This window comes from Eumetopias jubatus, unplaced genomic scaffold (genome assembly GCF_037043125.1).
Source record: "Eumetopias jubatus isolate StellerSeaLion01/CBP00866 unplaced genomic scaffold, mEumJub1_p1.0 scaffold_16, whole genome shotgun sequence".
NCBI classification, from domain to species: domain Eukaryota; kingdom Metazoa; phylum Chordata; class Mammalia; order Carnivora; family Otariidae; genus Eumetopias; species Eumetopias jubatus.
In genome coordinates this window covers 88,704,419-88,829,225 of record NW_028274822.1, presented here as the reverse complement: position 1 = coordinate 88,829,225, position 124,807 = coordinate 88,704,419, and the positions used below count along the sequence as shown (strand labels likewise).

General features: G+C 49.8%; 3 protein-coding genes and 6 non-coding genes across 12 annotated transcripts; 6 read left to right on the top strand and 3 right to left on the bottom strand.

Annotated features, from left to right (window-relative positions):
• Nucleotides 1-16,624: 16,624 nt before the first annotated feature.
• BRI3BP (BRI3 binding protein) lies at nucleotides 16,625-45,300 on the bottom strand. 2 transcript variants are annotated; one of them, XM_088019376.1, is made up of 4 exons: nucleotides 45,097-45,300; nucleotides 32,371-32,473; nucleotides 22,002-22,085; nucleotides 16,625-21,597 (listed from the first exon to the last, which is right to left on the bottom strand). In XM_088019376.1, the coding sequence occupies exons 1-4, from the start codon at nucleotides 45,298-45,300 to the stop codon at nucleotides 21,176-21,178; spliced, it is 813 nt and encodes a 270-aa protein (XP_087875502.1). In that variant the 3' UTR covers nucleotides 16,625-21,175. The 2 variants fall into 2 exon arrangements, with proteins under 2 accessions (XP_087875502.1, XP_027944808.1); XM_028089007.2 differs by lacking the exon at nucleotides 22,002-22,085.
• A 2,770-nt stretch (nucleotides 45,301-48,070) lies between these two features.
• On the top strand, nucleotides 48,071-74,383 carry DHX37 (DEAH-box helicase 37). Of its 3 annotated transcripts, none has more exons than XM_028089014.2 (27): nucleotides 48,071-48,275; nucleotides 49,272-49,441; nucleotides 51,629-51,741; nucleotides 53,058-53,355; nucleotides 56,258-56,406; nucleotides 57,543-57,635; nucleotides 59,473-59,569; nucleotides 60,469-60,582; nucleotides 60,785-60,886; nucleotides 61,181-61,295; nucleotides 62,555-62,650; nucleotides 63,100-63,182; nucleotides 63,946-64,093; nucleotides 64,692-64,768; nucleotides 65,166-65,398; nucleotides 66,577-66,688; nucleotides 67,798-67,904; nucleotides 68,039-68,227; nucleotides 69,022-69,146; nucleotides 69,233-69,349; nucleotides 70,609-70,781; nucleotides 71,506-71,620; nucleotides 71,771-71,908; nucleotides 72,110-72,204; nucleotides 72,299-72,372; nucleotides 73,651-73,748; nucleotides 73,885-74,383. In XM_028089014.2, exons 1-27 carry the CDS (start codon nucleotides 48,170-48,172, stop codon nucleotides 73,968-73,970), a joined length of 3,423 nt encoding a protein of 1,140 aa, XP_027944815.1. In that variant the 5' UTR covers nucleotides 48,071-48,169; the 3' UTR covers nucleotides 73,971-74,383. The 3 variants fall into 3 exon arrangements, with proteins under 3 accessions (XP_027944815.1, XP_027944814.1, XP_087875885.1); XM_028089013.2 differs by having other exon boundaries at nucleotides 53,055-53,355; XM_088019759.1 differs by lacking the exons at nucleotides 73,651-73,748; nucleotides 73,885-74,383 and adding an exon at nucleotides 73,565-73,643 and having other exon boundaries at nucleotides 53,055-53,355.
• A 2,359-nt stretch (nucleotides 74,384-76,742) lies between these two features.
• Nucleotides 76,743-76,814, bottom strand: TRNAA-UGC (transfer RNA alanine (anticodon UGC)). Its single transcript has one exon. It is a non-coding gene; the product is annotated as a tRNA-Ala (tRNA).
• A 249-nt stretch (nucleotides 76,815-77,063) lies between these two features.
• Nucleotides 77,064-77,135, top strand: TRNAD-GUC (transfer RNA aspartic acid (anticodon GUC)). Its single transcript has one exon. It is a non-coding gene; the product is annotated as a tRNA-Asp (tRNA).
• Nucleotides 77,136-78,824: 1,689 nt separating this feature from the next.
• Nucleotides 78,825-78,897, top strand: TRNAF-GAA (transfer RNA phenylalanine (anticodon GAA)). Its single transcript has one exon. It is a non-coding gene; the product is annotated as a tRNA-Phe (tRNA).
• A 511-nt stretch (nucleotides 78,898-79,408) lies between these two features.
• TRNAD-GUC (transfer RNA aspartic acid (anticodon GUC)) lies at nucleotides 79,409-79,480 on the top strand. Its single transcript has one exon. It is a non-coding gene; the product is annotated as a tRNA-Asp (tRNA).
• Nucleotides 79,481-82,097: 2,617 nt separating this feature from the next.
• Nucleotides 82,098-82,169, top strand: TRNAA-UGC (transfer RNA alanine (anticodon UGC)). The gene has a single exon. It is a non-coding gene; the product is annotated as a tRNA-Ala (tRNA).
• Nucleotides 82,170-88,291: 6,122 nt separating this feature from the next.
• On the top strand, nucleotides 88,292-91,141 carry UBC (ubiquitin C). The gene is made up of 2 exons (XM_028089026.2): nucleotides 88,292-88,397; nucleotides 89,240-91,141. Exon 2 carries the CDS (start codon nucleotides 89,243-89,245, stop codon nucleotides 91,070-91,072), a length of 1,830 nt encoding a protein of 609 aa, XP_027944827.2. The 5' UTR covers nucleotides 88,292-88,397; nucleotides 89,240-89,242; the 3' UTR covers nucleotides 91,073-91,141.
• Nucleotides 91,142-105,097: 13,956 nt separating this feature from the next.
• LOC114197834 (U6atac minor spliceosomal RNA) lies at nucleotides 105,098-105,224 on the bottom strand. Its single transcript, XR_003606964.1, has one exon. It is a non-coding gene; the product is annotated as a U6atac minor spliceosomal RNA (small nuclear RNA).
• Nucleotides 105,225-124,807: the final 19,583 nt, after the last annotated feature.

Here is a 124,807-nt window from a genome sequence, read left to right as displayed (position 1 = left end):
CCAACCAGGCACAGCATCTGCAGGGGAACCCAAAGGAGAGGTAAGCTATAGCCAAAATATCAACACTTCCACACACACACACCTTTGGAAATACCTTTTCAGGCCTCACCTTGCTGCCCCATATCCTTCTTTACAAGATCAGAGAGGGGGAAGAGAAAGAAATTCAAGAAAGTTCTTCCCATTTAAAATGGGAACACTGGTGCACCTGGATGGCTTAGTTGGTGAAGTGTCTGCCTTCGGCTCAGGTCACGATCCCGAGGTCCTGGGATCGAGCCCCACATCGGGCTCCCTGCTCAATGGGAAGTCGGCTTCTCCTCCCTCTGCCTGCCGCTCCCCCTGCTTGTGCTCGCTCTCTCTCTCTCTCTGTCAAATAAATAAATAAAATCTTAAAAATAAATAAGTAAATAAATAAATAAAATGGGAACATTGCTGGAAGAGCCCTTCCTGACCAAGAACCTTAAACTGTCTGTCTATGTGCAACCTTCCTTGCGTCTCTGCAATTCCCCTTTTCCCTTTGTACCTGTTGCTTATTTTTGATTTAAGGATCTAGATTGGTACTTTTTTTGAGAGAGAGACAGAGAGACAGAGAGACAGAGAGAAAGAGTGTGTGCATGGGGGCAGGGCACAGAGGAAGAGGGAGATAATCTTTTTTTTTTTTACAATTTTATTTATTTACTTGAGAGAGAGCATGAGAGCCAGAGAGAGAGAGACCACAGAGGGAGAGGGAGAAGCAGACTGTCCACTGAGCAGAGAGCCCAACTCGGGACTTGATCCCAGGACCCTGAGATCATGACCTGAGCGGTAGGCAGACACTCAACTGACTGAGCCACCCAGGAGCCCCAGAGGGAGAGAATCTTAAGCAGGCTCCATGACCCAGAGATCATGATCTGAGCTGAAATCAAGAGTTGGAGATTTGACTGACTGAGGCACTGAGAGCCCCTAGATTGATACTATTAATACACCACACTCCTGATCTGTGCCTCCCCCTCCTAGTCAAAACTTTTAACAGAATACAGAAATTTGCCAGGCCAGATGCACTCACACTTCATCAGAGGGCCGACCTCCCGGTCATTTCTTTGGAATCCACCCTGTTGCTCCCTCACGTATAAGCTCGCCTACATTCCTTTTTATTTCTCCCACCCTGGTGTGCATCAAGTTAGGCTTTCCATCTTTCAGAGCTCTCGCTATTATAAAGTGACCCTTAACCAATATAGGAAATGATGAAAACATATTGAGTCCCCTGGAATATGTTGAAAGCAGCTTCAAGAGAAAAGCATGAGTATTTGGAAGTAGCAAAGAGTTTTCCAAAAACGCCCAAACTGATGATCTGGAAAAGGAATGGCACCATAGTTGGGGTACGAGTCGGGGTTATCTGAAAGTCCCACATGCTTTTGACAATATGAATCTCATTTTTCTCCTCTCTTCCCAAAGCATGATATTTCTTTGTACACATTGAAACAAATGCCATGATGCTAAGATGCAGCAGGGAAGTCACACTGACTCAGAGCTACCCACCTACTAGGAATGCCACAAAATCCAACTTTGGAGACTCTCCTGAGAGGATTGTGCCCAAGCCAAAGGATTGTATCCTGACTTAGGTTGACATTAGAAAGTTTCATCATAGGCTTAAATGGACATCTTTTTTAAACTGAGGGTTTTAGGGACACCTGGGTGGCTCAGTCAGTTAGTTAAGTGACTGCCTTTGGCTCACATCGTGACCCCAGCCTCCTGGGATAGAGCCCCGAGTCTGGCTCCCTGCTCAGTGGGGAGTTTGCTTGTCCCTTTCCCTCTGCTCCTACCCCTGCTCGTGCTCTCTCTCTCTCTCTCTCTCTCACTTGCTCACTCTTTCTCAAATAAATAAATAAAATCATTTAAAAAATAAACTGAGGGGGGCGCCTGGGTGGCTCAGTTGGTTAAGCGACTGCCTTCGGCTCAGGTCATGATCCTGGAGTCCCGGGATCGAGTCCCGCATCGGGCTCCCTGCTCAGCAGGGAGTCTGCTTCTCCCTCTGACCCTCTTCCCTCTCGTGCTCTCAATCTCTCACTCTCTCTCTCTCTCTCAAATAAATAAATAAAATCTTTAAAAAAATAATTAAATAAATAAATAAACTGAGGGTTTTAAAATGAAATGAGGATTTGCTCTCATTGGAATGAATACACTCCGACATAACTGAATACCATACATGTGTATCTGTCTTATTGATTAAGGAGACCAAATCTGAAAGAAATTGCATTTAAAAACGTATTCGTGGATGTTCTTCAAAGTATCTTGAGACATTTAGAAGAACTGGGGAAAATATCTAAAAGTAAAAAGTGAATCGGTGTTGGTAAATTTCACTTCTTTGGTTATTCTAAAATCAGCGCATTTCCACCCAGGCCAAACTTCACCCTTAGGAGACACGTCTAAGCCAGACACGAAAGAATGGCATTTACTCATCCAAGGAGGTTCTGGAGCAGAGTTACCGGTTCTACCCCAGGGCAAGACGCAACGGCAAGAATTGCGATGAGTTCAGAGTAAGCCTCTGTCCCTGGTAAGGGGGTGAAGGTCCGGCAATCGGAAGGACCGTGTAAGTACGAGGTTGACTATCAATTAATTGTGTAAAAGCAGCTGTGCATCCACGCGGCCCTCAGAACTTGTCCCCCAGGGATCAATGTGCCCACTGGTCTAAGCCAATCACAGCACTCCTTCTTCTCCTTTGCCCAATTGGCTCGTGTGTCAGCACGTGACCAAATCCCGGCCAATGAGCTCGAAGGGGCGTGTACGGGGGGGCCCTGGCGCTGAGTTTCCCCCGGGAGGGACGAGGTCCTTTTGCAGGGGGCTGCGATGGGTGTTTGGCGACCCGGAGGAGCACGGCGCAAGAAAGCCTTTAAACAGAGGCTGGCGAAGCAGACAAGGAGGAAGAGCCGAATCCCCTCGCAGAGCTGCAGAGCAAGCCTGTGACGAGCCATGGGCTTCTGGCTGAATAAGTAGTAACTGTCATCGTGGTTTAAGCCGCAGGGAGTCCCATTGGCATAACTTGCTGCCCGATGCATTCTAACCGAAACAATCACCAAAGGTCATCCCACTTGCACTCTCCCCTGGAGGGGCTTGTGTTCACTTTAGCACCTTCATCACTGACGTGGGATGGCCTAGAACACCTGATCCGAAGATAGGCAGGCATCAGTAACAACGAGGGTGTGTCGAATCCCCAAACTAGGGATCTCTCTATCCCTAGTCTGAAGATTCTCCACCTAAAAAAAAAAGTGAAGAATCCACCCCAGTGCTGATCTTTGGGAGGAACCTTCCCAGAGAGAGGACATAATAAGTGCAAAGGCCCTGAGTTATGGTTGGCACAAATGGAAGTGGCTATCCAGGACCTTGGGAGGCCACAGGGTAAGGACTGTGGATTTTATTTAAAGTGTGATTAGAAGCCATTTGGAAAGTTTTGAGTAGGGGAGTGGTGTGACATATTTTGAAAGCATTATTCTAGCAGTAATAGAGTGAGTGGGGTTGAATTTGGAGTAGGAGGGAGGGAGATATTGCAGAGGTTCACATGGGGTATCATGGTGCTTGACTGGGTTGGAAAGGAGGGAGATATTGAGAAGGGGAGAGAGAAAGAGAGAGATCCATGTACCTGTATATGAATATAAGCTTAGATAGAGATACATCTTTAAATATCTATCTATACATAGAGATATTTTGGAAAGTAGGCCAAGAGCATATAGTGCGGGGTTAGATAGTAGATAGCAATGCTTGGGGTCCAGATGAGATGAGAGCAACTTCTAGCATAGAACTGACTTTCCCCAAGTCATAACCAAAGAAGTAATGCCTAGGACTTGGTGGAGAAAAGACCAGAAGGGGCAAGACACTGACATATTTCCATTTCCTGTGGTTGCTGACACAGGGGGCTCTCTAAGGCTGGTCCGGGAGAAGGGTGAGTCCAAAGCCTCAGCCACGTTCCCTGGGTTCATCAGGCAAAAGGGTTGTTGGAGGATTTCTTTTTCTGGCCTCTGTGGTGTGGTTGCCTCAACCCTCCCTGTCCACGCACAGGGCTGTGGAAATCCAGGGGATGCCAGCTACCAAGGGCCAGATGTGCCTAAAGGGATGGCCCAAAGTTCAACCTCTCCACCTCCTCTCCAACTGCAGAAGAAAGCAGAGGGGGAAACGTGGTCACAACCCAAAAACAGGGATACATAGGTGGCGGGACAGTCATCCAATGAATACTATGCAGCAGCCAAAAGGGACACTCTATAGATGGGCCGGCACAATGAACCTCAAAAACATAATGTTGAGCAAAAAAGCCTCAGAAGCATACAGACTTGTATAGAAAGGGAAAAAGCAGGCAAAACCCAAAAACATCTGGTTTAGGAATACATACATGTTAGAGAAACAAAGAAATGCAAAGGAATGTGTATCAACATTCAGGGCACAGGGTTCTAGGACAAGGGAATGAATTTAGGGAGGGGCTTCCAAGATACTGGTCACGCCCTATTAAACTGGATCATATGAACACAGTGCACATTTATTAGTCTTTAAAATGTACACACATACTATATCCAGTCTTTTTGTAGGCTTCATACTTTTCACAATTAAAAGTAAATAAATAAGGGACCCCTGGGTGCTTCCGTCGGTTGAACATCTGACTCTTGAGCTCAGCTCAGGTCTTGATCTCATGGTCATAAGTTCAAGCCCCATGGTTAGCTCCACACTGGGCATGGAGCCTACTTAAAAAAAAAAAAAGAGGCGCCTGGGTGGCTCTGTCGGTTGAGCGGCTGCCTTCGGCTCAGGTCGTGATCCTGGGGTCCTGGGATCAAGCCCCGCGTCCGGCTCCCTGCTCGGCGGAGAGCCTGCTTCTCCCTCTCCCTCTGCCTGCCACTCTGCCTACTTATGCTCTCTCTCTATCTCTCTGTCAAATACATAAATAAAATCTTTTAAAAAAGGGAGGAAGGAAGGAAGAAAGAAGAGAAAAGTAAATAATTAAAAATCTGGTAACATCCATGACTGTCTTACTTCACCAAGCCTGGACTGAAAAATTGTACACAAATTTCACATTTGTCAATAGGAGAAAGGCTAGTAAAGTGCAGTACATTCCAGACCTTGCAATACTGTGTGCAACAGTTAAAAACAGTCAGATTGCCCTACAAAGAGCATAGTTCTCAAAGAGATTGTTCAGGAGGAAGAGCAAGTTGCAGAACAAGATCTATAGCTGTAGAAAAATACATGTAAAATACCATTTGTGTTTTAAAATATATTGTCAGGGCGCCTGGGTGGCTCAGTCGTTAAGCATCTGCCTTCGGCTCAGGTCATGGTCCCAGGGTCCTGGGATCGAGCCCCGCATCGGGCTCCCTGCTCTGCAGGAAGCCTGCTTCTCCCTCGGCCTCTCCCCCTGCTTGTATTCCCTCTCTCATGGTCTCTCTCTCTCTCTCTGTCAAATAAATAAATAAAATATTTTAAAAATACACAATAAAATAAAAAAATGTATTTTCTTCTTTGGCATATATAATATATATTCTCCACATACTAATATATGTGTAGGAAAGATACTGTAGCGGGGTTGAGTGATGGTCCCTCCAAAAGATATGTCCACTTGGAACCTGGAAATATGATCTTATTTGGAAAAAGCATCTTTGCAGATGTAATTAAGGCAAAGATCTTAAGATAAGATTACTCTAGATTCCCCACATAGCCCCTAAATCTAATGGCAAGTGTCCTTATAAGAGACATACAGAGGAGACACAAGTGAAGAGGTCTTGTGACCACGGAGACAGAGAGTGGAGAGACGCAGCCATGAGCCAAGGAGTGCCATCAGCCACCAGAAACTGGACAAGGCAAGGAGGGAATCTGCCCTAGAGTCTTCAGAGGGGGCCCTGTCCACACCTTCCAGAGCTGCGACAGAATGAACTTCTGTTGTTGTCAGCTACCATGTTTGTAGTAATTTGTTACAGCAACCCCAAGGAAACTAATACAAATATTCACCAAGCTGCAAACAGTGGTTACCTCTGGGAAGGGAGGACCAGACACTGTAGTCTCATCTGTCATGTCCCCATTTTTTTATAAGAGAAATGACTTCATTATTATTTGCAGTGTTAAAACTTATGATCTTTGGGGGTGGGGGGCAACCTGGCTGGCTCAGTCAGTACAGCATGTGACTCTTGATCTCAGGGTCATGAGTATGAGCCCCACGTTGGGGGTAGAGTTTACTTTAAGCCTCTGTCTTTGTTTACCTGTGCATGATCTGGCTCCCCCTTAGAATCCATGAGCCTAGCACCATGGGTCTGTCACCCAAGGGATGCTCTGTAAAGATCTGTAGAATCAATAAATGAAGGATCATGGTTTATGCAGGTACTTCCAAATGTTGGTCCATGCTCAGAGCCTCCCACTTCAACCCTTCTCTGTCCTTAAGACTGGAAAGGAAGATTTCAATGGGCTCAGTCTGGACAAGGATCTCGATCATTCACCAGTTGTTTTTGACCTAGAATGGGTCAGGGGCTACAAGAATGTACAAGGCAAGCACAGTGTGCCCCCTCCCCACACACACCTGAGCTCACCAGCCAGATGGAGCATAATGAGATGAGAATACTCAAAATGAACACTCAAGGTCCTCCAGCAGGATGTTCCTGAAGAGACTGAATAAAAATATATTCATGAGGCACATTTTCTATTCAATATTCAAGAAAAAAAATCAGAAGATTAAATTCTTATTCTCTGAATCTAACTCAAGACTCTTATGTCATAAAACATCGTTTTCTGGTAAATTGGTAAATCTGGTCAATTCTGCAAATGCACTGAATTGATTATTTGGCATATTGGCTTTTGGCAAATTGGTTTTTGAAGCCCTGGACCACTTCTGCTGGGATCACCTGGGACAGACATCTGTCACAAGTTCAAATGCCACCCCCTCAAACAGGCCTTCCCCAGCCAGCCAATGACTATGGAAGCAATCCTCCACCCTCTGCAGGAACTCTGCACATTTCATTTTGCTCCCTTCACAGTACAAGTCTAAATCATCCTGATTATTAATTTGTTTACTTTTTTTACATATTTTTAAAGATTTTATTCATTTATTTGTCAGAGAGAGATAGCACAAGCAGGGGGAGCGACAGGCAGAGGGAAAAGCAGGCTCCCCCTGAGCAAGGAGCCCAACGTGGGACTTGATCCCAGGACCTGAGCCACCCAGGCATCCCTAATCTTTTTTTTTTTTAAGATTTTATTTAATTATTTGAGAGAGAGCAAGTGAGAGAGCATGAGCGGGGGTGGGGTGGGGGGGAGAAGCAGACTCCCCACTGAGTTTCTTCCTGTCTTCTGTGTGACACTCAGTTACTCAACATCACCCACAACCCGGTGACATACTACGAACAGTTCTAGACAGTGCTAAACCTTATTAGCCTAGTACTAATGGTGAAACAGACATTCCCACCAGCAGAGGCCTCATTTAATGCTAAACAAATTTAGATAGCCACACAAGCCATCCTACCCTGCCATGGTTTCCCCTCAGGCTTGTTTTTAACAGGGAAGGAAAGGTGACCAGATGAGGTGACTGCCCACCCTCTGGCTTGATTTGGCTTCTTTCTCCTCTTATGTAAGTGTAAAGTTCTCAGTAGAGAAGCCAGGCTACCAGAGAAAAGAATCATGAAAAATACCAAGTCTCTAGTGGATTCAGCTGGCACGCATGGTGAAGGAAGGGGCTGGGGGGGGTAATAAGATGCAAAGAAGTCTACAGGGCCCTTGGGTGGCTCCGTGGGTTAAGTGTGAGACTCTTCATTTTGTCTCAGGTCATGATCTCAGGGTCTTGGGATCAAGTCCCACGTGGGGCTCTTTGCTCAGCAGGGAGTCCGCTTGAGGATTCTCTCTCCTGCTGCCCCTTCCCCTGCTTATGTGCTCTCTCTCCCTCGCAAATCATTAAATCTTAAAAAAAAAAAAAAAAATGCAAAGAAGTCTTGGTACACCTGGCTCTGTAGGTAGCCCGTGACTCTTAATCTCAGGGTCCTGCATTGGAACTCCATGTTGGATGTAGATACTACGTAAATAAATAAACTTTTAAGATGCAAATAAGTCTTATTTTCTCACACACACACACAGTTCGCTTTCCCTTTTTATACCATCTCGTGTGCACGTAGTACAAGGCCTGCCGAAGGCTGCTCGTTTGGAAACCTCCCCCCCTCCCCCGCCCCCCGCCCCCCGCCAGCCTGTCTCATTGCATGGGGTACAATTCAAAGTAGCGCCCAGGCTCTGCCTGCTCTGAGCCTGTTTTCACCGGGAGCACTCATCACCATTCGAATGACGTCCTCTGGGCTCCTGCAAGCTCCCAGACAGCCCTGGTTCCTGCCACCTGCTTCCCGGAGGCACCAGCAGCTCCGTGCATACTCGTGAAAACACCAAAGAACCCGAGGATTCAGAGTCTCTCTCATCTGTGTCATCAAGCCTATATTGCGCACTTCTTTCGTACATTTTGGGCAATGTAAGCCTTTTATTTACTTGCATTCTTGATTCCTCTTGGTGGTTTTTTTTGGTTTGTTTGTTAATTCATTCTTTAGGATGCCACGCCAGAGTGTGTTATCTGCGGGAGGGGTCCTGGGAAGCGGGGAAAGCCCCCTGCGGACAAGGCTGCCCGGAGCTGCTCGTTTCTCCCCCACTTGGCGCGCCCCCAGGTCCTACGGCTCACCCCTCCCGGGACCTCCTGGAGCCTCCCGGCGCCTCCCCGGTCTCACGCCTGCCAGCCCGGCGGAAGGATCCGAGCCACCCGGCCGCACCACACTCGGCGCGCACTCTGATTGGCTGGCTGAGAGCTGGCCTCACATCAGCCCAGGCGGCCGCGCGGCGGCGAGGCGGCCTGAGCACCAACCAATCGCAAGATGCTCCGGTGAGTGAGCCGCGCCTCTCAGCCAATCCAAAAGGGGAACCGGAAAAAGGCGTGCCCAATCGGAGCTGGGCAGGAGGGCGGGGTCACCCCTCGACCGTGAAGGCCGACCGCTGTCACCTTGACAACCCAGCCAGTCCTGGGGCGGGGCGGGCGGGTCCCCCCAGCTTGTCTTCCGCCGGTCCTCAAGTAGTTACCCTTGGCCTCACTGCCTCGCCGCCTCGAGCTCTGCGAGCCCGCGAAGCGTCTGGGACCTGTCTCTTCTTTCCTGTCTATATTCTGATGCGTATGCTGGGGTGCCCGACCGCGAGGCTCAGTGCACGTGGGGCATCGGCGGGAACCCCATCGAGTCCAGCCGGGAGGAAGCGATACAAAGTCCTCCGATAACTCAAGTTCGGAAGCCTGGCTTGCACTCTCGAGGCTTATTTTAAATGTTTGCATTCAATAAGGCCGTGCTTTTGATGGACGCCATAATCTCTAAATTATGAAAGTCGAGCTTGAAACCTTTGCGAAGGTGGGAGCCAGAGCCAAGTGAAATAAATATAAAAAATACCTAACTATGACTGAAAACGCTAAGGCAGGGTGTGAGATGAAGGGGACGCTCCAATCAGATGACTATAGAAATGAAAAGGTAATTTAACCTCGGCTTGCAGCTTCGGGCTCTGGTAGGGCTACACAGCAAGGGTAGCCCCCTTTGTGGCTGTTGTGAGCATTCTGTTCTTTTAGGTGTTTTCTAAACGTAGAGCTCTAGATAGAAGAATAGGCACAGTTCATATATGAACTTTCAGCTGTCAAAAACAGCTTTTTTTTTTTTTAGTTTTTGTAAGATTTTATTTTTAAATAATCTCTACACGGGGCTTGAATTTACAACTGTGAGATCAAGAGTCCCAGGCTCCACCGACTGAGCCAGCCAGGCACCCCCCAAACCAACTCTTTTTAACGATGGTATTTTCTCACCAAGCCTATCCACGGGAAGCTGCAGTCGTTGAACTAAAACACTCGGAGAAAAACTTTGACACAGAAAAATAAATGTAAAGAGAGGCCAGAATTTATTGTCATAATGCAGGGTAAATTGCATGCATTATCTTAGCACTGGCGATGAAAATACCATGTCAGCATGGATGGGAGGAGCTTTCCTGACTCTTATCTAGGCTTGACATAGGTGTGATTCTCTCATCCTTATCCTTAAGCTATACCTCTCACGCCAGCTGACATGTGGATGTGGGTCACACATTCTTGTATGAGATAACCTCTTTGTAGATGTTTCTTTTGCTAGTTTTGTTAGTATTCAATTTCATGCCCTGTCATGTACATTTTCCCAATGAGTATGTTTTGTGATTCAATCAATTTCCAGTTCACAGCAGCCTTCTAATATTGAAGTCAAGTGTGGACTTAAGAATGAAAAAACATAATTCAGCAGTGATTGGAAGTAGTTGGCCTTGTTTTTAGCGACTATAAGCATGGATATCATAGCTGGCTTAGGGTGAATGGGCTCACACACCTTTGCTGCAGAGCGCACAAAATCTTCCTGAAGGATAGCCCAAATCCCAGGGCCCGAAGGAAATTGGCCCTCCATAGAGAGCCATGGGATTAAATACTACCAGTCATCCTTATTTCACTCTGATTTATAATGCTTACCCTCACTGTGTCACAACTAAAGTAGACAGGACAAAGGAGGTGTTTAGAAAAAAAACAAAACAAGCTTATCCATTAGACTAATGATGCAAATGCACATTTTTCATTCAATCACCAATAGGTTGGTTTCAAATTTTCTACACTAATGGAAAGATGGAATGAAATTAACAGCCTAGTTCCTAGAAAACTAAGAGGCAAAACTGAACTCTTAATGTCATATTATGTTTATTCTGTTACATTGGATAATAATGTTATATTGTTATAAGTTATACTGCGTCATAGGTATAATAATGTCATATTGTGTTACATAATAATGTGATGTCTTATATAATAATATATAGTAATGTTATGTTGTGTTATTATATAATAATGTTATATTGTGTTATACTTATAATACTGTTATATTGTATGTTATATTATATAATAAAGTTATATAGCATCAGATTTGCACCAAATACAACAACTTGCATGGAAGTCATAGAAACGCATGGGAGCTAAGCATAAATAAATCACCTTAGGAAGTACAGCTGTTGATCAATAAGGAAATGGCTAAATAAATTATGGCATAGCCACAAAATGGGATACTAGACAAAGAATGTGACCACTGGCTGAGATGTATGTACAAAAGTACCAGGTTCCAGAAAAGTGTAGATAATATGCTATAATTAGTGTTAAAGCCTGGTATATACATATATGCTTGTGTAGTCACTGGCTATCCCTAGCAGGAGTCATAAGAAACTGGTGACAGGGGTCGCCTTAGAGGCAGAAAGGTGGTGGGCTGGGCAGGCCAGGCAGGAAGGAGATTCAGGGTTCACTGAACACACGTTTGTACCTCTGAAGTCTGTACTATGTGATTGCTTGCCTTTGCCAGTGAGCCTCAAACTTTGTGGTTCAGGACTGCTGTAGACTGTTTGTGTCACCCCACCCCATTCATATGTAGGACCCTAGCCCCTAACCCTTAACCCCCAGTGTGATAGTGTGAGGAGGTGGGGTCTTTGGGAGGTGATGAGGTCATGAGGGTGGAGGCTCGTGAGTAGGATTAGTGCCCTCATAAAGGAAACCCCAGAGAGCCCCCTCACCCCTTCCACCACATGAGGACACAGGGAGCGAGGACTGTCATCTGTGAGCCAGGAAACAGACCTCACCAGGCACAATTCTCTGACCCCTTGACCTTGGACTTCCCAGACTCCAGAACTGTGAGAAATATGAATGTTTGTTGTTTAAGTCACCCAGTCTGTGGTACTTTTGTTACAGAAGCCCAAAGAGAGTAAGGCAAGGAGCTTTTTACATTCTTTAACTTCCTGAGGATCCCAAAAGCTTTTGTTTCCGTGGGTTATGTCTATCAATTAGGATTAACAGTAAAATTAGAAATAATTTTACAATATTAAAAATAAAAAGTGAGAAACCAAAAAATACATAACTTCATTTAAAAATAACAATGATAGGGGTGCCTGGCTGGCTCAGTCAGTTGAGTGTCTGATTCTTGGTGTCGGCTCAGGTCATGATGTCAGGGTGGTGAGAGCGAGCCCATGGGATTGGCTTGAGATTCTTTCTCTCCCTCTCCCTCTGCCCCTCCCCTACTCTAAAAAATTAAAATAAAAATGATAAACCCATAGCACGCTACCATAAACAACCTATTTGTATGGAAAATATCTATACTTCGGGAAAAAAAATCAGTGAGAAGAGTAGCATTGTTCTACATGTCTGCTAATCTCGAATGTCTAACTTAATCAAAGACTGCTGGCTCCTCAGCCCTGTGTTGCCATTCATCAGTTGCGATACCCTATCTGGTAGCCTCTGGAAAACCCCATTGCACATTTGCGACCGAATGAGAATGGAAAATGCAAATGACTAATTATTAATAGTATTTTATGTAACTAGAGGAACTCAGACCACACTTTGAGAACTGCAGGCTTATCCAAATGAATGAATGAACTATTTCCAAGCCTCCGAGGGCTCCTCCATGCAAAAATAAATTATATATATGTATATATGTATATATATATATATATATATATGCGCGCATGTGGGGGTAACATTCAAATGATTTTACACAATTCACGCAGGGTGTTCTAAGCAATACAAGAAAAGGATCTGAAAACAAAGGGAAGCGATGTTGCAGTCTTTTGAAATCTAAGTTGATATAGAGCACAGTTGGTGCTCGGTTTTGTCTGATTCCTGAGGCCAGAACGATTTCACTCTCCCTACGACAAGATCTTAAATCCTGGTAAAACAATGGCCTCTTTGAATAGAATAGGGCATCCTGAGACCCCCGAAAAACAAACGTATCCAGAAGATATCAGTGAAGCTGGGGGTTCTCCTGAGCATCTAATAAGCTGTAAATGTACATGAAGCTCCAACTTGCCCAGCACAGCTGGGGACAGGAGAACCTCCAAAGGCACGCATCTATACATTCTCATACTGTCAGGAGGAAAGATCGCTCCGTGTAAACGCTGACCATACGGAAGCTGCTCTCTGTGCCCCAGCGTGCGGTGGCACACTGGATGTGGATCAGAGCCACCGGGTTTCAGTCCTGGCTCCCCAACACTCCCTTTCTAGTTGTGCCACTTTATACAAGTTACTTAACATCTCTGGGCCCCTGAACGAAACAGGAATTCGTTGTAAGGCTTAAATTTTCAAAAAATCAATAAGCCGTAAAACAAACACAATTGATCCTTGCTTCCAGCTCTGACACTTTGGAGTAGAGAAGACGGTGGTTATTTGGTTTGGGGGGGGGTTAAGTTTTGTTTGTTTTTTTTTAAGGAATTTCTACTCTCATGTGGTGATCAAGAGTCACATGCTCCACCAACGGAGTCAGCCAGACACCCCTTGAGTTTTTTGATTGTTAGTATCTATAGTCATTGTTTCCTTAGGGTCACCAATGAACATCTCCATTGATGCAAGTCCCAAAAAACAAAAACCAAACAAACAAACAAAAAAACACATGAAAGCTACAGCTTCTACAGAAAGGAGATCCTGGAATGACTTCTGCCTTTAGGGAGGTAGCCTGCAAGACTGGGCTCTCACCCAGGTTCCCCGAGGACTGGCCATTGACCTTGGGCAATGTTCCTCAGCCTCTCTGAGTCTGGGTGATCCCCTTTGCATTACCAAGATAATCCTTTCTTAGCAGAGTGGTTGTGTAATTCTAACAAGCTGGGGCAGGTAGAGCGGAGCAGAGACACACACAGAAGGCTCTTAGTTTATATGACTGCTGTCATCCAGTCACCACCCCTGTCTCATCACCTCCTACAGCAACCTGTGGTGCTCTGGGTCCTGAAAACTCATCTCAAGGAAAACTGTCCCTTTGCTCACAACACTCTGGCACCAAACGTATGGAGTTTTCCCTCACATTAAGCAACTCTGACACTAGCTTCCCAGAATTAGTGCAGACCCCACGGGTTAAGAGCAGAGCCCCACAAAACCATCCCTTGCCTTCAGACGTCAATCCCAAGTTCAGGGACCCCGGGGTTGCCCTCACTTCTGTTCCACTTGGTGACATCAGAAGTTCCGTGACCGCCTCCTTGGGTTCAATAATTTGCTAGAATGGCTCACAGAAGTCAGGGAAACACGTTATGTACTATTACTGGTTTATTATGGCTTAATTAAAGATGGCCAGCTTTCAGTTGAGACGATACCTTTCAGTAAATGAAAAAAAAACTTTTTTTGAGAAAAAAACTGACCATACCAAGTATTGGTGGGGATGTAGAGGAACTGAATTCTTATACACAGCTAGTGAAAATGTGGGTGCAAACCCCTCGGAAAATGGTGTTTTGACCAATTAAACATATGCCTATTATAGGATTCAGCCATTCCGCCCCTAAGTGTTTGCCTAAGACAAACGAAAGAAAATGTTCATACAAAGATCTGCACGTACATGTCCACGGCAGCTTTATTTGTAATAGCCCCAAAACGAAACCGGCCCAAGCCCATCAGCAGGTGAACGGAGACACGGAAGTATATTCACACCGTGGACTACTACCCAGCAATAAAAGGGAGGGAGCTGCCCACACCCCCAACCTGGATGAATTTCAGAATAATTATTCTGAGTCAAACAAGACAGGATAGACTAGCAAGCACCTGCTGTTTGATTCCATTTATGTAAAATGCTAGAAAATGCAAGCGATGTGTGGGGACAGAGAAGCGACAGAGGAACGGGAGACTGGGGTTCAGAGGCGGGGCAGGAGGGACTCTGGAGGTGGGGGACGTGCTTCCTTTCTTGATGGTGGCCATGTTTTCACAGGGACAGAAATAGATCCAAAGTGATCAAAATTGACACCTTAAACATGCCTGATTCATCGTATGTCAATCACACTTCAGTAAAGCTGGGGTTTTTTTTGTTTGTTTGCTTTTGTTGTTTAAATGAAACAGACAGCACAAGAGCCCAGGCTGGGGACAGGGGCCGAGGTACCGCTGACCAGCTCGCCGCCCTGGGTATCAAGTAAACCACCTGCTGGCTGGAAGAAGCTGGTGGCTTTTGACAGAAGGGATAGCGGAAGTGGAGCCGGTCAATCTGTAAATCGAGGCCGGGTTGGGGGCAGGGCCGTGCGTGCGTGCTCTCGGGGGCTCTGTCGAACCGCGCTGCTCAGCCCAGCGCAGCGCCCAGCAGTGCCTCGTTTCAGTTAATGTTCTTCCTGCTCCTGGGACCTGCTCCCACCCCTCCTTTCCCATCTACTGTTTCACTGGATCTTTTTTTTTTTTATGTGCTCTTGCACAATGATTAATCACATGTATTTAATTCACTCAAATGGACGTTTTGGTATCTCGCTCTGGTTCCTACTTTGTCACCCAGCACTGCGGCTGAGGCTACTCACTGCTGTGCTGTCCTCCAGTGTGCGGTCCCTTCCCCTAAGCTGCTCTCTCTCCCAGGCGGGGGCCACCGAGGGGGCCTCCAGAGAGCACACCCACCCCACCCCCCACGTGTATTTAGCTCGACTATTCTGTTATGTTTGCTCCTGAATATTTGCCAAGGAAATAATGTTTACCACCCATGAAAGCATTTCGGTCCGGAGTGGGCTGGAGTCGTATACATCTATTGCAAAACCCTGTTAGGGTTGCTCAAATTCGCAAATAAAAATACAGGATTCCTGGTTAAATCTGAGTTTCAGATAAACAACCAGTACTTTTTTTAAGTATAAGTATATCTCATGCAATGTTTGGGACATACTTAAAAAAAGTATTGGTTGCGACGTGGATGGAACTGGAGGGTGTTATGCTGAGTAAAATAAGTCAATCAGAGAAAGACATGTATCCTATGACCTCACTGATATGAGGAATTCTTAATCTCAGGAAACAAACTGAGGGTCGCTGGAGTGGGGGTGGGGTGGGAGGGATGGGGTGGCTGGGTGATAGACATTGGGGAGGGTATGTGCTATGGTGAGCGCTGTGAATTGTGCAAGACTGTTGAATCACAGACCTGTACCTCTGAAACAAATAATGCAATATATGTTAAGAAAAAAAAAAAAAGAAGATAGCAGGAGGGGAAGAATGAAGGGGGGTAAATCGGAGGGGGAGACCAACCATGAGAGACGATGGACTCTGAAAAACAAACTGAGGGTTCTAGAGGGGAGGGGTGTGGGGGGATGGGTTAGCCTGGTGATGGGTATTAAAGAGGGCACGTTCTGTGTGGAGCACTGGGTGTTATGCACAAACAATGAATCATGGAACACTACATCAAAAACTAATGATGAAAGGCGCCAGGGTGGCTCAGTTGGTTAAGCGACTGCCTTCGGCTCAGGTCATGATCCTGGAGTCCAGGGATCGAGTCCCGCATCGGGCTCCCCGTTCGGCAGGGAGTCTGCTTCTCCCTCTGACCCTCCCCCCTCTCATGTGCTCTCTCTCTCTCTCTCTCATCCTCGCTCTTTCAAATAAATAAATAAAATCTTAAAAAAAAAACTAATGATGTAATGTATGGTGATTAACATAACAATAAAACATTTAAAGGAAAAAAAAGTATTGGTTGCTTATCTGAAATTCAAATTTAACTGGGTGTGTCTGTATTTTATCTGGTAACCCTCCTTCCAACTGAACACATCAAGATTATTTGACTCTTCTCAGACTGGGGAATAGAACCAGAAAATCATCATTACATGTCAAGATTAGGGAAGACTCCACAAATGCTTGGTCAGAAATAATGAAACATATTTAAGAAATGTGTACAACAAAATTACAATAAACATTTATTAAGCTGTAATTTTCACAATATTTTCATTCTGTTCCGAAATCAGTCTACAAATATCTCTACAGAACACTAAAGCCAGTGATTTAATAAATAGGAGGAATGTAGGTACCATTTTGCAAATAAAATAAGCCTTATACATTTATGTCTATATTTGATATTCATAGAATCAGTTTTCCAAGGCTTATGGAACTAAAGTGTGCACACATCACATACACACACACACCACCATATTCAAATCAAATGGGTTTATATTAATGGTGAAATCAAATGCTCTAGAAAATTTATAATCAGATACACAAAATATGAACTGAATCATGAATACACTGTTGATAATGGACACCATACCTCACAAATATGATTTCCAGTTAAGAGGGGAAGGAGTTGCTTCGCTGGATTTTAAGTGAGCGCTAATCACCGTCACCACCACAAGAAATCAATTTAATTACACGGTATCCAGAGATTTAACACACATGCGAATATTAAAGCTGACACTATAAAAAAACCTTTAAATCCGCAAAAAGACATTAGAACATAGGGTCAATGACACCATTAGCTGCCACAGGTTTTTCAGTAGATGATGCAAATGACAATCAGCTTTTTTATGCCACCACAATGGCAAAACCAGTCCTGGTGTATCTCCTGCAAATCGGGGAATCACTGAGGAGGAAAGCACAGAATTCAGTACGCTGAACTAAGTTTGTTTATCCCAGATACTGTACATCATATTGACGGCTGTCTAATACTAATTTTAAGGGTACTCTGTTAGATCCTGCAAAAAAATATATAATTCTATTATTCACTATTCACAAGTGAGGAGCAAAAGTCCAATCAGATGACCGTAAACAAAACTTTGCAGAATGGAGATCTATCTATCTATCTATCTATCTACCTACCTACCTACCTACCTACCTATAGATAGATAGATAGATATTTTTTTTTTAAGTTGGGGAAGGGGGATGACATCTTAGGGCCTTAGGAATTCCTTCTAACATGAGCCAGTTAGACGGCCAGAGCTGGCTTTTGGGTTAAGTCAGACAATCAAACCTCGTCAGGGAGGGGCGATCAGGTGCCAAACATCTAGAGCAGCTTAAAAAGCAGGAGGCGTAGAAATGAAGCAGTTCGGGATTGCCACCAGGCACAGGGTGTATTCACCATGTTTTCGATGCTGCATTGGCTATGTGACATTATTCCTCACCTCTCCATAAGGCTGCTGAGTCAGAGACGGACTAGCAGCCAACGGGGTTTACATCTTCCCCACTAGCCTGCCCTCAGCAAAGTCCTAGTATAATAATCCTCCCAACCACTGACCCCGATCCGCACGTTTGCCCTTGGCACCCAGGAGGGGATGTTCGAACCTGGTCACCTCCCACGACCACAGTCATCAAGCACGGACCCCCTTCTCTGCTTCCCGACCCTGCACATGACGGGCTTCGGGGGGCCCTGCGTGGCATGTGGTGCCCATTGGCTTTAGGGAACCGTGTGACAAACCTTCTTTCAATGGTATTGGCCTCCCGTGCCAGTCACCCAGTTACCTTTCTCAATAAAGACCCTGGCACAATGCACAAGACTGGCTTTCGAGAAATTCTATCGCTGCACTTTGTTACCAGAAGGGATAGGGGGTATCGCTGAAATAGAAAGCCCCAAGCCCCCAGAAGGCAGATGATGCCGATCCTGATCGCTACAGGGAATGTACTGATGGAAGGCCGGCGCACTGCCGAAACACCTTTGCTAGCTGTCAGGGCAGAGGTCATTGTCAATCCAGACTCCGGAGCAGCCGCACAAATCCAGCCAGTCAGAGAGAGAGAGTTGGTCCTTTCTCTTTTCTGTTCCTGGCATGTGTCAGGACACTGAGGCACTGGGAAATAAACACTGATGAACTTTAAGAGATCTAGAAAACAGAGTCGTAGTGACAACCCATTCACAGTAGTTCTCATCGGGATTTTTTACATCACATCGAAGGAAGTGTTGCACTAACATGTTCTACAGCCCGGGAGACATAAAAAAAGGGTTTCTCTTCCAGGTATGAGATATGGTACAAAAATACATTTTTTTCCCATGTACAAAAGAGAGGGAAAAGAAAGGGATGGGGAGCTCTGGGAGAGGCCAAGTACCCTAACAAGCTTCCATGGAAGGGAGAAAGAAAGAAAAAAAAAAATCCCAAACTATTTGGAGGTAGGAAGATGCCCAAAACAAAAAGCAAACGTGTGCATCAAAGAGCAAGATTTATCCAGATCTAACATCCACGATTCCTACCCAAATTTCAAATAACGTTCTGCCCTGAAGTGATACGTCTATTTAACTGTAGGTTCTTTCATTGAAAATAAAGCCATCTTTCACCTGAGTGTATCAGATTCTAAGACTAGCCTCAGCGCCCACACTTGGCTCATTGGGTAAAAGTGGTGCATCTTCCCAACAGCGATTTCTAGTTTTTGCTCCCGGTCTCGTCTCAGCGCACCAGGGCCCAGAGGCATGAGCCTCCCTTGATTTACTGGAGATTAAAACGGTGTTCCTGTCTACACCTTCAGGCTTCGTGTGGGAAGGTGGCTGGGGACATGAAGACCCATGATAGTTGAGGACTTTAAAGCTTTGTGCACCGAATGCCAATTCTCCCCCAGCCAACGTGGGCAAAGCAATGTTTTATTTAGTACCAAACACTCCCAATACACAAAAGCCAAACTGCACAACAGGAAGGAGGGCAAGAATGGCCTCCCCAGAGGCCTTATTCTGTATACCCTGTGCTAAAAGAGATTTGTCTGGAAGTATCTAAATGGCAAAACTGGAACGGCTTCGATCCAGAAACCACAGGTTCCAGATGCCCACGGATAAGGATTTGCCCGAGCACACCCTGGAGAACAGGTATGCATTTCAGGAAATGAACCGAATGCAGCCGAGTTTGGGTCCCATTATGTGCACCTTAAAAGCAGAAGTTTCATCAACATCCTCAAAAACAGCTGTTCCTGTTTTCCCGATACTTGCGACCCAAAATAAAACTTCCCGGGAATACCGCACAAGAGTTGGCAGACAGCTGGGTTTTCTCTAGAATGCTAGGTGGACCATGGGCTCTTGGTTCTGCCCAATCTGACAGGGGTCTCTGCAAATCTGTGTACAGGGGCTCCGTGAGGGGACCCCCGGGGCACAGAGCGGGGCCGGGAAGGATCATGGAGGGAGTCACCACCCTTGGCCACCTTCGAAACTGCCTTCCACCAAAGCCCAAGCCTCCTCTCCTTGCTGTGTGTTCCCCGGTGCTTACTGACAGCCCCGGGGTGGGGGGGCCGAGACTGGGGCGTTTCCCTGCACCCCTGACCCAGTCTCGCAAGGCGCCCCTGCCAAGGCCCCCCACCGCTGTCTGCCTGGTACGTCCCTCTCCGCCCCTGGGCACTACCTAAGACGAGGGCACCACAGACTTCAGACAGAAAGCACCGAACACATGGATCGTAAAAATTTCAGGAAAAATAATTCGGATCTTCTCCAAGGCGTGTTTCTCGCTGCTTGTTGTTCCTGAGAATGCCTTAGGAGCAGCGACAGACTTGGAAATGTTATCAGCTGCTACGGTTTGTCTTCCTTCCTTGGTCCTGGGTCCACCAAAACCACAAGGAAACAAACAACAACCCTGCAGGGCAGAACTTTCGTCTAGAGATCTGGCTGGCAGACGGCGACGTGAGGGCATCAGATAGACTCCTGCCCGAGGGAGCTTCGGTGCTCCCCCCCCCCCCATGGCTCTCGGCATCAAACCCCAGAGACATTTCTTTGCCTGGTCCTTGAATTTTCCTTTACAAAACGTGCTGGTTAAAATACATCAAAGTTCAGAAGGGAAACAAACCAACCAACCAAGTAATCTCAGGTTTTCCACAAATAATAATCTTTCCCTCTGAAATATAGTTGACAGGCACCTGGCTGGGGGTCACTAGGACCCAAAAGATGTTTAGTCTCGTCCTGGACCCGCCCACACCCAGAACCGGCCACCTCCATCAGCCCAGTCACCATCAACTGAAAGTAACATAAAATGAAGCCCGCGGTCTCGGAACCCGAGAATCACGCACCCAGACCTCCCCCGACCAAGCCCTGTGCTGTGAAAACAAACGCTAGCTTTGGAGCTTTTAGTCCAAAGTGTCCCATTAGCACATCCTTCCCCTCAATGTGAAGTTTTATTAAACTTGACTCGATCTGCCTTTATTAAAAAACCTTACAAAAGATGTATTTAAGTGCTTGAAAAAATTAACTTTATGCTCTATGCACAGATAAACTCTTACTGTACAGCTAATATGGTTATATCCTTTGTTTAAAAAATATTTTCCCCCCACTAATGACACTCGGTGGGGGGTTCTACACAAGTGATCCCGTCATTCCTCCGGGAACGTGTCCTCAGGGTCGACACGTGGCCGGAAAGACCCTCACGGAGCGCGCCCCGCCGTGCTCGGGAACGTTTATTGAGATTGCTTGGGGGTTGGTGCTCTTTTCTTCCTCCTCCGTTTTTGTTTTCTGAGAGAGGGCGCTGGCGTGAGGGGACCCGGCCGGCTGGCTGATTGTCACTTGCCGTTGGCGCGGTCGAGACTCTCCAGCACCTTGTTGAGGCGGATGTTGAGCAGTCTGACCTGGTTCTCCAGGTGCTCCAGCTTCTCCTCCACGCTAGGGCCGCTGGGCCCGCTGCGCCAGTAGAAGCCCATGGGCCCGGTCATGAAGTAGATGGCCACCACGAAGCAGAGGGGCAGGACGGCGTTCTCCGGCTCCCCCTCGTACTTGTGCAGGACATACACGCACGACATGGAGAACAGGATGACCCGCGCGACCCAGAAGAAGCGGCCGAACACCACGTGCAGGAGGCTGAAGGTGAAGCCCAGGGTCAGAGACAAGAACCAGTAAGCCAGGAGAACGACACCGACCAGCAGGAGCGCGCGGGCCGGGCTGTTGGCCACCGAGGCCGGGCTGAAGTACTGGGACAGGTTCGACACTGCGGCACAGAAAAGAGGGACAGTGGCCGGTCACCAGGAGCCAGGGCTTTCTCTCCAAGTGGGGCTCGGGCAGCTCGGCTCCCTTGCTGGGTCTCTGCAATAAGATGTCCCTAAAGTCGGCTGCCTCGCGATCCTTCGTGCTAAGCCCTGGGAGACTACCTGCCATATCCTGAGTTTAAGATGCCTTTTTGTGGCAGGGCACAGCTTACAAACTGACCTTGGATTTCCTCCCTTCCTGCCTTCCGGAGTCACAAACGCCCAATTTTAGGCCGGGTATGCGGCTGCCTAGGATGGAGGCATGTCCGGCCTCCCTTGTAGCTACAAAACTAAGCTTTGGTCAAGGAGATGTTTTGCGGTGGCCCCCAGGGGTTTTTCCTAAAAGTAGCAGGAATGTGCCCTTTACCTCCTTTTCTTCTGTCTGCTGGAATGTGGATGTGATGGCGGGAGTGGGAGCAGCTGTCTCGGGCCATGAAGTAAGGGAAGTCACCTATTGGGGAGCAATAAAATGGAAGGTGCCTCGGTTCTGAGGACAACGTGCTGCAAAGCCACCTACCTGCCTAACCACCTACCTGTGAACTTTCACATAGAGAAATAAGCTTCCATCTTGTTTAAGCTGCTGATATTTTGGATCTCTTACTCACAGTCAAACCTAATCATACATGAAGTTCCATCTTAAACATGGAGTGAAATGGAGGAGTTGCATCTTCTGTGTGCCCAACTTAAGAAAATTTTCAAACAGAAAAGTTAAAAGGATAGTAAAATAAATACTCCTATTGAAACCACTAGGTTTAATAGTGGTTAACATTTTACCATATCTTGTTTTGTCACATACTTTTTTTTTTTTTTACTGAGCCATTTGAAAGATGCAAAAGATCATACTTTGGCATATTTTTTTCCAGTTTTATTGAGCTATAACTGACATAAAGCACTGTATAAGCTCAAGCTGTAAAGCATGACTTATTACATATATTGTGAAATTACTACAATAAACTTAATTAACATCCATCACCTCATATAGATACAAAAAAAAAAGAATTTTCTTGTCCTGAGAACTCTTAGAATCTACTATTCTCCTAATAACTTTCAAATATGCCATACAACAGAGTTAACTATAATCGTTACATTGTCTGTTACATCCCTGGGTCCTTATTTATCTTGTAATTAGAAATTTGTACCTTTTGACCATCTTGTTTCAATTCCCTCACCCACCACCTCCTACCTCTGACCACAAATCTGATCTCTTTTTCTATGAGGCTTTTTTTTTTTTAAAGATTCTACATATATGTGAGATCATACGGTATTTGTCTTTCCCTGTCTGACTTATTTCACTTAGCATAATGCCCTCAAGTTCCATCCACGTTGTTGCAAATGGCAGGATTTCCTTCTCTTTTTATGGCTGAGGAATATTCCATTGTGTATATGTATCCTTTTTTTTTTAAGATTTTATTTATTTATTTGACAGAGAGAATGAGACACAGAGAGCATGAGATGGGGGAGGGTCAGAGGGAGAAGCAGACTCCCTGCTGAGCAGGGAGCCCAATGTGGGACTCAATCCCGGGACTCCAGGATCATGACCTGAGCCGAAGGCAGTCGCCCAACCAACTGAGCCACCCAGGCGCCCATATGTATCACTTCTTTACCCATTCATCCGTCGATGGACACCTATGTTGTTTCCCTGTCTTGGCCATTGTAGATAATGCTGCAATGAACACAGTGGTGCACATGTCTCTGTGACATAGTGTTTTCATTTCCTTTGGGTATATTCCCAGAAGTGGGATTGCTGGATCATATGGTCACTCTAATTTTTAATTTTTTCAGGAACCCCCATACTGTTTTCCATAGTGACTGCACCAACTGACAATCCCACCAACAGTGGACATGGAAGGGTTCCCTTCTGCACACATCCTCGCCAGCATTTGTAATCTCGTCTTTGTGACAACAGTCATTTCAGTAGGTGTAAGATGATATCTCATGTGCTTTTGATTTGCACTTCCCTGATTAGTGATGTTGAGCATCTTTTTACATAACTGTTGGCCGTTTGTATATCTTCTTTGGAAAAATGTCTGTTTGGGTCCTTTGCTCGTATTTTAATCAGACTGTTGGTTTCTTGCTATTGAGTTGTAGGAGTTCGTTATATATTTTGGACATTAACCCCTTAACAGATATATGGTTTGCAAATATTTTTTTCCCATTCCATAGGTACTTTTCATTTTGTAGGTTGTTCCTTCTGCTCTGCAGAAGTTTCTCGGTCTGATGTGCTCCCACTTGTTTATTTTTGCTTTTGGCATCAAATCCCAAAAAAATCATTGCCAAGACTGATGTCAAGGAGCTTACCACCTGTTTTCTTCTAGGAGTTTTATGGTTTCTGGTCTTACATTTAAGTCTTTAATATATTTTGAGTTCATTTTTGCGAGGGGTGTATTATAGGGGTCTAGTTTCATTCTTTTACACGTGAATATTCAGTTTTCCCAGCACCGTCTATTGAAGACACTGTCCTTTCTCCACTGAGTATTCTTGGCTCCCTTGTCAAATACTAGTTGACCAGAGGTCCATGGTTTATTTCGGTACTCTCAATCCTCTTCCGTTGGTCTGCGTGTCTGTTTTTATGCCAGCACTATACTATTTTGATTACTACAGCTTTATAATACAACGTGAAATCAGCAAGTACCACTTTGTTCTTCCTTCTCAGGATTCCCGGGTCTTCTGTGGTTCCATATAAATTTTAGGACTTTTTTTCTACATCTGTAAAAAAAAAGCCTTTGGAATCCTGATAGGGACTACACTGAATCTGTAGCTGGCTTTGGGTAAATAACAGACATTTTAACAACATTAATTCTTCCAATCCATGAACATGGGATAACTTTCCATTTATTTGTGTTGTCATCAGTGTCTTGCAATTTTCAGAGTGGAGGTCTTTCACCTCCTTGGTTAAGTTATTCCTAAGTATTTTATTGTTTTTGATGCTACTATAAATGGGATCATTTTATTTCTTTTTCAGAGCATTCATTGTTAGTGTATAAAAATACTGCTGATTTTTGTATGCTAATTTTGTACCCTGCAACTTTACTGAATTCATTGATCAGATCTAACAGTTTTTTGGTGGAGTCTTTAGGATTTTCTATAGATAAAATCATGCCGTCTGCAAAGAGAGACGATTTTACTTCTTCCTTTCCAATTCCGATGGCTTTTGTGTTTTAAGAATAAACATTCTCCTCAAAACCACGACACCATGACTGTAACTAAGAGTATTAAATCCCCTATTGTTCATCCCCCTGACCCCCACCACTCCCACTGGGATCCGGTCACAGTTCATGCACTGCCATTGGCCGTGCCGTGTTTGCATCTTTAACCTAGAGGAGTCCTGTGACAATGACTTTCTGAAGACCAGTTTTCAAGGCTAGTTTTCTTGCAAGAAGGTCCTATATCCTGGAGCGGTCTGTCTCCTCATGGTGTCGTTTACCCCGTTCAAGGGGAGTTCTATCCTAAGTACCTTCAATGTTCAACCAAAGTTCTCAACTCGAGTGTGTGCCTCAGACTTCCCTGGAGGGCCCTCCAACACACACAGCTGAGGCCCACCCCCAGGACATGGGATTTTGTAGGTCTGAGGTGGGCCTCGCTTTGAGACCTGCTGGCTGATGCACAACCGAGTCCATGCACGAGGGGGAGGGCATGAGGAGAGAGGTGGGGCATGAGGATTGGAAGTGAGCATGAGATGGAAGACTTGAGCCTTTCTGATGCTCTAAATGCATCCACAGCACAACTGTCTCCCATCCTCCCTTCACCCCCCGCCTGCCTGCCACCTCCAAAGTGATCAGATTACTGTGCCTCAGCTGGCCACTTCACGGGACCCAACCTCGGAAACAAAAACCTTGTCCAAGCCGAAGGCACGGGGTCACCCAGCACTCACTCCCCAAATGCCAGGGCACTGCACTCCTTCATTGTGCCTTCCGGAGGGATCAGGAGCATCTGGCTGAGTATGGCTTTGACTCTGGAGTTTTCACACTTAACCCCAGCAAAAGATGAGACAAAACCAACTGTTTTGGTCTCAGGATTCCCAAGAGATTTTGTTTATATGGGTTCTATCTATTTATATTTATTACAGTAGAAACTAAAACTAATTTCTAACCAATTGTTTTTTAAACACTGATGCATTTTATTTTAACTTTTATTTATTAAGTAATCTCTACCCTGGATGTGGGGCTCGAACTCACAACCCCGACCTCAAGAGTCACATGCTCTTAGGACTGAGCCAACCAGGCGCCCTTAATAAATTCTTAGTTTATTTTAATTATTATTTTTTTAAATAAATTCTTAACTTAGGGGCGCCTGGGTGGCTCAGTTGGTTAAAGGACTGCCTTCAGCTCAGGTCATGATCCTGGAGTCCCGGGATCGAGTCCCGCATCGGGCTCCCTGCTCGGCGGGGAGTCTGCTTCTCCCTCTGCTCCTCACCCCACTCTTGTGCTCTCTTTCTCTCTCTCTCTCTCTCTCATTCTCTCTCTCAAATAAATACATAAAATCTTTCTAAAAATATATAGATAAGTAAATAAATAAATAAATAAATTCTTAATTTAAAAAAGAATTTCACTGTGGGTGTCTGGGTGGCTCAGTCAGTTAAGCCTCTGACTCTTGATCTCAGGGTCTTGGGTTCAAGCCTCATGTTGGGCTCTACACTGGGCATGGAGCCTACTTAAAAAAATAAAATAGGGGCGCCTGGGTGGCTCAGTCTGTTAAGCGACGGCCTTCGGCTCAGGTCATGACCCCGGGGTCCTGGGATGGAGCCCCGCGTCGGGCTCCCTGCTCCGCGGGGGGGTCGCTCCCCCACTACTTTGCCCTCTCCCTCTGTCGCTCCCCTTGCCTGTGTTCTCCTGCTCTCTCTGTCAAATAAATAAATAAAATCTTCTTAAAAAATAATAAAATAAAAAAATAAAATAGAACTTCATTATGATTTTGTACTTAGATATACCTCATATTTTAAGGCTAATTTTTTCTTTAAAAAATTTTTTTTATTAAATGGCCTTAATTTTTCAGAGTTTTAGGTTTACAGAAAAATTAAGCAAAAGGAATAAATTCATTTTTAAATATTATTATCAATTTGTTTAAAAATAACAGTGAACCCATTATAGGTTAACACAAATAATATATTTTTCATGAAAAATAACTGCTTTCCAAAACAAAACCCCAAAACCCCCCACAATGAAAACAGTGGAGTTGTTTTGCGATTTTACAAATCTCTGTAATATCTGCCTTGAGAGAGGAGGGCTGGATCCTCAGATCTGGTTTTGAATCCACAGAAACAGGATGCCAGCCACAAAGGTAGGCCACAGATGTAATCTAAATATTTCTAGCGGCCAAATATTTTTGCCCATTAAAAAGGGCAAAAAAGAGGGCGTCTGGGTGGCTCAGTTGGTTAAGCAACTGCCTTCGGCTCAGGTCATGATCCTGGAGTCCCGGGATCGAGTCCCTTCTCCCTCTGACCTTCCTCCCTCTCATGCTCTCTCTCTACCATTCTCTCTCTCTCAATAAATAAATAAAAATCTTAAACAAACAAACAAAAAAAGGGCAAAAAAGAAACAGGTAAAAATTAATGTGTAGAAAGCCCAACGTATTCAATATATTATCGACGTGGAATCGATGCAAAAAACTATGGAAGCACTCCTTGAATGCCTAACCTCACAATTTTCCCTGAGGGGCCTCAGGGAATCCCCCCCAGGGTTCCTTAGAGCATACTTTGAGAGCCGCCAGACTAGCCTCTTACATCCAAAACCATATAACATGTACTATCAGGTTATCAAGGGGCCAAGTTCGGTGACCAGTGGGCCCAAGGACCCCCAGGGGGAATACCGGACCGGGGCAGAGAGTGGTTAACACAGGTAAAGAGACCCTTATAAAAACTGTGCTTCTCTCCAGCGAGGCTCCTAAGGAGCACCCTGCCTCCCGCGGAGACCCTAAAAGTCCTAAATAGGACATGAGCAGCTCTGGATGTCCTGCCTGTATCTGCTTCCCAGGCCTGCCCCAGTGAAGAACCACTGGCTGAGTGGCTTAGACAAGAGGATCATATTCTTACACAGCACGGAGGCCACGAGTGTGAGGCCAAGGTGCCGACAGGCGGTACCTTCTGAGGCCGTGAGGAAGAACCCATCCCAGGCCTCTCCCCGGCTTCTGGGGTGTGCGGGCCATCCCCAGCCTTCTTGACTCAGGGAAGCATCCCCCGATCTCTACCTTCATCTTTGCGTGGCCTCTGTGAGGTCGCCGGTCATACTGGATTAGGGGCCCACCCGGTCCAGAGCCCAGGGAGAGCTGGCTCTGAGCACAGCCGGGCGCAGGTGGCCCTCAGCCTCGAGAATCGGGATTACGTGCGCCCCAGAAGTGCATGGTGACGTATTTTTTGGAGCAGAGCCCCTTCGTAAGCCATGCAGTGTTCACGAGGCATTTACCGTGGGCCAGGCACTGTTCTAACGGCTCTGCACAAATTGTCATCTGGTCCTCACAACGCGCTGAGGATACGTAGCATTTCCCACGTGGGGACTCGGGCGCAGAGCGTGACTTGCCCTAAGTCCCACAGCTAGAGTGGGGAGGGGCTGGGATTGCGATGCAGGGAGTCTGGCGCTTGGAGCCACCCACTACCTGCGCTATCCTGATGCGTGGTCACAGCATGTGTGGGAAGTGGCTTCCAAGCCTTCAGAGAAAGTAAACAACTTGATGAAGGCACAAGACTTAAATCCATCCTTCCGACTCTTGGACAAGGGCTCCACTTCCCAGAACAGTGGCTTGAGCTACCAGATCTAGAGAAGGGCTAATGCCATGGTGTCCACTATGGTAGCCACTGGCCACGTGTGGCCACGGAGCACTTGAGACGTGGCGAGTCTGAACGGCGATGTGCTGTGTCAAATACAGGCTGGATTTCAACGGCTTAATACCCCCCAAAATGTAAGATACCTTAATAATTTTTTGTATTGATCAAAAGTTGAGATGACAATATTTTGAACCTATTGGGGCAACTAAAACACCTTATTAAGTTAATGTCTTTTTACTTTTCTAATGTGGCAACTGGAACGTGTAATATCATCTGGCATTCTATTTCCATTGGACTGCTCTGGCTCAGGAGGCTCCAGGACCCTGAAAACTCCTGGAGTCGGAAGTTAGAGGATTGTACTCATGGAAACATTTTAGAAAACTTCTGGAGTCGGAAGTTAGAGGATTGTACTCATGGAAACATTTTACACCAGAATATCCAACTTTGGGATACAGGTTCCTGCCTTTTGCACACTCAAACTTCTAAGCCTAAGATGCAAATTCCAAAGGCCTTTGGATGCTTTGAAGCTGATGCACCAACTACGAGGGGAAAACACGACGTGGAAGGGAGTTCTTTCACCTCTGGGATGTCCAGCGACCCTGGCCGTGAACACAAGCATGTGGGGCCTCCGTGGAATGACGCTGTTCTGATCTGTCCCACGTAATCAGGAGGCTGTCGCTACTCTAGCTTTCCACTCCAAGCTGCATGAAACTTTTGGCAATCAGGCTGGCTTCTCCAGGGCGCGTCGGTCGGGGATGGAATCTGGGCAGGTGGTGAATATGGAGCCTGAGCAGGATCGCACGCAGTTGTATCTGTGCTATGTGTTGACTCAGCCTGACTCCCAGGAGGGGTCCCCAGCAGCCCCAGGAGGCTGCAGGTGGCACAGCATCCTCTCAAAGGGTCGTCCCGCTGCCGCGGAATCTTTGCCCAAGCCGTGAGGTGCCCTGAGCTGGTCTAAGGTCTCTCACAGGTTGAACTCGGTGATTCAAGGCTGGAGTCAGATTCCCAGGGGCTGAAGGGGATGACAGCGGGTGTGAACCAGGGAGCCCCACCTATGGGGCCAGTCTCCAGTCCGTCAGGTGGGAGTGTCAAAGGCAGGCAGGAGGACTCCCAGAGACCCTGCACGTGGCCAGGGTTTCCCACAGCTGCTGTAACAAATGACTAGATGAGGTGGCTTAAAGCAGTAGGAATGCATTGTCTTGCCGGCTGGGGGCCAGAATTCCGAAATCAAGGTGTGGGCAGGGCTGCTCTCCCTGAGCACTCCACAGGGGTCCTTCCTGCCTCTTCCAGCAACTGGGGGCTCCAGGCGTCCTGGGGTTGTGGCCGCATCTCTCTAGTCTCTGCCAGGGCCATCTCTTCTCTGGGTATTTCTGTCTTCTGTGTCCAAATTTCCCTCCTCATACAAGGACATTGGACGTAGGACCCACCCTGATCCAGGATGACCTCATCTTAACTTGATCATATCTGCAAAGACTATTCCCAAATAAGCTCATGTTCACAGATATGGGGCTTCTGGCGCGCTTCTGGGGGCACACAAGTGAACTCACACCAGCAGCAAAGTAGTGGGGCCAACAGTCCTCCAACTTTTATGAGCGATGAGCCCCTGTGCACCAGAGGCAGAGCAAGGCAGAGGGGGCAGTCCGGAGGAGATGGGCAAAACCCCACTCACAGAAGCAGAGATTCCAGAAGGGAGATGAGCAATAAACACACATGCGCACGTGTGTGTGCACACAGAACATCACAGCTGGTGAGGGGTGGTGGGTGTGAGAACAGATGGGGTCCCTCCTGTACACGGGTTAGTCAGGATGGGCCCCTTGGAGGAGGTGTCATGTACCAGAGAGCAGAGGATGGGAAAGACTCAGCAGGCAAAGGGCTGAGGGACTGCTCCTGGCAGAGGACACCTGATGGAACCAAAGCTGCGTCCAAGAGCAGGATGGAGGCCGGGGACTGGGTAGGGAGGCTGGGCAGATCCTCGGCGCTGACTATCCTCGGCGGGAGCCCTGTGTCAATTCCAAGTGCAACAGGAGTCACTGGGCAGTCTGAAGGTGAATGATGACCCGACTAATTTTTTTTTTTTAAATCACTCTATGCAGCAAAAGTTGTAATAAAAACAAAAAAACACCCTGGCTCTCGGTTGAGAAGGAACCACAGGGGCCAAGAGAGGACACCAAGTTAGGAGGTGTGCAGGAAGGGTTAACACAGTGGGCCTGAGGCTGCTCTCTAGAAAGGTGTGCAGGTAAGAAGGGCCCTTGGCTGGCATTTGGGAACTTGGATTTCTGGAGTGTGATATGGTGATTTATAATAAGAAGTATATATATTCGGTCTTTGTCCCCATGCCTGGCACAGAGCAGCTAAATCCTTTGGAGTTTTCTAAGGGACGAGAGCAATAACAGTATCTTGATAATTCAGAACAAGCCCCTTTCAGCCTCACCTGAGCACAATCCGAGGCAGTGACTTTTGGAAAGGTCCTAAGGATGGGGGCTGGGTGCTAGGAGAACCAACCGTGAGGAGGGGGCTGGGATTTCTTTCCCATCCCCTGACCTCCAGGGAGGGGAGAGCGGCTGAAGGTTGAGTCAGTCACCGATAGCCAAGGACTTGGTCAATCATGCCTGTGTCACGGAGCCTCCATAAACACCTGGACAGGGTTTGGGTAGGTTCCAGGTTGGGGAGCTCAGAGAACATTAAAGCTCCCTGGCCCTTCCCACGGACCTCGCGCTGCATATCTCTTCCATCTGGCTGTTCCTGGGTTACATCCATCTATAACAAACTGGTAACCTAGTTAAGGAAATGGGTTTCTGGAGTTCTGTGAGCCACTCTAGCAAATCAGTCAAACCCAGGCAGGGGCACGTGGGAACCTTCGATCTAGAGCCGGTCAGTCAGAAGCACAGGTGGGCTTGCAACTGGCGTCTAGAGAGGAAGGGGCAGTCTTGTGGGGGGAGCCCTTGCCCTGTGGGTTCGCTCTGACACTATCCAGATAGACAGGGTCAGAATTCAGTTAAATTTGCGGGACGCCTGATCAGTGTCCATGGAGGATGGAGTTTATTGGTTGGTGGTGTGGAAAAAACACATGTATGGAGGGGACTTCCCTCCATTCCCTCATAAGGGACTGTGCCCGGACTGTTTGTACGAATCACGTGGTTTATGCTGACCACCTGCTTTCCTGCGGGCAGTCGGGAGTTTTGGTCGGTGCCAGGCAGAAAGTGCCTAGGTGACCAGCCCTAAGAAACACCCCGGGCACTGGGTCTCTAACGGGCTTCCCTGGTAGACGACACTTTACACCTGTTGTCACAAATTGTTGCTGGAGGAATTAGAGCGTCCTGTGCCCCTGGCTCATGGTGCTTTGTGTCCTTGCACTCTAATAAGTCACAGCCATAAGCATGACTATAATGCTGAGTCCTGGGTTTTCCTAGTGGCTCACCGAACCTGGGGCTGGTCTTGGGGACCTCAACACAGGCTAATGGAGACTTCCCGGCAAAAGAGGTGGCAGCCTGGCCCAGGGCCCGTGACCTTGAATTCAACCGTCCCAGAGGCAGCCTCCTGATTCCTGGGGCTGAGGAGCAACTCCCCTCTCAGGCCAGTTCGGCAGTGTTCTGGGGGCCACACACCACTTCTTCTGTCCTTCTGATAACTCTGTGAGTGCCCCAAGCTCTGTATGAAATCCCTTTCTGCCTAAATAACTGTCTAGTCTGTGATGGATCCCAACAACCCAGAGGTTCCTCCTCTGGTCCGTGCGGCTTTGCAGGGGGCAGACAAGTCAGCACCACCCACTTGTACCTTGCCCTAAACAGCATCTGTGAATCTCAGTTTGGAGGGGCAATTTCTTTATGCAACTATTACAAGAAAAAAATGTTCATTTGTGTCCCCCTGCCCCCCTCCAAAGGGTCCCCTGTGCCACCCGCTGCAGATACTGCGTCCACACCTTGAGAACCACTAGAATAAAACAGCGCCTTAAATGAATGGCCCCCCTCCACACACGTACCGTCAAGTCCAAGAACATCCAAGAGCTCCATCCAAACTTTCCACAACGTTTCGACAAACATATCCACCCCCAGCACGAACCTCTCGGTCAGCCTGGTCAGGAACTGCAGAAAGAAGAGAATGGTCACTAAGCTGACTTGGACAACTCCCCCTTCTCCTCGTCCAGCCAGGCCCAGTGGTATACATGTCAACAGGAAACAGAGCCGGGTAGCCTGGGCGCCGTCATGAGCCCGGTCGGCCAGGAGCTGGGAGAAGTCTGGTCAAGCCTCCTCCGCCACAGGCCGAGTGGCACACCTATGGGAGACGGGAGGTCCCCGCAAAGCGGCTTCGCTCCACTTCCAATTTCTCCTAGAGCCCTGCTGCTCACGACAAGGTGAAGGTCTCTGCTTTTCTCTGATTTCTCATTTTTAAAGAGTGGGAGTTTCTGCCCCCCAACCCATTTCGCCTGGAGTGTGGGTGCTGCCTCGAGGGACGAGGACCAGGATGATGGTGGCTCTCACATGTGAGCTGTATCCCGTGTCCTGGGCACGTGGAAACGCTAGAGCCCCACGCCCCACCTGGCTGTAAGGACCTGGGCCGTCGGAGGGCTTTGTGAGCTCTCCGGGTGATTCCGGAGGAATATGAATAGGAGGTGCAGCCTCGTTCCCCTATTTTTCTGGAGTAATACTCTGCATACATGGTATAAAACTCAAAGCTGCAAATGGGAACTCAGTGAAAAGTAAGCCTCCCACTTCACTCCGCATGATGCAAACCTCCGTCCGGAGGCACCTGCTGTTATCAGTCGCTTCTGTGGCCTCCCTTAGTGGCGCCCAGTGAGCCACGGCGGACAAACATTCTTCCCACCAGCAGCAGTGAATGTTCACGGTTTTGCAGTTTTTCTCCTGTGCCACTCTGTCTTGGTGATTACTCAACCTCAGCCTGTACAGAGCTGCCTCATTCTCCATAAAGAGGTTTAAGCAATCCCTCCCCATGGGCACCTCGGTTGTACCCATCTGCACTGTTACAGCAAACAGAAGTGACGAGCAGAGCCCTGGACTTGTGCCCTTTGACTCACATGTGGGCAAGAAGTGCCTCGGAGTGAACTGGCTACGGCATTTGGAATCAGACTTCATGGGTGGATCGCTGCCCCAGGACAAGGGTAAAAGAAGCAGGGTTGAATCAGCAACCAGGAGAGAGGACTCAAATAACCTCCACATCCGTTCTGTGGCTTGGCTGAGAGTGCGTGCGGCTGGGAGTCTGAGTGCCTGGGTTCAAATCTCAGATCTGCCTCTTACTGCTATAGCTACGCAGCCATGTGTGTGGTACCTGGATATACAATACGATACACAGCAGGGCTCCAGCTAAGAGATACGTGCCCTTGTCCCACCCCACCTGGTTTTCTGAGCAGTAAGTGCTCTATTCACGTGAAGTGCCTTGAGCACCCGGTAAGTGATCGCAATTCCTACTGACATCCCATATTCTCACAGAGCACTGACCCCAACATGTCCTGCAAGGAATCATCCTTTTATCCTGAGGTCATTGCCCTAACGGGGTTTGTGCATGTAAAGACCATGTGGCCATCAGCTGATGGATGGACGAACAAAGCCTGGTCTATCCAGACAACAGGATATTATTTGGCCATAAAATGGAAGTACTGATGCATGCTTCCACGTCAACGAACCTTGAAAACGTGACGCTCAGGGAACGAAGCCAGACACAAGAGGCCACACAGCAAATGATTATGTTTGCATGAAATGTCCAAGAGAGGCAAAGCCATAGGGATGGAAAGTAGTGGGTCGCCGGTCATACTGGATTAGGGGCTGTGATAGCTAAAAGGTACACGATTTTTCTAGAAGTGATGAAACGTCCTACCACGGACTGTGGTGATGAGTGCACAACTCTGTGAACAGACTAACAAGGGTTGAATGGCACATTTTAGGGGGATGAATTGTATGGTACTTGACTTATACCTCCATAAAGCTATTTTAAAATGGAAGGGTAAAAAAAAAAAAATAGAAGACCTGTGATTAAAAAAAACCAAAAACCAAAAAACAGGGCACCTGGCTGGCTCAGTCAGTGGAACATGTGACTCTTGATCTCAGGGTCCTTAGTTCAAGCCCCACGTTGGGTGTGGAGTCTCCTTAAAAAAAAAAATAAAAACAAAAAACAAAAAAACACATACACACACAAATGAAAAGACTGTGTGGAGCACACCAGAAAGAAGCATCCGTGTCACAAAAAAGAGAGGGCGGCTGTCCCTCTTCTCAGTGGAGGGAGGTGGTGCAATGCACCTTCCCCCAGGTAGAAGGCCCATTGGTAATGGTCTAATTAAAACTCTGTTTTTAGGGGCACCTGGGTGGCGCAGTTGGTTAAGCATTCAACTCTTGGTTTCGACTCGCATCGCGATCTCAGGGACATGTGACTTAGCCCAGTGCTGGGCTCTGTGCTCAGAGGGGACTCAGCTTGGGAGTCTCTCCTTCTCCCTCACCCTCTGTCCACTCCCCTCTCTTTCTAAAAAACAAAAACAAAAACAAAAGGCTCCTTTTTTAAAAAGAGCTTTACTGGCATATGATTTACATACCATTAGGTTCATGTCTTCAAAGTGTCCAGGTGGCTGGTCTTTGGAATAAGTCACGAGGTTACAAAGTTATACAACCATCACCATAATCTAATTTTAGAACATGGTCATCGCCTCCAAAGAAACCCCCCCATCCCTCCACCCCAACCTAGGCAACGACTTATCTGTCTCTACGGATTTGCCTTTCCTAGACTTTCCATGCAAATGGAATTGTACAACACGTGACCTTTCATGTCCGGCTTCGTTCTCTCATAATGACATTTCCTATGTCGTACCAGGAATCAGGAGTTCATTCCTTTTTATGGCCACATAGCATTCCACTTTGCAGATACGCCCTGTTTTGCTCATCCTGTTGCATAATGGGTGTACGACCCATACATGTTGGTCTGGAATTGGGTAGCAGTTTTTATACTTTGTTCAAATGGAGGAAAAAGGAAGGGCGCTAGGCTTTTCTAGAAGAGGGTATTGGGCCTTTGAGATGGCACCAGCTCCCCCAGAAAGGGTGTGAGGAAGCAACTATTTTGGAAGGAAGAGGCACCAGTGCTCACACCGCTGAAACTCTCTGTGCCTCAGTTTTGTCAGCTGTCAAATGGGGCCAAGACAGGATTGGACACTGCAACCTGGAAAGGCCTCTGCACAGGGTGGGCACGCACCGGGGGCCCGGCATCGGAGCTGCTAAGGATGCTTCTGTCACAGCGCCTAGACACACAGGTCTCCAGGTAGGTGCCTGCAGACCCACCATCCTGGGAAATCCTCATGCCCACGCAGGACGGGCATTGCTCAGAAGGAAGAACAGGCCCCTTCCTGAAAACTGGCCAGGGCAGGAGAGGCTGAAAGCAGAGAAGGGCCCACCCTTGGCCTTTTAACCACGCACTGGGCAAGCTCGCTCTCTGACCTGTGGGCACGCTGTTGCTTTAGCAAGAGATGTAGTTCCTGAGATGTAGGACACCTTGGCCCACTTCACCTGGCAAAGACACGCGAGCCCTGAGGGCGATGAACTGTGTTCTCCCTAAACCCCTACCTTGAAGCCCGAATCCTCAGGACCTCAGAATGTGACTGGAGTTAATGATAGGGTCTTCAGAGAGGTAAGTAAGGTAAAACCAGGTCACTAGGGTGGGCCCTAACCCAATGGGACCCATGTCCTTATAAGAAGAGGAGATCAGGACACAGACACACAGAGAGGGAGGGCCACGCGACGACACGTGTGCGCATCAAGGAGAGAGGCCTCAGAAGAAACGACCCTGCCAACACCGTGGTCTCGGATTTCTAGTAAATTCCTATTGTTGGAGCTGCACCGTGTGGCCCTGTTCGGGCAGCCCCGAGCCACTACTACAGGGGTTATACTGCAGCCCGGGCCCGGAGCGCTGCACCTGCCCAGTGCGGACGGGGACTCGCCCCAGGACGGGGGCCCGGCTTGTCCACCACAGAAGCCACAGGGGACAGAAGAAGCAGTGAGAGGGAAAGAGCCCTTCAAACTAAGGCCACTTGAATCAGGCTGAGAGTCTGTGCCCTTGATGTGTCTTCCACTCAAACCCACACGAGAAAAACCTCAGACCCATCACAGCCGACGGGTGTCTTGCAGAATCCTTGACCGGGGCTCCTGCAAACTGCCCAGGTGGCCGCCACCAAGGAGAGGCCGAGAGATGTCCCAGCTCAAGGACAGCTCGATCCAGTGCACTGTTCTGGATGTGATCCTTGGACACAAAAGGATGTGGGGTAAAAACCAAGGACATCGAAAGAAAGCATGGGCTCTGAACTACTAATAATCTATCAATACTGGTTCATTCACACAACAAACGTGCTCTAGGAATGTAGGACGTTCCCAACAGGGGAATCTGGCTGCAAGGAATGAGGGGATTCTGTACCATCCTCTCAATTTTTCTATAAATCTAAAACTGTTCTTAAAAAAATAAAGATATATCTATTTTTAAACATTTTTTTAAAGTCATCCCTAAGCCCAACGTGGGACTCGAACTCACAACCCGAGATCAAGAATCGCGTGGTCCACCGACTCAGCCAGTCTGGCGCCCCTTAAGGGAAAGATATTTTTTTAAAAGGGTGACTTAACAGACACAGTGGTTAAATGCAGGGTAAACTTTGCTTGGATCCCAATGCAAAGGAAGTAATTTTGTCGGGAGACCTTTCAAGTCCGTCGAAAAACTGGAAAATGGACTGGGGTTAGTCACTACAGAATATTGCCATGAGCCGTGTGTTTTGTGGTCATGTTTTTGTTGTTTGTTAAAGATAGACTAAGGGGCACCTGGGTGTCTCAGTCGTTGGGCGTCTGCCTTCGGCTCAGGTCATGGTCCCAGGGCCCCGGGATCGAGCCCCGCGTCGGGCTCCCTGCTCGGCGGGAAGCATGCTTCTCCCTCTCCCGCTCCCCCTGCTTGTGTTCCCTCTCTCGCTGTGTCTCTCTCTGTCAAATAAATAAATAAAAATCTTAAAAATAAATAAATAAATAAATAAATAAGATACAGACTAAAGTATTCTCAGGTTAACTAATATGTCTTGGATTGGCTTTAAGATATTATTGCAGGTCAAACGTCGTTTTTGGCGAGGGGATAAATGTAACAGGAATGGCAGAAGGTTGATAAACAGAAGCCATGGGTGTTGGGTGTGGGGTTCATTACAAGATTCTTTCTCCCTTTGTGCAGGTTGTACAATGTTCGGGGTGAAAAGTTAGAACAAGGGGGACTCAGGTGAACGGACTCAGGAGGCCCACAGCTGTCCCCGAGGGAGGAACAAAATTACTCAAGCCAGGATTTCATTATCCCTCTTCTTGCAGCAGAAAAGCCTGGACACCCACCTCCGGGCAGCGTCCTGCACCCCAGTCTCACCCCTGTCACCCTCTGGCTTATGAAAACTGACTCCAAGGAAAATCCGCAAACGTGTCTTGATGAGCAAGTCAGAGAAGGAGTGACGTTTCTGCGGTTTCGAGTTTGCCCGAGCCTGTGAAGGACACGCCAACTGCAAGGACCGCAGGAACGAAAAACACTAGGACATACACAGAGATCACAAATGAATCACCAAGGGGAAGGGCAACCACACAGGCCCCTTCAGTAGAATTCTTGCCGGATAGGTGTGTGTGCCCCTATGTAAACTGTGAGGGAACAAGCAGACAACACACGCTGCAGGACATTTCAAGAAACGACTGGTCTGGGGGCACCTGGCTGGCTCAGTCAGTGGAACTGCGACTCTTGATCTCGGGGTTGTGAGTTCAAGCCCCAGGTTGGGGGTAGAGATAACTTAAAAATAAAATCTCAAAAAAAAAAAAAAGAAAAGAAAAGAAAAGAGTGGTCTGTCAAGACCACAGTGAGATACCCTTTCGGCCTCACTCCGATGGCTATAATCAAAAAGACAATGACGAGTGTTTGCAAGAATGTAGAGAAATGGGAATCCTCACATGCTGCCGGTGGGAATCCAAAATGGTGCATCTGTACAGTGATCGCTTGAAATGTCAGTTACCACGTGCCCCAGCAATTCCACTCCTACTTACACACCCCAAATGTTGAAAACGTATGTTCATATGAAAACTTGTACATGGGGCCACCTGGGTGGCTCAGTCGGTTCAGCGTCTGCCTTTGGCTCGGATCGTGCCCCCAGGGTCCCGGGATCGAGTGCCACATCGGGCTCCCCGCTTCTCCCTGTCCCTCTACCTGTTGCTCCCCCTGTCTGTGCATTCTCGCTCTCTCTCAAAAAAAAAAAAAACAAAACCAAAAAACTCGTACATGAATGTTCACAGTAGCATTATTCATAGTAGCCAAAAAGTGGAAACAACCCAATATCCATCAACTGATGAATAAATAAAAACTTGTAAGAAGAGATGAGGTTCTGATGCAGGTCACACCGTGGATGAATCTTGAAGCAGCCAGATACTCCGTGTGATTCCCTTTGTATGAAACGTCCAGAATAGGCAAGTCTACGGAGCCAGAATGCAGATTTGGGGTGTCTAGGGATGCGGGAAGAGGAATGATGGCTAATGGGTACAGGGTCTCTTTCTGGGGTGAAGAGGATATTCTGAAATCGATTGTGGTGACGGCCATACAGTTCTCTGAATGTACTCAAAACCGCTGGGCTCTCCATGACCCAAGTGTATGGTACCTGAATTAGCGCTCCCTAGAGCTGTTACCAAAACAAGGGGGAAGAAAAGGCAATTGGTCTGCGTTGTTCAAAAATGTCAATGTCAGAAAAGCTCTCCACACCCCCCCTCCCAAGAAAGTGAGGGAATTTTGACAAACTCAAGGACACTAAGGAGACGTGAAACCTAAATGCAGTGAGCAATGCCTGATTACGCATTAGATTTTTTTGGAAAGCTGTAAAGGAAATGTAAATATAGACTATATGATGAGTTCTTATTGTACTAAATGCAAGGTTTTTTCTGGCGGCGTGGACAACGGTATCGTGGTTCTGTAGGGAGAAAGTGTCATGACACCTGCAACTCACTTTCAAATGTTTCTGTGAAGAAAAAAACATGCCTGTGCATGTGCACACGTGAGCCCGTATGCACGTGTGTGCTTGTGCGTGTGTGTGCGGTGTGTGCAAAGAAAAAGAGAAAAACAAGTTTGCGGGAAATGTGACCCAACGGGGGCCAGGGGAGGAGTTTCTAGCTGTTCTTTCAACTGCTCTGTACTTCAAAATTTTTCAAAATAACAAGTTAGAGGAAACATTTTGATTGTGGTGATGTTTTCACAGATACATCAAAATGTATCAACTTGTCCACTTTTGGACACTTTCACCCTACTTTAAATAGGTAGTCTCTTGAAGTGTAATGTCAGTTACACTACTCTGTAAGGCTTTTCGATGGGGTGGGGTGGGAAAAAAAGACTGGGAAGTGTCAGAGTTATTTTGCTCAGAATACTTTCTTGCAAACAGCTAACAATGCAAGCCTCTCAAAAAACAAAAACACAAGACGGACAGCTCAATAGAAAAATGGCAAAGAAAACAAAGGCAGTTTCCAGAAAAGAAAACGCCAATGGATTCTGAATAAGTGAAAAGACCATCTATCTCAAAGATAGTAAAACCAAAAATTTAATGACACACTTCATTGGAGAAGGTTGGAAGCCAGCCTTCACGTGTCTGGGTGGAGTGAAAACGCGTCATTCTTTGGAAAACAATCCAGCAGTCTCTCTTGGTATTAAAAGTATATATGGGGCGCCTGGTGGCTCAGTCGGTTAAGAGTCTGCCTTCAGCTCAGGTCATGATCTTGGAGTTCTGGGATCGAGTCCCGTGTCGGGCTCCCTGCTCAGTTGGGAGTCTGCTTCTCCCTTTCCCCCTGCTCGTGCTCTCTTTCTCTCTCTCTCAAATAAATACACAAAATCTTTTTTTTCTTAAGTGTATATGGAATTAGAACTGGGTGTAAAGACAAAACTAATTTATGTTGTCAAAGTCAGGAGAATGGTTGCCTTGGGTTGGGGGGGTAGAGGGCCTGGGACAATCCATTTCTAGATCCACGTGCCGGTGACACGGGTGCATTCAGGGTATAATGATTCACTATGCTTTATACTTCTCATGCAGAAAAGTACACCAACTAGAACTCAATTTAAAAATTTCTAAATGCACAGACCCTTTGACTCAGCAATCCCATTTCTAACAGTCTGCAGATGAACTTGTCTATGTGCACACACAACACTCTGCATATGGAGACCTTTATTGCCGCCAGGTTTGGAGGGGCAAAAGATGTGAAGCTAACAAATCATCGACTATTAGGGGGTGGGTTAAGTTACGGTACATCCTGAATGATAGTTTGCTTTTTGCAGCCCTCCAAAAAGAAGGAATCAAAGCTTTATGTACCAATAGGACCTGGTCTCCAAAACTCATTAATTAAAAAAGAAGAGGAAGAAGGAGGAGGAGGGGGAGGGGGGAGGAGGGGGAGGGGGAGGGGGGAGGGGGAGGAGGGGGAGGAAGGGGAGGAGGGAGGGGAAGAAGAAGAGTGGAAGAGCATGCATAATGAAACACAAACAGAAAACCCATGAAGAGGCAGGATCTGTCTGTATGCTCAGAATATCTGGCTGCTCTGGGAAGGAGAACGGATGGGGTCAGAGGTAGCAAGCAGATCTCTTTTTCTTTCTTTTTTTTTTTTTAAAGATTTATTTATCCATCTGAGAGAACAAGAACGAGAGAGAGAGAGAGAGAGAGAGAGAGAGCACACGAGAGGGAAGAGGGTCAGAGGGAGAAGCAGACTCCCTGCCGAGCAGGGAGCCCGATGCGGGGCTCGATCCCGGGACTCCAGGATCATGACCTGAGCCGAAGGCAGTCGCTTCACCAACTGAGCCACCCAGGCGCCCCAGATTTCTTTTTCTTAACTTTTGAACTATTTGAAATAGCATTCCATGCAACTGTGGCCTTATTAAAAAAAAAAACAAAAACAAAAACAGAAAACAAAACTTTAAACTTAAAAAAAAAAAAAAACTAACTAAAAAGCAAAGGGGTAAGAAAAAAACACCAGCTCTCAGCTTAGCATTCAGACGTTCCCACCATGTGAGTCCAGCTATAATTTTTCTCTGTGCTCCCCAAGATCTACACCCCAGTGCAGCCAACCTGTGAACCGTGCCCCAACCTTGCCCCAGCCCTTTCCTTCCCTGCCAACCCATCTTCCCAGACCCAACTCATGGCCCCTTCCTCCACCCCCTGCCCAATGCCTCCAGGCAGGGCACTCCACCCCTTTCTCCTGGCTCCCCACAAGGCCTTTCTTGCATCACTGTTGAGCCTGTTTTGTTAAACCCTAGGTCCTGCCTGACATGTTTGTCTCCCTCTGTTCCTTGCTCTGTCACAGCCCTACAACTGGCCCTCCCTGGCCCTCATACACCAAACCCATTCCCATCGCAGGACCTTTGCTCATGCTGTTCCCTTTGCCTGGCATGCTGTGTCCCTCCACCTCCTTCTCATTCAGCTCACTCTATTCCACGTATTTCCAATTCTGCAGAGGTTACAAGTGTAGGCACGCCCAGCCCTCTCCCTCTGATTAGCTAGACCGGGGGCAAGAGATTCAACCTTTCCATGCCTTGCTGTCCTCATCTGTAAAACAGGGAAGGTCATCACAGAGCCTCTCTCTTAGAACAGTACAGACACACACTAAACTTAAAGATTCTTCTTCATTATGATTACATCATCTTCTCTTATTTCTGTAATGGCACTTATTACTCGGAAATAATCTTGTTTTATGTGTCTGACTTATCTATCGCCCGTCCTGTGAAAGGTCCACAGGAGGGGCCATTTTGTCTGGCTTGTGCTCATATAATAGGCGCTTAAGAAATTTTTTTAAGTTGTTGTAAAATACACACAGCATAAAATTAACCATTTTAAAGTGTACAGTTCAGTGGCATTTAGTACGTTCACACTGTTGTGCGATCTCTACCTAGTTCCAAAACATTTTCATTGCCCCCAAAAGAAACCCCTTATCAATTCAGCAGTCACTCCCTATCCCCCCCCTCCCCTTAGCAACCATTTTACCTAATTTCAGGCTCTACGGATTTGCTTGTTCTGGATATTTCATACAAATGGAACCATACAACATGTGGCCTTTGGTGTCTGGCTTCTTTCATTTGTTTTTCACGTTTCATCCAAGTGCTTTCTTTATTCCTTTTTATGGCTGGATAATATTCCCTGCTTGCACAGGCCACAGCTTATCCGTTATCAACTGATAAATATTTGGGTTGTTTCCACTTTTTGGCTAATATGCAAAGCACTATGAACACTCATGTACAAGTTGCTTAATAGTTTTTAAAAAATAAATGAGTTGATCACTCTCCTACCAGATGAACCTGTTTCTTATATAATAAATATCTTCTACCATGTACTAAATGCTTATTCAGTACCTGGTATTGTACAATGTGGCTCATTGCATTCAACCTCTAGTTCATCTCCCCTGTGCAAATGAGACAGAGAGGTCAAACAACTGGCCCGCGGTCACAGACCTAGGGATTCCGACCCATGTCTGCTGGACAGCAAGGCCCATGCTCCAAACCAGAACATCACGGGTTTATTCTAGTCGTGGCCCAGATTAGAATACGGGGTGTGTCTTTAAACACCCTCAAACTTCACAACCCACCAAGCCGGTCTGGCTCCAATTAGTAACCCCAGGCATGCTGAAAACTACAGTTGCCAGCAGACCCAGTTTTTGTTTAATTAAGAGTAACAAAACAGCCTCCCCCAAGCCTGGCCAGTCTAGGCTACACGCAGCAGGAAATGTCAGGTCAGCCTCATTCTAGATGCTGGATTGATGGGGGGAACCAGAAAGGATCATGAGGCAAGAAGACCTGGGAAGGTACCACTGTGGACTCCAGGCCCACTCTGCCTGGGTTCAATTCCTGGCTCTGGCACTCAGTTTGGCTTGAAGCCACGCACATCACCACTCTGTGCCTCAGTTTCCCTACCTATAACATGAACACATTAACAGTACCTACTCATAGGGTTGTTCTAAGAACTGAGTTACCTTATCTATAAAAGCACTCAGCACATTTCAAGCAAATAACAGTTTATCATCCCTATTGAAGGCACAAACCCTGGTTTACCCCAGGAAGAATTCTGAACTTGAGATTCCCAGGTTCTTTGCCGGAATAGAGCTGTCTTATTGTATCAATAACCCAGAGCTTAGGCCCTTAAGTATCATTCTGTATTTCATGCCCATAGAACTTAGATTCTCACCTAGGACCATCTGCTGAAACATGAGTTGCCTGCCCTTATACCTGCACAAGTCAGACTTTCAAAATTTTTGCTCCAAAACAAAAGATTTTTGCCTTCAAATCATTCAAGAACAATGGCACCTTGCTCACACCCTTTATGCCCAGGCAGACAGGATGAGAATCTTTTTGCACCCAGGTGCTGGGTCATGCCCACCTACAAAGTGATCTTCTCCCCACAGAGCCCACAACCTCCACAAGTGTCTGCACACCCATAGGAGAGGGCAGTCAGAAGTCAGTTTTCCTACTAAATTAATCTTTTTATTTCACCCAATAAGAATATCCAGCTAATCTGATTTGGGTTTTAATTTTTTTTCCCACCTCCATCTCAAGCACCAGAAAACTTTTTTTTTTTCCCACCCTGGAAGTCCTTCCAACAGGGCTAAAAGCAATGTGGATTTGCACCTTGGCCAGGGTGTAGGTGATACTGATTCAGCCATTATTCTGGGCCAGGAAGGCACCAACGATTCATAATTACCACCTCATAATGAAGGGGATATTATGATTAACCCCTTTTAAAGAATAAAGAAACTGAGGCTCAAAGAAACGAAGCCACTTGTGCAAAGCCAGCCGGCTTGTAAGCTGTAGAGCGAGAACTTGAGTTCCCAAACCCCAGGGCTAGCTTAGAGCAATGATTTTAACAGGAGGAACAGCAAGCGCTGCGCTCAGGGAACCACATTACCACATGCAACTGTCCCTCATTCACTTCCCCTTTCTCAGGGGACTTGGCCCCAAATGAAGCCCGTCCCACCAGGCTCCAGAGGGCAGACAGGGTGTGGGGAGAAGTTCCCGCGCTCCTCCTGGACGCTCAACATACAGGGGTCTGCAGATTGATAAAAGCTCCAAAATAAAAACGCTCCAAATCAAGGGGCGGCACACAGTAGGAACTCAGGAGACTTACTGGGCCAGGTTGCCAAAGCAACAGAGCAGACCGCACTACTCCCCTTTCTTTTCTTGTAAAGTTAAAAAAAAGGGGGGGCTAAATATCCTCAAAGCAGAAGGAGGAGGGCCTAAGGTGCTCAGGGTAAGTGGGTCGGTGCGAGGCTAGCAGAGATGTGGGGTTGCTGGGGAGCGGGCAGGGCGCCCCCTGGGCAGCCCGCGCGGCGCCTGGCTCATAGTAGGTGCTCCTTCAAACGCGCTGAATGAATGAATGAGAGGCGCGGCCGGCGTCAGCGCAGCCCAGGGGCCGCCCTGCCCGCGCCGCGCTAGCGGGCAAGGTCCAAGGAGAAGTGCCGGGCGCTGAGCCCAGGGCGCCCGAGGCCCTGCGCCCCCGCCGTGCGCGGGCACCCGCCGCCGGTCCCGACCACGGCCTGGCGCGGGCGCGGGGGCGGGGGCCCGCAGGCGGCAGGCCGCGGGGCGCAGGCCGGCCTCCCCTCTCCCCTCTCCCCGCCGCCCGGCAGCCCCGGAGGCCGCGCACGGCCCAGGCCGGACCCGGGCGCCAGGTGCGCGGCGGCCGGGGCAAGGTGACCGCAGGCTCGAGCCCGGCGCCCACCTTCTGAGCGGCGCGCACGTTGTCCTCGCCGAACAGGCTGCTGACGCTCTGCGAGAAGGTGTTGACCGTGCGGCGGTAGCTGTTCTTCTCGGTGCCGCCGCGGCCCCGCGCCCCCTGCGCGCCCGGGGCCAGCAGCCCGAGGAGCAGCAGGAGCAGCAGGAGCCCAGCCCGGGCCCGGGGCCCGCCCGAGGCGCGCGCGCCCATCCTGGGGCCGGCGGGATGCGGGGTCGGGAGCGGGGCCGAGGGCCGCACCGGGGACGCCGCGGTTCCGGCGGGGACCGCGTTGGCGCGCTCGGGGGGCCGCGCGCCGCGCCTCTGTCAGCCGCCACCGCCGCTGTCGCAGCGCCACCTGCCCCGCCCCGCGCGCAAAGCCGCGACGGCCCTGCCCACGCCTCGCCCCGCCCCCGGACGCGGGGTCCCGGCCAACGACCCCGCCAACGTCCCCGCCAACGTCCCTACGAGGGGCCGCGGAGGCCGGAGGCTGCTTTTTCTCCCCGCCCCCACTGAATGTGTGTGTGGGAGGTTAACCTTTAGCAAGTATATACTAATTTTTTATTTTTAACTTTTCGGTAAAAAGCAGCCCGCGCCCGTAAAACTTGAAACGGCCTCAGCAAGGATAATGACCTTAATTGATTGGAGACCCAGATACAAACATGTCACGGAGTTTATAACGATTCCCCAAACCTTGGCCACCGTTGGCGATGGCAAGGGCCCCAGCTCATCCACTCCTCCGTTCTGAAATTTTGAAATAAAGGGGAAGCAGCGAGCATCCCTCCTGCCCTTCCTGAACGAACTGTAATTCAGCATCACGGAATAGGTGAGGAGGGAAAGTTTTCTGAAGATGAAGTCCAGCTGGTTAAAAAAGGAGGGCGCGAGAGAGTTAGAGAATCACGTTGCACCCCGTTCGTGAAATGATGGATGCAGGAGCCAGGCAGCAAGAGACTGAAACCAAAAAGGTGACTTGAAAATGGAGAGGCCTCGCTGTCCTGACCGGGACGCGCCCTACCCTAGTAGCAGGAAGTACCTGCGCCACCTACGATGGATTCTTGCCAAAACACTTTGAACCCTCAGCCGATCTAGCCTCTATATCTAACCCAACAGTTTACAGGAAATAGGGGGGCATGGAGGAGAAAATGAGGAGAAGCCTCCGGTCAAATCCAGCATACGGAGCCTTCTACAGGGCAGAAGACCCAGTTTCTTCAATAAGTAAATGGTATAAAAAGTGAAGGAGGATGATTGATTTTAAAGGACTGAAGAGCCATCATTAACCAAATGCAACACAAGGGCCTAAAGCAAACCGTGACCAACCAGACATTTTTTTTTGAGACGGCCAGGGAAATAAAACTTAACCTTTGCCAATCCAAAGAGTGAAAAATTGTATCTTATTTTTGAACTTACACTTTCTCTGGATTCCTGGTGAAGTTTTCATATATTTATTGACCACATATTCTAAGGTTTGTTTGTTTTTTTTTTTAAAGATTTTATTTATTTGACAGAGAGGGAGCACTAGAGGGAGTGTGAGAGGGGGAAGCAGGCTCCCCGCTGAGCAGGGAGCCCAATGTCGGACTTGATCCCAGGACTCAGGGACCATGACCTGAGCTGAAGGCAGATGCCTAACCAACTGAGCCACCCATAAGTTCTTATTTTTTAAGAAAACTTTTTTACTGAAGTATAGCATACAAACAGAAAAATACCCAAATCGTAAGGTGCTTTTGTATGAGTTTAAACAAACAACACATGAGGTAACCAGCACCCAGACCAGTTTACCAGCCTCTGGGGAAAGCTCCCTTTGTCCTCTCCCACTCACTATTTCCCCTCCAAAATGTGGGGAATTTATTTTGCCTGTTTTTGAACATGATGTACATGAGATCACACAGTATGCTCTTTTGTGATTGGTTTCTTTTTTCAACATATTTACGAGAGGTCTTTTTCATTATATTTTCTGGAGATAATCCTTTGGTATATAATATTTTAGGAGAAAATATAGGATAATGTACTATTACCTACTTAAGTTTAAAATGGGCACACTTTTTATTTATTTAAATAAAGATATTTAAGGGGAAAACTGCAGACCACAATCATTCTAAGCTATAAAACCCAAGGAACCAGAGGTTTGATATGCTAATTATGTTTTCCCCCACAAAATCCATTTAATATATATCTTTATAAACATGTTCATACTACCATCAAAAAAAAAAAAAAAAAAAAACATGTTCATACCTTCACTACCGAAGTCCTCTCATGCCCCACCTGTGTGTGTGTGGAGATTTGTTTTTGCTTTTGTTTTTTGGGGGCAGGAGGGAAGCTAATGCAGTCACATTCTTCGTTCCTTCCTATATTCAATAACTACTTATTATCTGCTCTGCAGCCAGGTCTCGTTTTAGGTTCTAAAACTCTAAAATCCTAATGCCTTCACCTTTTTTTTTTGTAATATATTTTAAATGTCTGCCCTTTACAGATTAATGCTTTTAACAGAAAAAAATGCTGCCGATATAACTGTTCTGTATGCAAGATAATTACAGGATCCAGAAAATACATTATTTCCGTGTGCGCTACAGACAATGTGATAGGGTAATGAGAGTTTAAAGCCGCCTAATAGATGCTTTCTGCTCTTAGTGCTTCTGTCCCTGTAATGGAAACATTTGTGCCTTTTTACTACACAACTAATTACGTCTCTTATAGGAATATCAAAAAGTGCAAATGAACAAAAGACAAGAGGGAAGACGTTTGCAATGGGGGCGGGGTTACATTTCAAAAGGTGACAAAACAGTCCCACTCCCAAGTAACTAAATTAGTATTAGCAGATGACTCAGATTTTGAGACTCAGCCACACCACGTGCGAACCGCTCAGAGCTGAAACTCAGGCCTCCCCGGCGACCTCAGGCTTCGCTCCCGCCTCTAAATTGGCCCCGCCCCCAAGCCCGCTCGCCAGGCCCCGGTTCTTCGCAGCTCTCGCGAGAACGCATCCCGGAAGTTTCGGGGCCTGAGCCGGGGGTCTGAGAGCCCACGTGGGCTGGGCTTCGGGGTGCGCTGCCGACTCGGCCCCGCCGGAACCGGGGCAGTACTGGGCGTCATGGGGAAGCTGCGCCGGCGCTACAACGTCAAGGGGCGCCTGCAGGCGACCCCCGGCGCCTCGAAGGGCGCCCCGGAGCCGCCCCCCGTGCGGCTGGAACTAGAGGGTAAGGCGTCCGGGCCGGACACTGGGCCCGGGCTGGCCTGCGCCCTGCCTCCGCGACTCTGGGGCGGGGGGCCCAGGAGGCACCTCCTCTCCTCAGATGATCCAAAGAGCAGGACACCGTGACGGTCTAGTTTTAGCGGTGATTTTGGGGCAATCCCAAGGCTTTCTCGCCTGTGGAGTCCGGCACTAGTTTTTTTTAAGTTTTATTTAAGTTCTCTCCACGCCCAACGTGGGGCTCGAACTCTGAGATCAAGAGTCCCCCGCTCTTCCGACTGAGCCAGCCGGCCGCCCCCAGCCCTAGTTTAGTAGCACGGGGATTGTGGACAAGACAGTAAAGTAACCCCATCTACATCTCTGGCTTCTATTATAATCTTCTTGCCAGCGACCCCTGAATATGTTTTTTAGCCCAGACATTTCTGCTCAGCTCCAGGGTGCTTGACACTTCTGCTCGGACTCCCCCTCGTTAGTAGGAGCGCCCACTGTGTGCCAGGGTTTGTTGTAGGAGACGGAACAGGGGTTTGCTTTGTTTTGTTTTTAATCTCTGCCCTGCTGAGCTTAGATGCTTGTGGGAGGAGACAGCCAGCCTCTCCTAACTTCGTGACACGAGGACGGACAAAGCCAGAGGCTAGTGGAGTCAGATGCTGCCCACAGGGAGCACAGTTTTGACCTCAGGCGTCCGCCGAAAGCGGGACCACATTCTGAGGGGAGCGCTGTTGCAGCATGTACCCTCCCTACTGGCGCCCCGCCCCCTCTCCCCTGACCACTAGGACGGAGGTGCCCTGGCTCACCGAGGAGTCTGACACGTGGCGGGTGCTGGGCAGACAAGTTGAGAGAACAGTGACGGGCCTGCACCCCCATTCCTTTGTGGGCATTCAGGGGGTCTCACACATGGGGCAGGGGTGCCCATGAGAGGTGGCACGGAGCCACCCCAGAGAACATGGCATTAATGTGGACTCTGGTCCCTGGGCTGGGGGTTCAGGCAAGTGTGTCTTTTCAGATAAAGACACGTTGAAAGGAGTAGATGCAAGTAATGCACTCGTTTTGCCGGGAAAGAAGAAAAAGAAGCCTAAAGCCCCTCCCCCGTCGAAGAAGGAGAAGAAGCCTCTGACCAGGAAAGAGCGGAAAATGCTGCAGAAAATCTTAGAACAGAAGGAGAAAAAGAGCCAGGTAGGCCTGTTCTGACAGGGTGTGCACACAGCTCCCCACATTGGGGAGAGACGGGGTATGTGTCCCCCAACTTGATCTCTGCCGCATGACTGGCCAAACTTTCTGGAATGAGGGGCATGCTTTGGGTCTGCATAATCCCATATAGTAGTTACTAGTCACGTGTGGCTAGCATGGTTGAGGAATTGAATTTTTTATGTGATTTATTTTTAATTCGAATGGCTTCTTGTGGCTAGCAGCCCCCATACCTGACTCAGCTCCAGAGCCTTCAGACCCTCCAGGCGCTCTGTCAGTCTGGATGAACCCAGGTTTGTTGAGGCCAGATGTTCGTTAACTGGGGAGTCAGCCCATCAGCATGCTCATCTCTTCTTTATTTGTCCTAATCCTCTTGTGTCCCTTATTTTTTAACTTTATTCTGGAGAATTTCAACCTTTCTCCCTTCATACTTTTTTAAGGAATACATTTTACAATGAGAAATTCCAGCATCTACAGAAATGGAGAACCTAACGCACTGAGCTCACTTGTACCTGTCACCAGTGTCAGCAGCTGTCAACCCACGGTCCCCCGGTCGTCTCCACAGCTGACCACTTTCCCACCTCCTGGGTCAAAGCCCGGGTAGCATAAATCTGTATTTGGGTCCCGGGGTTGCTGAAAGAGAGGACCACAAACTGGGTGGCTCACAACAACAGGGATGTATTCTGTTGTAGTTCTGGAGGCCAAGGGTCTGAAATCAAGGTGTTGGGCAGGGCCCTGCTCCCTGTGAAGGCTCTCGGGGAGCAGCCTTCCTACCATCCAGCTTGGGGTGGCCCCAGGCATTCTTGGCCTCTGGCCACGTCCCTCCAGTCTTGGCCCCTGTCTTCACATGGCTGTCCCCTCTCTGTGTGTTTTAGAAGGACACTTGTCTTGGGATTTAGGACCCACCTGAATAATGCAGGATCTCACCTCGAGATCTTTGACTTAATTACATCTGAAGAGACCCTTTTTCCAAGGAAGATCACATTCTGGGACATGGCGTATCTTGGGGGGGCACTATTCAACCCCGTATGCATAATATTTTATCCATATATATTTACAATTGTATCTCTAAAATAAGGACCATTTAGTACACCTAAATTTTTTAAAAATATCAAATATCCAGTGAAGGTCAAGTTTCCAGTTGTTTCATAAATGCTCCCCTACCCCACCTCTTTTGTTTTTCCCCCCTTGTCATTTATTTGCTGAAGTTAATCAGGTTGGTTGTCTGTAGAGTTTCCCGCAGTCTGCATTTTTAAAACTTCATGTCTGTGGTAAAGTTAAACACATTCCTTTGCCCTTCCAAATTTCCTGGGAATGGTATTTGGCTCTGGGGCAGCAATGCACAACCAGGACAGTTTTGCCCCAGAGGATCTCTGGTGGTGTCTGGAGACACCCAGTGGAGGCATGAGACACTACCACACGGCCTACAGCGCACAGAACAGCCGAATGCTCTCTGGCCCGCCGTACCTACAGCACAGACACTGAGGAACCCCCACCTGGAGACTTCATGGGATTCCCACTTGCCTTTCTGTCGAGGCCACCACCCAGGGTCCCCTGTTCGCAGCCCTGACACTCAGGCCCTAGAGCCCTTGGCACAGGGAGGCTCATTTTGCCGCAAGGGTGTCCTTTTAAAATCCTATGCTATATTTTTTTTCCACCGTTCTGTACCTGGTTTTTCCTTTTATTGATTGCAAAATACATAGACATATAAAAGTACGTAAACATAATTTCAAGAGTAATAAAACTCCTGACCCGCTCACCATGGGAAGGAGGCCACCTGTCCCTGCCCCCACGTGCTCTTGAAGGCAGCGTGGGGACCCCTCGCCGGCACACCAGAGCCTCTCCTCCCTGTGAGACAGCTGGGGAGCGCCGCATCACACACACGGGCCCTCCTTTATTGGGTCTCCCTCGGATGGGCATCTGGATGGTGGATAATCCCTCCTGACACGCAGTGATGCAGAGATGGCCTGGTTCATGCGGCGCCAGACTCTGTCTGGGGCTAGAAAGCCACCCCGGCTCTCGGGGAGGCGAGACTGCCGTGCAGCACTTGTAACATGACCTTTGGGTTAAAAAGACTAGTTGTTAGCAAGGCCAAAACCTGATGTAGAGTCTCGCTTCCTTTCTGACGAGAGGGTCGTCCTGCCAGATGATTGACACACTCGTTTCCTTCCCCAGCGAGTAGAGATGCTGCAGAAATTGAGCCAAGTCCAGGTTTCGGAAGCCGAGCTGAGCCTGTTCTACACCACGTCCAAGCTGGGCACGGGGGACCGCATGTACCACAGCAGAGAGTGAGTGCGCCAGGCCATCCTGCCAGCGCCCTGGGGGCGAGCAGACATGTGCAGTGGCAGCGGGTGGAGGCCCCGACACTGCCAGAACCCTGGTGACACACAGGCTGCAGAGTTTCTCGGTCCAGCCACGTGGGGGTTCCTGTGACGCAGAGTCCTGCAGGACAGGTTTCCAGCTCTGGCACACACGAGGAGGCTAGCATTTGCTTTTAAGGCGGTCAGGGGTTAGGTTTGGCCTATCAGCAAGTTTTGTCGGGTTAACATCCTGTCATGAAGGCATTCAGGTCTTCCGCCAGCGTGTTTGTCCAGGTTCCCGGGGCGGCCGTAACAAAACTCTGCAAACCCGGTGCCTTAAAACAAGGGAAATGTATTCTCTCGTGGTGTTGAAGGCCAGAACCCCGGCCGTCAGGGTTGGGCCCTTCTGGAAGCTGGAGAATTTCTTCCTTGCCTCTCTCCCAGCTTCTGGTGGTCTCCAGCAGTCCTGGGCGTCCCGTCCTTGCCAAGCTGACACTGAGGTTGGCTTGTCTCCCGGCACGTCTCCATGTCTTCCTCGGTCTTCTCCTGTCTCTGTCTGTCTCTCTTTTCTCTCCTTGTGAGGACACCAGGCATTGGGTTTAGGGCCCACCCTGATCCAGGATGCCCTCATTTTACCTTACTTACATCTGCAAAGACCCTTTTTCCAAAAGGGTAATATTCTGAGTTTCTGGACATGAATTCTGGGGAGGCACTGTTCAACCCAGTACAACCACATTAAAATCCAGGTTCCCACCTGGTCTTGAGCCACACTAGCTGGCCTTCCTGTAGGGCAGCTGAGCCTTAGACGGAGCCCACGCGCCCCTCCTACCCTAGACCCGCCCCACACACTGCTGTCTTACTCTTAACCTTCTCCCTTAAGCATTGTGCATTTATGGCTGCTGTGGGTGCAAACTAGGTCCCAAGTTCTCCTCCAGGTCCTGGGGGTAGAGGGGTGCACAAGAGTAAAATAATAAGTAAGCTTCCCTTAAGAAGCTTACATTCTAATGGTGGGGAGATGGACAATAATCAAATGAATATGTCTATATCTAGTGCTGAGAGGCCCTAGGCAGAAAATAAAGCAGGGAAAGAGGGTGGAGGGAAATGGGAGAGTCTCCCTGTTGGGTGACATTTGGGTCAAGTGAGGGAGAATGTATGTGCAGAGAGCAGGAATAGCAAGTGCAAAGGCCCTGAGGTGGGAAAGGGTGTGGCCTTTGGATCCTGACTTCTGTGGGATAGATAGCAACACAGAGCTGCGTCAGGTCCATTGTAGGACTTTTGTGCCTGACTTTTGGCTGTTCCAGCAGGAAGTCTGACAGGATCGAAGCCCAGGGGCAGGAGAAGATCAGCAGCCTCAGCGGGGCCCACCGGAAGCACTATCACCAGGAAGAGGAGGAATCGGAGTCCTCGGTGGAGTCTGAACCCGATGAGGCCCCTGCCGCTGAGCTGGTGGATACTGGTGCAGAGAATGGGAGCCCAGGGCCCAGTAGCCAGCCCCGTGTGGCCGGGACTACCTCGGCACCTCCCGCAGCGGCCTCCACCCCGGCCAGGGCCCCAGCAAAGCCTGCCGTCTTCATTCCTGTGAACCGCACCCCTGAAATGCAGGTTTGCTGCTCTGGTGTTGGTGATCGGCGCTTAGGCTAGCACAGTGGGGGTCTGAGGATGTGGAAGGGGGGGCATGCCTGATTCGAGCAGGTCACATCACCTCCTGTACCCCAGCGGCCTTGCCTGGAATGGGAACAGCTGTTCCTACCTGGTAGGGTTGTCGTGGAGACGAGACGCAGGAGTATGTGCACATGTGTCTACAGCAGACCCGGCACAGGGCCAGGGCTGTTGAGGTGGGTGTCAGCTGCTTCTGTCGTCACCTGCTCACCATCACCCTCGGCCCCTGACCACGGGTCCTGGCCCAGGGGGCCACTCGGCCAGACAAGAGCCAACAGCTGTGGAGTCCGTTGACCTGAAGTGGACAGCTGGTTCCACCACTTTCTAGCCTATTCCTGGGCTTTCTTCATCTGCAGAACGCGGGGCACAGGGGGCCCCCACCTCCATGCCCAAGTGTGTGCTGTGGGCCAGGCCCCGGGAGTGCGACCATCTGTAGCCTCCGCTGTCAGCCCACCAGAGGATGCGGACATGGACCCCTCACTGTTGTGAACAGGGATGAGCCACGTCGGAAAGGACTGGGGGCCGTGAAGGGGGAGAACAGGAGGGCCTGGGAAGCCATCTAGGGCCAGCACTCAGAGCCCAGCAGGAGCCAAGGAGAGGGTCTATCCCACACTTAGAACCACGGAGCTGAGTCCCTGAGGCAGGCGGCCTCCTGGGTCCAAGAGGGGCTGTTTCAGACCTCAGATTGTATTGTGGATATCCGTGGGACGTGACCGGCTCCTTTTTTTTTTTTTTTTTAATGGGGAAAAAAAAAACCAAAACGAAGATATCAGTGCAGTGTTCTACGTAAGAATAAATACTATTTATTGAAACTGGTTTCAGTCATAGGTAAATTTATGTGCTTACGTGTAGTTAGGGCAAGCTGACTGACTTTTTTTGAGAGAGTATTTATAAGCAGGGGTGGGAGAGAATCTTTTGATTTTATTTATTTATTTAGAGAGAGCACAAGTGGGGGGAGGAGCAGAGGGAGAGTCCCACGCAGACTCCCCACCGAGTGCAGAGCCCCACGTGCAGGGCTCGATCCCAGGACCCTGAGATCATGACCGGAGCCGAAACCAAGAGTCAGACGCTTAACCGACTGAGCCACCCAGGCGCCCCTAGATTTCCCTCTAGGTGAAATCAGAGCGCAGTGCCATCTGATGGCTGGTGGTGGTGTGGGGTTTTGCCTCACACCATCATTCAGGGATCCGGGCTCCACCATCAAGTGTCCCTGCTGCCCGTCCCGGCTTTGTCCCCTCTCTCTGCTTGTTCCACATACATGTTCCCAAGCCATTTATTAGGTTTACCTGGTTTTATCAGGGACATGTCATTTTTTTCCCTGCATTTTGCTTTTTTGTTAGTTTTATGTTTCTGAGATTGATTGATCCACGTTGATGCATGTAGCTGAAGTTCATTTGTTTGGGGGTCCCCCCCCCCGCTGTGTAATATTCCACTATGTGAATAGAGCACAGTTCAAGTATTCTTCTCTCGCAAGTATTCCTTATACGTGCAACATTTTCCCTTGGGCAGTGTTTGCAAACTGAGAGTCACGGCTATCACTGGTCATGAGATGACCAGCACTTTTTGTTTTTGAAGCAAATAGAATAGAAATAGAGTAGAATTTTTTTTTTTTAATTAGCATGTGAGCATTCTTCACATAGTGAAGGTAAGCAGTGGTTCTTAAAACTTTTTCAGTATATGATACAGTTGACCTTGAACAAAACGGGTTTAGGGGCACTCCCCACGCAGGCAGAAACCCACATTCAACTTTGACTTCCCCAGAAACTTAACTGCAAATAGCCCCGTTGACCAGAAACCTTATCAGAAGCATGAAACGGTCGATTGATAGTGTTTTGTGCGTTACATGTATCGTATAATGTATTTTTACAATAAAGTAAGCTAGAGAAAAGATGGTATTAAGGAAGTCATAGGAAGAGAAAACACATCTATCGTTCTGGACTTTTTTTTTTTTTAAGTAAACTGTATGCCCCACGTGGGCTCGAACTCATGACCCTGAGATCAAGCATCGGATGCTCTCCTGACAGCCAGCCAGGCGCCCCTAGTCCTGTACTTTATTTATAGGGAAAATACCTGTGCATAAGGAAGCCGACCCGCGCAGTTCAAACCCAATGCATGTGCGTGTCTGTGCACATGTACATAGTGAGTCACCACAAAATGTGTTCTGTGTGTGGGTTGTAGGAAAAGGTTTGAAAGTCACTGCTCTGGGGGCCCCTGGGTGGCTCGGTAGGTTAAGCGTCTTGACTCTTGATTTCGGCTCAGGTCATGGAATCAGGCTCCACACTCAGCAGGGAGTCTCCTTGTCCCTTTCGCTCTGTTCCCCCTCCTTAACGCAGGCGCTCGCTCACGTGCTCTCTCTCTCTCTCAAATTTTAAAGAAAGAAAGTCACTGCTCTGGAACACGTGTCTAGGGGAGGAATTGCCAGGTCGCGCATCCTTGACTTGGATAAAATTAGCGCCAGGTTATTTACCGGAGTGATCATATATCAATGACCCCACGCTGCTCCCTGCAACAGCCGAGACCGTTGTGTCTCAGGGGCCTCCTCTGCACCGGCCAAGCCGCCCCCACCAACGTCTGCTCGGACACTGAAGTCCCCCACCCATATCTCTGTGTCCTGTGGGCTGTGGCCCTCTGTCCCACTCCCCAGCGGTCAGGGGCTCACCTGTTCCCCTGTGGCAGGGCGTCATTGACTTGCTAGGAAGGCTCACAGCATCTGTGTGCCCACAGGCACCTTTCCAGAAACTGCGTCACCCTTCGTGGTCCTGTTGATGCCGTCTGCCATTCTGCAGGGGACTCCCCACCCGCCCCCCCCACCTTCCCTGAGCACTGACTGCCTCTCTTTAACCAGGAAGAACGGCTGAAGCTCCCCATTCTCGCTGAAGAACAAGTGATCATGGAGGCGGTGGCCGAGCACCCCATCGTCATCGTGTGCGGGGAGACCGGCAGCGGGAAGACCACGCAGGTGCCACAGTTTCTCTACGAAGCAGGCTACAGCAGGTGGGGGCTGGCCACAGGGTCCTCCGTGGGTCCCTCGCGGGACAGTAGAGGTGCGATCCCCAAAAGTTATTCCAAACATGAGCCCCCATGGATCTAGTCCTGGCTCTGCCATTTATGTGCTGTGTGGCCTTGGGCAAGCTGCTTAACCTCTCTTGGCCTCCGTTTCCTCAGCTCTGAGATAAGGACAGCCATGGCACCTACTTCACAGGTTATGTAGATGGAATGAGGGAATTTGTGTAAGATGCTTAGATCAATCCCTGGCATGTGGGGCCATGCATTCGCTAATGTCGCCTCCTGTTGGCACTTTTGACCCGTGTGTGTCATGGGTCCCCAAGACAACCCAGCCTCATGGATTTGCTGGGAAGGTTCATGGCACCCAGCCTGTAGCTGTACGCATGAGAGTGATTTATTAGAGCAAAAGAGCACAGAACCTAGCCGGCAGAGGGGAGAGGCACGTGGGGTGAAGTCTGGGGGATCCAGGCACAGGCTTCCAGAATCCTCTCCCGGGAGAGTCACACAGAAGCAGCAAGTTGTGACAACACGTGTGAGGAGTTGTCACCAGGGAAGCCTAGTAGAGACGGAGTACCCGGGATGTTTGTTTGGGGTCACCTCGGCACCCTCTGCCTGGTACCTCCCCGAGTCCCAGATGCCCAGAAGGAAAGCAGATGGTCCGGCATCAGCCACATCGTTTGTACAAACAGTCCAGGCACAGGACTGGGAGTCCTCCCGAAATTCAGATCCCACACGCCAGCCACCACCAACCCAGTACGCAGACCTTTCCCAGGAAAGCAGCCGTGGACCTGCTGCACTGTTTTCGGCACGGCCTGGAATCCGGCCCCTGTCCTCTTGGCAGGTTCTGTGTCGGGACGAGCACGTGCTCCCCTGGCTAAGGGCCAGCTCCCCCCGGGCCCCGTTCTAGCAGCTGCTGCCTGGTTTCTGCTGGGCTGCAACCACCGAAGCGTCTGTGTGCTGACCGGCGGGCTGGTCCCTTTTGCTGTTCAGCTTGTCTGGTGCCCGTCCCGTCACCCCTGGAGAGGGCCTCTCCACACCCCGAATCCTGGCATGGACCCGCGTGTGACTTTGGGACGGACGAGTGGGCCCGTGCACCACTGATGTGTTGTGCTCTCCTCCTCCAGTGACAACAGCATCATCGGCATCACCGAGCCCCGCCGAGTGGCTGCTGTGGCCATGTCCCAGCGAGTGGCCAAGGAGATGAATCTGTCACAGAGGTGAGGGCTCTGCCTCCTAGAGGAGGGGTCAGGGTGGTCCTCTGGCCTTGTTCGTGGGCCCTGTCCGTCCCAAGGGTGCTGGGTGGGAGTGTTGCTTCCGCATCTGAGTACGTGGAGATCCTTGTGCAAGAAGGCTTCCCACACTCTGGACAGCAGGACCTTCCTGGGGAGGGGGCCACAGAGCAAGGACCAGGCAGCCAGGCCCTGGTGGTCACTTCATGCGCAGTGCGCTGAGGACCCTGACGGGTTCAGGGGCGGAACAGAGTGGCAGGCGCCTGGTCAGACACAGCCAGGCAGTGATGAGTGCTGGGCATGGGCGAATTATGTTAGGCGAAGTTCCTGAGTACAGACCTTCTGCTACAGTAAGCCTGTAGGACATGCTTCATCAAGTACAGCACTTGCTTGGGAATGGCTCGGGGCCGTGTTTAGAATGCATGTGCCTGGGCCCCAGCCTAGACCACGGTATTCAGGTTCGAAGGGGTAGCTCGTCCAGTGTGGTCTAAAATTGAGAAAGCACAGAAGAACATAGAGCTCCCTTCATCTGCCTTGTTAGTGAATGTTTAGGGAGTAGTACCTGCTGTGTACCTGGCCCCACCCCGGACTGGCATGTGAGTGGGGAGGCTTGTTCTGGTTGCTGGGGGCCGGGGGCGGGGGGCAAGGTGCCCCCAGCATATTTCCTGTGGAGCCTTCTAGACTTGTAGGCACAGACAAGCAGCTGTGTGCATCTCTATTTCTTCCCGTCTGACTTTTACAGAAATGGTTCCTACTGCCCACGCTTTTCTGTGTCCTTCCTGTCGCATTCAGTGGTATATATTTGAAAATACCAATACATACAAAGCTGCCCTTTTTTCTCATCCTTTTTAACTTCTTATTGTGGACATTTTAAGCACGGACAGAAGTAGAAAGACTAGCGAATGAGCCCCTGCGGACCCTAAACCCAGTTTCTTTCTTTTTTTTTTTTTTTTTTTTTTGAGAGAGAGAGAGAATGAGAGAGAGCACGAGAGGGAAGAGGGTCAGAGGGAGAAGCAGACTCCCTGCCGAGCAGGGAGCCCGATGTGGGACTCGATCCTGGGACTCCAGGATCATGACCTGAGCCGAAGGCAGTCGCTCAACCAACTGAGCCACCCAGGCGCCCCCTCAACCCAGTTTCAATGATTGTCAAGTCATGGCCAAGGTTTCATCTGTGCCCCACTCACCCCCCGGGGTTTAGAAGCCAGTGCTGGCTGCAGAGAGTTCATCCTCAAGGTTCCACTGTGTGGGGCTGCAAGGTCAAGACTGTTTGGTTTTTTTAATTAATTAATTAATTTATTTATTTATTTTATATATATATATATGTAATAAGAAATAGAGAGGGAACACAAGCAGGGGGAGTGGGAGAGGGAGAAGCAGGCTTCCCACGGAGCAGTGAGCCCGATATGGGGCTCGATCCCAGAACTCTGGGATCATGACCTGAGCCAAAGGCAGCTTAACGACTGAGCCACCCAGGCGCCCCAAGACTGTTTTATTTTTGGAGATAAGGACTCTTGAAAGCACTTGTAATACCCTTACCCTAACTAAAACTGGAGGAACTCTGGAGCATTCTCATGTCCGCGCTCTTCTAAAAGGTTTCCACAGTTGGTTGATTGAATTGCGCTCCAGCCGAGGTCCGTGTCTGGTTGGTGTATCCGTCAGAGGGCTGTGACAGCCCCCTCCACATCACGTTGGCGCAGGCCGGGTGGCGTCCGTGCCTTGCTGGGGGGAGCTGCTGGGCCAGGCCTCTGCTGTCTACCTTGGTGTGGCCACGAGGCTGCAGCTGGTCGGGGCCTTGCTCGCCCTGAGCCAGAGCCTGTCTCTTCAGGGTCGTCTCCTACCAGATCCGATATGAAGGAAACGTGACCGAAGAGACCAGAATCAAGTTCATGACGGATGGCGTGTTGCTCAAGGAAATCCAGAAGGTTAGTCGCTCATCTTATCTCACAAAGCAAGGCCAATGAGCATGGGGTGGGGAGCGCGCATGTCACTGTGCGAGGGTGAGCAGTTGGCATGCTGACCGCCGGCAAAGCACCACACGGCATGGTGCCACTGTGTGACCATGGGTAAGTTACTTAACCTCTCTGAGCCTCAGCTTCTTGATCTGCAAGCCTGTACTTTTCTCATATAATTTTCTCGAAGCAGAAACTTCATGATGCGTGGAAGCACCTTAGCATAACACCTAGAAGGTGCTCCTTACTCGCAAACTCCTGTTACTGTGATTTGGTTCACTGACTTTGTGCCTCGGCCACATGCATACTGCTCCTTGCTGGCTGTGTGACGTCCACCTGGGTTGGGACCTCTGGGGAGGGCAGAGGTGATGCCTGTCTCTGCCAGGACACAGGGGTCACCCAGGAAGGTGGCTGTGAATGTGGCTCCGGTGTGGCTGAATACGGCTGCTTTGTGTCTGGTGTACGCTGTCTGATTGCCCTCAGTCCCGCCTGCCACCTCTCCGTTTCTGTTTCCTGCCTGCCCTCCCTACCCGACAGGTGTCTGGGTTTGGCAGCTTGGCTCTTAATGCATGGGGGAATACATTTCTTCCTCCAGCAATTTCTTTGCCGGGTTCCGGGCCCCAGGCCATGCACCTTGTAGTGACTGTCATGGAAACCTCACCGTGACCCCGTGAGGTGGGTCCTGTTGCCCCATCTTACAGAGGGAGAAATGGGCACAGGGAGGCGAAGTAGCTTGCCTGAGTTCACGGACCAGGTGCTCCAGGATCCGTGCGAGCTGTGACGGGCTCCTTAAGGGGGAGCTGTGGGCTGTGAGTGACCCTGGAGCAGCTGGGGCCTGGGCTGGCAGGCCTCACCGCGCTGCCTCTCCCCAGGACTTCCTGCTGCAGAGATACAGGGTGGTGCTCATCGACGAAGCCCACGAGAGGAGCGTGTACACGGACATCCTCATCGGCCTTCTGTCCCGCATCGTGTCTCTCCGGGCAAAGGTAGGGCAAGGGGGGGAGCCAGGGAACCCCCCCAAGAGCCAAGGGCGAGACTCCTGCGCCTTGTCGGGAGCATGGGCTCCCTGGGCCCAGCGCCAGGGCTGTGGCTCTCCGTATGAACAGCCACCGTGGGACTCCACCCTATTGAAATCTAGCCTTGTGAGCTGCTACCCTTCCCTCCGTCACCGAGTCTGTCATCCCCCAGAGGCACGTGCCGCTGAAGCTGCTCATCATGTCGGCCACGTTGCGGGTGGAGGACTTCACACACAACCAGCGGCTCTTCCCCCAGCCGCCCCCGGTCATCAAGGTAGTGCCCGGGCCAGAGCCTCGGGCTGGCAGGGGCAAGCGGGGCCTGTCGGCATTCACAGTCGGACGCCCGGTCAGAGGAGGCTGAGCGCTTGGTGGGGGGGGGGGGGGGGGGAGGGGCGGGCCTCTCTGCTGGTGGAGGCCCCACTCCGGGGAGTGAGTGCTGGGAGGCGTTAGGGAACTGCTCGTGCTGAGCTAGAAGCTCCGAGGTTGGACAGGCCAGGGAAGGGGGAGGCACCAGGCCGCGGCGGAGGCTCAGCGTGCAGCCCCGGTGCCTCCTTGGGGTGTGTCCCAGGTGGAGTCCAGGCAGTTCCCGGTGACGGTACACTTCAACAAGCGGACCCCGCTAGAAGACTACAGCAGCGAGTGCTTCCGGAAGGTCTGCAAGATCCACCGAATGCTGCCAGCAGGTGAGGCCTTGGGGACCAGAAAGGCCGGACCTGCCCTCAAACCCCCAGTGCGCAGGCTCGGGGTTCCGGGCCTCCCGGTCACTGCTCTTTTCCCGTGGGGCACCCTTCCCCTGGTGGTGGGCCGTCCATAACATAAGCTTTACATCCTAACTGTACGTAAGTGTGCAATCCAATGGCATCGGGCGTTCACAACACAGGCAGGCCCCGTTTGCTGTGCTTGGCTTTATAGGCTTCCACAGACACTGCGTTTTTTTTCCACACTGAAGGTTTGTGGGCAACCTTTAGTCAAGCAAGTGTGTCCGTCCTGTTTTTCCAACAGCGCTAGCTCACTTCCTGTGTCAAACATCCTGGTAATTCTCGCAGTATTTCAGACTTCTTCATTATCGCGTTTGTTACAGCAATCTGTGGTCCGTGATGGCTCACCAAAAGCTCAGGTGATGGTTAGCAGTTTTTAGTAATAAGGTATTTTTAGTTAAGGAGTAGGAGTTGGTTTTTAGACACGATGCTATTACACACTTAACGGGTTACAGTGTGGCGTTCACATAACTTTCATAGGCCCCGGGAAAGCAGACATATTGGCCGTATTAGGGTGGGCTGGAAGCAGACCCGCAGTGTCCCTGAGGTGTGCGTGTGCTGTGCAGCTGTCCCCTCCATCCCTCTGCGGAGCGTTTTCGTCACCACTGGCAGAAGCTCCGTCCGCACTAAATGCAAACTCTCCACCCCCTCCCCTGGCCCCCACCATTCGATTTTCTGCCTCTCCGCCTTTACCCATCCTGGACGTTATATACAGACGGACTTAGGCGATAGGGGCTTCCGTGCCTGGCTTCTGTCACAGAGCATCTTGTCTTTGAGGTTCATCCATGTCGTGGTGGGTGTCCGCGCGTCACTCCTGTGTATGGTGGGACCACGTTCTGCTGTGCGGATGGGCCACATCCTGTCTAGCCATTCACCAGTTCGCGGACACTGGGTGACTTCCCCCTCCTGGCTCTTGTGAACAGAGCCGCCATGAGCACCCGCGTGCGGGTTTTGGGTTGCGTCCCTCTTTCCTGGTTTTCTGGGCTTATGCCGAGGAGTCAAGCAGCCAGGTCATGCAGGAGCTCTGTCCAGCTCCCCGTCACACGTCCCCCGTCTGGGAGGCCACTGTCCACTGCTCGTCTGTGTCTCTCAGGGCTGCTGTGACCAGCTCTCCCTCACGCCCAGCTCTTGGCAGCCTGCTCCGGGAATGCACGGATAGCAGAGGAGTCTCGTTCTTTCCACAGGCGGCATCCTGGTGTTCCTGACGGGGCAGGCAGAGGTGCACGCACTGTGCCGCAGGCTGAGGAGAGCCTTCCCACACCACAGACGCAGGCCGCCAGGTAATCAGCAGCGCTTGGCCCTGATAGCCGGCAGGTGGTCAGCCTCAGCTTCACAGCCTCCCTGTGTGAGCGCCGGCACCTTTGCCTGCCCTACCAGTCCCTGAGGAATGGCCAGCAGTGGGCGCCTGGGTGGCTCAGTCGGTGAAACAGATGCTTACAGCTCGGGTCATGATCCCGGAGTCCTGGGATCGAGTCCTGCGGCAGGCTCCCAGCTCAGCAGGGGGTCTGCTTCTCCCTCTGCCCCTGCAGCTCCCTCTGCCTGTGCGAGCACATGGGTGCGTGCGCGCTCTCTTTCTCTGTCTCACTCTCAAATAAATAATTAAAATCTTTAAAAACAAAGAAAGAAATGGCCAGCAGTGCAGCGACCTTACCCTTGACGACGAAGAACAGTCCTCGTAGCCTGGGTCTGGCCTCAAGGTGTTTTCCTCCTCAATCTGTTCCTCTTGCAGAAAAAGAAGATCAAGAAGATTCAGTAGAGGAAATGCGGAAGTTTAAGAAGTCAAGGACAAGGGCAAAGAAGGCCCAGGCGGCGGTATGTAGAGGCTCGTGTGGTAGGGCCAGCTTGGGGCTCTGAAGCTGCCTTGTTTCTATGGCAGCTGACAGCCCCATGTAGCTGTGTAGAGGCAAATTTAATTAAAACGAAATAAGATTAAAATTCAGTTCCACAGTCGCATCAGACATGTTTCAGGGGCTCAGTAGCCACCTGGGGCTGCTGGTGACCATATTGGGCAGCATGGGTCTACAACATTCCTGCCGTGGAAGGGAGTTCTGTTGGATGGTTCGGCTCCAGAGGCTGCAGGGTGGGCTGTGATTTCAAATATTTAAGCTTCCCTGTGCTGTGGGCCAGGAGGAAGCTTCTGGAAGGCTGGCCCTGAGCAAGGCCTGTGAGGATCTCTGGGAGGGCAAACAGAACAAGGGCACAGGGTCCCTGGTGTTGGCTGTAGAACTGGGGAGGGGGGTGCTCTCCCCTGGTGTCCCCACGTTGTCGTCGTGGATCCATGGGTAACAGCGTCCTCATTTGGAGCTCACTAACCCCCCTGCTGCATTTAGGACCCACCAGGCGGCGCCCTAAGTGCCTTCCGAGTGTTGCCCCGGTGCTCATGGCAGGCCTGCAGCCCTGTGAGATGAGTCCTGTGGTTCTCTCCAGTGTTAGGGCGAGGACGGTTGCCAGGGCTTCCCGAGGCCTCGTGGCTCATGGGTGGGGGGATGGGGCCTCGTGCTTGAACGTGCTTGTCTTTCTGGCCTGTGACCTGCGTCTCCTGCAGTCTGTGGTTCCGACGTTTTGTTTGCCGTAGACGTTGCCCCAGATCCGTTTGGACAACTACTCGGTGTTGCCAGCAGGCGAAAGCGACCAGGACAGGGAGGCAGAGATGGACGAGGAGGAGGAGGCAGCCCTGGGCTCCGACCTTGATCTGGACTTGGGGGATGACGGAGCAGATGGAGGTGTGGCCTGGGCAGAGCCCCTGCTCACGCTCCTTTGGTCATTCACTCGGCAAGTGTCTGTTGAGCGCCTGCTGTATACCAGGCCCCGTTGTTAGGCCCAGACGTCTTTGTCTCGAGCCTCAAGAGAGCTGGGCTTGCTGCTGCTTTGTACCTACTGTTTGCTGAGCTCCTTTAACTGCCTGGCAAAGTAGACCCTCAGATATTTGTAGTGTTGATTGTAATGGGGGTGCTCAGCTTTGCTGGGTAAACGCAGGCCTCAGACCTGGCTGGGAGGGCTGCCCAGTTCCTGGGCCCCCTGTTCGGAGATGGGTCCAGGGCTGCATGGGGTCTCCCGAGGGCGTCCAGCAGGCGGTAGGGCTCATGGCCAGACTTCCAAGAAGGAGACTATATAGTGAGGCGGGCATTTCCCACCTGGATCAGGATCATGGAGCCTCTCAGACTGTGACCCAGACTGTGCTCACCCACTGTGCTGGTCTGGAAGGTAGAGGCCCCTGGCAGCAGGCAGAACAGGTCCAGGGGGAGGCGGCGCTGGGCAGCCTGAGGTGGGCGCCTGCCGTGGGCGTTTGGGAGTGGCAGCAGGCCTATGCTTTCCCTGCAGGTGAGCAGCCAGACGCCTCGCTCCCCCTCCACGTGCTCCCACTCTACTCTTTGCTCGCCCCAGAGAAGCAAGCTCAGGTAACAGCGTGGGGCCTCGGGTGGATGCTGGGTGGATGCTTGGCTGGGGGCACCATCCTGCCTCTCGGGGGCACCTCCTTAGGGCATCGAGAGAAGGGCAGGGAAGGCCCTGGGTTGTCCTTGTCATCAGATCAGCACCCCCAGTTTTAAAAGGGTGTTGGGATCTCTCTGGAGAACAGGAGCGCTTCCCTGCATTTATGCTGAGGAGTATTGTGGCCTGAGGCAAGGAGAGGGCCTGTCACCCTCGCCACCTCTGGGGTCCCACCCATCCTGGCCTGACTTCTCTCTGATCAAGAGAAATTTCTTGGCTCCCCCTCTGACCCCCACCCGCATGTGTCGCACAAATTCTTTCCTGATTCTGGTGGTTTTGGCTGCCTCCCCTCCCCCACAATCCCAGGTCTTCCAACCTCCCCCAGAGGGGACGCGGCTTTGTGTTGTGGCCACCAACGTGGCCGAGACGTCCCTCACCATCCCGGGCATCAAGTACGTGGTGGACTGTGGGAAGGTCAAGAAGCGGCACTATGACCGTGTCACCGGCGTGTCATCCTTCCGGGTCTCCTGGGTGTCCCAGGCCTCAGCCGACCAGCGGGCGGGCCGAGCGGGCCGGACAGAGCCGGGCCACTGCTACAGGTGGGCTTCCTTGGGCCTGTCCAGTGATTGGCGGGGGGTTGGCGGGGAGTCACCGTGCAGCAGCAGCCACCACCAGGGGCAAGGAAAGGGGGTCCCCTCCCCAGTCCGCGGTGAGTGCTGTCCCACTGGAGACAGCCCTTGGGGGCTCTGCGGGGCCTCGGTGGTGCTCAGACGCTTGTGTCCTTTCTTTAATCTGACCCCAAAGTAGACACTTATTTTTAGTGGTTTTCTTTTCATTTTATTTTGCGACAGCTTCACGGCGGTGAAATTAACCTGCCAGAAATGTCGCCATTTTGAAGCACGCAGTTCTGGGGGGTGTAGTGTTCTCGGGGTGTGCAGCATCGCCCAGCCCGCACCCAGCGTTCTCATCACCCTGAAAGAGGCCCACACCCCCTCCTGTCCCCACTCTTGGGCATGTGTCCCCATCTCCCCAGGTCCGTCCCTGGGGAAGGGTTGCTGGGTCCTGTGACCGCTCTGCCACCCTGTGTCCCGCAGTGGCTACACCGTGTGCCACTCCCACCAGCGCACGAAGGTTTTCCCTGGTGGCCGCACGTTCTCACTGACACCTGTTACTTCTCCGTTTTGATGCACTGTGGTCCTGGTCTGCGTCTCCCCGATGGCTGGTGACCCTGTGCGTCTTTTCCTGTGCTTGTTGGCCACTAGTCTGTGTTCTTTGGAGAAATGTTTTTTTCAGATCTCTTATTTTTTAACAGGGTTATTTGTGTTTTATTGTTGAGCTGAACAGGTTCTTTTCCTAATCCGGATATTAGATCCGCATCAGAGGTGCCACTGGCGAGTGTTTTTTCCCAGTTCTGTGTCCTGTTGCTAATTTTCAATAGCTTTATTGCTGGTTTTGTTGATGTTGTTTTAAGTGATAAGGAAGAAAATTGAGAAATCGTGCCCAAAAACCCAGTGAGAACTGATAGTGGTTGCTGTTTGCCGGGGACTGCGCACGAGGCGCTGCTCTCCATCGCCCACGTGGCGGCTGGAATATCCTCCCCGCCCTGGGGGTGCACCTGCTGCTGAGCCCCAGCCGCGGGAGAGGAACACGAGGTAGGGGCAGCATACGTGCCGGCCTCAGTGGCCGAGTAGAGATCCAGTGCCGGGTGGCTTGCTGAGTTCCCCTCTTATTTATTTCTACAATAATTCTGTTATCGTTGGTGCCTCTCCTGGCCCAGGCTCTATTCATCGGCGGTTTTCGGTGACTTTGAGCAGTTTCCTCCTCCTGAAATCACCCGGAGACCTGTTGAAGACTTGATCCTTCAGATGAAAGCACTCAACATTGAAAAGGTCAGCAGCAGCCCCAGCCCTGCCCGCACCCCACTGAGCTCCCAGTGTATGTACTGTGTCTACATGCCCCCCACCCACGCCCCGGCACAGGCCGCCTCCCAGGACGCAGGGAACCCCGGAGCTGAGCCCAGCGGTCCCTGCCCAGCCGCCTGGTGCTCTCCCGCGGGACACTGCGTCACCACATGCCTCCAGGGTGTCCTGGAGACCCTGCTTCCCCAGGGCCACACCCCTCCAGCACCCAGAGGGCCTGCCCACAGCACAGAGGGCTGTCGTCGTCCTGGGGCGCACAGAATGTTCTGTTGACACAATCCTCTGCCTGACGAAGCAGCATCCTCACATTGCCCCATCCAGGGGTCCCCGCTTCTCTGCTGCTCCCCGGGGGGGTGGTGCAGGCAGAGCAAGACGAGACCCTGGGCCCATTACTAGTCATTCCTGTTCCTTCCTCCCCAGCCCCAAAGTCTCTATGGCTCCGTCTGTTTTGGACATTTCATATAAACGGAATCATTCCTGTAAACGTCCTCAGGGGTCACCCCCAATGCGGCATGTGTCGGTACTTCAGTCCTTTCCGGCTGAGTCAGGCCCCATCATGGGCCCGGGCCGGCCACCTTCCGTGCAGCCGTTCATCTGTCAGTGGGTGCCTGGGTTGCCTGCACCTCCGGCCGTTAGGGACAGAGCGGCTGTGAACACGGGTGTATGCGGATTTACCAGATGAGTTTCTCAGGTGCCACCGTCCCTGAGCCCGGTCCCTCTGCCCCTCACCATGTCCTCGTGCAGGCATGTTTGCACCTATTTGTCTCTGTGCTCACTCCCTTCCGGCTGAGGCATAGCCCTTGTTGTGTGCTTTCTTGGTCTCTGTGGCCAAGAATAGCCGTGGCCCACATTAGGTGCTCAGTGCGTGCTTTTGAGTACGCGGATCGTGTGTATAAAGGAAGGAAGGGGACATTTGGGGTTCCCCTGGCTCACAGATGTGGAGAGTGCCTGGGGCTGTGAGTGGTCTCAGGACAGGTGCAGGAGCACCGTCTTCCTGCCAGGCCTGCCGCGCTGCCCCTTGCGGTCACTGCTTCCTTCTCTGTGTTCATACTGCCCCCGCCCCGTCTCCCCCTGCCCAGGTCATCAACTTCCCCTTTCCAACCCCTCCCTCCGTGGAGGCCCTCATTGCCGCCGAGGAGCTGTTGGTCGCACTGGGTGCCCTGGAGGCACCCCAGAAAACAAAGAGGTAGGTGGGGGGTAGGGGGAGCCAAGAGCCCAGCTCCCAGCCCGTTCTCGGCCCTCTCCCTCCTGAGCTGCCCTGAACACCAGGGCCACTTAGCTGCGACACCCCTCCCCTCACCACACACCTCTATCCTCCAGCATGAAGCAGCTGCAGAGGTCCCGGCTGAGCTGCCCCATCACTGCGCTGGGCAGGACCATGGCCACGTTCCCCGTGGCGCCCCGCTACGCCAAGATGCTGGCACTGAGCAGGCAACACGGCTGCCTGCCCTACACCATCACAATTGTGGCTGCCATGACAGTCCGCGAGCTGTTCGAGGAGCTGGACAGGTGAGCACTGGGGGCCCCGCTCAGGCCGGCGGGAGCTGCCCCGCACTGGGCAGCCGGAGGTGCAGGCAACCCAGGCACCCACTGACCGGGAGCCCGGCCTCCGGGGGGAGTAACTGGCACATTGGGTGGCCTCGTGCTAGTGCTCATCCTCCCTGAGCCCAGCAGCGACGTGATCCCTGCAGAGCTCTGTCTTCATTTCTGGAGCCCAGGCTCTGGCCCATAGCACCTGGGTTCAGATCTCCCTCTGCCACTCCAGGCTCTGTGGCTTCAGGGCGGCGACTTCACCTCTCTGCGCCTCATCTTTCCCATCTGGAAAATGGGGGTGAGACGTTAATAATAGTGGAGTTGTTGTCAGGGTTAAAGTAGTTAACACAAGCTAAGGGCTCCAAACCATGCCTGACGCATACCTTAACCCCGGTGTCAGCCCTTTACGGGTTGGGGAACCGTGATTCACTTACCCAGGCCGCCGTCGGTGTCCGTAACAGCGGCATTCAGGGTTTTTTGTTGTCACAAAAGCGGTGCAGCCACGTGTGATGATTATTCGGTTGTTGGATTTTTTCTTTGTTAATCAGTCTCTAGACGTGGAATGGTTGGCTTAGGAGACACACATATTTTTAATCTCCTGGGCTGCAGGTAGTGCATTTTGAGCCCAAGACCTTAACTGTGTTAGTCAGTGGCTCCCCCAGACATTTTCTCTGCCCTGAGGGCGGCCAGGCCAGTAGCCCGAGTGGTGTGTGTGTGTGTGTGTGTCTGTGTGTGTGTGTGTGTGTCTGTGTGTGTCTGTGTGTTTGCAGACCTGCGGCCAGCAACGAGGAGCTCACCAAGCTGAAGGACAAGCAGGCCCGGGTGGCCCAGATGAAGAGGATCTGGGCGGGGCAAGGCGCCTCTCTCAAACTCGGAGACATCATGGTGCTGCTGGGTGCGTGCCCCCTGCGGCGTGGAGGGGTGGCGGAGGTCAGGCAGGGCTGGGGTGGGGCAGCAGGTGAGTGCACCCCTCCTCCGCAGGTGCTGTGGGAGCCTGCGAGTACTCTGGCTGCTCACCCCAGTTCTGCGAGGCCAACGGGCTTCGGTACAAGGCCATGCTGGAGATCCGGCGCCTGCGGGGCCAGCTGACCACTGCAGGTACTGTCCCCCACGCCAGCCTGTGGGGACTCCCCGGGTCCCCCCATCTCAAGCAACACCTGCCAGAGAACCTGACTATTTTAATGATTAAAGTTGTTTTGAGCAGCATTAATGACATACCACTAATCCCCATTATCCACGGCTTCCACATTTACAAATTCATCTACTTACTGGGACTTACTTGTAACCCCAGAATTGGTCCTGACCACTTCTTGGACGTGTGTGCCAAGGGAGGGGTGAGGTGCACCCTCTCTCCCCTGAGCTGTTCCTCGGTCTCTTTTCCTTACTAACATCCCTCTTCGTCACCCTGTGTCCCCAGGGCAGGCCTGGACCTGCTGCTCACCGCATCTTCCCAGGAGCCCCTGGGCCCCCCATAGTCTCATCCGGGGTTCCCCCCTTGCACCAAGTGGAGGCCCCCTTTTGGGAGTCAGGGGGCAGATGACAGTGTGGTCCCCCGTTTTCCAAGCCGGTGGAGACCAGACCTCAGGGAAGCTCGGTGTGGGAGGCAGGGCCTCCGGCGGGCATCGAAGTCGGCTGGCCTTCTGCGTTCTGTCCTTGGGCCTGCTTCCTTTCTCTTTCTTTCCTTTTCTCTCTTTCTTTACGTTAAACAACATATGTTTTGCCAAGGGTTTTGCGGAAAAGACAGAGGGCGTTTACGTAACACATCTCGGAACAGAGACGATCTTCCTTCTAAGTCCTGAGCGTCTTGTTCTTCTCCCTGCCGCGTTCCCCTCTGAGCTGCAGGGCCCAAAGCCCCATCTCCATTCTCCCCTTCCAGGGTGTCCCCACAGCTTCAGGCCCTCCGCCGCCGCCCCCCTGCAGAAGGGTGAGGCCTTACCTGATCTCATGCCTGGCTCAGCAGTGCCTGCAGAAGCTCCAGAGGAGACGGTCTTGCCTTGCTGGGCACACTTGGGGATGACCCGCTCATCGGGTCCCTTCTGGGCACACATGCTCCTGTGCTCAGGCCAAGGGGGAAGTCACATGTGGGCCCAACAGGTTCTCCCTTAGCAGCTCCCTCTGCTGCCCGCTAAGGAATTGGGGTTTTTTCCTAAGGGAGAGAAGGACGTGGATTTGGGGCAGGCAGCTAGCTGTGCCCTGCTGAGGGCCTTGCCTCCCCTGGCAGCCTCCTCCTGGAGAGGAGCCAAAGCGAGCCGGCAACCGCGTCTGGAGCTGCACGTTGAGTGGTGTGAGGCCTTCCAGAAGGTCAGGGCAGAGGCAGCCCCGGGCTCCGCCGTCCTCACACCTGCCTCTCCCTGCAGTCAATACTGTGTGCCCTGAGGCCGGGCTCTTCGTGGACCCCAAGATGCAGCCGCCATCTGAAAGCCAGGTGACCTACCTGCGGCAGATCGTGGTAGCCGGCCTGGGCGACCACCTGGCCCGTAGGGTACAGAGTGAGGACCTGCTGGATGACAAGTGGAAGAATGCCTACAAGGTTGGCCCCGGGCGCTGCGCCAGGCTCCCTGCCACCCCGCCCTCCACATCTGTCTGGAGTCCTGCCAGCCTGGGCCCTCAGCCCCCCTGGTGAGGGGCTGCTCGGGGCCCCCTCCTCCTCACACATGAGTCCCTGCAGCCTCTGGGAAAGTCCCCACCAAGGATCAGGGTGGGGTGTGAGGTGGGGTCACATCTTCCTTTGGGCCTTAGCTTTGCCCCCAACTTTGTTTTTGGAACCGCTTATTTGAGAGGGAAATCATATATGCTACAATTCCCCATTTTAAGGTGTGCAGTTCAGTGGTTTTCCGTCTCCACAGAGCTGTGTGGCCACACCCACAGTCAGCTTCAGAGCATCCACATCCTCCCCCAAAAGACGACAGTGCCCATTAGCAGTGGCTCCCCGTTTTCTGCTCACTCCCCACCCCATGAATCTGCTTTCTGCCTCTGTGGATTTGTCTGTTCTGGATGTTTCACGTTAGCAGTTTGTGTGTGGCTTCTCTCACATGGCACCGCGTCGTTCAGGGTCATCCCTGGCCGCCTGGGTCAGCACGGTGGCTGCAGGGCTCAGTGCTGCCCGGCTTCCAGATCCGCCCCACGTGCGTGTCCACGTCCAGACCACACGCTCTCCCGCCTCCGGGCTGAGTGCCTAATGGAATTTGCGTGGGCTCATCTCACTGGTGTTTGCACCTCTCCTAGACTCATACTCACTCTCCCTCTCTCTGCAGACCCCTCTCCTTGATGACCCTGTCTTCATCCACCCCAGTTCCGTCCTTTTCAAAGAGCTCCCTGAATTTGTGATCTACCAGGAAATTGTAGAGACCACCAAGATGTACATGAAAGGTAGCCAAGCTGGTGGCCGGCCCCTCGCCTGACCCATTGCGGCTCCGTGAGCTGTGTCACCGGGACCCTGTTGGGGGAGAACCTGGGCACCCCTCCCGTGCAAAAGCGATGTCCACGGCAACCCCCGGCCCTTCCCTTCCTGGTTCCCAGGCGTTTCGGCCGTGGAGGTCCAGTGGATCCCGGTCCTGCTGCCTTCTTACTGCCAGTTCGACAAGCCCTTGGAGGAGCCGCCGCCCGCCTACTGCCCGGAGAGGGGGCGGGTAATCTGTCACCGGGCCAGCGTGTTCTGTGAGTCGGGGTGACTTCCTGCCAGCCCTGGGCGCCAGCAGACACATGGTCGCACGCCAGGGGCCCTGAAAATGCAGGTCACAGGCCGTGTCACCTCAGGCCTTCTGCCTCTTTGCTGGGTGGGACCCGGGGCTCAGGGTCAGGACTAGGGACCTGTGGGGACCCAGCCCAGACCCTCGCTCATGGGCTCTTGCCCTCCAGATCGTGTCGGCTGGCCGCTCCCTGCAGTGCAGGTGGATTTTCCAGAGGGCATTGACTGTTACAAGCACTTCGCCCGGGTTCTGCTGGAAGGGCAGGTAGGCAGCCCAGCAGCTCCCTCGGCCCCTTGCCTGGTACTGTGGGCAGAAGGTGAGCCAGGATCCCTCACCCCGTCCTGTTGTCTCTCCTCAGGTCTTCCACAAGCTGGCCTCCTACCGGGGCTGTTTGCTGTCCAGCCCTAGCACAATGCTGAAGACGTGGGCCAGGTAGAGGCTTCCCCAGGAGCAAGGGTGGCAGATGGTGGGGAAGGGGGCCGTATGAGTGCCCCAGGGCGGCCATAACAAATTACCACCACCGAGTGGCTCAGAACACCAGAAATTTATTTCTCACAGCCCTGGAGGCCAGAAGTTGGAAGTCAGGGTGTCAGCAGGGCTGTGCTCCCTCTGCATGCTCTAGGGGAGGATCCTTCCTGCCTCTTCCGGCTCCTGATGCATCCGGGCATTCCTTGGCTTGTGACCACGTCCTTCCAATGTCTGCCTCTGTGTTCAGGAGGCTGTGTTTCCCTGTCTCTGGGTTTTCTCTTCTTATAAGGACACCAGTCACTGGACGTGGGGCTCACCTCAATCCAGTATGAGCTTCTGGGTAATTACATCTGCAAAGATCCTCTTTCCAAATAAGGTCACATTCTGAGGTTTTGGGGAGATCCTGGTCAGCCCATTTTGAGCTCCAGGCTTCAGCAGGAGGCATCCTGTACCAGAAGCCCTGGGGGCCGCCTGCCGGCTCAGCACAGACCCCCCCCCATCCCAATAACCTTCTCCCTATCCCTGCCCCTCCCTTTTGCTTTCTTTCTACCCATGGCCCAGCTCCAAGAAGACACTTCCCCCTTCCTAAGGCAGCATCCTAGATAGTGCAGGGGGCTTGACCAGAGGAGGCAGGCAGGCGTGCACATGCACCAGCGTTCCCTGGGACTCGGGGTGGGGGCATGGGGCCAGGTGCCCCCTGCCAATCAAGTCATTCACCCAGCAGACAGTCTGGAGCACCCGCTCTGTGCCAGGCATGTCCCTGTGCTAGGACGCAAGCACAGCCCCGTCCCTGTGGAAGCTTAACACCAGAGAGAGTGTAACTAGGACAGATGGCATGTGGGGCCTGAGCTACAAAGGGACAGAGCAGGACATCCAGTGGAGTAAGTTTGGTCAGGGGAGTCTGACCAAGCAGATGGGGAGGGGGTAAGGCTGTGAGCAGAAACGCAGAGGAAGGTTCTAGGTGGGATGAGCAGCATGTACAGCAGCAGCCTGGGTGGGAGTACTCAAGGACCATGAAGAAAGCCAGGGTGGCAGATCAGAGGCAGCAAATATTCAAGTGTGAAGAGGAGATGAGGTTGGAGGGGTGATAGAGTCTAGATCCTTCTCTTTGGCCAACACCCCCAGCATGACAGAGGCAGACCATTCACCGTCCTAGGTAAGGCTGGCCCTGGCAGCGGTACCTGCCCCTTCCCACAGCTTCTGGACACAGTGATGCCCTACAACCTGCGTCCCCACCCACAGGCTGCAGCCCAGGACAGAGAGTCTCCTGAGAGCCCTTGTTGCTGAGCAAGCCAACTGCCGAGAGGCCTTGCTCGCTACTTGGAAGGAAAACCCCAAATGTGAGTGTGGCCAAGGGGTTGCGAGTGGACGGGATGGGACCCACTGAGGCATTGGAGGGTTGGTGGGAGGATCGGCCCTGTAGCGGGCAGCCGGGTCCAGAGCCCCTCTGACTGTCGTCCCTCCTGCCCCCTGCAGACCTGCTGGCTGAGTACTGCCAGTGGCTTCCACAGGCCATGCACGCCGACGTCGAGAAAGCCTGGCCCCCCACCTCTGACCGCTGACCTGAGGCCTAGCTGCAAGGCCGGGGGCTGGTCTGGGGAACCATGGAGGCTGGCAGTGGCCGCTTTCCAGCCTGGTCCCCCTGGTCTGTGTACTGCTCCCAGGAGGTCGGTCAGGCCCCTGGAAACCCTCACTCATCTTGGATTCAAGACATCTGGACACAGCTTGCTGCTGCCCTGGGCAGTCTGACCCCGGGGAGCTTTTTTACAACTATTTATTATGTGGCAGAGAATGGTTTTACCTCACATGCCGCTCTGGGGACGACATTAGTCCCTCGCGGAGCAGCAGGGCTGGAGAACCAAGCGGCGGCGAGCAGGAGGGTGCCCGTGGGCCCTTCCCCTGCATCCCCTCCCCAGCGAGGGTGGTGCTCCCTTGCCATGCATGTCGCTCTAATAAATCTCAGCTGTCAGAACAACGGTGTGCGAGTCTAGTGGATCTCTTGAGTGGGCATGGTCTGGGGGACTCCGCCCCCCCCACACGCACACACAGGCACATACGGAAACTGGCCTGGGTGGGTGCTCACCCAGCTGTCCACCTTGCCTGTAGGGCTTGATGCCGTCTCCTTCACCCAGGTGTTTGTCCTAAATCAGTTTGTTCTGATATTAATAGTATCAATGCATAAAGTCCATTAATGCAAATACGTAAATAAAACAACAGGGGTACATGTTTAACATTCCAAAATTACTCACTTTCTCCACAGACTGGCCACTAACCCCAGTGTACCCCCAAACCGGAAGGTCTCCCCTACTCTCCCCACATTCAAGCCATCTTCAAGTTTTGTGGGCCCTACCCCAGAATATGTCCAGAGCCCCCTCGTGCTCCCCAGCTCCACACCCGGGATCTCAGATTCCCACCCCTTGCCCAGCAGACCTCCAGCAGCTTCTGCCTGGCCATGGTGGTGACTTCCTGGCTGGTCTCCCAGCGTCCACCTGCCGGCCTATGGTGTATTCTCCACATGGCAGCCAGAGGGAACCGTGTAACACATATGTCTGATCATGTCCTTTCACATCAGGCCTTCTGGAATCTTTGATGATAAAATTCTAGCCCCTCATACCCTCATTCACCAAACTCCGGACACAGAGCTTGCTTTCTGTCCCTTCAACACAGAGCGCCCCTCCCCCTCCCCCTCCCCCTCCCAGCCTCAGGCCTTAGCACCTGGCATTTCCTCTGCTTCTGCAGACAGACCTCCCTGGCAGCTCTGCACTGCAAGCGCCCACACCCTACCCCTTCGGTCTCCAGCCCATCAGTGTTACTGTGTTGGCAAAACCTACCACTACTCGCTGAATGCAAGTCTCTGGAAGTCAAACTTTGCTTGTCTTATCCGAGAATACCAGGGTACTTAATTAGCACTGTACCTGGGCACACAGTTGGTGCTCAACCAGCATTCGGCGCTTAGGACTCACTGAATACACAGCCAGTTAGTTGCAAAATCCTCCTTAGAAATCAGGGCCTTAATTCCAGTTAAGAAATGGGCAGAGGATCCGAGTAGACACTTTTCCAAAGACATCCAGATGACTAACAGACACATGACAATTTGCTCAACATCACTGCTCATTGGGAAAACACAAAACCACAATGAGATAATCACCTCACATCTGTCAGAATGGCTAAAATTAACAGAAGAAACAACAGGTGTTGGCGAGGATGCAGAGAAAGGGGAATCTTCCTGCACTGTTGGTGAGAATGCAAATTGGTACAGCCACTCTGGAGAACAATATGGAGGGTCCTCAAAAGCTCAAAACAGAACTACCCCACAATCTGGCAATTGCCTACTAGGTATTTACCCAAAGGATACAAAAATACAGATTTGAAGGGATATTTGCACCCCAATGTTTATAGCAGCATTATCAACATTACCCAAACTATGGAGAGAGCCCAAATGTCCACCGGCTGAGGAATGGATAAAGAAGATGTATATATGTACCATGGAATATTACTCAGCCACTAAAAAGAATGAAATCTTGCCATTTGCAATGACATGGATGGAGCTAGAGTGTATTATGTTAAGTGAACTAAGTCAGAGAAAGACAAATACCATATGATCTCACTCGTCTGTGGAATTTAAGAAAGGAAACAGTTGAACACATGGGAATTGGTGGGAGGAGGAGAGAGGGAAACAAACCAGAAGATTCTCTTCACAATAGAGAACAAACAGGGTTGATGGAGGGGGCGGGTGGGGGATGGGGTAGATGGGGGATGGTTATGATGAGCGGTGGGTGTTAAATGTTAAGTGATGAATCACCGAATTGTACTTCTGAAACCAGTATTTCACTGTATGTTAATCTAAAGGTGAGGGCGCCTGGGTGGTTCAGTTGGTTAAGCGACTGCCTGCGGCTCAGGTCATGATCCTGGAGTCTCGGGATCGAGTCCCGCATCGGGCTCCCCGCTCAGCGGGGGTCTGCTGCTCCCTCTGACCCTCTTCCCTCTGTGCTGTCTCTCATTCTTGCTCTCTCAAATAAATAGATAAATATTTTAAATAGTTAATTAATTAATTAATTAAATTTAAAGGAGAAAAAAAAGAAATCACTGCCTGACAGCTCGAATAACTAATAGGAGTGTAAAAACGCAGATTCCTGGGCCTACCTCTGTTCAACTGGAATCTCCAAGGGGGAGGGAGTTACCTGAGCGTCCGCATATGGGAGCAGGCCAGGGAGGTTTCCCGGCGCTGCCCCGGGCGTGCGAGCTTATTTCTCAGACCCACTAATTGGTAGCATCTGGGTCTTCCTTCCTGCTTTGCCCTCCAGTGTGGCGACTTGATTTTAAGCAAGAAAAGGTGGAGATGCCGGGGATTGAACCCGGGGCCTCATACATGCAAAGCATGCGCTCTACCACTGAGCTACATCCCCTGACCGCGAGAACCATCTTCTCGGAATGAGGATATCGGAAGGCACACCTTCGTCCCTTTTGTGCGTTTCTTCCCTCGCAGAGGTTCAGTGTCTCATCGATTCCGAGAGGCCTCTTTGCGCCCAGGAAAGTCCATCAGCCAGAGGCACTAGGCGCTTCATCCGTAAAAGCCCAAGGGGAACGGACAGGTGCAGTGGCAGGACAGCTCTATGTCTATATGAATTGAACCAGACAAATGCCAGCACGGCTCGTCCTCGTTAGTATAGTGGTGAGTATCCCCGCCTGTCACGCGGGAGACCGGGGTTCGATTCCCCGACGGGGAGGCTGATCAATCGTTTTAACAGTAAAACAGGTTTTCCCGGCATTCTTCTTAGGCATTACCGGAGCATGCTACGGGGTTCTCCATAGGTTCCCTCTTAACGTATAAGATATGTGTATATCGTGACCGTGTTATTTCTAATTCCGACGGGCATTACAGTAACGATAACAGCTGGTAACTCAATAGCTCTTACCACGCACGGGGGCATTGACAAGCACAGGTGTGCACTCCTGTGATACCGGCAGGGGCTACCTGGTCATGTCAGGCAGGTGAGGAAGTGCACGCCGAGAGAGCAGCTCCGAAACTTGCCCACGGTTGCATCAATCACAGTCTTCTTGGGACACTGGTTACCTCTGGAAGGAAGGACTGGCATTGGTGGGAACCACTCTCACCTTCCATTCTGTACCTGTTTGCACTGTTTGAATTTTATTTTTCTCCCTCCCTCCCTCCCTCCTTCCTTCCTTCCTTTTTCTCTTCTTTCCTTCCTTTGTTCCTTATTCGGTTTTTACCAAAATGATATACTTAAATGGTTTTTAAAGTACTACAGAGGTAGGGGTTGCGCAGCATTGTCAATGTACTAAATGCTACCAAATTGTTTACTTTGAAATGGTTATTTTTATATTTTGTGAATTTCACCTCAATTTTAAAAAATTACTTAAAAAAAAAGATCAAGACTCGTTTAGGGAAGAAAGGAATGGAAGGGGTGGATGGGAGTGTAAATGGCTTCAGCCCATTCAGAAAGCGCCTGGAAAGCTGTACATTCCACCAACTAACTTGATGATCCTGTGCATGAAATTTTGCCTTTAGGGAAAGGATGCAAAAGGAAAAGCCTACTACAAACAACCTTGGTTTATTTTGCTTCTTAGCATTGTTATTATACGGAATATCTGGTTAGTGTATTTGTGACTGGGCCAGGGGATCATTAGGTGCTTAGCAAAAACACTTATTAAGTGACTTCATCATGAAGCCTCCCCACTCCACATCCTCTCCCAGACATCACTCCCCTTCCATTTCCCCAAAGGAGGGGAAGCAGGGAGCCCCAAACCTGGACGACAACCTGTTGATTTCTTCATGCCTTGAAGCTGAGCAGGTGCCACAGGTATGGCGGCCATGCTTGGAGGCTGGATCTGAGTCACTCACTGCCCCGAGGAAATCACAAACCGGCCAATGTGTCCTCCACACGCCTTGGCTGGTCAGCATCCCTGTCACACCTTAGGCTGCTTGGGGAGTTGCACCCATAGGGTGACCTTGTTCCTATCACAAAGAAGAGAGCTTGAGAAAGTGGAGTTCTGAGCCAGGTACCTACCGTTCGTTCATTCATTCATTTGTTCATTAATTCAAAACATATTTATTAAGCACCTACTACGTGCCAGGTACTGTTCTAGACCTTGAAGGATACAAAATTGACCCTCAGGGGTCTGTCATTTTAACTGGGCAGACAGAGAATGGACAAGGAAAAACAATATGTAAGCTAACAGTAAGCAGTAGGGGGTTGGGGTCGTGCTGGGAGGCGTGATCGGGGAGGTCGTCCTCGGAGGCGGTGACCTTGAAGGACGAGAAGGAGTAGGTGCCTGCGAGCCTGGCAGGCATGCGTCCCAGCTGATCCCGCACTCCCCGCATCGATCCCCAGGCGGAGCGCCCAGGGCTGGCAGCACGACCAGGAGGAGCCGATCGGAGCGCAACAGCACCGGCCGCCGAAATAGCTCAGTTGGGAGAGCGTTAGACTGAAGATCTAAAGGTCCCTGGTTCGATCCCGGGTTTCGGCAGCTCAGTTTTCCTTTTTTCTTTTCCCCCCAAGTGAAAAGGGGTTAAAAAAAACAACACATGAAGAGACGAAGAGAAAAGAGACGACATTAATTCTTTCCAATAAGTTAACGGGTTTCAGTTTATTTAAAAAAGCTCCGAGCGGTATCCATGGGAAACCAGAGCGGAGGGAAACTTCCTTGCAATCTGGGGAATTCCAGGAAGGCTGTGTTTTTCCTGATTCCTTTGCTCCTCTTTCGTAAACGTGTGCTAATCTCTGTTACATGTTTGCTGATGTCTGCTCGTTAATTTTGGCTTCCAGTTTATTAATTTCTGTTCCCCGAATCCTCGCGACTGAATTAAGGACGGAGCAGGGAACAGCCTCTCTAAGGCGGAGTTAAATCGAGGGGGACTTTTGTTCTTCAGTTTTGAAGAAAAAAGAAGAAAACATGGAACCCTTTGATGTGTATTGATACTCAGCGGAATTTGTATGTGCCTTAAAAAGAGTACCTGAAGGGAGGCTGACAGAGCCGGTCCTCGTTAGTATAGTGGTGAGTATCCCCGCCTGTCACGCGGGAGACCGGGGTTCGATTCCCCGACGGGGAGGCTGCGAAGCGTGTTTTTATCCTCATTTCATATTTTTTCCATTCTTCTCCCAAACTAAATTTTTCCACTTTTGCAGAAACTCCTTACTTTGGGAAGATCAACCTGACTAGCCGTCGAGATTCAGTGTGGCAGGCGTCCATCGAGGACCCGGCTGCAGTCACTGTCCAGCTCCCCAGTGTCACATGGTTAGGAGAAAGAAGACCAAGTTCTCGCCCTGCCTGCCGCGGTATTTCCATGGTCTGCATGCCCACAGCGCGGCTGTGAAGTGCTCGGTTTGGACGGTGCTGTCCCGGAACAAGACTGCCAACTTCCAAGGCCAGGAAACGCTCCTTCTGTCGCAAATAATTCCATCCTCTTGTATCTTGCTCGGGGCCCAGGCTGGCCCTTAAAAAAAGGTTTATGGATTTCGGGCAGGAGGTAGGGGGACGCTGCACTGAAACGTCTTCTTGTCTTAACTCCATTGCAGACTCCTTCCTGAGTAGCTGTCAGCCTTCCCAGGCCCCTACTCTTTTCATTTGTTTGTCTGGATTCTCCCCGCCCCCACACAAGCCAGGTACTGTTCTAGGCACTGGGGCTGTAGCGGGAACCGGAGTGGCCTGGCCCCTGCCCTACTAAGCTTATGACACAGACAATAAACAAATGCTATAAAAACAGTCTCCCAGAGTGATAAATGCTGTGAAAACAAAACAAAACAAATGGGAGGGTGTAGAGGGAGTGTGTGGAATGGGCAGGCCCCATTAGTGATGTGTCCCGGAAGGTCTTGCTGAAGACCTGGACAATGAGAAGGAGCCACTCACCAGAAGATCTGGGGAGCACCCCTGCTGGCAGAGGAAAGGGCAAGTGCAAAGGCCCTGAGGTGGAAAGAAGGGGTCGTGCCTGCGGAACAGCAAGGAGACAAGTGTGCCCACAGGAGGGGGAGAGAAGGAAGGGATAAAGTCAGAGAAGTGGATCAGAGGGCCTTGAAGGCCAGACTAAGGAGTTTGGATTCGACTTTAGGGTTTTATGCAGAGAGGAAACACAGTCAGGTTTGTTTTGAGCAGAGTAGTGTGGCAAGAGAGAAAACAGGGGCACCTGCTGAACCGAACACAATCCCTTAGCTTGTTACCAAAGCGTGTCCAAAATGTCACGTATGGCCAAGGCCTCTCCCCACCAGAGTTCACATAATAACAACGGCATTTACCATCCTGAGAACCCACACTAGGGCCAGACCTTGTAGCAGGCGCTGTTCCAAACATTCCGGGCGTAGCTGCTCAATGGCCGCACCCACCTTAGGGAGTAGGCACTACTCAGATCTCCATTTTATGGATGAGGCCCAGGGAGGTGAGGATATGAAATCACAGATGCCAGTCTGGTGTCCTGGGCTCCAGCTCAGTTAGGCCTTTACCCGAGGAGGGTGTCAGGCATCAGCAGGGCCATAAGGGAGCTGACTGGACCAAGGTGGCAGGACAGTTCGGGGTGTGTTCTCCCCATCACAGTAAGTGACTGTTTCCTGCCAGGAAAGCTCAAGCGCTGGTGGAAAGAGGTGAAGCCCCCGTTTTCTGCCCTCTCCTTGCCTTCAGCCGTTCCTTCACCCCTGAGTGACCCCCTGAGGACCTGGAGGATGTGATATAGACATATTCTCTCCCCTGCTGTGCTTCATAAGCACTCTGCACAGCTGTGCTAAGTGACAGTTTAAAATGGTTCTTTTCAGTGGGCTATGCAAAGCGATTCCTCCCTCAAAGCCATGATTCTGGAGCTGGATCTGTTTCTTTTTAATTTGCTTATTTTTATATTTAGAAGAGTTCTCTGGGAGATGGGCAGGTCTGCAAACCTCAGGCTTACTGAAGACTGGATTTTTTTTTTTTTTTAGTTTTTCTTGTAGTGTTCCATGATTCATTGTTTGCGTATAACACCCAGTGCTCCATGCAGAACGTGCCCTCTTTAATACCCATCACCAGGCTAACCCATCCCCCCTCTAGAACCCTCAGTTTGTTTTTCAGAGTCCATCGTGTCTCATGGTTCATCTCCCCCTCCTATTTCCCCCCCTTCATTCTTCCCCTCCTGCTATCGTCTTCTTCTAACATATAATGTATTATCTGCTTCAGAGGTACAGATCTGTGATTCAACAAGACTGGATACTTTTTATTAAGTCTTTTGATTCCAGTATAGTTAACATACAGTGTTATGTTAGTGTCAGGTGTACAATACAGTGACAACACTTCTATACGTCACCTGGTGCGCATCACGACAGGTGCGCTCCTCAGTCCCTCCCCATCACCTATTTCACCCTGGAATGGTTTTAAAGGACTGGCAACCAGACATTTCTGGATAGAGGTGTAATTAGGGCAACACCCTTATTTATTGGAAAGAAACTCATTTTCCTTCCCTTCTTTTCCGTGATGAGCAACATTCAAAAAATAGGTCAATTTCCCTTTGTTCCTCAGTCCTGAAAGCAGCTAGAATTTCAGCTGCAGGGCTATACAGAATGGGCCTATTTGGGAATATTTATTTTGGTTTGCTTATGCTAATCCCCAACACACATTTAATTATACAAAATTTTAACTTAGGAAAACAGGGGGAAAAAAATCTCAAGTATAGAGTATAGCAGAGAAATTCAGAGAACAAGGCAAAAGGGGAGGGGGATGTAGCTCAGTGGTAGAGCGCATGCTTTGCATGTATGAGGCCCCGGGTTCGATCCCCGGCATCTCCACCATGTGTTTTTCTGATTCTTTTCTACTCCTGTTCTTCATCATTAAAGCGCCATTTAAGTGATTATTACTCCTCCTCTAGTCACTACTTGGAGGTGGGATTTTCACAATAGGCATGATCCTGTGTTTCTGAAACCCATAACACCCCTGATGTACTTTTGTTGGAAGAGGCTAAGGGGAGCTGTTAGCAGACAAATGCAATGCAGCAAAGATCACCTGATCACTGAAACCACAGTGAGAAAGATCAACTGGCAAGGTCACAGTCCTTTTCCTGGCACTGTGACTGCAGTAAAAGGCCCCCAGCCCTGGTGACTGATTCCTCGCCATCAGAGGGCAAGTGCGGAAGGTGTGACGGTGTTGGCCCTTGCCCTTTATTTGTGCTGTTAATAACCAACCAGTCTGGGAGTGACCCAAAAGGAAACCAGCATTCCTGGCAGGCAGGATTTTGTTTCCTGCTTCATCAGCAACAGGTCACTAATGAATGAATGAATGGCTTTGATGCACATACTGTTCATGTTTATATTTACACATGATCTGTATTTTATCATTAAAGAACAAAGATGTATTTTATTAAAAGAAGGGATCCTATTGCATTCTGTGGGTCCCGTTCTTTGTCTGCAGTAATAATGAATTCCTCACCCATCAAATCCTGTCTCTCATGTGACTTGGCCTCATATTTTAAAGCATAAAGCCTTCTCATCTTAGATGTGGGGGGACGTGACTCTTTGCAAAGCGTTCACTTCTGAGATGAAACTGAAATTTGTGAGATGACTCACCTGCTGTGTGGTGGCGTTTTGGTGAGCTTCTGTGAAGGTTATTTCTCTCCAAATGTCAACAAGGTTTTAAGGGAACAAAATGTTGAGGTAATTTCTAAAGTTATCAGGCCTAACATGAAAGTAATTATATGCTTCTCTTTTTACTTTGTATCTTATAAATATTTCTAATAGCACACTGACAAGCACACGCATGATGAGGCATGTTGGGGAATGTAGCTGCCTAGAAAAGCTGTAGTGAATCTTTGAAAAATATGTCTTTTTCAACTATTACATTTTATTTTACACTTAAAAAAAACAAAGCTCATTATATGACATCGCTGGAGTAGTCAAATTCAAAGAGACGGAAAGTAGAAGAGTGGATGCCAGGTGCTGGGGGAAGGGGGAATGGGGAATTTTTTTTTTTTTAAGATTTTATTTATTTATTTGAGATGGCGGGGGAGGGGGGGGGAAAGAGAGAGGATCTCAAGCTGACTCCATGATTGTAGAGCCTGCTGCGGGGCTCGATTCCCTGACCCGGAGATCACAGCCTGAGCCAAGATCAAGAGTTGGAAGCCCAATGACTGAGCCACCCAGACACCCCAGGGAGATTTTTTATTACCTATTTTTAAAGATTTTATTTATTTGAGAGAGAGAGTGTGTGAGAGAGCACAAGCAGGGGGAGCAGCAGAGAGAGAGGGAGAAGCCGACTCCCGGCGGAGCAGGGAGCCTGATGTGGGGCTCGATGTGGGGCTCGATTCCAGGACCCTGAGATCATGACGTGAGCCGAAGGCAGACTGAGCCACCCAGGCGCCCCACAGGGAGCTTTGTTTAATGAGGGCAGAGGATCAGGTTTCCAAGATGAAAGAATTCTGGAGATGGATGGTGGTGATGGTTGCACAACAATGTGAATATTGAAGGATAGTAGCATATGCCAGTCCCAAATATGCCACTTTGATATTACTTTGAGCTGAAGTCACTTGAAAAATAGCAGACAGGAGGAGAGGATGTCTGTGAACTCCCTTTTGTCTTACTTGCAGAGCCTTCCAACGGGCTCAGCGGTTGTAGAACCCCTCACTGGAGCTTCACCAACCAGGGAAGACTGGCTCCTGTCACAGGACAGGAGACTAGAAGTAATGCTATAGGACAGACTTTAGGGTTTGAAGCCGATGGCAAAGAAAGAATTCTTGAGACATCTTTGGTGCACAAGGGTGGTTTTATTCAAGCACAGAGACAGGACCCGTGGGCAGAACGGTCATGAGGAGTGGCCCATTATATACTTTCACGTTGGGAGGGGGTTAGGGAGAGCGTAAGTCTCTAAGGAATTTTGGAAGCAAGGTTTCCAGGATCTTGAGGGGGCTAGCTGTTGTTGGGAAAAGGTCATTTACTGCCGTCTAATAAAACCTTAGTCACGAACCCCTTCAGATGTATATCGGTGGGCCATATGCTTGGGGGGTGATTGCCAATACGTATCTCGGGGGTTTAGAGATAAAGGAAATTTCTAAAGAAATTTTTATATGTTAAAGTAGACTTACAGGATCCTGGGGGGTGCGGGTCCAGCTAGAATTGTCTTTTGCCCTTAGCAAAGTATCAACTTCAAGGCAGCTGAGTCCCCAGAGAAATGTCACTCTGCCTGTTTCAAGGACTTGTCAAGGGACTGTAGGTAGTAAGGAAATTTAATAATTTTTCGTCTGCCTTTATTTCCCACATCAGTTAGACACTAAACTGTCACAGACTATCCTACCTCCCATCTATTCTATTCATCTTTCCTAAAAACCATTTACTTTCCACTGAGAGGCCTATATTCCCCTTCTCTTTCCCTATTAAGATGGCATTTGAGCCTAACTTCTTAAAACCACCTCTGAGTTACTCATTTTCCCCTGGGTATCTCCCATGTATACCTGAAATATACATGTTAATAAACTTCTGGGGTTTTTTTTCTCTCTCTTGTTTATCTGTCTTTCATTACAGGGGTCTCAGCTAAGAACTCCGAGGGTAAAGGGAAAATTATTCCCCTCCCCGCCCCGCAGTATACCTAACACGACTGAACTGTCCTCTTAAAAAATGGTTAAGATGGTAAATTTTGTTATGTGTATATTTTGCCACAACTTAAAAACAATGAATTAAGAACAAAACAAATCCACTGTTGACTAACTTCTCAATCTTCCTAAAGTAGGCAAATTTGGGGACTGGAACTGAAGTCTGATTTTCTGCCTGGCGGGGGATAAAACTGGTTATTTTTAAACTGGAGCAGCCGACGCTCTGCCACACAACGCAAATGCGCTCCTGTAAGGAGGAAAAAAGAGAGTCCCTTGGGCTTCCCCACCCCACGCTGCAGATACCTTTAATTACCTTTTATGGTTATATAACCAATGACAAAGCAAGACAAACATTCCCCAGCCAGCTCTCGATTTCACTCTTTCTCTTGGGGGGGGGAAATGTTTGCTGATCCTTTTGCTCTTGGACTTTCTTATGAGGCTGAGTTAAGTCCCATACATGGTTGTGACCTTCAGGGGAACCGAATCCTTCAGGCAAGGAAGTAAAGGCAGGCTGACAAGCAGGCACCAGGCCACCAGCACCCCCACCTCCCTCCCTCCAGCAGCCCAACACCCAGGCCCTTTGTGAGCTCAGCCCATCACGTGCTCACTCCTGCCCACCAATCCCGCTGTGTTGCTGGGCCTCTGTCACTCTTCCATTGGTGTCAGTTCTGAAGCAATCTCTTCTGGGGCGCTTGCAAAGGACGGATCTGTGGGTGGAAGGAACTGAAAATGGATCCAGTGACTCACCCTGCATCTCGCACATTCTAGCACATTACATTCTAGGTCAGGAGATTTTAGGTTTCAGGGACGTGACTTGATACCCAATTCCTGGGTCCAAGCGGGACATGTAGGTTTTGGGAGGTCTTCTCAGCAAACAGAAAAGCAATTGTAATGAGGACAACAAAATTCCTCTGTAGGGCAGGGTTTCTCATCCTCCTTGGCATTACCGACATTTGGGGCTGGGTGATTGTGTCGTAGAGGACGTGCAGCAGCATCTCCCACCTCCGCTACCAAGTGCCAGTGGCATTTTCCCCTCCCCACTAACACCACTGTTGGGACAACCAAAAATGGTCTCCGGACATTGCCAAATGTCCCCTGAAGAGCCAAGTCACTCCTGGTTGAGAACCACTGCTCTAGAGAAACACCAGCCACTTGCCTCACTTTCTCTTTCCCTCCCTGGCACCTCAGTGCCCTTGGACAAATGGTTACTTGTATTTCCTCTCACACGACCCATTGTTGGACTTAAGGAATGAAGGGGAGTTTCAGAGCTTTTTTTTTTTTTTTTTTTTCCTGCTGGAGACAACATCAGTGTTCCCAGCTCCTAAGAATGTTGTTTTCTCCTTGGAGATAACCCTGGACGCACTTCCCACCCTCTGAGGCTCTCTTCTTCCTCCTTCCTCCCCTTCCTCCTCCTCTCCCTCCCCTGCCTCTGAAATCAGGCCTGTTTTTCTCTGTACCGTTTGGACTCTGGAAAAAGCTATGTCACAAAGCTCATGACTCAGCCTTTAAACAACATGATTCATGAGGCTGGCAGCAAAAGCCACAGCCAAAAGCGAGCGGGGTGTGGTATGAAGCCAAGCCTGGTTACCTTAGAAAGAACCTCGGCGTTCTGCTTCTCTGAAACTTCTGCCTGAAATTTGGGGAGAAATACCCCTATAAAGAGCCTCCATGTTTTGTTCCTTTAAAACCTCTTTCCAGAAATAACCTTCACAAAAAATCTGGATAGGAAGTGACTGGGGTCTCCTGCTAACCTGAAAAATGACATTTTGTTTTTCCTGTTCGTTTTAATTTTCCAGTAACCAATTCATTCTCTTTGAAAAATGTTAAAAATTGCACAGTCTATTTTGAACGTTCCTCGGGCCTTTTTCAAAAATACCTACATACATGGATCACCGAAGAAAATACATAGTTTTGTTTTGATTCACATTTTAAGAAAGTTTAATACAATGTTCATAATTTAAAACAGGAATGAGTCTTTTTTTTAATGGCAAAACATTTTTTTAGGCAATTTTTTTTTTTTTGGAAGGCTTTGAGGATGGAAATTAAAAGATCTTTCCCCCCTCTATATTGTAGAAATGGGGACTATTTCTAGAAGAGTCCAGAAGGGGCAGTGGCTGGGGAATTGAGCATGAGGGAAACTTTTCACTGTAAACTTCCAAAAACCTCTTAAGTTTTCACATATTTTTTTCATATTCATGTATTTTAAAAACAAAGAATACGTTGAAGAAATGACACCTAGAAACCCACAAAATGGGCGGTGGTAAAAACGGAAAAGATCGGGCCGGCAATCTTTCAATCTTTTCCTCTTCTCTTATCCAAATGGAATTTCGCCGTAGAATTAAATTTTATATCTGGGGTATAAAACTGTGTTTTTCTCGCCCCGCCACAAACGTACAGCACTGGGGTTCAAGTAGTGTGTTGAAAACCTCAGGCCTAACGAGGCTGGACTTCGGGGCTCCGCCGAGTATCAACAAGAAGGAAGACGGGACGCCTCCGCGCTCGCACTCAAGCACCCTCTTCTCGAACCCAAGAGGGCGCAGACGAAGCAGGAAGGCCAAAGAACAATCCAGAAAGTTCGGTCGGCTTCCAGAGGCATCTCGAGGAGGTGGACAAAGCGTGTGGGGTTTCTGCGCCCCCTTCTCAGACTGCGGCTGGGGCAGCCCCCCGGCACTCCCCCGGCCTCGCTCCTGCGCTGCCCCGAGCGCGGGCTGGGGGCCCAAACCCGGCCCGCGCCCGACCACCGCGCGGCGACCTTGCCGAGTCATCCGTCTTGTCCGCGCGCCCGCGCAGGGGGGATGGGCGCGCCGCCACAGCGGGCGGTGGGAGTGGGGGAGGGGACGCCGCCTGAGCGTGCCCCGGCGTGAAGACCCCTGGGTTCGCGGACGGGCGAGGGGCGCATGACGCCTGACCCCGCTCCGTCCAGCGCGGGTCTCGAGAGCCACGGGGCCCGTTGCGGCTGAGGGGAGGGGGCGTCGGGGTCGGGCGGCGGGGACAGCCCGCTCCGGGCGTCCTGTGGTCTCCGCGCCGGGTTTTCGCGCCTTCCGCGGGCCCTTTCCCCTCCTCCCCCTCGCCCCCGCCCCCGCCCCCGCGGCCGAGCGCCGGCCACGTCCGCGGACGAAGCACTCAACGAACGCGCTGATTCCTCCGCGCGGGCGCCAAGTGCAGCGGCCCCTTCCTCACCAGACTCAGCTCTACAGCCCATCCTTCACGGGTAAACATTTCGGCGGGGCTCTTGGATGATTTGGGGGCGCTGGTTTTCTCTCCGGAGGGCAGTAAGCGTGGGAAAAATAGTCCCTTCTCGGCGTTTCTGCGGAGGGATCCATCAGAGCCGCGCTCCCGATCGCTATATAAGGAGGCGCCGGGTGTGGCGCAGGCAGTTCCGTGGAGGCCGGGAGTCCAGTGGGCGTTCTCGTGTGTGCCGTGCAGTCACAGCAGCTTGGTGAGGGCCGGGCCGCTGCGCTGGCCCGGGGGTCTTGTGGCGGTGCGGGTGCAGGGGAGGCGGGAGGCCGAGCAGCCAGCCGCCGGCGGAGCAGCGGTGGAGGCTTTTAGTCGCCCGGGCGCGGGAGCGGAGCTCTCTGAGGGGGAGGGGCGCAGCAAAATGGCGGCCGCTTCGGATCCCTGGCTGGGAGAAGCCGGGCTGCGAGGCGGGCTGTGAGGTTGGCGAGAGAAGCCTGGGGGGGGGGGTGGTTGTGGGTGGATGAGAACGCGGCGGGCCCGTGAGGCCTTAACGGGGCTCATTGCTCAGTGTGGGTGGGGAAGCCCAAGTGTGTTGGGCGGCCACGCTGGCGCCCCGCTGCGCGCCTCGTCGCAGCGAGTGGGCACCAAGTGCGGGTGCCGTTCAGTCCTGAGCCCGTTCCAGGGGAGGGGCCCCGCTCACCGTGCCGGTCACGTGATGTCATCCCTTTGTCGGTTCACAATCTGGGGTGGGGCCGCCTGGTCCTCTGTGTGCAGCCGGTTTCGGTCAGTCGCGGGACACGAGGGTTAGGCCCGGGGAAGACGCTGCCGAACTGTCGGGGCAGACGTCGGTGAGGGGGGAGGGGAAGATAAGTGAGGCCCGCGCCTTCGCTTGGCTGGGATGCATGCTTTTCTCTCCTAGGGGTCTGAAACTTGGCTTTGGAGCTTGCTTGAGCTTAGGGAGCTTGTCCTTTTTTTCTCGTTAGCTTGCTTATGTGAGGCTTACTTTAGTTGGGTAAACGTAAAATGATCAGTGACCAGTAGGATCGTGTTCCCATGTGAGTTGTCTGCTACACTTCTGGGTTCTTTTTTGTGTGTGTGTGACAGACAATGCAGATCTTCGTGAAGACCTTGACCGGTAAGACCATCACCCTGGAGGTGGAGCCCAGTGACACCATCGAGAATGTCAAGGCGAAGATCCAGGACAAGGAAGGCATCCCCCCTGACCAGCAGAGGTTGATCTTTGCCGGGAAACAGCTGGAGGACGGGCGCACCCTGTCTGACTACAACATCCAGAAGGAGTCCACTCTGCACCTGGTGCTCCGCCTCAGAGGGGGCATGCAGATCTTCGTGAAGACCTTGACCGGTAAGACCATCACCCTGGAGGTGGAGCCCAGTGACACCATCGAGAATGTCAAGGCGAAGATCCAGGACAAGGAAGGCATCCCCCCTGACCAGCAGAGGTTGATCTTTGCCGGGAAACAGCTGGAGGACGGGCGCACCCTGTCTGACTACAACATCCAGAAGGAGTCCACTCTGCACCTGGTGCTCCGCCTCAGAGGGGGCATGCAGATCTTCGTGAAGACCTTGACCGGTAAGACCATCACCCTGGAGGTGGAGCCCAGTGACACCATCGAGAATGTCAAGGCGAAGATCCAGGACAAGGAAGGCATCCCCCCTGACCAGCAGAGGTTGATCTTTGCCGGGAAACAGCTGGAGGACGGGCGCACCCTGTCTGACTACAACATCCAGAAGGAGTCCACTCTGCACCTGGTGCTCCGCCTCAGAGGGGGCATGCAGATCTTCGTGAAGACCTTGACCGGTAAGACCATCACCCTGGAGGTGGAGCCCAGTGACACCATCGAGAATGTCAAGGCGAAGATCCAGGACAAGGAGGGCATCCCCCCTGACCAGCAGAGGTTGATCTTTGCCGGGAAACAGCTGGAGGACGGGCGCACCCTGTCTGACTACAACATCCAGAAGGAGTCCACTCTGCACCTGGTGCTCCGCCTCAGAGGGGGCATGCAGATCTTCGTGAAGACCTTGACCGGTAAGACCATCACCCTGGAGGTGGAGCCCAGTGACACCATCGAGAATGTCAAGGCGAAGATCCAGGACAAGGAAGGCATCCCCCCTGACCAGCAGAGGTTGATCTTTGCCGGGAAACAGCTGGAGGACGGGCGCACCCTGTCTGACTACAACATCCAGAAGGAGTCCACTCTGCACCTGGTGCTCCGCCTCAGAGGGGGCATGCAGATCTTCGTGAAGACCTTGACCGGTAAGACCATCACCCTGGAGGTGGAGCCCAGTGACACCATCGAGAATGTCAAGGCGAAGATCCAGGACAAGGAGGGCATCCCCCCTGACCAGCAGAGGTTGATCTTTGCCGGGAAACAGCTGGAGGACGGGCGCACCCTGTCTGACTACAACATCCAGAAGGAGTCCACTCTGCACCTGGTGCTCCGCCTCAGAGGGGGCATGCAGATCTTCGTGAAGACCTTGACCGGTAAGACCATCACCCTGGAGGTGGAGCCCAGTGACACCATCGAGAATGTCAAGGCGAAGATCCAGGACAAGGAAGGCATCCCCCCTGACCAGCAGAGGTTGATCTTTGCCGGGAAACAGCTGGAGGACGGGCGCACCCTGTCTGACTACAACATCCAGAAGGAGTCCACTCTGCACCTGGTGCTCCGCCTCAGAGGGGGCATGCAGATCTTCGTGAAGACCTTGACCGGTAAGACCATCACCCTGGAGGTGGAGCCCAGTGACACCATCGAGAATGTCAAGGCGAAGATCCAGGACAAGGAGGGCATCCCCCCTGACCAGCAGAGGTTGATCTTTGCCGGGAAACAGCTGGAGGACGGGCGCACCCTGTCTGACTACAACATCCAGAAGGAGTCTACTCTGCACCTGGTCCTGCGCTTGAGGGGAGGTGTCTAAGTTCCCCCTTTTAAGCTGTTGACAAAATTCTTTGCACTTTTCTTTCAATAAAGTTGTTGCATTCCCAAATAGTGTGAGTTTTTGCGGGGAGAAGGGGTTCTTTTTAGTTTGGTTTGGGGTGTGAGGGGTCAGGGTTTCCAGTCTATCAAGTGATTCTAGTAACCAGGAGGTAATAAATGTCCGTAAAAAAATTCGGAGGTTGCAGTTAGAATTCTCCGTATACAGCTTATACGTAGTTGTATTTGTAAACTGATTTTAAAAATACTGAATTTGAGGTTGGTTTGTGAGGTAACAGAATGGGAGAGTTTCTGGGCTGCCAGCAGGAAGGAGATACTAAAAAGAGGGAGGGTGGGGGTGGTGGAATCTTCAGAAGAACCGGGTTTAATAAGTATTTAAATTTACATTGAGCTGCGTAGAAAGCAGTTTTACCAGATATTTTAAAAATGGCAAGTAATCTGTATTAAGTGTGTCGGGCATTATGCTGAAAAGTTACAATTGGTAGAAGAGGCCACTGTCTTTGTCTTCACTTGGGAAAGTTTATAGTAGCTTTTACCCCATCAGATGCTGCTGGTGAGGAATTCTTTGTCGTAATTACAAGCAAAGGTGGAAGTCTAAGGAAGCTGGTATAATGTTAAGGAATCGGCACCGGGTGGTAGGTACCCCAGACATCAGAACCATTAAGGGACTTAGGAAGGGACTGTTCCCAAAGCACCACTGCCTTCCAACTGCCCAGTTTTAGGGTATCCATGTGCAACCTTAGGTGTACAGGAAATTTTGGTGGTGTCCATAAAATAGCTTAAGACTACATCCTTAGCTTTAGGGATCAAACTAGAAAATGCCATTTGAGAAATATGTAGATCTTAGGCAAGTTGTTGCAATTTTTCACTTTGTTGATAGTGTACAAAATGTACAGTGCACTCAATTTCCGTGACTCATGTATGTAAAGTGACATATAGGTCAAGAAACAACCTCAAGAGGGCGCCTGGGTGGCTCAGTCGTTAAGCGTCTGCCTTCCGCTCAGGTCGTGATCCCAGGGTCCTGGGATGGAGCCCCACGTCGGGCTCCCTGCTCCGCGGGAAGCCTGCTTCTCCCTCCCCCACTCCCCCTGCTTGTGTTCCCTCTCTCGCTGTGTCTCTCAAAGTCTTAACCTCAGGAACTCCACTAGTACTTCTGGTCACCACATTAGGTGACCTGCAAAAAATACGCTCGTTCCAAACTGGTCCTAGCGGGAAAAAAACCTCAACGGCATCCTGAAAATGACCACTCTGAAGGACAGGCATCACATGGTCCCTAAATCAGTGATGAGTGCATTTTTAGTCTTACAGGGGTGCCTGGCTGGCTCTGGAGTGTGCAACTCACCTCAGGTTGGTTAGTTTGAGCCCCACGTTGGGTGTTAGGGATTACTTTAAAAATCTTTATAGTTTTCAAAATGCAAGAGCGTGAGTGGCTTACAGTTTTTGAGAACGTGGGGCTGGGTCATATCGTTAACAGCCGAATTTCTCTTAACAGTGGAGACCCTGAGTACCTTGTGCAGAGCTAGAGGGATCTTGGCGTTGGAGCAAAAGCGCATTGGAGCACAGTCTAATAAGATTGTTACCCGGGTGGGGATGCTCATTTGGGAACTCACTGAAGAACACTTGGTTCTTTGAAATAAAGTGCTGCCTGTCAAGTTCAATGAAAGGAATTGCTAATTACAAGTGTAAATACCAGAAAGGTTCTGAAAAACAACTACAAACACGTTAAAATCAATGATGTAGAGTTCATACAGGCTAACTCCCAGGAAGAAACGAGTTTGGAATAGATTTGGTGCTTATTTCAATTAAACATATATATACACATCGTGTGTGTGTGTGTGTGTGTGTGTGTGTGTGTGTCAAAGTCAAAGATAGTCCACCTAAGTTCCTAATTTCCCAGTGTTAGCTTTTTCCCCAGTGATAACAAGGTTTGATACCTTTTTACCTTATATTCTACTTTTACCTTATATTCTATAATAAATACACCATAGTTATGTACATACATAATGTATACACGTGTACATAGGACCATTCACAATATAGAGTTTCTCAGCCTTTTTTAAACTGAGTAATTATGGACACCTTTTCATGTCACCATATCTAGATCTACCTCATTCTTTTTAATACTCTTGCTATTCCATTGTATGGATGCCCTATGATTTAACCTGTGCACCAACATTTGTTTCCAGGTTTCTGCTGCTGCAAAGTACATCCTTATGCACAGCTCTTTTGTATAGTAATATTTTGAAAGTATGGCGTAAATACGAGATTTCTATGTAATAGGGTTCTCAGGGATAATTAAAAATAGTCCACCTTAGAACTTAACAATTATTTGTCCCATGATATTTTTCTATTTTTAATTTTTTGAGTAGGTAACACTTCACGTGTTTTGGATACATAAAAAGTTTAAAATAGGGGCGCCTGGGTGGCTCAGTTGGTTAAGCGTCCAAGTCACGATTTCAGCTGAAGTCATGATCTCAGGGTTGTGAGATCAAGCCCTATGTGAGGCTCCCCGCCCAGTGGGGAGTCTGCTTGAAGTTTCTCTCCCTCTTTTCCTCCCCCTGCTTCCACTCTCTCAAATAATTAAACAATCTTTAGGGGCACCTGGGTGGCCCAGTTGGTTAAGCGTCTGCCTTCTGCTCAGGGTCCTGGGATCCAGCCCTGCATCGGGGGGGTCCCTGCTCAGCGGGGAGTCTGCTTCTCCCTCTCCCTCAGTCCCTCCCCCCATTTGTGTGTGCGCTCTCTCTCTCAGGTAAATAAATAAAAATCGTTTTTTAAAAAGATTTTATTTATTTATTTGACAGGGAGAGAGAGCACAAGCCGGGGGAGCAGCAGGGAGGAGAAGCAGACTCCCCGCTGAGCAGGGAGCCCGACGCGGGGCTCGATCTCAGGACCCTGGGATCACGACCTGAGCCGAAGGCAGACGCTTAACCGACAGCCACGCAGGCGCCCCTAAATAAAAGTCTTTTAAAAAAATCTTTGAAAGTTTAAAATAGTATGTAATGTCCCCCATGCTGTCTTCCACCCCACCAGTTCTCTAGCCCCATCCCCGCCCCAACGTACTTTCAGAGTTTACGCATATGAAAGCAACCACTCGTTAATATCTTTTACAAAAGGTAGCATATTGTGTGTAGCCTGTCCTGTACCTTGCTTCTTCACTTTACATCTTTTATAATTTTGGCAAGAGTTCTAATATCTTCTCATTTTGCATAAAGGAAAAATACCTCATGTCATTTTCTCAAGAATAAAACCAAGCCAACAGAATCCCTCCTGAAACATTTACAGGCCCCTCCAACAAATACAGGAACCATAGTGATACAGTGATAAGTGTTTCTGCTATTAAGGGGTCTTCGGTCGATTGAAAGAACAGATACTAGACTTGGTTTCACCGAGTGACTGTGAAGTTTGGTTTCACACATGAATTAATGCTACCAGAGGATTCACTTAGATGAGTCTTGAATAAACCAGAAAAGCATGTAGCTTGCACTTATTTAAAACAGTGTTCCTTTTTATGTCTTGTCTGAAAGCACAACAAAACCCTCGCCAAGTTATAAATATGGCCCTCACAGAGGTATATTCTAACAGCTTGGCACGTGCCTTTTAATAAAGGATTTGCCACGTCAGTGTGTAGTGCTCATTTCTGCCGGAAGAGGGAGCTCCTAGAACAGGTTTTGGTTTAGTCATGAGGCCCGCAGCACCCCCAAGCGGTTGTGGTTGACAAAGCAATTTATGCTTTTACCTTAACTCCCTACGGAGACTTTTTACTGTCCCGCTCCCGCTGGCCCCAAAGCCTTTTACTTTCTCGTTTTCCTTCCAGTCCTGCAGCCGCGTCCTGTTGGAATTACTCCACAACATCAAATATAGCTATTATTCAGCGTAGACGCTCTATTACTGTATCTCATCAGCTCTAACTCCTCAAAATGCTGTCTTCCCTCTTTCCCTTACTTCCTGGCCACTTTCTTTTCTCCATATGCTCCCTCCCATTTTCCACCTTTTTCTACTCAAGCTGCTCCCTCTTTTTAAAATACCACCACTCCCACCTTAACAAATCAAATCCTACCCAGCGTCAAGACCTAACTCAAAGGTTGCACTAACTAAGGTTCCTTGACTGTCCTGATTGGACATTATCTGCATTCTTGAAATCTCCTAGCTCTTCCTAATTTTTTTTTAAAGATTTTATTTATTTATTCGACAAAGAGAGACACAGCGAGAGAGGGAACACAAGCAGGGGGAGCGGGAGAGGGAGAAGCAGGCTTCCCGTGGAGCAGGGAGCCCAATGCGGGGCTCGATCCCAGGACCCTGGGATCGTGACCTGAGCTGAAGGCGGAAGCTTAACGACCGAGCCACCCCGGCGTCCCTCTTCCTAATTTTTAAAAAAATTTTTTATTTATTTGTCAGAGAGAGAGCACAAGCAGGGGGAGTAGCAGGCAGAGGGAGAAGCAGACTCTCCAGCTGAGCAAGGAGCCCGCAGGACTCGATCCCAGGACCCTGGGATCATGACCTGAGCCGAAAGCAGACGCTTAACGACTGAGCCACCCAGGCACCCCTACTCTTCCTAATTTATTTTTATTTTTATTATTTTTTTAAAAAAGATTTTATTTATTTGACAGAGAGACAGTGAGAGAGGGAACACAAGCAGGGGGAGTGGGAGAGGGAGAAGCAGGGTTCCCGCGGAGCAGGGAGCCCTATGCGGGGCTCGATCCTAGGACCCTGGGATCATGACCTGAGCCTCCCAGGCGCTCCTACTTTTCCTAATTTTGTATTAGAGTTCTTTATTCAGATGAGATAGCTCTGTTCCTTTATTTGATAATAAATAACTACACACAGTAGCAGAGATGATCAGATTGAATGGGAGAAGTTTGGGATCCTACTTATGATCAGATAGGAGAAGCTTTCTGGGAAGGGACTCTTTTTTTTTTTTAAGATTTTATTTATTTATTTGACAGAGACACAGCGAGAGAGGGAACACAAGCAGGGGGAGTGGGAGAGGGAGAAGCAGGCCTCCCGCGGAGCAGGGAGCCCGATGCGGGGCTCCATGCGGGGCTCCATGAGGGGCTCCATGAGGGGCTCCATGAGGGGCTCGATTCCAGGACCCTGGGATCATGACCCGAGCCGAAGGCAGACGCTTATCGACTGAGCCACCCAGGCGCCCCTGGGAGGGGACTCTTTAAGTGGGGCCTGAAAGATGAGTGGAGGCAGCTTTGCAAAACATGGGGCAGCATACAGTAGTGCAGGAACCCTAGCAGTAGCAGGGTTTGGTGTATTTGAGCAACAGAGAGGAGACCAGCATGGCTGGAGGGCAATAAGCAAGTGCAGACAGAGAGGGGGCCGGGGTGGGGGGAGGGGGGTGGCTTTCAAGAGATACTAAATGCTTGGTCTGGAGGGGGGCCCGGACATCAGCATTTTTTAAAGATTGATTGATTGATTGATTTGATAAAGAGAGCCAGAGAGCACAAGCGGAGAGAATGGCAGAGGGAGAGGGAGAAGCAGGCTCTGCACTGAGCAGTGAGCCCGACACGGGGCTCGATCCCAGATCCCTGGGATCATGACCTGAGCCGAAGGCAGACGCTGAACCATCTGAGCCACCCAGGTGCCCCTGGGCATCAGCATTTAAAAAAAACTCTCCTAGTGGATCTTAAGTGCAGCCAGGGTTGGGAACCACTGTTTGAAAGTATTGCTATCATTCCATTGGTGAAATACTTTTTAATCAAACTGTTGTTATCAAAGAATTGTATTGAGGAAGTTCAAGTATAGTTTGAAAATAGTAAGTGACAGGCGCCTGGGTGGCTCAGTTGGTTAAGCGACTCCCTTCAGCTCAGGTCATGATCCTGGAGTCCCGGGATCGAGTCCCACATCAGGCTCCCTGCTCAGCGGGGAGTCTGCTTCTCCCTCTGACCCTCTTCCCTCTCGTGCTCTCTGTCTCTCATTCTCTCTCTCTCAAATAAATAAATAAAATCTTTAAAAAAAAAAGAAAATAGTAAGTGACTACCACTTATTAAGAAGTTACTATTGGGGATTCTATTTTTAGCAAATGTAGGTATCCACTTAATTAAAACTTTATCGAGCCCCTACTGTATCAGATTGTTTCCAGTAATAGAAAACCAGGGGGCCTAAACCATAGGGAAATACATTATCTTTATTATTTATTTGGTTAGTTAGTTTCACATTTTTATTTAAATTCTAGTTACTTAACATACAGTGCAATATTGGTTTCAGGGTAGAATTCAGTGATTCGTCACTTACATACAACACCCAGTGCTCATCATAACATGTGCCCTCCTTAATGCCCATCCCCCACCCACCTCCCTCCATCAACCCTCAGTTTGTTCTCTGTCGTCAAGAGTCTTCTGGAGGGGCGCCTGGGTGGCTCAGTCGTTAAGCATCTGCCTTCTTCGGCTCAGGTCATGATCCCAGGGTCCTGGGATCGAGCCCCTCATCGGGCTCCCTGCTCCGTGGGAAGCCTGCTTCTCCCTCTCCCACTCCCCCTGCTTGTGTTCCCTCTCTCACTGTGTCTCTCTCTGTGTCTCTCTCTGTCAAATAAATAAATAAAATCTTTAAAAAAAGTCTCTTATGGTTTGCCTCCCTCTTTCTCTCTTTTTGTTTCCTTCCCATATGCTTATCTGTTTTGTTTCTTAAATTCCACCTATGAGTGAAATCGTATGGTATTTGTCTTTCTCTGACTGACTTATTTCACTTAGCACAATATACTCTAGTTCCATCCATGCCGTTGCAAATGGCAAGATTTCATTCTTTTTGATAGCTTAGTAATATTCCATTGTATATACATACCACATCTTTTTTTTTTTTAAGATTTTAGTTATTTGAGAGAGAGTGCAAGTCGGGGGAGAAGCAGAGGGAGAGGGACAAGCAAACTCTGTGCTGAGTGCAGAGCTCAACTTGGGGCTCCATCTCACAACCCTGAGATCATGACCTGAGCCGAAATCAAGAGTTGGATGCCTCACCAACTGAGCCACTCAGGTGCCCGAGTACCACATCTTTATCAATTCATCAGTCAGTGGACATTTGGGCTCTTCCCATAGTTTGGCTATACATTACCTTTATAACAAGAGACTCAGAGCTAAGGGCTCTGGCCTCTTCTGTGTGGTCTTTTTTTGGGGGATCATCAGCAAGATGGCTGCACAGTTCCAGACATCACATACAGATCCGACAATGTCCAGAGGAAGAAAAAGTGACATCTCGTTCCTGTGACTCTTGTTAGGAGCAAAAAAAAAAAAAAATCTTTCCTGGAAGTCTCCACAGCAGACTTGCCATCATTGACCAGAAAAGGGCTACATGCTCATTCACTTTATTGTTGTTGAAACTGCTGAATCTATTTTTTAATTTTTTAGTTGTTCTTACTGCTTTTCTTCCTCTTATGGTTAGAATATAGGTTTTGACGGGAAACAATGATTAGGACACATTTATCTCTCAGAGATGGTTCTACTAAACAGGACATATTTACAAGCTGTCAAATGAATCTTAAAATGTGTTGAAAACTGAAGTTCTATGGAGTGGAAGGGTGAAGCCCATCAGGCTGAACTATGGCAGGGAGTGACCAATTGTAATGTAGGCAGGAGGGACCAGGGAGGTGGACCCCAGCGTCGGTGTGAGCCGGTGTGGAAGGGTTAGCATTTCCTTTAAGTCCCTATGACAATAGTCCATACTGCATGGGTGGGACTGCTTCTAAGAGGCCCCTCCCTAAGCCCCTAAGTGATGCTTACACTTTCCACAAATCTGTGCTCCTAGTCCCTTGTCGCTCACATAGCCAGCCTACTGCTCTGGGGCATTCTGCCAGTGACTTCCTGCCATCTTCGATGTGGCTTTTCTCGGCTGTGATGACTTTCTCTGGGCTGCCTCAGAAACCCAGCTGTTTTCTTTCCTTATTATAGCTGAGTGTAGGCTGTTGCTTTTTCCCTTCCCTTCCCTTCCCTTCCCTTCCCTCCCCTCCCCTCCCCTCCCCTCCCCTCCCCTCCCCTCCCCTTCCCTTCCCTTCCTTTCCCTCCCTGTGAAAAGAAATCACAAAGTGAAGTCACAGTTGTGTGCTGCAGATATTAATGCTCCATGGGTGATTTCCCTCCCCTGAGAGGCCATCTCTCTCTTTGGTCCTGAACCGGCAGGCTTCTTTGGCCCTCTAGGGGTATTTTTGGCTGTCAAAACCCAGAGGTGGGGGTGAGTCAAACCCCACCTTCACTGGGGCCAGGTGTAAGGAGAAAAGAGACTTATCTTGCACTCCAATGACACTATCTAATGTCCACACACGTTGAAGATGCAGTCCCACCTACCTGAAGACAAAGCTGACATTAATTCGCAGGAAAATTAGGTTCTTGCTCTTCAAACTTCATCCAGAATAGCAGTTTGGCTTTTCCTTTGGATCGAAACACAGAGGTGTTTTCTCAAAACAAGAATTGTTTGCCCCAAATGAAAAATCAGAAAAACATTGAAAACTTTAAAATAACAGCATTCCTGTGTTTCCAGACATCAAGCAAATGCCTGTTCTTTTTTTTTTTTATTATTAACATATAATGTATTATTTGTTTCAGGGGTACAGGTCTGTGATTCATCAGTCTTACACAATTCACAGCGCTCACCATAGCACATACCCTCCCCAATGTCTATCACCCAGCCACCCCATCCCTCCCACCCCCCTCCACTCCAGCAACCCTCAGTGTGTTTCCTAAGATTAAGAATCTTTCATGGTTTGTCTCCCTCTCTGGTTTCGTCTTGTTTCATTTTCTCCTCTCTTCCCCTATGATCCTCTGTCTTGTTTCTCAAATTCCACATATCAGTGAGATCATATGGTAATTATCTTTCTCTGATTGATTTATTTCACTTAGCATAATACCCTCTAGTTCCGTCCACACTGTTGCAAATGGCACGGTTTCATTTTTTGATGGCTGCATAATATTCCATTGTATATATATATACACACCACACCTTCTTTATCCATTCGTCTGTCGATGGACATCTGGGCTCTTTCCGTAGTTCGGCTATTGTGGACATTGCTGCACAAATGCATGTTCTTAAGTCATTTGCTAGCAAAGGGAATGGGGTGGCCAGTGATTGACCAAGCGTAGCTGGGATCTTCTCCTGGGGGTGAGATCGCCATCTCTAACTCGAGTGGACGTTGAGGTTCCATAAGGAGGAAGGATAAGTTTGGCTGCTGGGTAGGCAACCAGCCACGCTTCCGAGCCCTCCTGCGTTCACTGATTCGTTACCCTAAGTACCTGATGTATTAGTTACCTATGCTGTCGAGCAAATGACCCCCTAAACGTGGCAGCTTAGTCATGTGAGATTCTGGGGGTCAGGAATTCGAGTGATGTGTAGCTAGTGGTTCTTGGGTCTCTCATGATGTTGCAGTCCTACCTGAAAGCTTGGCTGTGGCTGGAGGAGGTACTGCTGAGACGGTGCACTCAGATGACTGGCAAGATGATGCTGAATCATGTTGGTACCTTTTAATAGGGCTGCATCAGCGACCTCCCAGCATGGCCGCTGGCTGCCCCCAGAGTGAGTCACTTGAGCAAACACACCGTGGAGGATGCAATGTCTTTTATGATCTAGCCTTGGAAGTCACACCCCTACATTTCTACAGTACCCTGTTGGTGACACAGGCCAGCCCTGCCCACTGTGGGAGGGGACAACACAGGGCATGGATCCCGGGAGGTGGGGGGCCACTGGAATCATCTTGGAGGTAGATACCATCCCCTCATCGAGTCCCTGATCGATTCTTATTTGGCCTTGTTCAAATCAATGCAAGCAATTTCCTATCATCTTGGTCTTTAGCATTTTGTTTTGCAGAGACATTATAAATTCCCAGCAGTCATTGCTTCTGTTTAAAAAAATCTTGTTTGATACCTAATGATTTTTAGTTGATGTATTTCATGTAGAATGTCATCAGAATTCATTTTTCTTTCTTTCCAGGGCCATATTGCCACTGAGATTCTACAGGCCCAGCTGCTGGGGTTTTCAAAGGCCTACTAAAATGCTTGAGACTGAAAAAAAGTACATTGTATCCAACATATGAAAATTACAAACTCGAATTTAAAAATTTTAGTATCTATACAACATACAAACTGACACCCACCTCAGCTCTGATGTAGGGAATTGTATCTAATGTGGGTAACTTTTATTTTTTTTATTTTTAAAATTTTTATTTACTTATTTAAGATTTTATTTAAGTAATCTCTACACCCAATGTGGGGCTCGAACTTACAACCCTGAGATCAAGAGTCTCACACTCCACCGACTGAGCCAGCTGGGTGCCCAAATGTGGGTACCTTTTAATGTAAGCTACGATATGAAATGTTTAATATTTGGTTGTGCTGTCCAAAGTAAAAATGTCTAGGGCCTACACAGGTCTTAAGAGGCCCTGTTCTTGTTTTTCTTTTATTAAAAAAATATTTGGGGGCGCCTGAGTGGCTCAGTTGGTTGGGCGACTGCCTTTGGCTCTGGTCATGATCCCAGAGTCCCGGGATCGAGTCCCGCATCGGGCTCCCTGCTCCGCGGGAGTCTGCTTCTCCCTCTGACCCTCCCCGCTCTCATGCTCTCTCTCTCACTCTCTCTCATTCTCATTCTCTCAAATAAATAAATAAATCTTTAAAAAAAAACATATTTGAAAACAGATTAGACTTTTTTCCACCAAGTATATCCCTGCCACAAGAGAATCCTGAAAGTTTTGGAATAAATCATTTATGGCATCCACATGTTAAGTTTAGGCTGAAGGGAGGGGCGCCTGGGTGGCTCAGTTGGTTAAGCGACTGCCATCAGCTCAGGTCATGATCCTGGAGTCCCAGGATCGAGTCCCGCATCGCGCTCCCTGCTCAGTGAGGAGCCTGCTTCTCCCTCTGACCCTCCCCTCTCTCATGTATTCTTGCTCTCTCAAATAAATAAATAAATCTTAAAAAAATTTTTTTAGGCTGAAGGGAAAAAAAGTAATTACTGGGCGGATCACTTCAGGCCCTGCTGTTTCCCTAGGACACTGACAGAGTCATTAGGGATGAGATGTAGTCTTTCATGGGCTCTTCATTAGTACTTCCCCAAAACAAGACAGCTCTAGAAGTGCTTAAATGACCCCTACTGGGTCTCCTAATTTGCTTGAAAAGAAAGCTGGATTAAGAACCAGGTTCTTGGGGCGCCTTTGTGGCTCAGTTGTTAAGCCTCTGCCTTCGGCTCAGGTCATGATCCTGGGGTCCTGGGATCGAGCCCCACGTTGGGCTCCCTGCTCAGCGGGGAGTCTCTTTCTCCCTCTCCCTCTGCCCCTCTCACTCATGCTCTCAAATAAATAAATAAATAAATAAAATCTTAAAAAAAAAAAAAGAACCAGGTTCTTGTGTGAGGCATAGAACTAGCAGACAGAACCAAATATTACTTTCTGCCTTGAGACAAAGCTGTACAGATTTGAACAATTAGTAAAGTGGTGGGGTTTTATGATCAAAGGCCTTCAATGAGTAATTAATAAAGGATGCTTTTAAGAATACAAAATAAAGGACACCTGGGGGGCTCAGTCAGTTAAGCGTCTGCCTTCGCCTCGGGTCATGATCCCAGGGTCCTGGGATCGAGCCCTACATCGGGCTCCCTGCTCAGCGGGAAGCCTGCTTCTCCCTCTGCCCCTCCCCCTACTTGTGCTCTCTCTCACTCTCCGTCAAATAAATAAATAAAATCTTTAAAAAAAATACAAAATAAAGAAAAATTTAAAAATTAAAATAATAAAAAAAAAAAGAATACAAAATAAATGGTAATACCTGACAGTAGTGAGCGACTAGCATCCAGCCCCACCTCCAAGGCTGGGAGGAATTGGTTTCTGTCTCATAGCAGGGTCAGGTCAGGACTTGGGGAGTCCTTGTTTCCCTATTTAAGCCATCAGCCCCTCCACTGGCTCCCGTGGAAGCACTTAACTATTTACTGTGCAGAAGAGAAGCATGGGGGGGCTCTAACCAGAGCCGAGATTGCTGAAATCTTCTTGGTCTGCCAGCTAGAATCAGAATCAGACTCAACAGCAGCGCGTGAAGTGAGGAGTGTTTTTGGCTACAGGAAACAGAACAAATCGCAGAGGATTAAACAAAGGGCTGTTGATTTTCTCACTCAACAAGAAGTCTGGATGTGGGCAGCAAGGGCCTGCCCTGGGATTCTGTGAGCCTCCTTTGGCCACAGCTCCAGATATCCCATCTGTACAAAACAGGAAGGGGGAGGAGTGGACTCAGCGATATCTGCATCTTTTTTTCTTTTTAAGATTTATTTATTTATTTGAGAGAGAGAGATCATGAGTTGGGGGGAGGGCAGAGGGAGAAGCAGGGTCCCCGCTGAGCAGGGAGCCCAATGCAGGACTCGATCCCAGGACCCCGGGATCATGACCTGAGCCGAAGTCAGACACTTCACCAACTGAGCCCCCCAGGCGCCCCCATATCCGCATCTTTTTTTTTTTTAAAGATTTTATTTGGCAGAGAGATACAAAGAGAGAGCAAGTAGGCAGAGAGGCAGGCAGAGAGAGAGGGAGAAGCAGGCTCCCCGCCGAGCAGGGAGCCCGATGCGGGGCTCGATCCCAGGACCCTGGGATTATGACCCGAGCTGAAGGCAGCCGTTTAATCAACTGAGCCACCCAGGCGCCCATCTTTTATGAAGAAAATAAACGTCTTCAAGGACCTACCCTCAGGTCTCATTGATCAGAACAGGCCAGACTGGTAGTAGACCAGGGTTTCTCAAACTCAGTACTATGGATCTTGGGCCTCAGTAATTCTGTGGTGTGGGGGCCGTCCCGAGCACTGTAGGGTGCTCAGCAGCATCAGCCTCCCCTTGTGACAACCAAGAATGTCACCGGATTCCCAAAGTCCCACGCCCCTCTCCCACCCTTGAGAACCACTGGATTTGACCAATCACGAGGCACTATTGATGCTGGCTATGTTACCGCCTTAAAAAAAAAAAAATCAAAATGAGCAAGGGAAGAAAGAATAATACGATAAGTATAATGAACCCTCCCCCTGGATTCAGTAACTTACATTTTGCTGTATTTGCCTTATCTATCTAGCTCAATCGTTTGAACGCAAATTGCAAACATGATATTTTGATCCCTAAAGAGTGATTCTTTTAGTCTTCCCTAAGAAGGGCACCCTCTTACACAACCACGATGCTATTATCATCCAGTACAATGAATAACCATGATTTTATCTATGATCCAGTCTACATTCAGATTGTTCTAATCGTCCCAAGAATGTCTGTATAGCCAATTTATTTTTTGAACCAGGATCCAATAAAGATTTATGCTGCATCTCCCTCCCTTCCGCTCCCTCCCCCTCTCCTCCCTTCCTCCCTACCACTCCCTCTCTCTCTCTCTCTCTCTGGCTGTCAAATGATCCTTTATTAAAACATTTTCCTTTCTAGTTCTTTTTTTTTTTTAAGATTTATTCATTTATTTGAGAGCAAGCGTGAGGGGGGAGGGGCAGAGGGAGAGAGTCTCAAGCAGACTCCCCAATGAGCACGGAGCCTCATGTGGAACTCAATCCTAGGACCCCAAGACCATGACCTGAGCCGAAACCGAGAGTCGGATGTCCAACTGACTGAGGCACCCAGGCGCCCCTCCTTTCCAGTTCTGAAGTAGCTGGACACTCCACTGATATCATGGCGGTGGTGGCCATCAACATTGCAGCCCACAGGCTGGGCCAGTCCGTAGGGTCTCGCAATGGCTCCAGAGAGTTCTCTGGCCAAACACTAGCGCTGCATCTGTCAGGTAACATTGACAATCTCACCAACAGGGATACTTCCACTGTGCCTAATGTTTTTTCTGCTTCTTTTTGTCTCTTGGATGTCCTTGAGGATTTTGATGACCCAGGTGGAGGCAGAAGTTACCACCTCAGTGTGGGCCTCTCTGGTTCTGGATGCTCAGTGACACCTGTCACTCTCAGACCCCTCCATCCATCAGTCTGTTGCATTGGCCATGTCGTCACCAACTTTTATTGGATGGGGGCTGCTCTTGGGGGCCGGGGAGACATGGCACCGACTTCCCTACCAGTGTACCTCAGAGATATGACTTTAGAAAAACCATTGTTAGGTGACCGTGACTTAAGCCACCTCTGTACGCGTGTTGTCAGGCCAGAGGGCCTCTCCCTTTGTTGCCGAGGGCAATGCAAACTTCTCCGTTCACCCAACACTCCTTCCTCTCTCAGTCTAGGACAATGCTCTGCCTTATTTTATTTCCTAAATAGTGACATTGACTTTGGAGAAGCAGGCCCGCCGGATTCTGGATTCATCGGATTGTTTCCTCATGGATGTGCACCATTTTGAAAAATACAACACAAAGCAGAACAGATTTATTGTCTGGGATTTGCAGTCCCTTCTCCACCCACCCCTCCCTTAGTCTTTCTGGCCCAGCTCACATCTCCACCGTGTCCTTGTGTTCAGGCTGAAGAGTTTGCCTTCCTCTTCTCGAACCTCCAGCGGCGTCCATCAGCACCTACCATCGCTCAGCCTCCAAAACACAGCCAGACCCTGGTAGCTCTGCACCTCGGTCCAAGCCACCGATCTCCCTCCTCTTAACCCCTAGCTGGTCTCTCTGCTCCCACCGGGGCCCTGGACAAGCCACTCCTCCCAGCTGTGTGGGGCGCACAGATTTCTAGAATGATGGTGGCTTGAGCCCGTGGCCCTCATTCCTCACCATTTCCAACTCTCTCTTAGGGCAAATGCAACAACCAGGAGGGGAAAGCACATGGGGTGTGAAGGGCATGAGGAAGGGGGTGAGCTCAGGGACCCCGGGAAGGTGACTGAGTCTTTCCTTGTGCTGGTTTGCCAGACCCAGTTAGATGTTGAAAACCAGAAGCCCTCCCCCGCTTAAAACCGTCCAAGGACCACACGTCCCACTTAGAGCACCATGCCAGCCCTTGGCCTTGGCTCGCCTCCGCGGTCCTGTGGCCTCAAGGTTTTCTTCTGCCTCAGGCCCTTTACAGCCTCCTCTGCCTGGTCTCCCCTGACATCTCTCATCAGGGCCCAACTGCTCTTTCAGGCCTCCCTTTCCTGCCCACTGTTGGGGGCGACCCACTTCTGTCCCCTTCATAGCACGTATCAGTTTTAATTTTCTGACCAGTTGTGTTGAGGGCACTGTTGGCTCTCCGCCCCTGAAAATGAACAGCGGACACATACCCAGCACTCACTTTAACTTGACATTTCTTAACAACGCCGTGATTAAGGCTTGGTTATCTTCCAGATTTTACTGATGTGGAACGTGAGGTCACCAGGCAGCCTGGCTCCAGCACAATGCCCTTCACCACCGAGCTCGCAGAGCCCTCATTTAAGCACCATGAACACAGTGTGTGTGTGGGGGGGGGGCGGGATTCCCTTAGCTTCACTGCTCTGGCCACAGCATTCGCAGCTCAAGACCCAAAGCTTCTGAATCAGGCTCCGATTCTGAGAAGCAGCGTTTTACCTTCTTCTGGGCTGGGTGGTTGAGCCTCTCCGGTGAGCCAAGGGTCCGGGAAGCACATTTAGGGGCAGCAGAACAAACAGCTTCAGGGACTTCTTGGGAGTCACTCCGTGGTGTGGAAAAATGAAAGACCACCAAGTGGTCCCAGGTTTGTAACTTGAGTCTAAAATGATGGCCACACGTGGTTACTTAAAGTTAAATTAAAATGACAGAAAATGGATTGCTCAGTTGCAGTGGTCATACTCCGCTCCCCCCCCCCACACTGTGCTCAGGAGAAACATGTGGCTGGGGGCCACTGTACTGTAGGATGCAGATCTAGGATGTTCTTATCCCCTGCGCCTCACAGCTCTGCAAGCTGTAAGTCCAAGATCAAGGTGTGGCAGAGGGAGAAGCTCCTGCTGAGCAGGGAGCCCGATGTGGGGCTCCATCCCAGGACCCTGAGATCTTGACCTAAGCAGACACTTAACTGACTGAGCCACCCAGGCGCCCTGGGGGAGTCTCTTTTCCAGGGGCACTAATCCCCTCACAGTGGCTCCATCCTCAAGACCAATCACCTCCTGAAGGCCACACCTCCTAATACCATCGCACTGGGGATTAGGATTTCTTTCCTTTTTTTTTTTTAAGATTTTATTTTAGTTATTTATCAGAAAGAGAGAGAGTGAGAGAGGGGGAGCACAAGCAGGGGGAGTGGGAGAGGGAGAAGCAGGCTTCCCGCTGAGCGGGGAGCCCGATGTGGGGCTCGATCCCAGGACCCTGGGATCATGACCTGAGCCGAAGGCAGACGTTTAACAATTGAGCCACCCAGGCGCCCCAAAAAGATTTTATTTTTTTAAAATAATCTCTACCCCCAACATGGGGCTTGAAACCACAACCCCGAGATCAAGAGTCAGACACTCCACCTACTGAGCCAGCCACGTGCCCCAAAAGTACTTTTTTTTTTTTTAATCTGTACATACAGATCCTCCTTTCTTGGTCCCAGCTGCAAAATACTCCATTGTGTAGGTTTGCGCTAATATCACAGCCACTAATCACACATGGCTATTTACATCTAAATTAGTTTAAATTTAACAGAATTAGTTCCTCAGTTGTACTAGCCACATTTCAAGTGCTCAGCAGAAAGATTTGTTGGGGCTTACATCCTGGGCAGCGCAGAGACAAGTTCCATCATCACAGAAAGTTCTGCTGGTGTAGATGGGCCATAATTTAGTTAAACAACCCCCTACTGTTGGGCATTCACGTGCCTTCCAATATTTTGCTTCTATGTAATCAGTATGACAAAGCTATTCTTACACAGAGCCCTTTGCCCACACGTGCATGCATATCTGAAAGACAAACTTTTCAAGGGAACTGCTGGGTCAAAGGGCACATGCATTTTAAATTTAGACAGGCTTTGCCAGATCCCCCTCCAAAGAGGTTATACAAATTTACACTTCTGCCAACAATAGCCAACAAAGCCTGGTCCCCGCAACCGAGCCAGCACAGGGCTTCGCAAACTTTGATCTTGGCCAGGCGAATCATGGGATCTTAGAGCAGTTTTAACTTAAGCATTATTTTAAGTTTCCTCCAACATAAGAAGGACCTCGTTCAGTATTCCACCCGACAAAATCCACTTTCAGGGTGAAAAACATCTCTTGAAGCCCTTTGTGTATCAGCTGGGGACTTTGTCCTTCAGGAGGGCGTCGGATGTTTATATTGATTGCCTCACCTTGTCATTAGGTGTTGAACTGTGTGCTAATTATTAGCTATGGTGGATGGGGAGGGAGGGAGAGGCAAAATCAGATACGGGATGCCCACAGCTATGACAAACTGTAAGGGTGCTTGGCTGTCATTTTTTTAAAAAATGTGTGATGTTTCTCATTGGAGACTTACTTATCGGGTACAGCCTTGTTCACTTACCTGAGCAAGTAAAGGGCTGTCTCCTGGTCCTTATCCTTAGGGACTGGTTGAGTGATTGGCTCTTGGGACCCAAGATTTATGCAGCCACAGTTACACAGGACCATTGACTTGGCTAAACTGTGTGACATTCCCCAGCAGAGAGCCCATGACCAAAAGCCCTCTTACGTGTTTGCAATGCCTGCGCAGGACTGTCCCCAGGACGCTCGCAGCAGCTCCAGCAGCCACAAGGGGGCGCAAGGAAGCGGCTGGACACCCCAGAAAGGGTGTGAGCAAGGCATGTCTCCCTCGCTTGCTCTCTCCCTCTCTTCCTCCCTCCTGGCATTTCCTTCTCATCCTCCTTTGCAATTTTTTTTTTAAAGATTTTATTTATTTATTAGAGAGCGAGCGAGAGAGAAACAGCATGAGAGGGGAGAGGGTCAGAGGGAGAAGCAGGCTCCTCGCTGAGCCGGGAGCCCGATGTGGGGCTCCATCCCAGGACTCCGGGATCATGACCTGAGCTTAAGGCAGTCGCTTAACCAACTGAGCCACCCAGGCACTCTCCTTTACAATTTTTTTAATAGACCTTATTTTTTAGAGCAGCTTCAGGTTCACAGCAAAACTGAGGGGAGGGGGATACGGAGAGTTCCCCTACACGCCTCGCCCTCCCCATGCACACAGCCTCCCCGTTATTAGCGTCCCTCACCAGCGTGGCATCCTTCCCTTCTTCAAACTGTGGTGACGTTCACATAACATAAAATGCACCGTTTTAAGGATTTTAGAGCGCACAATTCAGTGGCGTTTTGTGCGTTCGCAACATTGTGCAAGCGTCCCCTCTACCTGGCTCCAGGACATTTCATCACTCTGAAAGGAAACTTCGTACCAGCTAAGCGGTCGCCCCTCCTGTCCCTCCCCCAGCTCCTGGCAGCGCCAATTTGTGCTTTCTGTCGCTGCGGACGCACCTGTTCCAGACATTTCACGCACACGGAGTCACACACCGTGTGGCCTTCAGGGTCTGGCTCCCCTCACTCAGCATCCTCCCTTCAGGGTTCGTCCACCACGTAGCTGTGTGTGTCCTGCTTCTTCCTCTTTGTGCCTGAATCATATTCCATCATGTGGATGGACCACATTCTATGTATCCATGCATCTGGTGGGGGACATATGAGTTGTTTCTCCAATGGTTTAAAGTGGTAATTTTTTTAAAGATTTTATTTATTTATTTGAGAGAGAGAGAGAGAGAGAGAGAGAGTGCTCAAGAGTGTTGGGGGGAGGGAGGGAGAGGGAGAAGCAGACTCCCCACTGAGCAGGGACCTGAGATCATGACCTGAGCCAAAGGCAGACGCTTACCCCACTGAGCCACTCAGATGCCCCTAAAATGGTAAATTTTATGTTATGTGTATTTTTGTTCTTGTGAACAGTGCTGTGAGGAGATGCCCGTGTAAGCATTCGTTTGAGCACCTGCCTTCAATCCTCGGGAGTATATGTCTAGGAGAGGCACTGCTGGGTTGGATGGTGACCCTGTGTTGGAGCTGATAACCACCAGACTTCCCCCCCCCACTTTTATTTTTGATTTCGATGAGCAAACCTTCTCAACATAAAAGCCTTTTCAGGTCATTTCTGAAACCCCTCCACTCTCCACTGGATTCCTTTAAAAAGTATGCCTGATTCCTGGCCCTTCACAGCTTAAATAAAATTCACTGGCTTCCTCCCAGCACAGGCAAAAATAAAATTCAGTTTTCTCGCACGGCTGCTGAGGCTCTATAAGATCTGGCCCTTGCTGGTCCTTCCAACACCAACTCCCACCTCCCTCCTGCCAAGCTTTCAGGGCTTATATCCAAGTCATTTCTTCAGAGAGATCTCCAGGGCTTCTCCCACCCCTCACTCTCTTGTACATGACTTGATTTTGTTTCTTCACTATATTTATCAAATTGCCGTGTTCTTTACCATACTGAATTAGTTCAAACCTCCCAAGGACAGCACATCCTGTTCCCTCTGCCAGGAATTCTTTTCCCTGTCTTTGAGTGGCCGACTCCTCTTGTCATTCCAGGTGTAGGTTAACTGTTCGAGAGGCCTTCTCTGGCCTCCCGACCAAAAGTGGCCATTGGGTCATGCCTGACTCCACCACCCTGTTTTATTTCTTTACTTCACTTTACTTAACACATTTTGCTATTTTCCTTTTTTTAAAAAAAACATTTTATTCATTTATTTGAGAGAAAGAGAGAGCATGAGCAGGGTTAAGGGCAGAGGGAGAAGCAGACTCCTCGTTGAGCAGGGAGCCCGATATGGGGCTCGATCCCAGGACCCCAGGATCATGACCTGAGCCGAAGGCAGATGCTTCACCAACTGAACCACCCAGGCGCCCCGAAGATCTTATTTTCAAGTAATCTCTATACCCTATTTGGGGCTTGAACTTACAACCCCAAGATCAAGAGACACATGCTCCACCACCTGAGCCAGCCAGGTGCCCCAGCATTGCATTTCTTAAAAACCAGCAGAGACATAAAGACCACATGTTTCATGATCCCATGTATATGAAATGTCCAGAATCAGCCAATCTAGAGAGATGGGAAATACATTGGTGGTTGCCAGGGGCTGGGTGGGGGGAGGAACGGCCAGTAATGTTAGTGGGTCTGGGGTTTTATTTTGGGGTGATGAAAATGTTTTGGAACTTGACAGGGAGGGGGGCTGCACGTCATTGTGGGTAGACTGAATGCCACTGCATTGTTCCCAGTACAAGGTTACTGTTCTTTCACCTCAATTAAAAAAAAAAGAAAGAAGCCAGTCCCCCCAAATCTAGACACTGTATGATTCCACTTATACAAAGTATCTAAAGTAGTCAAATTCACTGAAACAGAAAGTAGCATCCTGGTTCCCAGGGGCTGCAGGAGGGAGGAAGCTGGGGGGATGTTGTTTACCGTCACAGAGTTTTACTTTTGCAAAATGCAGAAGTTCTGGAGACAAGATGGCAAATTTTATGTTATTATTATTTTTTTAACCCTCATTAAAATTGTTTTAAGTCTTTTCAAAAACCAAGCAGAAAAAAATATGTCATTCTATTACGATTTGTTCGAGCTGGATGCTGGGCACATGGTGTTCATGATATTATTCTCTAGACTTTCAGGATATTCCACAATCAGGAAAAAAGAATCTGAAAGTACTTCCTTGGGATACGTGGGCGAAAAACTGATCTAGAAATTTTTTTTAGCTTTTGGGCAAATCTTTAGGCTTCAAAAGCCGCAGTCGGGCTTTAATTATCTTTTAAATTATATTTCTAAAAGATGATCTTTTAATTATACTTATTAGGTATGAAAAGCCTACCTAACATATACAGACAATTAAAAGAATTCAACAGGATTGTTTAGTTACCTACCGCTGCTTCATAAACTATTCCAGACTCGGTGGTGGAAAACCACAAAGTATGAGGATTGTGTCGCCCTGGCTCTGGGGGTGACTGGGCTCAGCAAGGCAGTTCCAGGTGCAGCTCCGTCAGGTGCTTGGGTCAGAAATGGTTGGGGGAATCGAGAGGCTTCCTCACTCACTTGGGGGTTGTTGCTAGAGCACAACACAGAGCATCGTCACATGGTCTGGGCTGCAGGAGTGAGCAGCCCAGTGATGCTGAGAATCTTTTCATATAGTTGTTGGCCATTTGTATATCGTTTTTGGAGAAATTTCTATTCAAGCCCTTTGTTCATTTTTTAATTGGGTTATTTATTTATTTATTGTTTTATTTAAATTCGATTCGTTAACATAATGTATTACTGGTTTCAGAGGTAGAGGTCAGTGATTCATCAGGCTTATATAACACCCAGTGCTCATTACATCACGTGTCTTCCTTAATGCCCATCACCAAGTGACCCCATCGCCCCAGCCCTCACCCCTCCTGCAACCCTCAGTTTGTTTCCTTCTTTTTTTCCTCAGTTTGTTTCCTATGATTAAGAGCCTCTTATGGTTTTTCTCCCTTTCTGATTTTGTCATTTTTTCCCTCTCTTCCTCTATGATCCTCTGTTTTATTTCTTGAATTCCACATAGGAGTGAGATCATATGATAATTGTCTCTCTGACTTATTTCGCTTAGCATAATTACCTCTAGTTCCATCCATGTCGTTGCAAATGGCAAGATTTCATTTTTTTGATGGCTGAGTAGTATTCCATTGTGTATATATACCACATCTTCTTTATCTATTCATCTGTTGATGGACATCTGGGCTCTTTCCATAATTTGGCTACTGTGGACATTGCTGCTATAAACATCGGGGTGCAGGTGCCCCTTCGGATCACTACATTTGTATCTTTGGGGTAAATACCTAGTAGTGCAATTGCTGGGTCATCAAGCAGCTCTATTTTCAATTTTTTGAGGAAGCTCCATACTGTTTTCCAGAGTAGCTGCACCAGCTTGCATTCCCACCAACAGTGTAGGAGGGTTCCCCTTTCTCTGCATCTGCGCCAACATCTGTCGTTTCCTGACTTGGTAATTTTAGCCATTCAAACGGGTGTGAGGTGATATCTCATTGTGGTTTTGATTTGTATTTCCCTGGTACCCTGTGATGTTGAGCATTTTTTTCATGTGTCTGTTGGCCATTTGGATGTCTTCTTTGCAGAAATGTCTGTTCATGTCTTCTGCCCATTTCCTGACTGGATTATTTGTTCTTTGGGTGTTGAGTTTGATAAGTTCTTTATAGATTTTGGATACTAGCCCTTTATCTGATATGTCATTTGCAAATATTTTCTCCCATTCTGTCGGTTGTCTTTTGGTTTTGTCGACTGTTTCCTTTGCTGTGCAAAAGCTTTTTATCTTGATGAAGTCCCAATAGTTCATTTTTGTAATTGGGTTATTTGATTTTGTTGTTGTTGCTGAGCTGTAGGAGTTTTTTGTATATTCTAGATATTAACCCCTTATCAGATATCTGACTTGCAGATATTTTCTTCCATTCTGTAGGTTGCCTTTTCACTCTGTCGACTGTGTCCTTTGATACATAATAGGCTTCGCTTTTTATGGAGAACTGTCAAAGAATTCACAGATATGTTTTAAGCCACACAAGTATGAAAGGGTTTTGGCAAAAAGTAAGTCTTGCTCTGCTTTGACTGCCCCCCACCTCCACCCCTCGGAGGCCACTTCTATTACCAGGTTCTTGTGCAGCTTTCCAAAGAGTTTCTCTGAGGCTTTTAGATGTACAGTTTCCATAGAAATTGTGCAGAGTTTGTCTTTATACAAAATGAACCGCATAGTGAGTCTTGGCTGTGGCAGGGCCCTGGGGACTTTGTGATCCACATTTATGACCTGAGGGAGTGGCAGTGGGTGATTTGGAAGGATCTTCCAGCCTCTCACTTTCCGGGGTGCCTCTCCCACCCCCACCTTTCTTCACAGGGTTTATGGAGCTTGTGTCTTGACTTGAAAGCTTGTGTCTTTCTTTCTTTCTTTCTTTCTTTCTTTCTTTCTTTCTTTCTTTCTTTCTTTCTTTCTTAGCTTTTATTTATTTATTTGAGAGAGAGAGAGCTAGAGCAGGGTTGGGGGCAGAGGGAGAGGGAGAAGCAGACTCCCCACTGAGTGGGGAGACCCACAAGGCAAGTAGGGAGCCCCATAAGGCAAGATCATGACCTGAGCCGAAGTCAGGCACCCCTTGAAAGGTGCTTTCTTAAAGGAGAAAGTGTTAGCTCCCAACAGTGTCTGAGCAGTTGCTGTTCTGCAGGAAGATAAGAGTTCCTGTTTTGTTTTATTTAAATAAGAACTCCGTTCCTATTGTCAGCTCTGTGCTGGGCCAAGCTCTGATTTCAGTTCTTTATTTTTCAGAAATTCCAGGGAACGTGAGATGTGGAAACAGGAAGAAAACAAAACTGGTGAGAGAGCAGCCAGTGGGGAAGGCGCAGCATAAGGGGAGAGCGTGGGGAGAGTTCGAGTAACCCCCCAGTTACCATGCACCCCCCTTTCTGTGTTAGCATTGGAGACCCCGGCATTTCAGGGGGGCATCTGGCCATCCAGCTAGAGATGATGTTTCACAACAGAAATTATTCTCCCTCAGCTCTGGAGGCCAGAAGTGGGAAACCGAGGTGGGGACAGGGGTGCTCCCTTGGAAGCCTGTAGGAGGGAGTCCTCCTCGCCCTTCCAGCCCCTGGTGGTGCCCGTGTCCTTGGCTTGCAGACACATCACTCCCAGCTCTGCCTCCCTCTTCGTGTGGCCGGCTTCCGTTGGCGTGTCTCTGTGTCCCTCTTCTTACGAGGACATTCGCTATGGATTTAGGGCCCACCCTCGTGCAGTATAACCTCACCTGGGCACGATCACATTGGCAAAGACCCGATTCCCAAGTAACGTCACCCTCGCGGGTCCTGAGGGTAGGACTTGAACGTATCTTTTTAGGGGGACGTGATTCTGAAACACTCCAGATGGAGAGAAGTGAAAGAATTCAAGAACTATCAGAACAAAGGAGGGCGCCTGGGTGGCTCAGTTGGTTAAGCGACTGCCTTCAGCTCAGGTCAGGATCCTGAGTCCCGGGATCGAGTCCCGCATCGGGCTCCCTGCTCGGCAGGACCCTCTGCCCCTCCCCCCTCTCATGCTCCTCTCTCTCTCTCTCTCTCTCAAATAAATACATAATCTTAAAAAAAAAAGAACAAAGGAACAGATTAGATGGGGGGGAGTGGAAGTAGAGGGACAAGGGAAAGACAACCCCCCCCGCAGCCCCAGCCCTGTGTGGCTATTACCTGACCTGCACGACAAATTGCACAGTGCCCAGGTGGCTCAGGTGTCCGGTTCCTCGGGAGCAGGTTTCCGAGGATCGTGTTTCAGGAACTTGGAGCCCACAGACACGTTGCTGAAATAAACACCTTCTGCCCTGACAACTTTTCTCCCTTGCCGGTGGAGCAGGACTGGGCCAGAGGAGCATGCAGGGAAGAGCCCTTCTCCCACGGAGCCCGTGGATTGCACTAACTCCAGTCCGGGTAGCAGCACGAGAGCCAACATGAAGCACAAGATCAGGTGAGGCCGCCCCGGGATCTCAGCCTCCTCAAGGAAAGGGTGGAATGGGGCACAGCCTGGGGCCTTTCTCAGGGAGAGGGAGCTAGAGAAGAGGTCAGCGTGGGAGTCCCTCCCTCCCATCGCAGGCATGGGTACAGCATTTGGCTGTCTGGGCTCCCTCCTCCCATGGCCTATCTTGAGTGAATATCAATCCTCTGGAAGGCATGTGAAAACACAGATCCCTGGACCTCACCTGATTCAGCAGCTCTGGGATCCAAACCACGAATTTGCATTTCTTTTTTTTTTTTTTAGAGATTTTATTTATTTATTTGAGAGAGAGAATGAGAGAGAGAGCATGAGAGGGGGGAAGGTCAGAGGGAGAAGCAGACTCCCCACTGAGCAGGGAGCCTGATGCGGGACTCGATCCCGGGACTCCAGGACCATGACCCGAGCCGAAGGCAGTCGCTCAACCAACTGAGCCACCCAGGCGCCCAAGAATTTGCATTTCTGTCACTTTCCCAGGTGCTGGGGCCACGGCCCGAGCTGAGCGGCTCTCCACCCACACTGTGCGCGAAGGGCGCACGGGGAGGCAGAAACGACATCAGGCGTTGTGCTGGACCCACACCAGAGAATCTCCGAGGTTGGGACCTGAGCTCGGCATGCGGTATAGCCCCCAGGATCCTGGTGGTCAGCCAGATTTGAGGTGAATAGCCCAGTTCCTCCTTGTCCATCAGATGGCAACTCAGAAAGCCTTCCCTGACTTCCCCCAGTGGGACCAGTCCTCTATTCATTCATTCATTCATTCATTCATTCATTCCACAAGCCCTCATGCCCCTCGCATGCTGTGGGCCCTACTGTGACAAAAGGTAAGGTCTTTGTCCTCGTGCTGCTTTCATTGCCAGTGGAGGAGACAAACAGTAACAATCAGGCTAGACGATATCAGGGAGTCATGGAAATAAAACAGGACAACATGATGAGGAATGCGATGGCCAGGGGAGGCCTCTCTGGGGAGGTGACTTTGAAGCTGGACCTCGAGGGAGCTGCCGGGGGGGAGGGGCAGCTGAAAGCAGTGAGCACAGCACATGCCAAGGTCTTGCGGTGGGCACAAGCTGAGCACATCAGAAGATCCACGAGAGGCTAGGATGGCTGCAGCTCAGGGAGGGAAAGGGGGGAAAGAAGTAGGGGAGGGGAGGTGGCCCAGGGCCTTGTGGCTTTATGCCTGTGCAATGGGAAGCCAGTGCAGGGTTTAGACAGGAAGTAACTCGATACTGTTTGCTTTGAAAGAGGGCCCCTCTGCGACCTCGGTAATACACCCTCACTGGAGCAGATTTCTTTCCCTGAGAGCATTTCTCCTAAGTGTTAGTATAGACTCAGTGGTGTGAGAGTAATATCTTTGTCCCTATGGGTCTTTAACCTGTATGAGGCTGTGGCTGATGCACCCCTCATGCCCACAGGAGACATGCTTAAACCAACAGCCCTGTGAGTGTCCGGGGGTCCCCCTTGGCACCACCCTGTCTCTGGCAACAAGCCATTTCAGCTGTTGGCCACTGTGTCTAGAATGGTGTCGGCATCCATCGCTTGCCAGATAATGTTTTTGGAAGCTGCTTGTGCCTAGGTTTCAGCCACCTCCACCACACACCTCAGTCTGGTGGCCAGAATAACTCCCTGCTCAGGAAAGCAAAGGCAACTTTGCTGTTCTACAGTTGAGTGAATTTTTAAAACAGGCAAGGGCCTTTCTCTATCTATCCTCAAGGATCCTTTGTACTGACGTTGGCATGCTCCTGGCCAGCTGCACCGTGGCCATCTTCTTGCCCTGATGCTGTAGACCGTGTCCCCATGCCTCAGTGGGCCCCAGGCGGAGGAGATGGGTACTGGCTGAGGAGGGGCCCCCGACAGGAGCTGCAGTTTTCTGGGCAGGACAGAAAAGGGTACTCCAGCCGGACAAACAGCGAAACAGACAGGGACTCGCTGCAAATGAACTGTTTAGTCAAGCTGAAGCACAAAAACTCGGCTTTCATTTGAAAAGCCGGTGTGGTGTCAGGCCCACACATGGTGAGAGGTTAAGTGGTCCTCTTGAATTAAAAAGAGGAACCTGAAAACTCAGCCCAGATTTCAACAAACCAGTGATCATACACTTTAGACCTGGGAACAAAAGCCCTGAGAGAGAGAGAGAGAGAGAGAGAGAGAGAGAGAGAGAGAATGAGAGAGGAGGGAAGGAGAGAAGAAGGGAGGAGAGAAATTTGGACTGTGAGCCTTTTGTGCCCTTCCAGATACTTCCCCAAAAGCTGCTGCCATAACCATGCCACGCTCACACTCTGCATTTCAGTTCCTTGACCACACAAAGTTCGCTCTCACCTCAGGGCCTTTGCACTTGCTGTGCCCTCTGCCTGGAATGCCTTTCCCAGGTCCTCACATGGCTGGCTCTTCTTCATTCAGTGCTTAGCTCAAATACCACCTTCTCAGAGAAGCCCTACCCTCACTCTCTCTCTCCAACTGCTCCATTTTGTTTCTTTCTCAGCAGTTAGCATTATCTGAAATTATTTTGTTTGCTTATTTATGGACTTGCTTTTGTGTTTGGCCCCACCCACTGGAATGCACCTCTACAAGAGAATGGACCTCTCCCATGATCTCCAGGGCCGAGGATTGTCCCGATACATAGAAGACACTCGGTCAACATACCCTGAATGAATCAGTCAATAAAGCTGTTGAGTGTGGTTGCTGGTTGCTGGCCAGAGGGTTTCATATCTGTATTCACTGAGATGCTTTTGGCTGAAAGGACTAGAAAGCACCAACCCAAACAGTTTAACCATGAAGACATTTATTGTTCCCACACTGGGGAAGTCCTGCGACGGGGCTGCTTTGGGGCTCTCGGTTTCAGTGGTCAAGGATAGCTATACTGAGGGCCCAGGTTCTTCCCATCCCACTTCTCCAGCATTTTCTGCAGAGCAGGATGGCTGCCTCCCACCCAGGCATCTCATCCAGATGGGATAACATCCCGAAGGAAGAGGTGCAGGAAGCGTCTCCTCCCCGAGCCCTTCTGAGACCATTTTTCTCCGAAGTCCCCCTGCACACCACCCTCTTGTCTTATTGGCCAGAATTTGGTCACGTATCCACCCCCCGCCCAAGCCAATCAGAGTGAGGCGGATGGTATTACCAAGACTGGCTTAGCATCTTCAGCATCCCTTCCTGAGGAGGGCACAGGGTCCTCCTTTTGCAGCATCTTGTGGCCTCTTGGAGGAAGGTGGGCCCTTTGCCATCAGTAGAGAAGGGGGTGGGAGAGAATGAGTTTTGGGAAGGTGGCCCATGGTGTCTATTACACACGGAATTTAGTGTTGAATTTCATTGTCACAATAATTCGGTCAGCAATTGACCCTTGAGTGGATCATTTTTTTAACACACTATTTTATTTTATTTTTTAAAAGGTTTTATTTATCTGAGCTAGAGACCATGAGTGGGGGGGAGGGGCAGAGGCGGAGGGAGAAGCAGGCTCCCCGCCGAGCAGGGACCCCGATGGAGGGCTCGATGCAGGGCTCGATCCCAGGACCCTGAGATCATGACCTGAGCCCAAGGCAGACGCTTAACGATTGAGCCACCCAGGCGCCCTTTTCTTTAGTTATTTTATTTTATTTTAAGATTTTATTTATTTTTTAAGCAATCTCTACACACAACGTGAGGCTTGAGCTCACAACCCGGAGATCAAGAGTTGCATGCTCTGCCAACTGAGCCAGTCAGCTGCCCCTCCTTCTTTAGTTTTAAACAAGCAAAAAGAGGAATACATTTCTATTTTGAAAGATATTTATTAAAATATTTCATGTGTGTGAATGGGTGTGTGTGTGTGAGACATCTGGAATTCTGCGAACTAAATTTCCTGTAGGATACAGTATTAAAGGGTAAGTGATCCAAACGTGCTAATTCGAAGCGTATGTATATATTATTAAAATGCAACAGTAACACAGCAATCGTTTAGTACAGGGATTGGCAAGCTTTTTTCTGTAAAGAGTCAGATAAGTGGGTCTCTGTCACAACTTCTCACCTCTGCCATGGAAGCAAGAAAGCAGCTGTAAATGATATGTAGTGAATGGGCTTGGCTGTGTTCCAATAAAACTTTATTTGTGAAAACAGGCTGGGGGCCAGATTTGGCTTGTGGGCTGTAGCTTGATAACTCCTGGTTTAGAAAACTTAGGCCAATAAAAGATTTTTTTCATGCGGAATATTTCATCACTGACTCTTTTTTAGAGTGACTGCTGCATGGTGATAATAAGAAGCAGACTGAGTTTGAGTGGGTTTTATTATTGTTTTATTTTTATTTTTATTTTAAAGATTTTATTTATTTATGTGACAGAGACACAGCGAGAGAGGGAACACAAGCAGGGGGAGTGGAAGAGGGAGAAGCAGGCTTCCCTCGGAGCAGGGAGCCCGATGCGGGGCTCCATCCCAGGACCCTGGGATCACGACCTGAGCCGAAGGCAGACGCTTAACGACTGAGCCACCCAGGCGCCCCTTATTATTGTTTTAAAATTATCTAGAGGCAATGCATTGTAGGGGGCTGCGTCCGCTGTCTCAGCCTTGGTACACCTCCGACTTTCGTTTTATAGAGAGGGCATGCGGGTCTCAGCAGGGGCGCCCAGGGCTCAGAGGGGATGCCTGGGAAGCAGCGAGCCCGCATCACTGGCCTGTGTCCCCTTCCTGCCCCTCTGCATGGCGGGGTCCTCCTTCTGGGACAGACCCTGTGTGGGTGTGTGTCGCTCCGGGAAGCCAGCGGGTTGCCCCACTCACGCCCCGTGGCACTTCTCCCTCTGGCCCAGGACGGGCCCAGGAAGGAAGAGGTCCCCCCAGAGTGGGCTTAGGGACAGTTTGGAGGCCCCCCAGCCCCTCACTTCCCTCTTCTGGAGGCTGCAGAGAACTCTCCAGGGGTCCACCAGACCTGCTTTTCCTCCCCAAGCCCTCCCCACCCATATCTTATCTGCCGCCTCCCTCCCCAGTTCTTGATCAAAGATCGACTGACTCTCTCGGGTCTGCTTCTTTATAGCTCAGCTTCCAGCCAGCCTCCTGAGAGGTTTCTCAAAGCTCTAACCACACAGCCTGCGCTTCGTGGGGGTTCCTCTTCTATCCTTGTACAGCTCAGACTTTTATCATTGTGTGGATATCAACCCTTTGAAAGTGTGCCGTCTGTGGCCATCACCACCATCCATCCTCCCAACGGAGACTCTGTCCCCAGGAAGCACCAGTGCCCCGGCCCCCTTCCCTGGCCCCTGGTGCCCCCATCCTGGGTCCTGTCTCTATGACCGGAGACTCCTCCAGCTGCCTCGTGTGAGTGGAATCTTGCGGTAGGTGTGCCCCAATGGTTTGTGACATTGGGCTTCAGCTTTTCTTCTCCTTTCTTTTCTTTTTCCTTTCCTTTCCTTTCCTTTCCTTTCCTTTCCTTTCCTTTCCTTTCCTTTCCTTTCCTTTCCTTTCCTTTCCTTTCCTTTCCTTTCTTCTTTCTTTCTTTCTTTCTTTCTTTCTTTCTTTCTCTTTCTTTCTTTCTTTCTTTCCTTTCTTTCTTTCTTTCTTTCTTTCTTTCTTTCTTTCTTTCTTTCTTTCTTTCTTTCTTTCTTTCTTTCTTTCTTTCTTTCTTCCTTCCTTCCTTCCTTCCTTCCTTCCTTCCTTCCTTCCTTCCTTCCTTCCTTCCTTCCTTCCTTCTCTCTTTCTTTCTTAGTAGGCTCCACGCCCAATGTGAGGCTTGAACTCCCAACCCCGAGATCAAGAGTCGCACGCCCCATGCCTCAGCTTTTGAAGTCTTGTCCTGGTCAGGAGCCATCGTCCTGTGTCCAGGAGGCAGCAAGCTATGGGAATAAATAGAAGCTTCCATCCTCTTGTGAGGTGGCAGAAATGGAGCAGAGTTCTTAGCTCACGGCTGCCGGCCGAGTTCTTCTGACACACTTCCACCTTTGTCCTGGAAAGTGATTTTTGTGTTGGAGGCTTAGCCCTTGTCAGAGAGGCACTATCTCGAGTATTGAGAGCCAGTGGCAAAGGTAATGTTCTGTTGCCAGCTCTTAGAGAAGGAAGGTGGCTGGAGGCTCACAAGGTATCAGATGATTCTGCAGAAAGCTGGGATTTCTTGGGGCCAGGCTGAGTGTCCAGGGAGATGACTGGGGGCTCTGGAGACCTCCATTAACAGTCGCAGTATTGTAGGGGTATTTTTGCCCATTGAAGAAAAACAGCTCCTAAGACGTCATTTGCATCAGTACCAGAAATTGGCATCTTCGGATGCCTGGGTGGCTCAGTTGGTTAAGCATATGACTTCAGCTCAGGTCATGATCTCAGGGTCCTGGGATTGACTCCCACATTGGGCTCCCTGCTCAGCAGGAAGCCTGCTTCTCCCTCTGCCTGCTGCTACCCCCTGCTTGTGCTCTCTATCTCTCTGACTAATAAATAATAAAATATTAAAAAAAAAAAGAAATCGGCATCTTCATTAAAATCTATCCAGGGACACTTCTGCCTCAGGGCCTTTGCATTGGGTCTTCCCTCTGCCTGGGAAGCTCTTCCTTAGAAATCTGTGTGGCTCCTTTCTGCTCTCCCTTTAAGTCTTCAATCAGATGTCACCTTCTCACGGAGGCCCTCCCAACCACCCCCTTTAAACTGCATGCCCCGTCCCCACTGGTGGCACTTACCCTGCTCTCTTATTTCCTCTGCTAAAAGCACGGATCATTTTTTTCCCCCCTCATGGCCCCTCCCTGGTCTGGATCATTCTTTAATACAGTGCTGTTCAAAAGAAATGCAATAGGAACCACATCTGCAATGAAAAAGTTTTTAGTAGCTGCATTTCCCCCCCAAAGACTTATTTATTTGAAAGAGAGAGCGCAAGCAGGAGGCAGGGCAGAGGGAGAGGGAGAGAGAATCTCAAGCTGACTCCCTGCTGAGGGGGGAGCCCCATGCGGGGCTTGATCCCAGGACCCCAAGATCATGAACTGAGCTGAAATCAAGAGCAGGCCACTCATCTGACTGAGCCACCCAGGCACCCCTGCACTTTAAAAAGAAAAAAGATTTTGGGCGCCTGGGTGGCTCAGTTGGTTAAGCGACTGCCTTCGGCTCAGGTCATGATCCTGGAGTCCCGGGATCGAGTCCCGCATCGGGCTCCCTGCTCAGCGAGGGAGTCTGCTTCTCCCTCTGACCCTCCCCCCTCTCATGTGCACTCTCTCTCTCTCTCATTCTCACTCTTTCAAAATAAATAAATAAATCTTTAAAGAAAAAAGATTTTATTTTTAAATAATCTCTACACCCAATGTGGGGCATGAACTCAGAACCCCAAGATTGAGAGTTGCACACTCTACTGACTGAGCCAGCCAGGCGCCCTTGCATTTTTAAAAAGTAAAAAGAAACAGGTGAAATTCATTTTTTAAAACATTTTATTTATTCATTTGATACAGAGAGAGAGAGCACAAGCAGAGGGAGTGGCAGGCAGAGGGAGGGGGAGAAGCAGGTTCCCCACTGAGCAGGGAGCCGGATGCGGGACTCGATCCCAGGGCCCCGGGATCCTGACCTGAGCCGAAGGCAGATGCTTCACCGACTGAGCCCTCCAGGCAGCCCTGAAATTAATTTTTATTTTTATTTTTATTTTTTTAAAAGATTTTATTTATTTATTTGAGAGAGAGAGAGAATGGAGATAGAGAGCACGAGAGGGAGGAGGGTCAGAGGGAGAAGCAGACTCAGATGGGAGCTTTGGCTCTGCCCTTGCCCGAGCAGCATCCAATGTGGCGGACGTGGCCATCACGACTGTCTCCTCTTCCTCCGGCTCCTTTCCTTTTCTTCCCGTGCTTTCTCTCACCTCTGTCTCCCCTCTCCTCTACTACCGCTTTCCCTTTCTCCACTTCCCCTTTTCCTCCGCAAGGAGCGTCCTTATGCATGGCCGGGCTCCGGAGGCAAGCGACTTTGGTTCAGTCCCTGCTCTCCCACTCACCCTCTGTGACTTGTTAATCACGGTGTTTCTTTACATGCAGGGATCTGGCTCGGCGTCCCTGAGGATAACACTGAGGCTTCCTGGGCTGGGGTGGGGCCCACAGCATGTGGCTACCTGTACAGAGCAATGATTCCATCTAACGTTGGCACCTTGCTAAGTGTGTAATCAGCATTAACTCGTTTAATCCCCATGACTACCCCCCCCCCGCCGAGGTGGGCACAGTTGAGATCATCCCTGTTACACAGGGAGGGAGGCCAGAGCACGGAGAGTGTAAACGACTTGCCAGAGGCCACCCCAGCTAATGCAGCCTGGTTGCAAAGGCAGATTTTTTAACCACTGGGCTCCAATAGCTATGGTTCTTCAGTACCTATCGATGAAGGACCTACTGTGTGTGTGTGCCAGGCACTGTTCTAGGAGCTGGGGACACAGTCATGGGCAAAACAGATTCCTGCCCTTATGGAGCTTTTCCATTCTAGATGGAGAGCATTATGTAGTGTGCTGGGGGTGATAAGTGCCATATAGAGAAAGTGAAGCAGGGAAGGGAGATAGGGGGTATTGTGGGGTGTGGTTTGTAATTTAAAAAGAGTGGATAGGAAGGAAGTTCTCGCTGAGATGATGTTAGGGCAAGAATGTGAAGAAGGGAGGGAGGGTGAGCTCCGTGGGGGTTTGAGAGAAGAGTAAAGGGACTGGTAAGTGCAAAGGCCCTGAGGTGGGAGCAAGGTGGTGGGTTTGAGGAACACCCAGGAGGTAAAGCAGGTGGCACAGACGGGAGACAGGAACACAAGGTCAGGGGATGATGGTGACCTTGCGGGTCATGGTGAGGACTTCGGCTTTTAGTCTGAGTGAGGTGGGGGCCGGAGGAACGTTCTGATTTTTTCAATGACAGCTTTATTGACAGGTAGTTCATAGAGCATACAATGGACTCATTTAATGGGTACAAGTCACTGGATTTTAGTGTATTCACAGCGTTGTGTAAGCACAACCAGGACATTTTCATCGTCCCAAAGAGAAGCCTTGTACACCTTAGCTCCTGACTCTCCCCTTCACTCCCCTGCCCCACCCCAAGCCAGGCAACCTCTAATCTGCTTTCGGTCTCATGGATTTGCCTCTTCTGGACATTTCCTATAAATGGAATCATACACTGTGTGATCTTTTCTTTTTTAAAATTTTATTTAATTTTAGAGGGGGGATGGGCGGACAGAGAGAATCTATAAGCAGACTCCCTGCTGAGCACGGAGCCTGGCACAGGGCTCGATCCCACGACCCCCAAGATCATGTCCTGAGCCGAAATCACCACTCGGACGCTCAACCAAGTGAGCCACCCAGGTGTCCCTACGTGGTCTTTTCTAAGTGGCTTCTTTCACTCAGGGTAACGTTTTCAAAGTTCAACCACACTGTGGTATGTATCAGTACCTTTTTCCTTCTCATGCCAAATAATGTTCCATTGTGTGATAGTCCGTAATTTATTTATTACTCGATTTTATTCATCAGCTGAGGGACATTTGGGCTGTCCCCACCTTTCAGCTACTGTGCACAGGGCTGTAGTGACCCATGGTGCACGA

Coding starts and splice junctions, on each gene's coding strand:
- BRI3BP (XM_088019376.1), bottom strand. CDS start 45,300: ATGGGCGCGCGCGCCTCGGGCGGGCCCCGGGCCCGGGCTGGGCTCCTG. Junction 22,086..32,370: donor GGATGTTCTTGGACTTGACG/GTACGTGTGTGG, acceptor GCTCCCCAATAG/GTGACTTCCCTTACTTCATG. Junction 21,598..22,001: donor AGCAGACAGAAGAAAAGGAG/GTAAAGGGCACA, acceptor TCTGTGCCGCAG/TGTCGAACCTGTCCCAGTAC.
- DHX37 (XM_028089013.2), top strand. CDS start 48,170: ATGGGGAAGCTGCGCCGGCGCTACAACGTCAAGGGGCGCCTGCAGGCG. Junction 64,769..65,165: donor CCCCAGAGAAGCAAGCTCAG/GTAACAGCGTGG, acceptor CCACAATCCCAG/GTCTTCCAACCTCCCCCAGA. Junction 69,147..69,232: donor AGACATCATGGTGCTGCTGG/GTGCGTGCCCCC, acceptor CCTCCTCCGCAG/GTGCTGTGGGAGCCTGCGAG.
- UBC (XM_028089026.2), top strand. CDS start 89,243: ATGCAGATCTTCGTGAAGACCTTGACCGGTAAGACCATCACCCTGGAG.